The sequence below is a fragment of the Capricornis sumatraensis genome, chromosome 10, assembly GCF_032405125.1.
Source record: "Capricornis sumatraensis isolate serow.1 chromosome 10, serow.2, whole genome shotgun sequence".
Taxonomy (NCBI): domain Eukaryota; kingdom Metazoa; phylum Chordata; class Mammalia; order Artiodactyla; family Bovidae; genus Capricornis; species Capricornis sumatraensis.
Window position 1 is genome coordinate 56,246,620 of NC_091078.1, and position 143,065 is coordinate 56,389,684.

At 46.3% G+C, this 143,065-nt stretch overlaps 2 protein-coding genes and 1 non-coding gene across 3 annotated transcripts; 2 read left to right on the forward strand and 1 right to left on the reverse strand.

The window, feature by feature from the left end:
• Window positions 1-371: 371 nt before the first annotated feature.
• Window positions 372-77,213, forward strand: TRANK1 (tetratricopeptide repeat and ankyrin repeat containing 1). The gene is made up of 23 exons (XM_068983094.1): window positions 372-592; window positions 5,009-5,135; window positions 7,250-7,400; window positions 10,994-11,112; window positions 15,285-15,368; window positions 15,963-16,101; window positions 18,291-18,422; window positions 23,546-23,716; window positions 33,912-34,073; window positions 34,909-35,163; window positions 36,817-36,993; window positions 37,614-40,499; window positions 46,425-46,624; window positions 46,928-47,065; window positions 51,923-52,069; window positions 53,817-53,973; window positions 57,806-57,894; window positions 59,983-60,086; window positions 61,201-61,333; window positions 67,149-67,294; window positions 70,421-73,470; window positions 74,722-74,817; window positions 75,837-77,213. The coding sequence occupies exons 1-23, from the start codon at window positions 372-374 to the stop codon at window positions 75,935-75,937; spliced, it is 8,985 nt and encodes a 2,994-aa protein (XP_068839195.1). The 3' UTR covers window positions 75,938-77,213.
• Window positions 9,518-9,643, reverse strand: LOC138088085 (small nucleolar RNA SNORD22). The gene has a single exon (XR_011145671.1). It is a non-coding gene; the product is annotated as a small nucleolar RNA SNORD22 (small nucleolar RNA).
• A 20,967-nt stretch (window positions 77,214-98,180) lies between the features above and the next one.
• Window positions 98,181-141,031, forward strand: DCLK3 (doublecortin like kinase 3). Its single transcript, XM_068983095.1, has 6 exons — window positions 98,181-98,436; window positions 119,678-119,710; window positions 125,540-127,404; window positions 138,236-138,368; window positions 139,756-139,923; window positions 140,868-141,031. The coding sequence occupies exons 1-6, from the start codon at window positions 98,181-98,183 to the stop codon at window positions 141,029-141,031; spliced, it is 2,619 nt and encodes an 872-aa protein (XP_068839196.1).
• The last annotated feature ends 2,034 nt before the right edge of the window (window positions 141,032-143,065 follow it).

Below are 143,065 nucleotides of genomic sequence, written 5' to 3' on the forward strand. Positions count from 1 at the left end.
CTTTTTTCTTTGCACAGCACGTGGGCTCTAGGCACTTGGGCTTCAGTAGTTGTGGTGCATGGGCTTAAGTTGCCCCACAGCTTGTGGAATCTTCCTGGACCAGGGATCAAACCCACGTCCCCTGCGTTGGCAGGCGGATTCTTAACCACTGGACCAGGGAGGTCCTTCAGATCGTCTCGTGCATGGAAGCTGCCTCCTTCCTTACAGCCTGCCTGGTCATTAATACAGAATAAATGGAATCCTTCTGGCCGCTGCTCCAGAGGTCAGAAAAGAACTGAGAAAGAAACTGTCTCCGATCAGACACTCCGTCTGGTCCCTGGGTGGGGAGGGGTGTGGGCAGGGTGTGCCTTCAGCTGATGGGAGGGGCCAGGATGAACAACCTGCCCCTTCAGACTCCGAGCGCTGCAGATGTGGAGAGGTCGGAAGCCCGCGCTGCCAGCCTTCCCTCCTCTCCTCACAGGATGGACCCCACAGCTTACGCTGAGCGGCTGAAAGAGTCTGGCAACCAGGGCTTTAAGAGTGGGAACTTCTCTTTGGCCATCAGAAAGTACGATGAAGCCATCCAGATTCTCCTGCAGTTGTACCAGTGGGGGTAAGTGTTCGGATTTTCTCCCTGCCTCTTTTTCTTATGTATGGAAGGGCACGCGCTCTCTTGCTTTTGTTTTTTTCTCACCTTTTATCACACCAGCTAGTTTCAGTTTCCTTTCTCCTCCCACTTTCTGTTTATCTTCTCTGCAGTGTCAGTCTCAGTGAAGCTAGAGGAATTCAGGAAACAGAAAGTGAAACGCGGGGGACTGTTGATAAACCTTGCAAAACTTCCCCTTTTGTCTAGTTCCAACAGAGTTCCTGGAATGATTGACTCTGTCTCCAAGCCTCTGGGCTTGTCATTCATTTCATCTTGTTTATCTGTGCTATCAACCCACTGGCCTGGCCACAGGGCAAGCCACCAGGAACTAAGGCTCACCTCTTCCCTGCCCGTTCCGCTTCTAGCAGACCTGTTCCCAAACATTTCAGGATCACGGCCTGCTTACAAATTATGGAGGACCCCAGAGAGCTTTTGTTGGTGTAGTTATCAATAAAGCCTGCATTAGAACTCAAAACTGAGAAACATTTAAAATATGTATTTATTCATTATTTTAAAATGTCAGTAATAAACCCATGACATGCTGACACAAGCAGTGTTTTTATGAGGAATGACTTTTCAAAACCAAACATTTAGTGAGAAGAGTTTCACATTTTATGTATTTGCAAGTCTCTTTAATGTCTGTCTCAGTGGAAGACATCTGGCTTCTCACATCTGTTTCTGCACTGAGTCTGTTGTGACATCACACTCCAGGTAGCCTCTGGAAAATCCCCCATCCACATGTGAGAGGAGGATTGTGAAAAAGGCACCTGCTGTCTCGGCATTATTGTATTAGCTTCCTGTTGCTGCTGTAAGAAATGACCACCAACTTCGTGGATTAAAACAATACACATTTATGATCTTGTGTTTCTGGAGGTCAGGGGTCCAAAATGAGTCTTGTGAGGCTAAAAAGCAAGGTGTTGGCAGGGCTGGTTCCTTGGGGAAAGTGAAAGTGAAGTCACTCAGTCGTATCCAACTCTGCGACCCCATGGACTGTAGCCTACCAGGCGTCTCCATCCATGGGATTTTCCGGCAAGAATATTCGAGTGGGTTGCCATTTCCTTCTCCAGGAGACCTTCCCAACCCAGGGATTGAACCCCAGCCTCCTGCCTTGTAGGCAGACGCTTTACCGTCCGAGCCACCAGGAAAGCCCGGCTCCTTGGGCGGGAGCCTCCATCTCCTTGTCTCTTTCACCCTTGAGTGGCTGCCTGCATCCTTGGCGTGGGGTCCCTTCCTGCATCCTCCTCAAAGCACATCGTTCCAGTCGCTGCTTCTGTCATCACATCTCCTTCTCCTCTGCCTGTGGCCTGCTCTCTCAGTCTCCCACTTACAAGGACATCTGTGATCGTATGCTAGTCCAGATCCTAATCTCAAGATCCTAAATCAATCCCATCTCCCAAGTTCCTTTTGCCATTATTTGGAAACCATTATTCAGCTAACTGCAGTTGTGAAGATATTTTGACCTTGGGGACCACCTGAAGTGGTCTTGGGCACCCCCAGAGGCTACCACATCATTCTTTGGGGACAGCTGTAATAGAGGAAGCAGAGGTTGGCATTTGTAGGGTGTATGCAGCGTAAACTTGTACCTCGAAGTGGCACTGAGCTGAGTTCCTGACACATGGCTCCCACCTCCTCCTTCCTATCTCCTGTGTCTGCGCTGGATTGGAACTGACTGTAACTGACCTGGGCTTGTAGTTCTGTCATTCTGCCCCCTCGTGGTTCAGATCAGAGCTGTGTCAGAGCTGGGCCTAGAGTGCCTCATTCATCGGGGGAAACGTTGACTTCCCCTTCTGTCTTGCAAAGAAAAAGGTAGTGTCAGATTGTGGTGGTAGTACCACCACATGGTGGTGGAGTACTGACCACATGGTGAGTACTCACATCTCCACTTAGCAGATGCATGACAGCTAAAGGGACTCCTGCCTACACCCTCATGTATTGCCTTTCATGGGACCTTCCTGATACAGTTCCCAGTGCCCATCACCTGTCACCTGCCTTCCTGCTGCTGCCAGCTGACACATGGCTTGTGGTCCACGAGCAGGTGTCCTTGGGGAGAAGGGGATGGAGGGAGGCAGGATCAGGTAGGGATGGTGTTGCCACTGGAGTCAGCTCTGGACCCTGAGTTGTACTGCAGAACTGTCTCTCTTTAAGACAAGGAGGCTGACCTTTCTGATAGCTGTGTCAGTCAATCACCAGCTGGTAGGTAGGCTGTCTGGCCCCCAGGAATTGTCCAAGGGAGTGGGGCGATTAGTCAGCTCAGGCTGCAATAACAAACTGCCATTGACTGGGTGGAATAAACAACAGGAATTTGTTCCTCACAGTTCTGGAGACTGGGAAGTCCAAGGTCCGGGTGGCGGCCAGTTCAGTTCCTGGTAAGTGCCCCCTTCCTGGTTTGCAGATGGCCTCATTCTCACTGTGTCCTATGGTGGAGAGAACAGGAACACTCTGGTGTCTCTGCTTATAAGGGCGCTAATCCTATCATGAGGGCCCCGATCTCCTGACTTCATTTAAACCTAATCACCTTCCTGAAGGCCCCCGCTCCAAATTCCGTCACTCTAGGGGTTGGGGATTCAACAAATGAATTTGGTGGAAACACAGTCCATAACGGGAGTATAACTTCCTGGGGAGAAGGCAGCTCCCATTAGGCTGAGGATAAATGGGGCTCTAGGAGACCCTAGCTGCGGCCCACACTCATTCCTGCTAGGATTGGCTGCACTGGCCAGGGTGTCTGGGATGGACACTTGGTGTCTACTACACTGTGGCCACAGCTCCCTTGTCATTTACCCTCTGACAGACTCACCACCTCTCCTGAGCTTCTGGGCCCTCATACTTTATGGAGAAAAACTAGATACAGAAAGCCCTGCAGGTGGGGACATAGTAAAGGAGATTTTTACTTTGCTTTATATTTTTGTGGGTATCTGTATTACCTAACTTTTCTGTTTGTATTATTTTTACAATGAAAGTAGTTCAAAAAAAGGAAGTATAAGCCTTGCTTTTCCACTTTGTGTGTCTTGAATTAAACAGCACTTGGACTTCTGTTGACTTTTTATGGTATATTTTGTGTTTTGCTTCTTCCAATTTGGTTTCAGCAATAACCTTGCAGCAGTATGACCCCTAGACCCAGGCCAGTACTTTGACCACCTGATGTGAAAAGCTGACTCATTGGATAAGACCCTGATGTTGGAAAAGATTGAGGGCAAGAGGAGAAGGCGACAGCAGGGATGAGATGGTTAGATAGCATCACTGACTCAATGGGCATGAATCTGAGCAAACTCTGAGAGATAGTGAAGGACAGCGGAGTCTGTCATGCTGGAGTTCATGGAGTCACAAAGAGTCAGACATGACTTATCGACTGAACAACAAAGAACCAGGCAGGAGGGACCCTGACCTGCTGTGCTTTTGAGGCCCGATTTTGCCTTAGTCCAGCTGTACCCTCGCTATGGAGGGAGTCTGGGGCAGAGGCTTTACCCACTCAGAGCCTTGCTTCCTTCCACCAGGACCCCAGAATTCCTGTCTATGGCCCCTGCTCCTAGCATCTGCACGGGCCTCTTACCTGCAGACAGTTTTCAGAGTGCTTTCCAAGGTTAGGGGTGAGGACTGAGCTTGGACATCACATCTCCTGCCATGCAGGATGAAGGTTGAGCTGGAAAGAGAAGAGGGAGTGGTGAGGGGCACCGGCCTGGCTCACCTGGCCCTGAAAGAGTGCCTGTAGTTCTAAATTTGAAGCTTGCCGTTCTGATTTAATTAATTTAAATTTACATGGCTGTATGTGGTCTGTGGCCACTGTATCGGACAGGGAAGATTGGTCACACGACGTAGGTGCCTCCTTTTGCACTCTGGCCCTGGGTCCCCTCCCATTTGGGTGGCCCTGCCTATGTACTAGAACAGTGCTCATCCAGCATCTTTCGCAGGCTCCGTGGGGACAGTGTGGTCACATGTTTTGAGGAGCTCTGCCTCCATTCAGCATGCACGTGTATGTGCGGTGGCCCCCACGGTGTCTGGACTTTGTGGAGGCTCAGTGAGAACTCCCAACCTCTCCACCCTGAGGACCAGTTGTCCGTTTTACAGCATCTTCACCAGTGGACTCTAAGGGATAAAAGTCCTGTGGAGATCAAAAGGAGGTGGACTCGAGGTGCTGAGAACATTTGTCATGAAAAGGTGGGAGGAGAGGATTTGGGAGTGAGGAAGGGCACCTGGGACATTGCAAATGACCTCGCCTTTGTAGGCTGTGAGGGTCAGATGTCATAGGTATAATTGGGACATTTCCTGCTGAAACCCCATCACCATGCAAAAATAATCAGTATCACAACTGTGGCCTTCAAGGACTGGGTTCTGTATTTGCAGGACAATACAGCTATTTACCACCTACCGGTTGGTCCTTTCCCACAGGGTTCCCCCCAGGGACTTGGCTGTGCTGCTGTGCAACAAATCCAATGCGTTTTACAGCCTTGGGAAATGGAACGAGGCCTACGTGGCTGCCAAGGAGTGTCTCCAGTGGGATCCGACCTACATAAAGGTAGGCTGACTGTGGACGCTGCAGTTGCTGCCTCCTTCCCTTCCTTGGTGTTTGTTTTGTCTTTATTCTTCCATCTCTCATGTTTATTTTTTTTGTTGTTGGCTGCGAGGTCCATGTGGGACCTTGGTTCCCCGACAAGGAATCGAACCCGCACTCCTTGCATTGAGAGCTGGGCGACAAGGAATCGAACCCGCACTCCTTGCATTGAGAGCTGGGCACCCTAAGGCGGATTGCCAGGGAAGTCTCTGTGTTTTTAGGAGTGCCTCTCATTCAGCTCTCCTTGCACTGTAGACAGATGTGCACAGCATCTGGAGGCGAGTAGGAAGGATGGTGGCCAAGTGTTGAAAGACGTTTGCAGGGGAGAGTGGAGCCAGGCCTAATGGTGGATTCAGTCCAGTGGTGGTCTCGGAGCTTATTTTGCTCTGATGTATTTACACCCAAAGTCATAGTCTCTGCGTGTTCTTTGCTGTTTGCAAGTTTCAGTTTTTTCTTCTTCCTGGTCATAAGAATTCCCTGCAAGAGGGATTTTATGGCGATCCTTACTTCTTGGAGTTTCTGCTTCTAATCAAAGAAGGGAGGCTCCAGGAAGGCTTCTTTCTGCATCTGTTGAATCTCAGATGCCTTATTCTCAAAAGAATCCTTCTGCCAAAGTATCACATTTTGGGGTGATATATTCTGATCCCCTTCACCTCCCTCCAAAATAAAAGGTGAAACTTAGACCTGAGAAAGGCAAAGAAATGGGAAATTCTGTACCAGCTTACTTGGCTGCTTGCTTCCTCTGACTGTCAACTAAGGTTTTAGACTTTTTAAAATGCAAACAAATCAGTAAATAATCAGAAGTTTGGTGAAGTTGAATTTCATCAAAATTTAAGTTGAATTTCAGGTGCTTGCTTCTTTTTTTTTTAAAGTGTTTATTTATTTGACTGCCTTGGGTCTTCATTGTAGCACTTGGGATCATCCTCGCATCATACAGGACCTTTCGTTGCAGCACACAGACTTCCTAGTTGGAGTGGAAGGGCTTAGTTGCCCTGTGGCATGTGGGACCTTAGTTCTCTGACTAGGGATTGAACTGCTTCTCCTGCATTGCAAGGCAGGTTCTTAACCAGTGGACCATCAGGGACGTCACAGGCGCTTGCTTTTTTTCTTATGAACCCAGTTGGTGAACACCTTGTATTATTTTAGACAGAAAATTGTTTTGGTAGCCCTTGATACTGATTCATTTCAGTGGCCAAAGTGGGGAAGGCAATATGGATCATTTTGTTCCTTCTCAGGAACCTAACAGTTTGCATACAGGCAAAACTAGACCATTTTCCTCTATTAATCATTGTAAGTTTCCTCTTCCTACAGAAACCAAAATAAATTTTTGGCCTCTGGTGTATATTGCTTGTAATATGGAGCTGAGTGACCCTCAGTGCTTGCCATTTCCATTGGAAATCGTGTTTACTTGGATTGAAAGGAGCAGGGAACAGCTCCTGTGTTGACATGACAGTCTCATTCTTTTCCAGAACACTGTAGCTGTAGGACTACATGGTTTCATTTCTCCCCTCTTGCTCAGGCTGTGTTTTAAGGCACAGATACATAAACCACATACGTCATTGGAACCAGGCCCACTCCTTTCTCTCTGATTCTTACGCTGTGTGCTCAGCCGGTTAGTCATGTCTGACTGCGGCACCGTGGACCATAGCCCACCAGGCTCCTCTGTCCATGGGATTTCTCAGGCAAGAATACTGGAGTGGGTACCATTTTCTCCTCCAGAGGATCTTCCCCGCCCAGGGATAGAACCTGCGTCTCTTCTGTGTCTCCTGCATTGGCAGGCGATTCTTTATCACTGAGTCACCTGGGAACAGAGGACACCAGCTGGCTCCAATGTTAGATGCTGTATGTGTCATGGACTTGAAAGGGATTCTTTTCTTGCCAGTTACCACTTGATAGGAGCATTGTGGCATGGAATCCGATGTGGAAAGCCTATATCCAGAGCTCATTAGAAATCTGTGTTTACTTGGAAATCAGTGTTTACCTGTAGTCTGTTGCCTCTGATCCTCAATCTTGCCTTGCCTTCAGCAGCAGTTTGGAAGAGATGGGCATGTTAACAGTTCTGTTTTTTCTCGTTGCAGGGATACTACCGAGCTGGTTATTCCTTGCTGAGGTTGCGCCAGCCTTATGAAGCCGCTCGCATGTTTTTTGAGGGTCTGTGGCTCGTGAGGAGCAGCCAGGACAAGACCCAGATTGCTGATTTCTTGGTGGCAGTCTTCACCACGATGGGCAGTAAGTCAGGAATGGGGGAGGCCTGCCCTCTTTCTTTCTTTTAAAGGTCTTGTGATTGTCTTTGAATGGCTCCTTGGGGACTCTGGTTTCTGGGGAGATAATTACAGGGTGTTTTTCTTTGTGGCTTCTGTATGCGGTTTGAATGAAACTTGACAGTGGAAAACACATGGAAAGCTTTGATGGCCCAGGCCTTTGCAGAAACAACTTCATCTTTTTGCACAAATCACTTAAAGCTGTCCCAGTTTTCCAGTTTTGTTGCAGACTTCTTAAGCTTTCTATGTTGCTATCCATAGGCCTGTCCCTACTTATACTACATGTTTTACCTGATTTTTGCATGTATTTCTCCAGTATGTCAAGAAAGTGTTCCTGTTTGTCATGAAAACAATTTGAAGGGACTGAGAGAGGGTCCTCCGGAAGCTGACAGTCTGCTAGGAACACACCCGGGTAGGGGTGGGCATGTTGGGGGAGGTGGTGAATTGCATCGACCATTAGGTTATTAGTCTGACGACCTGGCCTGTGATATGGCTTTGTCCGTGTCCTTAAGTTGGCAAAAACAGACAAGTATGAAACATAATAAGAAAGATTCCCTGCCAGGGACAAAGGCGTTCTTTCCCTGCGTATCACAGCACGGTCTAAAGTTCTACCAACGGCCAGGCTGTTGTTTTCCAGTACTGTTTTTGATCAAATTTAAGATTGCACTAATTTAAGATGTGCCACTATTTTTAAATTTTATTGTTATGATTTTATCTTTTGGCCACACCACACAGCAGGTGGTATCTTAGTGCCCCAACCAGGGATTGAACCTGTGCTCCTTGCAGTGGAGGGGGAGTTGGGGAGGGGGTCTTAATCCCTGGATTGCCAGGGACATCCCTGTGCCACTAATTTATGTTCTGCTGTTGAGACAGCATCAAGGGCAACACACGTCCCGATTCTAGAGATGGTAGAATGTAAGCAATGGCATATGTTAGAATTGCTGGAAAATGGTCCCAGATTTCAGAAACAGGTAAATTCCTGCTGATGATACATTTGACTGACACGGATCCAACCGTTCCCATTTCGATTGTGGGAAAGCAACTTCTGTGATCTGTGGAGGGGATCCTACAGACTTTGGCAAGCTTGGCACAGAGAGGGGGTGAGAGCAGTGTCGGGTGGTAGGTGGGAAGTAGTTAGAGGTGGGCTTAGCCGTGTCTCCCAGCAGAGACGTCAGTGTCCAGACAGGTGCTAATGAATCACAGCTCTCCCATCTGCCTTTTGCTGATAGTGACTAAAGCCTGCTTCCCTTTCCTCTGAGCCTGTTGGTTTGTCCCATTCCCTTCATGTCCTCATTGTTCTCTATGTCTTTTTTTTTTAAACTTAATTTATTTGTTTATTGTGGTTGCGCTGGGTCTTCGATGCTGCACGCAGGCTTTTTCTCGCTTCGCCGAGTGGGGGCTGCTTTTCGTTGCGGGGCCCAGGCTTCTCACAGTGGTGGCTTCTCTTGTTGCCGAGCACAGGTTCCAGGTGTGCAGGCTTCAGTAGTTGCAGCACAGGGCACAGTAGTTATGGCATTCGGGCTTAGTTGCTCTGCAGGATGTGGAATCTTCCCTAACCAGGAATCAAACCCATGTCCCCTGGATTGGCAGCCGGATTCCCATCCGCTGTACCACCAGGGAAGTCCTCCCTTTGTGTCTTTTATTTTTTTTTTTTTTTTTTTTTTTTTTTTTTTTTAAGGTTTAAAAAAATTTTTATTTAGGCTGAAATGATTCAAATACGCTAAGTTGAACAGGCAATCTGTACAAAGATTTTTCAGTTTTGATATCTTCCACATTAGATTCCATTATGGGTGCTTTGTTCTTTCTTCAGATCTCTCAACTTCAGACTAGAGCTGAGCAGATATATGGATGGCTTACTCCTTTCCCCTAAAATCATTCTCAGGCACCAGACAAGGAGCTGTACCTCTGGGCAACAGTAACTGGCAATGGTACCTTTTAACTCTGGAGGCTTTCCAGGAGTGTGTATAGTAACAAGCTGCTCCTGAATGAGAAGATCATGTAATTAGCAAAATATCTAAAACAACCAAAACTATTTTAACTAGGGTTAATGGATAACCCAAGCCAAGCAAATGCTATTCATTTGCTGTACCTCAGACAATTCCTCATGGAATGAAATTTCATCCTTTCTCCCAGTTTGCCCCAGTGGGTTCACCATTACTGGCTCTGGGGCTAGAACAGGGGTAAGACAGGACGCCTCTTTCTTCATTGGCACCTTTGTGTCTTTTAAAAGCCACTGTTCTGGGGCTTCTGTGGCAGTCCACTAGTTAAGACTCTGCACTTCCAGCACAGCGGGTGCAGGCTGGATCCCTGGTTGGGGAACTAAGATCCTACACGCTGCGTGGCACGACCAGAAAATAAAAAAGTGTACAATCCAATGGTTAAGAAAAACTAACAGCACTGCTCTGTCAGAAGCCAGTCCAGAGTTTGGGAATTCCAGACAACTGACTCTCTGGTGTGGCTGCCCCTCTAAGAAATCTGGATCCTGAGGGGGACAGTTAATAGGACTTCTTAGGACAGCGTAATCCTGACTTTTCTACCTGTTTGGAGGATGACTGTTTGCCCATCGCCCAATTTCTAAATTTTGAAAACTATATTTATGAAAATTGTGTATCCTGTTTGCACACTGTATCTTTGTTTTGCTATTTGGCTGCTCATTTGTGGAAATTGATAACCTTAGAAGAGGGACCCTGTTATACTGGCCCCTGACCTGTCCCACTTGGATATTGTCATCCACAAGTTTGCAGGGTCATGAGAGGCAAAATGTTGATGGGCCTCTAGGTTGAAAGAATGCAAACTGACTAAAAGAACTGCTCCATCTGGATTCCGTCTTGGTTTTGTCATAAACTAGCTGCATGATAAGCCACAATGCTTGGCCTCATTTGTCACAGCTTCTCACTGTTGAATGAAAATAATATGTGTCACATTTTTCTTAAAGGAAGTGAGTTTAATAATTTCCCTTAAGTACCCACTTCCTCCTCCATAAATGGAACTAACAGGCACTGCCTTATTAGTTGGTCTGAGGGATTAATACACCATATATCACTGGGCTCAGCAAATAGAGAAGCTGTTATGTTATAGCTCACAATAAACTGCCTTAAGGGACTGACTTTCACCTGAACTTAAAATGATTGCCACTTCAATTATATAGGACATTATGGTTTGAAAAGGCCCTTCTTTCTTATTTTAATTTTGAAAATTTTTATGCCCTTTTTGCAGGTTACTTTCCATTAATAGTCATTACAAAATGACTGTATTCCCCATGTTGTACAAAACATCCTTGAGTCTGTCTTATATCCACTTGTTCATGCCGCCCACTCCCATAATCCTCTATGGCCCCTCTTTTTTTTTTTTTTTTTTTGGCTGCTTGACATGGAACCCGTGCCTCCTGCATTGAACGCTCAGAATCTTAACCACTGAACTACCAGGGAAGTTGCTCTCTTTTCTTTCTGATATTTTTAAATTTATCATTTGTCTATGTGAGCTCTTAGTTGGAGGACCTTTTCCTACATGTTCTAGACTTGCCCCAGGTTAAAATTTCTAAACTCTGGAACTTTCTTTCAGGTGACCCCATTGTTTTGCAGAGTTTCTTGCCCTGCTTTGATCGTATTTTCACTACTGGCTTCTCCAATGAAGTGTGGCAATCTGTAATAGAAAAGTTGGCAAAGAAAGGATTATGGCATGTAAGTAAAAGGAGATAGCTCTCTTGTGAGGAAAGGCAAATTGAATTTCTTTAATTTGATTAAATTTATTTCTCTCTGCTGGCACTGGGGAATTATAATTCAGTACTTGTTTATTTTGATGCCAAAGTAACTTTTTCACTGTCACGTCATTAAAGATGAAAAGCCACTGAGATAATATTAGTTCACCAGTTCCGTTTTTTAAGCTTGGAAAACAGTTTGTGGCAACCTCACTCTGTGCTCTCTGTCTCGATTGCCATCAAGGAAGTGTAAAGTCCAGATGCTAATGGTGACGTGGAATGAGGAAAATAAGTAATTGTTCATCTTTATAATCTTCTTTATACGGCAGCATGTGCTAGCTGGGGCATGATGACCTGCTTGTGCTTCTCAAAGGGTTTCTGTATGACATCAAGAGACTGTTACCCTCGGGTAGCAGCAAGATTGCAGGACCTGAACCCACAGCCAGGAATCCATAGGATGAAGGAGCCCAGTGGCTTCCCTGCCACACAGGTGCCTCCCTGAATCCGAGTCCTCCACTGTCTGTTCTGAGCTAATTCTTTCCTCTCTGGGCCTCACTTCCTCACTTGTAAGTTGCAGGATATAAACCTATTCCCTCCTGGTTGTGGGGGAGGATTAGAAATAAGGGACCAATAGCACCTGATAATAATATCATTATATTATTTTATCATTCTTATCATGGTAAGCCCTTGATGATAGTAATGTTCACTAAGGGCCTGCAGTGTGCCAGACACTGAGCCCCAGGGGTTTTGTAACACCTGGCACCTGTGTGCTCAGTGTCCAAGGAGCAGCGGCTGTCATTGACCATAATGACAATTATAGGTGGCCTATAATCACTCCTGAGAGTGGGCTGGCCCAGAGAGGGAGTTTGGTTAGAAAAGGCCTGCAGGCTTTTTAAAGCAACGCAGACCAAAAAAATCACAAAAGCAAGAGCAGCCTGAAAGGACTCTGGACCCAGGAAGGTTGGGTGACTTTAGGATACAGGATTCTTCAGTTTTTTAGAAGGTCATGGGTGCTGCTGGGAATCTAATGAGATCAACGGGACTCTCTTTTCGTGTGTGCTCATGTACACAGGCACACACAACTACACAATTATGTGTGTAGCTTCAGGGAGGTCATAGGAACTCCCTAGAGTCCAGCCACAGGCTCCCAGAAGCTCACCCCCACATTACAATCTAGAGAATGAGGCAGTGATGGGGAGGAAAGCAGGCTAGACTCTTGGGAAATCAGGAATCAGAAATCCAGGGCCCTGGTAACAAGAGATCTAGGATCTCTTTTCTGATAAGATGGGTAAACTAAGAACTCTTTCTAGCTTTATTATTGTAAGTTCTGAAATTCAGTGATTTAGGGTAGATCTGTAAGTGGGAAGCTCCGGCATCATTAGCAGGAGAGTAGTTCTGTCTACAGCCCCCGGAAAAGAACATTTTATGTCCCCTCTTCCCCATGTGGGATGAATATGGATAGAGCCCCGGACCCTGGGTGGGAAGGGAGGGAGTGGGAGCCCAGCAGCTCCTGGCAGGCTGCCACCCAGCCAGCCAAGGAGGCCCAGGAATCCAGCCCAAGTGGTGGCCCCATATCCTACCAGCAGTGGGGCCCAGGCCATTTCCAAACACTGCAGGCAGAGACATCTTATAAAAACCAAGTCAGCCATCAGGATTGTCAGAGCTCTGAACCTATCATCTGGGTGAGTCTAGGCTGTGGGGCCTGCTTATGGTGAGTAGTTAGGAGTGGGCATCACCCACTGGTGGTCTAGGGGCTAAGACTTGAGCTCCTGATGCAGGGGGCTGGGGTTGGATCCCTGGTCAGGAAACTAGACCCCACATGCCATACCTAAGGATTTGCATGCCACAACTAAAGATCCTGCATGTAGCAACAAAGATGGAAAATCCCGCGCACGACAGCTAAGACCTGGTGCAACCAAATAAATACATTTTAAAAATTAAAAAGAAAATAATAATGTGAGTATCAAACTGAAAGAAGTTGGAAGCAGGATGTAGCCACACGCTGAGTTCCTGTGGTCCCATGCCCACTTGCAAGAGCATACATGAGGGAAGTGGATCCTGAGTCTGGATCACCAGTCAAGGTGATTCTAGCCGAGCCTAGAATTCCTGGACCAGCCAGCATACCTGGATGATCCCAGTAGGGACCTCTCAGGATGTGCTAAGTGTTTGAAAAGGAAAACTTGCTTAACTTCTCTCAGATTTAGTTTAGGGTCAGTGATTTAACAACAGGGTTTTCGAGGGAAAAAAAAGGAAAAAAAAAAATCCTGATTTGTGGCATTTGCCACTTCAAGAAAGGCAATGCCAGAGAATGCTCAAACTACCACATAGTTGCACTCATCTCACACGCTAGTAAAGTAATGCTCAACATTCTCCAAGCCAGGCTTCAGCAATACCTGAACCGTGAACTTCCAGATGTTCAAGCTGGTTTTAGAAAAGGCAGAGGAACCAGAGATCAAATTGCCTACATTCTCTGGATCATCAAAAAAGCAAGAGAATTCCAGAAAAACATCTATTTCTGCTTTATTGACTATGCCAAAGCCTTTGACTGTGTGGATCACAATAAACTGTGGAAAATTCTGAAAGAGATGGGAATACCAGACCACCTGATCAGCCTCTTGAGAAACCTGTTTGCAGGTCAGGAAGCAACAGTTAGAACTGGACATGGAACAACAGACTGGTTCCAAATAGGAAAAGGAGTACGTCAAGGCTGTATATTGTCACCCTGCTTATTTAACTTCTATGCAGAGTACATCATGAGAAATGCTGGGCTGGAGGAAGCACAAGTTGGAATCAAGATTGCTGGGAGAAATATCAATAACCTCAGATATGCAGATGACACGACCCTTATGGCAGAAAGTGAAGAGGAACTAAAGAGCCTCTTGATGAAAGTGAAAGAGAGTGAAAAAGTTGGGTTAAAGCTCAACATTCAGAAAACGAAGATCAGTATCCGGTCCCATCACTTCATGGGAAATAGATGGGGAAACAGTGGAAACAGTGGCTGACTTTGTTTTTCTGGGCTCCAAAATCGCTGCAGATGGTGATTACAGCCATGAAATTAAAAGACAGTTACTCCTTGAAAGAAAAGTTAAGACCAACCTAGACAGCATATTAAAAAGCAGAGACATTACTTTGTCAACAAAGGTCCATCTAGTCAAGGCTATGGTTTTTCCAGTGGTCATGTATGGATGTGAGAGTTGGACTGTGAAGAAAGCTGAGTGCCGAAGAATTGATGCTTTTGAACTGTGGTGTTAGAGAAGACTCTTGAGAGTCCCTTGGACTGCAAGGAGATCCAGCCAGTCCATCCTAAAGGAGATCAGTCCTAGCTGTTCATTGGAAGGACTAATGTTGAAGCTGAAACTCCAATATTTTGGCCACCTGATGGGAAGAGCTGACTCATTTGAAAAGACTGATGCTGGGAAAGATTGAAGGTGGGAGGAGAAGGGGATGACAGAGGATGAGATGGTTAGATGGCATCACCGACTCAATGGACATGAGTTTGGGTAAACTCTGGGAGTTGGTGATGGACAGGGAGGCCTGGCGTGCTGCGGTTCATGGGGTCGCAGAGTCGAACACGACTGAGCGACTAAACTGACTGACTGATAGTGTAAATGTTCTCTATTTCCATGTCCAGTCTCAAGCTGCAAAGTCAACAGCAGGGCTCGGATTTGGAAAGAGATGTGCACAGTCAGCTCCCTCTCTGATAGGAGCCGCTCCAACACAGCCCTCAGTAGGATCTCATGGACCCCAAATACCATTAAGGTGCTGAAGAATAAATTGGGATGGGTTATTTCAAAAGGATATGTTTCTTCTGCTTGTTAAGCTTTAAGAACGTTGCAGGAGATTACTTCTTTACCTCTCTGCCCCGGGCTCTCCCAGTGCTGCCTGCCGTCAGCTGCTCCTGTCTTCAGCAGGCTTTGAGGAAAGGTGGAGAAAACCCATATCTCAGCACAAATAGGAATTTCACCAGAGACACTTGGATTATCATGGTTAAGGCCAAAGAGTTTGGCAGGTGGCTTAAAAAAAGAACCAGGGCTAGAAGCTGTCCGGTTTTGTCTTTTGTTTCTGAGTTCCTAAAGTTTAAGATTACTTTTGTTTTAATCACCCATGTGGAGAACATAATTGTTCCAGCTTTTTCTGTTTCTCCCCTTTCATCAGTCATTTCGGCTTCTGTCAATGAAGAAAGACCGGCTTCCGAGAAATCTCCAGGTCCCAGATTTATCACTGAAAAGTCTCTTTGAGGTAAGGTAGCTTCTTGACATGCACGGTTTCAAGTCAGACCTTTTCCCGCTTATGGTGACTGGGACTCTCCCCTTCAGCTGCCTCACTGCAGATTTGTTGTTTATGATGATTGTAGGCTGTGGCCACAGCGAATCAGGACTTTACTGATTCTAAATTCTTTGGGTGGGGGCTGGGATGAGGAGGAATTGGATGAAGGCAATCAAAAGGCACCAGCCTCCAGTTATATGATAAATAAGTATTAGGGATGATAAATAAGTACAGCTTGATAAATATAATTTACACTGCTATGTGTTATGTATGAAAGTTGTTAAGAGAGTAAATCCTAAGAGTTATCATCACAAAAACATTTTTTAAAATTTAGTTTTGTATCTCTATGAGATGAAGGATATTCACTAAACTTGTAATAATCATTTCACAATGTACCTAAGTCAAATTATTATGCTATACACCTTAAATGTGTACAGCTCCTTATGTCTATTATATATCAATAAAACTTGAAGGGAAGAACCCAGACTTTATGGGGAAGGAGAGTCTGAAGTTTCATATTGATGTGGCAGCTGCCATAATTCTTCTGTGTGTGTTTTTTTCCCCTAGAAATATGTCTTCATCGGACATTATGAGAAAGTGGAACAGGTGCCCAGGTTAGTGCAGTGGCTCATCTGCATGGGTGCAAATGTGGAGAGCATAGGACCATACCCTCTGCACACCCTCATGCGACTCTGCATCCAAGCCGGTGAGTTCTTTCCTAGTGGAAAACAGGGAAAACAGGGTTCTTGCCCCTCCACGCTGCCCTCCAGCTCAGACCTCGGGGACTGCGCTTAACCCAGTGAAACCAGAATGTGGCCACGTAAATGTGGAATATTCAGATGATCTGAATAGTCAGCGATTGGATTATTCAAATATATGAAGGCAGAAAGGAAATGGTACCACTTTTCCTTTCTCCTGGGACCTCACAGCTACAGGAGGCCCACACTGAAAGGATTCTGTGTTCTCAGACAGATGCTGGCAGCAGACTGGGGCCCTGGGATTCAGAAATGGGCCTTGGGACAGACAGCCTTTGCTGGACAGAGCTCTCAGGGGAGCTGTGGAATTCCTTCCTGCTGGCTAAGTCAGCCGTGGTCTTTTTCCGAGTTCATTTTTCCCTCTCAACCAGAGGACCAACTAATGTGTATGTGGGGGGAATCCCAAGGTAAAAATTGACTATTGCTGATACAGTTGGCTTGTTGGTGTTTTTTTTTTTTTTTAAGTAATCTTGTTTTCATATATATATATATATATGAACTTTCTTGCATTTTAATCTTTATCACCTGGCTGTAGGATTTCAATTTTAAAATATTTTTTATCATTAAAACACACACACATACAATATCCACATTTATACCTTAGATAGAAACCTGTTATTTTTTGTCTTCAAAGCATCAGTGTTGGACACTGACCCAAACAATCTTAGAGCCAGAAGGAACCAAGAGGGCTTGTCTACACTGTTTTCCCTTTCTAGGCTGTAGCATCTTCTCAGGATAGGACTGGCATGGCCAGGGGCTTAAAGACCTAAGCCACCATCTTTGCTTTAGCCAGATTTACCCTGTCATTATGCATTTTATCTACTGGAGAATCCATACGAGCATTTACTTTCACACATTTTGGTGACTAAATTATTTAAAAGTATAAAGTCTGAATAAAAGCAATCTAATCCAATGCTCCCAGTTTCAAATTAGGAGTGTCTCTGGGTATGACAGTCACAGTCCCTCTCTGTGTCTACTTTTTAAGTTTGTTCCTGTGGTTACAGGCAGGTGTGGATAAGATCAAGTCTTCGCATTTAGGCCTGATTCTCTTCTCAGAGGAAACCTCTGACATGGTGACAAATGGTGTCCACAGAGTTGGCAGAACTGTGTGGCTTTTCAGAACCCACTGGAAGGAATCTAGGAGAGGGCTTTGAAATCTCTGTCCTATCTATAGACATGCAGTGGGGAGCTGTTGGTGCCCTGCCCTGGTCCTCTGTGACCAGTGCCCCCGTCTCCTGCTGCACCACAGCTGCCTTGTTCGCCAGTGAGCTGCTGTTTGCCAGTAGGCACCCCCTCCGTCCCTGGGGCTGGGTCTGTAGCTCTCGACTGACTGCCACTGGGGTACAGAACGAGAGCACCTGCCTCAAGGTGGGTCAGTGCTGTGGTGCAGTTCCTGATCCACAAGCTCCCTGTGGGTGGAGGCTGAAGGCCGCTCAGCTGAGGCCGCATCTCTGCTTGCTTCCATCCCCTGCCGTGCTTCCCTCCTCTCTTTCTCCCCAGCTCCCTCTGCCAATAAATCACACATACAAGAATCCTTGTCACAGGCTGTGCTTCTGGAAAGTGGGGCTTCCCCAGTAGCTTGGTGGCTAAAAACTTTGCCTGCAATGTAGGAGACATAGGAGACATAGATTTGACCCCTTGGTTCGGGAAGATTCCCCTGGAGGAGGAAATGGCAACCCACTCCAGTATTCTTGCCTGAGAAATCCCATGGACATAGGAGCCTGGTGGGCTACAAGTCCAAAGGGTCGCAAAGAGCTGGATACGACTGAGCAGCTCAGCACAGCTCTGCTTCTAGGGAATTGAACTTAAGTTTTCTCTGAATAACTTCCTGTGACTTGTGCTTTCAACACACACATTTTGGGACTTCCCTGGCAGTCCAGTGATTAAGACCTCCAATGCAGGGGGTTGCAGATTTGATCCCTGGTCAGGGAACTAAGATCCCACATGCTGCATGGTGTGGCCACAGGTTTTTAAAAAAGAAAAAGAAAAAACACCGACACACAAACTCTTGTCTCCACGCCTGTGTGTGGCCAGGGACAGTGTATGCTGGATGCCCCCTTGGGCTCCCTTGGTGTGCACCGTGGTTTGCTTTGCTGCTTTCTGGTCTGTTGGAAATAACACCAGTCATTCATTCCTTCAGGGGAAAGCCATCTTTTCAGGTGGTTAATGGACTACAAGCCCGAGTTGAAAGATCACATCAACCAGAAGGATGAGGATGGCTGCACTGTCCTCCACGTGGTTGCCGCCCACTCCCCAGGGTACCTCACCAAGCGTAAGTGGCAGCACCTTTCAGACTCAGGTGTAGGGAACCCACATGACTGACCACTTTACCTATTCCATCCCGTGACGGGCTTTAATAATCAAAAATATCAAATTATGCGCCCCCCCTTTCTTTTTATTTTCAGTTTGCTTTTCAGAAAAAAAGTTTTTTCTGATATGTTTTGTGCTTGAAAGTCTTACCTAGTGATAACTCTTCTCGAGAAAAAGTACTTACATAGATTTAAATTAAAAAAAATTCTGTGACTCCAGACTAAGTATTAATTTTTTTCTGGATTTAATTATTACAGAATTATTATTACTACAGAGAACACTAAAACAAGCTAAGTATATTAAATTTTCTGTAAGTAGTTATGAAAGATAAAAAAAAAAATTGGCGGAAGAAGATAGGAGGATCGTGGGTCGTGGTCCCTTCTCAAAGGGGCTTGCCAGCTACTTAATCTTCCCTTAGGCTGGTACTCTGGAAATCAGGCGTGTTCACCACGTTTGGGGCAACTTTGGTAATTGCGTTGGTTCTCTCTACTGTGTAACAGATCATCATAAACTTAGTGACTTAAAATGACACTCATTTATTAGCTCACTACTTTATAGGTCACTAGTCCAGTGTGATCTGACTGTTTTGCTCGGAATCTCTCCCGGCTGAAATCAAGGTATTGACTGGGGCTGCATTCTCATCTGGAGTTCTGGGCCTTCCTTCAGGCCCCCATGATTGTGGCAGAATCTGGTTCCTTGTGTTTGTAGGACTATTGTTCAGGCGCTAAGACACGTCTGACCCTTTGTGACCCCCTGGACTGCAGCGTGCCAGGCTTCCCTGTCCTTCACTGTCTCCCGGAGCTTGCTCAAACTCATGTCCATTGAGTCAGTGATGCCATCCAACCATCTCATCCTCTGCCACCCCCTTCTCCTCCTGCCCTCAATCTTTCCAAACATCAGGGTCTTTTCCAACGAGTCAGCTCTTCACATCAGGTGGCCAAAGCATTGGAGCTTCAGCTTCAGCATCAGTCCTTCCAATGAATATTCAGGGTTGTTTCCTTTAGGGTTGACTGGTTGGATCTCCTTGCTGTACTAGGGACTCTTAAGAGCCTTCTCCATCACCACAGTTCAAAAGCATCAATTCTTCGACTCTCAGCTTTCTTCACAGTCCAACTCTCACATCCATACATGACTACTAGAAAAGCCATAGCTTCGACTAGACAGGCTTTTGTTGGCAAAGTGATGTCTCTGCTTTTTAATATGTTGTCTAGGAGCAAGTGTCTTTTAATTTCATGGCTATAGTCACTGTCCTCAAGTGATTTTGGAGCCCAATAAAATAAAATCTGTCCCTATTTCCGCTTTGTCCCCATCAATTTCCCATGAAGGGATGGGACCAGATGCCATGATCTTTGTTGTTTGATTGTTGAGTTTTAAGCCAACTTTTTCACTCTCCTTCAGCCTCCTCAAGAGGCCTTTTAGTTTTTATCTCTCTGCAGTTAGAGTCGTATCATCTGCATAACAGAGGTTGTTGATATTTCTCCTGGCTATCTTGATTTCAGCCTGTGATTCATCCACCCCAGCATTTTGCATGATGTACTCTGCAAATAAGTTAAATAAGCAGAGTGACAACATCAGCCTTGTTGTACTCATTTCCCAATTTTGAATCAGTCTGTTGTTTCATGTCTGGTTCTAACTGTTGCTTCTTGACCTGCATACAGGTTTCTCAGGAGGCAGGTCAGGTGGTCTCGTATTACCGTCTCTTTAAAGATTTTCCAGTTTGTTGTGATCCATACAGTCAAAGGCTTTAGAGTATTCAGTGAAGCGGAAGTAGATGTTTTTCTGGAATTCCTTTGCTTTTTCTATGATCCAACGAATGTTGGCAGTTTGATCTCTGGTTCTTGTGCCTTTTCTAAACCCAGCTTGAACATCTGGAATTTCTTGGTTCACACACTGCTGGAGCCTAACTTGAAGGATTTTGAGCATTACCTAGCTAGCATGTGAAATGAGTGCAATTGTGTGGTAGTTTGAACATGCTTTGGCATTGCCCTTTTTTGGGATTGGAATGAAAACTGGCCTTTTTCCAGTCCTGTGGCCACTGCTGAGTTTTCCAAATTTGCTGGCATATTGAGTGTAGCACTTCACAGCATCATCTTTTAGGATTTGAAATAGCTCAGCTGGAATTCCGTCACTTCTACTAGCTTTGTTCGTAGTAATGCTTCCTAAGGCCCACTTGACTTAATACTCTAGGATGTCTGGCTCTAGGTGAGTGATCACACTGTCATGATTATCTGGGTCATTAAGATGTTTTTTGTATTATTCTTCAGTGTATTCTTGCCACTTCTTCTTAATCTCTTCTGCTTCAGTTAGGTCCTTACCATTTCTGTCTTTTATCATATCCATCCTTGTATGAAATGTTCTCTTGATATCTCCAATTTCCTTGAAGACATCTCTAGTCTTTCCAGTTCTGTTGTTTTCCTCTATTTCTTTCCATTCTTCACTTAAGAAGGCTTTCTTATCTCTCTGTTCTCTTGAACTCTGCATTCAGTTGGGTATATCTTTCCCTTTCTCAACTGCCTTTCGCTTCTCTTCTTTTCTCAGCTACTTGTAAAGCCTCCTCAGACAACCACTTTGCCTTCTTGCATTTCTTTTGCTTTGGGATGGTTTTGGTCACCAACTCCTGTACAATGTTACGAACCTCTGTCCGTAGTTCTTCAGGTACTCTGTCTACCAAATCTAATACCTTGAATATATTCATAAGCTCCACTGTATAATCATAAGAGATTTGATTTAGGTCATACCTGAATGGTCTAGTGGTTTTCCCTACTTTCTTCAATTTAAGCCTGATTTTGCAATAAGGAGCTCATGATCTAAGCCACAGTCTTGTTTTTGCTGACTGTATAGGGCTTCTCCATCTTTTGTTGCAAAGAATATAATCAATCTGATTTTGGTATTGACCATCTGGTGATGTCCATGTGTAGAGTCAATCTCTTGTGTTATTGGAAGAGAGTGTTTGCTATGACCAGTGCGTTCTCTTGGCAAAACTCTGTCAGCCTTTTCCCTGCTTCATTTTTATTCCAGGGCCAAACTTGCCTATTACTCCAGGTATCTCTTGACTTCCTACTTTGGCATTCCAATTCTCTATGATGAAAAGGACATCTTTTTTTGGTGTTAGTTCTAGAAGCTCTTGTAGGTCTTCATAAAACTGTTCAACTTCAGCTTCTTTGGCATTATTGGTTGGGACCTAGACTTGGATTACCGTGATACTGAATGGTTTGCCTTGGAAATGAACAGAGATCATTCTGTAATTTTTGAGATTGCACCCAAGTACTGCATTTCAGACTCTTTTGCTGAATATGAGAGTTACTCCATATCTGCAGAGATTCTTGTCCACGGTAGTAGATACAATGGTCCTCTGAATTAAATTCGCCCATTCCTGTCCATTTTAGTTCACTGATTCCTGAGATACTGATGTTCACTCTTGCCATCTCCTGCTTGACCACTTCCTATTTACCTTGATTCATGGACCTAACATTCTAGGTTCCTATGTAACATTGTTCTTTATAGCATTGGACTTTACTTTCACCACCACGTTTGGGGTGGTGATCTCATCCACAGCTGGGCATCATTTCCTCGTTGGTCCAGCCTCATCATTCTTTCTGGAGCTATTAGTAATTGCCTACCCTACTTCCCTAGTAGCATATTGGATACCTTCCGCCCTGGGGGGGCTCATCTTCTGGTATCATATCTTTTTGCCTTTTCACACTGCTCACGAGTTTCTTGTGGCAAAAATAGTGGAGTGGTTTGCCATTCCCTTCTCCCGTGAACCACGTTTTATCAGAACTCTCCACTGTGACCCATACGTCCTGGGCAGCCCTGCACAGAATAGCTCATAGCTTCACTGAGTTATGCAAGCCTGTTCTCCACGACAAGGCTGTGATCCATGAAGGTGTTGTAGGACCGAGGGCCCTGTTTTCTTGCTGGCTGTCGGCCAGAGGCTGCTGTCAGTTTCCACAGACCACACGCATTCTTTGTCTAACGGCCTCCTCTGTCTTCAAAGCCAGCAGGGGAGAACTTCTTGTGCATCAGATCCCTCATACTCTGAATCTCTGGGCTCTTCCATCTCTGACCTCTAGACCTTTGACCTTTAGGGCTCATGTGATCAGACCAGGTTAATCTCCCCATCTTAAGGTCAACTGCTTTGGGAAGTTAAATACATTTGCAAAGTCTCATCACAGCAGAGTTTAGATTAATATTCAATTGATAACTGGGAGAAGGTGTGTGTATACCAGGGGTTGAGAGTCTCAGGGTCTGAGAATTTTGCCTTTCACAGTGCGATACTTGATGGGTGAGAAGTATGACTTTTAAATTTTGCCTTATTTTTGTAAAATGAGAGGCGAGCAGTTGTGAGTGGGGAGATGGGAAAGGACAGCATCACAAGCAGGATGGTACCTGGTGTAGAGGTGCTCTGTCAAGGTGGTTAATTGTCAGAAAGCAAGTGTTTGGAAGCTGGGAATCAGGCACTAATTCTTGTAACTCTCGGTGGTCACATAAGTCTTCGTACCTCCAGGAATATACCTGTTACATTCTGAAAACAGTTGCATCTGTGATCACAGAGACCCCTTGATGCTTGGCAAATAAATGTTAAAGCAGCAAATGGAGCCAGCAGCCAGAGGTGGGGTTAACGAAGGTTCAAACAGTGAAGAAAACCCTGGTGCAAAAGCAGTTGCCACTTTCTTCTCTTGTCCCCAGACTGTTTTTTTTTTTTTTGGAAGTATGTTCTGTTTCCTCTCCAAGGAATAAAGAAATCTGAAGGCACAGCTTGCTGTCATCCTTACAGCTGTAACTGTTGCCTAGTAACAAGAGTCCCCCTCTCCTTGCTTGTTGCCAAGGAGATGGGAGAAAGGTAGAGAGGAGTGCACTTCTGAACCTCTTAAAAGCTATTGTCCTTCCCACTCCACATAGGACTCTTGGCTCCGGGGACTCAGCTGGATTGCCCAAGGCCAGCAGTTCAGCTTCTGTAAACAGAGGGACTCTGGTCCCCTTGCCCCAGCTCAGGCTGGGAACCGGGCGGACGTGTGCTCATGGGGACATCTCCTTATGGAAGAAACCGTGACAACCCCCCCTTCTCACTTTGGCCTGCTCTAGGGCAAACAGAGGATGTACAGATGCTCCTGGGCTTTGGGGCTGACCCCACCCTGGTGGATCGACAGTCTCGGTCTGCTGTGGATGTGCTGAAGAGGAACAAGAACTTCAGAGCCATTGACAAAATCAACAGCCACTTGGAAAAGCTGGCAGCGTGTTCTAAGGACCTCTCAGGTACAGCTTCTGGGGAATTAACTTTTTCGAGGGGGCAAAACTGGTTCTGTGAAATTAGGTACAAATCAGTATATCTTGTCTTAGTACATGAAGATGAAAGTGAGACCTCCCAGTCTTTGGAAAGCTTGCGTGCTCTTTTTGAGACAGAATGAGACAACTTATTTAAAAAGTGTCTACTACATTCTAGGAACTTGGCCAAGTCTACCCTTGGGCAGTAAGCGTGACTTTTTTTTTTTCCATGCATGCACATAGTAAAAAAGAAAAAAATCAGAACAGGAGATAACAAAAATCAAGCCCACTTCTGAGAAACAACCACAGACAACAGTTAAAAGTACATTTGTAATTCTATTTCTTAATCTGTCAATTTGGATACCATCTATGGACTAACTGCTATAAAGATAAAACGCAGCAAGTCAGCCCTTGTTGTTGAATTTTGCCTAGTAAAGTGATCTGTGCCATTTACATTCTGTTCCTTAATTCTGGATTTTCTGTGCTTCACCTATAGACTGATTCTAAAAATTGAAAAAACATTAAATTGCCTTTATATGGAAGTATGATTTCTACAACTAGTCGCATATTGCACCCAATGAGAAGAATCATCAAATGCCCTGAAAACTTCGCTCTTGAAATATTATACTCTCTAAGCATCCTTGTTTGGTGAAGCATACAAACACATCATTGTATATGTGTGTGTGTACAGATGTATCAGTACACACAAATGATTTTAGGTTTGTTTAGACTTTTATTTAGACTGTAGCCCCAGCACACATACGCTTTTTTTAGTTCTTGCACTCATATGCAGCATTTGTGGCTCATGCTGTCTGTCTAGATTTCTCTCTTGCTCTGCTGAGTACCAACTCCAGTAAGTTTTTCAGTGAGGAGATGTGCAGACTTACACGGTTTTTGAAAATGTCTTTATTCTGTTCTTAGCTTGAGAATTGGTCTGCATTTAGGCCTTGCATTTCATCGATCCTCAGTTGCACTTTCCCCCCACATTTTGCCATCTTTGAATTGGATTGTGCTTCATGATCAGTGATGTGTCGCAGTTTAATGGCAGCCTTTTCTGGTGTGTGACAGTCTGTGATCTCTTGGACTTGTGAAATATGCTGTAAAACCTTGTTCCTCACAACTTTGAATTCTCGCCTCCATTACTGATTAGAAGTGATGTCAGTCTTATTTATTGTCCCTTCTAGAGTTTCCTGTCCTTAGAGTTCTGGAATTTCCCTGGGCTGTATCTAGGTGTGGGTCCTTATTCATTCTTCTTGCCTAGCACCTTACGATCCCTTTTAGTCTAACTTTTTTTTTTAGCTCAGGGAAATGATCCTCTATCATTTTTGTTTCCTTCCACTGTCTCTTTCCCACCACTTTCACCACCCCCCCTCTGCTCTCCTTAATGCTTTCTCTCTTTTTTTTCTTTCCAGATCGTTGGGACATTAGCTTTTCCTTTTATAATTTAGCTTGTCTATTGCATTTTTTAATTTGAAACTCAGTTTTAATTTCTAAGAACTCTATCTGGTTCTGTTTCTTTCTTTTTTTTACTTTAAAAACTTGTGTGCATATATAAGTATCCCGGCCCCCTTCCTTTAATTAAGAAGCAGGAAAACGCGCCTGCTGCTATCTTTGTTGTTGCTGTTGTTACTCTAGAGTCTATGGTCACATCATAGAGTAGATAGGATTTCTTGGCTGTTTTATGTTCAGGAGGATCATTTCTTTTTCTGCCATTGATTGAAAACTCCTTGGATCCTGTTAGCAGTTATGGATTCAAGGAGTCCAGTACTTCCTAGGCCTCGTCAGGTGTTCAGAAGGGGAATCATCATCAAGTGGATAAAATGAGGACTAAGCATCTTTCAGACGTTGAGATAGAAATCAGTGGGGCTCTGCTGGATGTGGGATGATAGGCATCCACGAGGATTCCTTTACCCAGCCCTCCCTCCCTTTGTTATCCTCCTTTGGATTTTTAAGTGGATCTTCCATATGTTAGATTTACAAGGAAGGAGAAAAGCACACGCGTGTATTTTTTTGAAGTTCGACATGACATGGCAGTCGAGCCCTCCTAAGGAAACAAAGAGACGGTCAGAGAAGTGGTGAAACCTAGTCTTTTCCTATTGCTTTGAGCACATAGAGGCCGTCTAGAAAAGCAGCTGTACTACTGGGAAGGGGGCCCTAAAAGAGGATGTGCATGTTGGCAGTTCTTAGACACACAAACATAACATGAAGGGGGGATTGTTTTTATCATTTTCCCCTGAGTCTGGAAGACTATTTTGCCTCTTATCTCCTGGGATTTAATTTCCCCAGCAATGATCAGGCAAGCTTTCAGGTGCAGGGAAAAAAAATCTTTCAGGTGAAAGGAGGGAGAGCAAAGGTCAGAAGAACTTGGAAAAGATGAGTGCTAGAGTCCCAGTTCCTCTCTGAGGGGGGGACACGAACATCCATGATGTCTGGACCATGTCTAAGTCATTTTGGGTGCTTAGGTCATTTTGAATAGGCTATCTTCCACCTGGCCACAGTGGGGTTTGTTTTCATCACCACCTCCTGGAAAATTGACCCCTCCACTCTCAACACATACACACAGACAGGATTCCTTCACCCACTCACTCGACATTCAAAAAACTAAGATCATGGCATCTGGTCCCATTACTTCATGGCAAATAGATGGGGAAACAGTGGAAACAGTGACAGACTTTATTTTCTTGGGCTCCAAAATCACTGCAGATGGTGATTGCAGCCATGAAATTACAGGATGCTTGCTCCTTGGAAAAAAAGCTAGGACAAACCTAGACAGCATATTAAAAAGCAGAGACATCATTTGCCGACAAAGCTTTGTCTGTCTAGTCAAAGCTATGGTTATCCAGTGGTCATGTATGGATGTGAGAGTTGGACTGTGAAGAAAGCTGAGCAGCAAAGATTTATGCTTTTTATCTGTGGTGTTGGAGAAGGCTCTTGAGAGTCCCTAGTACAGCAAGGAGATCAAACCAGTCAATCCTAAAGGAAATCAGTCCTAAATATTCCTTGGAAGGACTGATGCTGAAGCTGAAACTCTAATAGTTTGGCCACCTGATGTGAAAAAGCCAACTCATTGGAAAAGACCATAATGCTGGGAAAGATTGAAGGCAGGAGGGAAAGGGGGCGCGACAGAGGATGAGATGGTTGGATGGCATCACCGACTCAGTGGACATGAGTTTGAGCAAATTCTGGGAGATAGTGAAACACAGGGAAGCCTGGCATGCTGCAGTCTATGGGGCTGCAAAGAGTCTGACACGGCTGAGCGACTGAGCAACGACAACAACAAGCAACTGAAGAACTGAAATTTTATTTAATTAACTTTATTTTTATGTAATTAAGTTAGTGGGTCTCTGTATTGGACAGGGTCACTTTAGACTTTAACCCAGAATGGTTTTCTGTGCAGAGTAGTAGTTGAGAAGACAGTAGGGGGGAAGGGCAGAAGGAGGGCCTGGGGCCATGGGAATGAAGGTAGATCTTCATAAAAATGAAGATTGTATGGATTTTAATCTCTCCCTATTCACACGTTAGTGGGCACAATGGAAGCATTATTTTTGGGAAGAGATGCTACCTAGGGGTTGGTACCCTTGTTCCTGACCTGAGTTTAACTTGATGGGGTTTTTTAAAAAATTCATTTATTTACTTTTAGGGCTTCCCCTGTGGTTCAGTAGTAAAGAACCCACTTGCCAATGCAGATGTGAGTTTGATCTCTGGGTTGGCAAGATGGCCTGGAGGAGGAAATGGCAACCCACCCCAGTATTCTTGCTTGGGAAATCCCATGGACAGAGGAACCTGGTGGGCTACAGTCCATGGGGTCACAAATAAGTCAGACACAACTTTGCAACTAAACCACAACAACAGTTTGTTTGTTTTTGACTGTGCTGGGGCTTCACTGCTGTGCACAAGCCTCTCATTGTGGTGGCTTCTCTTGTTGCAGAGCATAGGCGCTAGGCGAAGGGGCTTCAGGCGGTGAGACCTACGGGCTCGCAGGCTCTAGAGCACGAGCTCAGTAGTGGTGATGCAGGGGCTTTAGTTGCTCCGAGGAATGTAGAATCTTTCTGGACCAGAGATTGAGCCCACGTCCGCTGCATTGGCAGGCAGATTCTTGTCCACTGTACCACCAGGGAAGTCCACTTGATGGGTTTCGTTTTTCACATCTGTGGTCCTGAGTAAAGCATCTTTAGGACACTAGCTTGTGTGCCCAGATGAACAAGCTAGGATATAGGCTAGGATAAAAGATGTTCTCACCTTTGGCTCTTTCTGGCGGTTACTTTGCCCCATTCTGATGAAAATGGAGATGGTTATCTTTGGGTGGCTTTTGCATGTAGGTGAGAAAGCCTGAGAAATATAGGGTCTTGGTGAAGATTTCTGCTGTTCTCTAAATAAGAACTTCCATTAACGTGCACGTGAATCCTTTGGGAGCCTTTTAAATGCAGATTTTGATTCAGCAGATTTCAGGGCAGGGCCTTTCTCACTAGCTGCCAGGGGAAGGCAGGGCCCACAGGGTAGTAGGGAGGTTGGGGGCGGGGTGAACCTGCGAGGTCGGGGTCCTGTCTTTCCTTGCCTCTCAGGACAACCACTAGATGGCGGCATGTCCACCTTCTCGAGCAGCTGGACTGCTGTCAGGACCTAGGAGACCGGCGCCTCTATTGTCATTGTTCTCGGTCGGTGGTGACTTTTCCTTTGTTTCACTGGTGCATGGCTTTTCAGAGAATAAATCCAGGCATCTGAAGCCTTTCTCTCTGGTCCTCCCCAAGGCACCAGCTGCTTTCTGCTCTGTGAAGGTGCCTCGTGCCCAGGACTAAGAGGACTCTGACCTTCTCTGTGTGCGTTTCCCCCATAGATGGAGCCTGTGACTCAGAGGCCATGGTGTGTCAACCTCGAGTTGCTTAGCACCACAAAATGCCCTCTTTTTCAGTAAATGAAGGCATGCGATATTGATGATACTTTTTACTGATTATAAAATCAATAGATTCTTTTTTAAAAAAAGAAAATATTCTTCATAAACCCACCTGCCTGGAAACATTAATATAGTTGTGATTTAGTCATTTACTCTTATTCCATGCATTTACACTGATATATTTTAATTTTCTTTTATGAAAATGGGATGGCTACGTAAATTTCACTTGATAAAGTGTTTGTAATAAAGCTTGTCAGTTTCATCTTTTTTACCTCGAAAGGAAGATTTCTTACAAAAGCAAAATCTCCTTTTGAAATGATATATTTCTGGTTTTTTAACAAGAAGAATCTGCCTGTAATGCAGGAGACATAGGAGATGTGGGTTTGATCCCTGGGTCAGGAAGATCCTCTGGAGGAGGAAATGGCACCCACTCCAGTGTTCTTCCCTGGAAAATCTCATGGACAGAGGAACCTAATGGGCTACAATCTATGTGGTCGCAGAGAGTCAGACACGCCTGAGCAACTAACATACACAACAAGAACTATTACAGCTGAGCACTATTGCAGCTTTAAAAGATCACTTTTAATTTTGAATCTGCTTGTATATATCTATTAAATATGACCATTGTAGAAAATTTGTAAAAATATCATTTTATATAAGCACAGAGGGACTTGGTTAGGATTCCACACTTACACTGCAAGGGGCACACGTTCATCCCTAGTCGGGAAACTAAGATCCCACATGTCTTGGGAAGCAGCCAAAAAAGAGAAAAATAAATAAATTTTTTAAATAAGTAAAAATAAAAACAAAACTTTATTGTAATTATACTTTGGCATATTTTTATCTAGTCTTGGTTGTTCATTACTTACATAGTCATCTTTTTTAAAAAAACCTGTGATTATAATGTATGAACAACCTTATAACCTAAAGTTTCTTCTCTCTCTTAAGCTTATAGAAAATTCAGGAAAAAGCAGACAAGTTCAGAGTAATAAATCATGTGTACCTACCCAGAGATGCCGACACATAGCTACCACTGTCAGTGTTTCAGCACATTTCCTTTTATGCTTTTCTGTGTGGCTGATATCACTCTCTAGTTTCTTGCCTGATTTCTATACCTTTCTCTGGTCTATAACCACCTTCTTACTTATTCTGAACCACACAGCCACACATTATTATACAACTGCATCTAACTGCCTCTGCTGTCAAGCTTGGAAATCTTTCTGTTCAGTTTCAAATGACTTTTATACTAACCTAACTGCCCTGGTGGAAGAATGATGCTCTGAGACAGGAGGCAGGGGTCAAGTGGCCAGGTTTCCATCCTGTATTGTGCATTATCACAGTTTTCTGTGTCTTCAGAGGCATTCTAGGATGAAGGTGGGATGCCAGGCCCAGCGGTATTGTTCAGTCACTGTTACACCACACGGTTCATGTTCTCTGCCTCAGAGCCGGCTGCTTGCTTAGGTGATGTGGGTCTTCCCGTGCCAAGGGTTTCCACTTCCTTTTCTCTAGAGGTTAGTGCCAGAGTGCTCTTGCTTCTGTCTGGCACTGGAAAGTCTCTTGATTAGAAGGCAGTGGGGGTTTGCCTGGGAAGTTGCTGTGTGTGTGTGTGTGCGTTTCTGGCTCTCTGACCCAGCCTTTTGAGAGGCGAGCCAAGTGTGTATCAGAAGGCACAGCAGGTGGTGTCGGAGCTCTGCTTGGGTCCCTCCCACTGATGTGTGCTCCCTGATGGGGTTCACTTCACACAGCCCACCCTAAGGCTCGTTCTCAAGGAGAACAACCTAAGGGCTTATGGAGCCTGCTTTGCTCAGGCTCCTTCAAACCAGAAGTGCCTGGGATTCATAGCCTCTAGGAGGTTGGTGACATTGTACAGGAGACAGGGATCAAGACCATCCCCATGGAAAAGAAATGCAAAAAAGCAAAATGGCTGTCTGGGAAGGCCTTACAAATAGCTGTGAAAAGAAGAGAAGCGAAAAACAAAGGAGAAAAGGAAAGATATAAGCATCTAAATGCAGAATTCCAAAGAATAGCAAGAAGAGATAAGAAAGCCTTCTTCAGTTATCAATGCAAAGAAATAGAGGAAAAGAACAGAATGGGAAAGACTAGAGATCTCTTCAAGAAAATTAGAGATACCAAGGGAACATTTCATGCAAAGATGGGCTCGATAAAGGACAGAAATGGTAGGGACCTAACAGAAGCAGAAGATATTAAGAGGTGGCAAGAATACACAGAAGAACTGTACGAAAAAGATCTTCACGACCCAGATAATCACGATGGTGTGATCACTCATCTAGAGCCAGACATCCTGGAATGTGAAGTCAAGTGGGCCTTGGAAAGCATCACTACGAACAAAGCTAGTGGAGGTGATGGAATTCCAGTTGAGCTATTTCAAATCCTAAAAGATGATGCTGTGAAAGTGCTGCACGCAATATGCCAGCAAATTTGAAAAACTCAGCAGTGGCCACAGGACTGGAAAAGGTCACTTTTCATTCCAATCCCAAAGAAAGGCAATGCCAAAGAATGTTCAAACTACTGCACAATTGCACTCATTTCACATGCTAGTAAAGTCACGCTCAAAATTCTCCAAGCCAGGCTTCAGCAATACGTGAACCGTGAACTTCCTGATGTTCAAGCTGGTTTTCAAAAAGGCAGAGGAACCAGAGATCAAATTGCCAACATCCGCTGGATCATGGATAAAGCAAGAGAGTTCCAGGAAAACATCTACTTCTGCTTTATTGACTATGCCACAGCCTTTGACTGTGTGGATCACAATAAACTGTGGAAAATTCTGAAAGAGATGGGAATACCAGACTACCTTACCTGCCTCTTGAGAAATCTGTATGCAGGTCAAGAAGCAACAGTTAGAACTGGACATGGAACAACAGACTGGTTCCAAATAGGAAAAGGAGTACATCAAGGCTGTATATTGTCACCCTGCTTATTTAACTTATATGCAGAGTACATCATGAGAAACGCTGGACTGGAAGAAGCACAAGCTGGAATCAAGATTGCCGGGAGAAATATCAATAACCTCAGATATGCAGATGACACCACCCTTATGGCAGAAAGTGAAGAGGAACTAAAAAGCCTCTTGATGAAAGTGAAAGTGGAGAGTGAAAAAGTTGGCTTAAAGCTCAACATTCAGAAAACGAAGATCAGCATCTGGTCCCATCACTTCATGGGAAATAGATGGGGAAACAGTGGAAACAGTGTCAGACTTTATTTTTGGGGGCTCCAAAATCACTGCAGATGGTGACTACAGCCATGAAATTAAAAGACGCTTACTCCTTAGAAGGAAAGTTATGACCAACCTAGATAGCATATTCAAAAGCAGAGACATTACTTTGCTGACTAAGGTCTGTCTAGTCAAGGCTGTGGTTTTTCCAGTAGTCATGTATGGATGTGAGAGTTGGACTGTGAAGAAGGCTGACCGCCGAAGAATTGATGCTTTTGAACTGTGGTGCTGGAGAAGACTCTTGAGAGTCCCTTGGACTGCAAGGAGATCCAACCAGTCCATTCTGAAGGAGATCAGCCCTGGGATTTCTTTGGAGGGAATGATGCTAAAGCTGAAACTCCAGTGCTGAAACTCCAGTACTTTGGCCACCTCATGCGAAGAGTTGACTCATTGGAGAAGACTTTGATGCTGAGAGGGATTGGGGGCAGGAGGAGAAGGGGATGACAGAGGATGAGATGGCTGGATGGCATCACTGACTCGATGGACATGAATCTGAGTGAACTCCAGGAGTTGGTGATGGACAGGGAGGCCTGGCGTGCTGTGATTCATGGGGTTGCAAAGAGTTGGACACGACTGAGTGACTGAACTGAACTGAACTGAACTGAGGGCTTCCTTGATAGCTCAGTTGGTAAAGAATCCACCTACAATGTAGAAGACCCCAGTTTGATACCTGGGTCAGGAAGATCCGCTGGAGAAGGGATAGGCTACCCACTCCAGTGTTCTTGGGCTTCCCTTGTGGCTCAGCTGGTAAAGAATCCGCCTGCAACGCGGGAGACCTAGGTTTGATCTCTGGGTTGGGAAGATCCCCTGGAGAAGGGAAAGGCACTCCAGTATTCTGGCCTGGAGAATTCCATGGACTGTATAGTCCACGGGGTCACAAAGAGTTGAACACAACTGAGCGACTTTCATTCACTCACTCAAGGCATGCTGTGGACTGTGGCAGAGAGAGGTGAGAATCTGAAAGCCCATTCCCCTTGCCTTGGACAGCGCAGCTCTGATGATTCACTCCAGATCCCCCAGGGAACCGTGGGGCTGACAGCCTGCCTGCTTCCTCCCCAGCCCTCACCTGCTCCCCCCACCCTCACTGGTTTCTTCTTTCTTGAACCGCTTGCACACAAATCTTTGGCTTGGGGTCTGCTGTGGGGTCTGACTACTGATGGGATGCTTTTATTTTTCCATCTCCTTTAAAGTGTCCCTGCTTCTGTTAGAACATGACATTGAACATGCATTCACCTCTTCACCACATGATAGTACTTAAGCCAGGTGTGAAAAGTCCACATCTGATTGATCTGTTTAGTAAGATTCCATGTTAACCAGAAGGGCTTTTTGAGTGTATAATCTGATACCAAATAAAGCATTTGCCCCTTTTCAGACTTCCTTTATTGGATGATTTCTAATCATAACTACTTTCTCAGTAAATTGAACTGAGCAGTTAGTATCTTCCCTCTTGGCTGGAGAGCTGGCTCCTTACTCTTGGCTTTTTCCACTTTCCAATTAGATGTGTGGGTGGCTGGTGTGTAGTTGGATGTTACTGCTGCAGTAAGCTACCCTCCTGCTGTTACATCCTTGAACTGTTGTATCAGTTATCCATTGCTACTTAAGAAACAGCCCTTAAACCTAGAGATTTAAAGCAACAAGCACTTATTTAGTTCATGATCCTACAGCTCAGCCACTGAGGCTGGGCTAGTCTCATAGCTGTAACAGAACTTCTTCAAGTGTCTGCCTCTTGCTGATCTTGACTGGGCTCTTTCATATCTGTGGTGCCTCAGTCTGGACCACTGGGTTGACTCATCTTTGTTTTATGATGTTTCTTATCTAGCCTGGACCTGAATGGAACTAAACAAGGCTTCTTGAGGCTCAGGCTCAACACTGGCACAAAACTCACAATCACTACATTCTCCTTGTCATAGCAGGTCATGAAGCTAGGCTAGAGTGGTGGAAGGGGGGAACAGGTGCTCTGCAGTTGCCTGGCTACATGGAGGGGTGGAGAGGTGTGATCGTCTTTGCAATCTATGCCTGTGTGATCTCTGAAGTCACAAGAAGCATCTGGGGGTGTTTTGCAGAACTGAGCATTGGTGAGGGACCAGCTAACGAGGGGGACATTTTCCAGAACGTCTGTAAGCAGCTGGTGACAAACATGAACTCAGGAAGTCACTTGTTGCAGAAAAACTTTTGGAAGCATGAACTGGTTCAGAGGTTCTTACGCCTCCTTTCTTCTTTGCAAGGTAAGGTTTCTGACAACCTTCGATTGCGTTCAAAGATGCTCTATGCACCTTAATACTCTTTTCTACTGTCCTGTTTAAGAATTTATTAAAAAATAAATGTCATGATCTACATGGAGAAGATTCAAACAACACAGAACATTCTCCAGTGAAAAGTGGATCATCCACCCCTTGAACTTCCGTCTTTAAATCTCTTCCCTAGGGCAACCTCTGTTATTGGTTTCTCATGCATCCTCCTGGAATTTGCATATGTGATCCATTTACATTTTTTTATTTCTTCATTTTTTGTAAACTTTATTTAAACGAGTGTTTAAACAACTAAACATTTGCTTGTGCTGAACTTTCTTTGCTGAACTCTGGTTTTCTCCAGTTGGGGCAAGCGGGGGCTTCTGTCTAGTTGGTGTGCACAGCCTTTTTCTTGCGGAGGCTTCTCTTGTGGAACATGGACTCAGTAGTTGTAGCAGATGGGCTTAGTTGCCCCTTGGCATGTGGGTTTTCCTGAACCAGGGATCGAACCCATGTCTCCTGCATTGGCAGGTGGACTCTCAACCGCTGGGCCACCAGGGAAGTCCCTATCCTAAAATACCACAGATGTTTCTCTTTTCTGTTGGCTAAGACTGTACACTCCTTGGGTATTTCCAGCCTTCTCAAAAAGCTCACTGGCGAGTGCCGTCACTGCGGCTCACCTGTGATTGAGTAACACGGCCGAAATAACTAAGAACTTGTCTATGGTTTCCTGTAACTTGGGGCAGTGATGTCCCTCTGTTTAGGGTTGTGGCTGGGGACAGAAATCATAGGAACCTTTTTTCGAAGTGTGGTGTGTTCTTGTTTTTGAAAGAAATCCCTTCTGACCTGGTCTATGACATTGACCGCGACTGTGCCAACACCTTCCTCAAGCTTTTACTGGAAAAACAGAAATGGCCCGAAGTGCTTTTGCTGCTGACCCGAAAGGTGAGCGGGCAGCCGCCGCTCGGGGACTGTCTCATCAAAGACTGCGACCTCTCGACCCTCGACCTCTGTGCCATCCTCCCCCACCTCAGGGCCTGGGACCAGCGGAGGACCGTGCTCCTGGACCGCCTGATAGACCATGGAGGTGAGTCCCAGATGCTGAGTCAGCCTCGGCGTCAAGCCTGGGGAGTCCAAGTGCCGCAGGTTACGGCGCTTTCACTTGATTTCAGAGACTCCTTTTTAATTTTGAAAAAATGTACTTATTTTTTGGCCTTGCCGTGGGGCTTTCCCTGACCAGGGATCGAACCCACACCCCTTGCATTGGGCACATGGAGTCTTAACTCCTGGACCACCAGGGAAGTCCCTTGGATTCTCCTACCGCCTCATTCTTTCTCCTCCATATCTTCTCACTGGAAGCAGTGATCAGGTCAAGGCACTTTTGTGAATTCTTCCCTTCCCTTTGTATTCTGTGAGAGAAACGTCAGGATTGTGGAGGGGCATCAGCCCTGGTGCAGCCACAGTGGTCGTTTCCTCCTGACCTTCAGGTGGACCATTCCTTGCACTTGATACGCTGCGTGGGTCCTTGTCAAACTCGGCGGTGTTCTTTCCTGATCCATGATTGGGATTTGTGATGCTTGTTTTTAAAGAAACGGCCAGATAATGGGTGGGTGGAAACATCTGCCACTTTCATCAGCACAGTCACACTTGGCTGGATGTGTGTCTGGAGCATGCAGACAGCTTGCTGGATCCGGTTTTATTTAAAGCTAATCTGGAAACACCAGCCTCCTCTCCCTACACCTCCACGCCTCCAAAACCCCTTCCTAAGGCCACTACGAACTGGCCTCCATCTCCTCATCTATAAAATGGGAGTGACAATAGTCCCCCTTTCTCAGGGCTGTTTTGAATATTCCCTGTGTTCATGGATGCAGGATCTGGGCAGAGCACCTTGGCTTCATGGTTTTCCACCCGCCTTGCAGTTTAAGGGAAATCACCTTCAGAGGAAGTGATGCCACACTGGTCCCAGCTCTCAGAGAGCCTTACAAAGCTTCCCAGTGTTGGCCTTACCCATGGATTTCAGGAGATAGATGGAAGGTTGCCTATTAATGTCTTCAAACCCATGCCTGACGTGGACTCTTACTATCTTTGACCAAAAACCACAGCAGTTGTGGAATTCCTGTTTTGTTCCTGATGAAGCAAGCACTTATCGAAGGCCTCCCTGGGGTCAGGTGCCAGGGCCCAAGGATGGAGAGTGAACTCATGGCTGCCAGCAAGCAGTGCAGAAAGGCTGCAGGTCCAAAGAGGGTGGAGGTCGGGGAGCCTGCAGTGCAGAGGGGAAACGACTGAGCTAAAAAGAAGGTGATGTGCACGTGGGGACATCTGAGGGAACATGATAAATGAGGGCCGATGGGCATTCTCGGGGAGAAGCTTCACAGAAGCAGAGGAAGTGGGAAGCTTGCTCACGTCCTGGTCACTGAGTGTGGGTCACAGCGAGGGTTGGACAGACACCGGGAGTTTAGTCGCTCACACCGGCACTACTCCAGGGCAGTGCTGACAATGGTCCTGCTGCAGCGTGGGAGAGGGAGCTGGAGAGACGGGGAAGGAGACGAGGCCCAGGGACAGGACGCCTGGAGGGGGCAAGCTTTCCCCTGAGGGCACCGGGAAGCCCTTGCCTCCCAGAAAGGGAGGTGGCAGGAGGGCCTTGGAAGCGGGGTCAGCACCCCTTCTTGCTTTAGGCTAAAGGGCAGAAATGGTCCCACCCCTGGGATGTGGCTCACTGTGTTCTGTCTGCCTCCCCCAGCCTTGCTGGAGGGTCTCCAGGGCAGCCAGGAGACGCCGCTCGCTGTGTGCATGAAGCATGAGGACTTCGACCTGGCCTTCCTCCTCTTGACCAAGGGTGCAGAGCCCCGAAGTATTTCTCTCACGGAAGGTGACACTCCCTTGCATGCTGCGCTCCACATCTTTCTAGATGTCAAAGGTAGGCTTCATTCTGTCAGCAGTCTTTTTCTTGAGGACGAAACTGGATATTAGAAAGGATGCTGCGGCCTTTGGTCTTTCCTACTGGGAAAGCCAGCAATCTGGAAAAGGCCTATTTCTTGGCCAAGCCCCTGTCTCTTGGCCCCTCACCCATAGCTCAATGGGAAGGAGTGACCATCACTGTGAATGGTCAGCGTGGGCTGATGAAGAAGATTCTTATGTTTCAAAGTCGGCCATCCATAGCTGCACGTACTTTTCATTTGTTTACATCATTTCAAGGGTCCTGACGTAAAAGATCTTATTGGAATGTTAAGATGATTTCTGGGTTTTTCTGCCTTGGCACTACCGACAGTTGGGCAGGATAATTCATTGTTTTGGGGCTGTGCCGTGCATTTGTGGGATGTCCACCCACTAGATGCCAGAAGCACCTCCTAAACTGTGACAATCAAAAGTGTCTCCAGACACAGTGACATGTCCATTGGGGAGCAAATTGCCCCCAGTTGAGAACCACTGGGTTATGAAATGCTTGGGGAAGTTCTGTGCTCTAAGACCCCTCCCCAGCTGGCATCTCTGCTCCCCAGAATAGCTGTCTAGCACTCACAGGGTTTTTGTGTCTTTCAGCTGACATCGGTTTTAACTTCCTCAGCCACCTGCTGGATCTGTTCTGGTCCAAGCCAGAGGAGTTTTCCTACCTCAACCCCAATGTGCAGGATGGCAACGGGAACACACTGATGCATATCCTCTTCCAGAAAGGCATGCTCAAACGCACGGGAAAGCTGGTAGGTCTGCTGGCGAAGTTTGACATCAACCTCAACCTGAAGAACAAGGAAGGCAAAGACGCACGGCACCGCGTGAAGAAGAACGACCCACTGCTCTTGGCCTGGAACAAAGCCCTGACGGAGAGCAGGCGCCGGGGCCGGCAGGACGCCACCGCCCACCCCGGGAAGCCCCCACGCCCAGCAGCTCCTGCTCACACTGCTCAGGTCAAGGGCTCCTCCAAGCTGCTGCTGGGCGCTGTGCGAGCCCCACCCAAAGAAGCCAGGGTCCCTGACAGCTGGGAGACCCTTCCCGATGCCCAGGCCACGAGGCCGGAGCCTGAGGCTGCCAGGCCCTGCTCTCGGAGAGACTGCCTCGTGCAGGACATCACGGCTTTGATTCAGCAGCTGGAACTGAATTCATCCCTCCCGGAGGACTGTCCCCAGGGCCTCAAGACTCTGGAGACAGGAGCTGTCACAGAAGGAGAGAAAGAAGAGCTGCAGGGTGCCCTGGGGGCGGGGGGCTCTGACTGCAGCGGAAACAACCCCGGAGCCCGGGAGGCTGCGGAGGGACGTGTGCAGGCAGGCCCCTCGGCCCCGGGGCTCCTTCCCGAGGGTAGCAGGGAGACAGAGGGCAGCGACGACCAGGAGGACTGGAGCGTGTCAGAGATGGACATCTGCCTCCTGGACTTTGAGAACATGACGTGGGAGATCGAGTGCACTTCAGAAATGCTAAAGAAGCTGTCTAGCAAGGTCATGACCAAGGTCATGAAGAAGAAAATCATCCTCGCCATCCAGAAGCTGGGCAATGGTGAGTGGACTCCCGGCCTGCGGAAGCGGCTGAGGAACCTGAAAGGAAGCATCCAGCTCTTCGAGGCCAAGCTGGACAAGGCGGCCCGGATGCTGTGGGAGCTGGCGATTGACTTCTCCCCGCGGTGCAGCGAGAACCCCGAGAAGATCATGGCTGCGGAGCGCAGCACGCACCCCACCGAGAAGTCCGGGCGGGTCTACACGGAAATCATACGGATCTGGGACATCGTCTTAGACCACAACAAGCTGTCCTGCTCCATCCAGGCCATCTGCGGCGCCTACAACCGGGGCTTGTCCTGCATCCTGCGCAAGAAGCTGAAGGGCATCAACAAGGGCCAGGTGTCCGCCAATATGAAAATCCAAAAGCGGATCCCCCGCTGCTACGTGGAGGACACGGAGGCCGAGAAGGGCGGGGCCCGCGCCGAGCCTGAGTACTTCCCCCCAGCCAGCGCGGTGGAGACGGAATATAACATCATGAAGTTCCACAGCTTCAGCACCAACATGGCCTCCAACATCCTCAACGACACCACGGCCACGGTGGAGTACCCGTTCCGGGTGGGCGAGCTCGAGTACGCGGTGATCGGCCTCAACCCCAGGCCGCTGGAACCCATTATCCTTATCGGGCGCAGCGGCACGGGCAAGACCACCTGCTGCCTCTACAGGCTGTGGAAGAAATTCCACGGGTACTGGGAGAAAGCCCAGCAGGCGGAGAGCCCGCTGCTGGCAAAGCAGATCTGGCTGAAGCGAAGGTTGGAACTGGAACCCAGAAAGGAGGGTCTGGGTGGGGAGGAAGAAGGGGAGGAGGAAGAGGAGGGAGGATCCGTGGAGGTGGGAACGGTGGGCTGCCTAGAGGAGGAGCAGGAAAGTGAAGCTTGCGCAGAGGGAGCCAGTGGGGAGCCAGGAGGGCCCGGCCAAGGGGAGGAAGAACTCGCCCCACAAGAGCCCCCTGAGTTGGAGCACTTACATCAGATCTTCGTGACCAAGAACCACGTCCTGTGCCAGGAGGTGCAGAGGAATTTCGTGGAGCTTTCCAAGTCTACCAAGGCCACCAGTCACTACAAACCGCTGGAACCCAATGTCCACAAGCTCCAGGATCTCAGGGATGAGAACTTTCCCCTGTTTGTCACCTCCAAGCAGCTGCTCCTCCTGCTGGATGCTTCTCTGCCCAAACCGTTTTTTCAGAGAAACGAAGATGGCAGCTTGAAAAGATCCATCGTAGGCTGGTCCACGCAGGAAGAGTTGACCATCACCAACTGGCAGGAGGAGGAGGAGGAGGCTGAGGCTGATGGGGACTACTGCGAGGAGGAAAAAACTGTGGAAACGCGCCCGAGCGACAGCGACCCCCGAGTGTATGTGACGTTTGAGGTGTTCGTCAATGAGATATGGCCCAAAATGATCAAAGGGAAAACCTCCTACAACCCTGCCCTGATCTGGAAAGAAATAAAATCTTTTCTGAAGGGGTCTTTTGAGGCCCTCAGTTGCCCCGGGGGGAGACTCACGGAAGAAGTATATAAGCAATTAGGGCGGAAGCGGTGCCCCAATTTCAAGGAAGACCGGAGCGAGATCTATGGCCTCTTCTCCCTGTATCAGCAGATTAGGTCTCAGAAAGGGTACTTTGACGATGAGGATGTTCTGTACAATCTGTCCGAGAGGCTGTCGAAGCTCAAGGTCCTCCCGTGGTCCATCCACGAGCTCTATGGTGATGAGATCCAGGACTTCACCCAAGCCGAGCTGGCGCTGCTGATGAAATGCATCAACGACCCCAACGCCATGTTCCTCACGGGGGACACGGCCCAGAGCATCATGAAGGGCGTGGCCTTCCGCTTCAGCGACCTGCGCTCCCTGTTCCACTACGCCAGCAGGAACGCTGTGGACAAGCAGTGCGCAGTGCGCAAGCCCAAGAAGATCCACCAGCTGTACCAGAACTACAGGTCCCACTCCGGTACGTCCAGGCCTTGGGCTTGCCTTATGGGGGAGGTGCTTGGCACTGACCTTGGGCTGGTTTGAAAGCTGTGACTTAGTTTTGCTCGGCTCTTGTAGCTGAGCCAACTTCAGTATTTTGGCATTTGTTAGTAACTACCCTTATGAACAAGAGATCTTAGGATTTTTGCCACTGCCTTTTATTTATTTTTTTTTTTTCTGTCTCTCTTTTGGGGTGGGGTGGCATGTGGCTTGTGGGATCTTAGTTCCCAGACCAGGAATTGAACTGAGCCCTCCACCCTGAGAGCAGGGAGTCCTAACCGCTGGACCGCCAGGGAATCCCCCTTTTTTTCTTTTTTTTGTAATTGAAGTATAGTTGATATACAGTGTTGTGTTAGTTTCAGGTATCTAGCAAAGTGATTCAGTTACACAAAATTTTCCAGATTCTTTTCCCTTATAGATTATCATAAGATATTGAGCATAGTTCCCTGTGCCTATACAGTATGTCCTTGTTGGTTATCTATTATATGTATAGTAGTGTGTACATGTTAATCCCAAACTCCTAATTTATTTTCCCTGCTTTCCCCCTTTAGTAACCATAAATTAAGTAGATGCCACTACTCATTCTTAGGTTGATGATTTAAGCTGTGGTTGAATGGAAATAAACCTCTAGGTAATATCAGTTTAAGGTGTTGGCCATGACATGGAAACATTTTAGGGGAACATGTAAACAACTGCTTGAGAACTTTTGTTAAAGCACTTTGGAAGCACATGCTTCTGTAATGTATAATGATACACCAATTACAAGTCATTAATCCTGAAAGAAAGCAGCTTTTCTTTCAGAAGAAGCAAGAAAAGTAGGGTGGTAGGAGGTGGTGGGAGATAATGCAAACTCAGGTGATTTTAATTTGTGCTTCACATATTCCTCTTCCCTGTGCCAGGCATGATGCCAAGCAGTTGGCATAAAGTATCTGCTTTTTTTTTTTTTTTTTATCTTTTGCTGTGCTATATGGCTTGTGGAATCTCAGTTCTCTGACAAGGGACTGAGCCTGGGCCATGGTGATGTAAGTCCAGAATCCTAACCACTAGACCACCAGGAAACTGGGTATCTGTTTTTAATCCTCACAACAACCTTATAAAGAAGGCATCTCTCCCATTTTACAAAGGAGGTAACTGAGGCGCAGAGAATACTTCCTGTGTGGTTTTTAGACTGCTCACCAATTCACCATTGATGTCCTCTACAACCATGGACAACATAGAGTGTTATTTTACATGTTTGAAAATTTCGTTTAATGGACTCATGTCAGACATACCTTTCTACAACTTTGTTTTTTTGCTTATAACAATGTTTTGGGATTTCTGCATGTTAATACAGAGCTGCAGTTCATGCATTTCTCAGTGCTGTTAGTATCTAGTTTATGACTGTTCCACATTTTGTTTTCCACTTTCCAGACAAAATTATTATTCTTTTATCCTTCAGCAAAAATATTTTCATATTTTATACCTTATTGACAACACATCTCCTACTTGCTTTACATCCTGAAATGCTTCCCTTATCATTTTTACATATTTAGAGTTTTTAACTTTTAAAAGATAATAGTAAAACCAAGAAACAAGTAAATGAACTATTTGTTATGTCAGCATTTTCTGATTTGCAAACTTAACATATGCCATAATCTTTAAAAACATACATTTTTCTCACAGCACAGTTTCTCTTTACTGTGGTACAGGATAAGTATTTAATGAACCCAAATATCTTTTGAAGTTCTACTAATTAATCCAGGGGTGAAATTGTGGGGAATGAGCTGTGCTTTTATTTCAAGGACTTGATAAGAGTTAACTTCAAGCTTTCTTCTAGGTATATTTTTATTCTCTTGGGGTCAGAATTTTGAAAACAGCATTTTATAAAGCCACCTTTCTCTAACTGCCTATTGCAAAAAGAACCAGTTTCATGTTAACCAATTTTCTCTGGAGTCTGAAGAATGCCATTGGCCCCACAGTGTTTTTTAAAAAAAGATTATCTTTCTTTTTTTCTTAGAGGTTCATAGATAAATTTTTCTTAATGAGTTGAACCTGAATTTCCCATTTTACAAAAGGCAGCAAGAATACCAATCACACAAATGGAATATAAATATAAATTATATATATATATATAAACTCACACATTAGAAGATAGAATGGTCACAGATCCACTGAGAAGATGACCCATATGGAGTCCCAAACAAACACCTCCCCGACATGAATGGTCCTCAGTGGTTGACACATATCAGAACCAAATGACACTCAGTGCTCACCAAGGGTCCTCAGCGTTAGACACAGGTCAGAACCAAGTGGCAAAAATTCCCCAAGTAGCACCTTGTGCTCACAGTCCTCAACGGTTGACACCTATCAGAACCAAGTGGCAAAAATGCCCAAATGACACTCTTGCTTCCAAACAGTCCTCAATGGCAGACAGACATCGGAACTAACTGACAAAATGCCCAAAGAGCGCTTCATGCTCAAAAGAGAAGTTAGCTGGGTGCACACCAGTGGACTTACTGGGTCTTGGAGCGCCTCAGCTCGTCCAGATTCCTGTCTCCACTCCTCCAAGGGAAAGTATGTTGGCACCCAGTGCCGAGCAGCGGAGAAACAGGGAGGATCCTCAAAACAAATGGTTTCAGCAGCTGCTAGGACATCTCCCCAAGCCCCCTTCTCAGGGCCAGCAAGCCACGAGCAGCAGGTTCTTCAAAGCCTTCCCTGCACGGTGTCATGGCAGCGGCTGCACTTCAGAAAACTGCAGGAGCCAGATGTCGCGAGAGTGCGGCCTCCCATTGTGTGCCCAGACCTTAGGGCAAGTGGTCCAGATGCTCACTGCTCAAAAGCTAATAAAGAAGCAGGGTTGGTGGAAAGGAACGTTTGCTCTATTTCTGAGACACGGAAATGGTTCAAAGGTCAGCTCCCCTGCCCCCCGACTGCCCTATCAGTGGACAAGTGCTTTTATAGACGGGGGAAGGGGGCACGTGCAAAAACAGTATAGTCAGCTCTCACCATTATCTTGAAATTGGTCGTGTGGTGGTCTGATCAGTGTCATTCTGATTGTTTTAAGTACAGTCATTCTTCAGTTCCAGGGCCAGTTTGTTCCCATATTGCTTGAGGCCAGTTCTCAGAATTGTGGCACCATGTCCTGACTATAGTCTTTTCATCACATAGTTAACATCTTCCGGCTGGTGGCTTTCATTATCTCTTAGACTGCTCAGAGGATATGGTTCAGAATACCTCTGATCCTTGAGGAGGAGCTAAAGGTCCTTGACTTTGCTTAATGACTAACGTTTATTATTTAGTCTTGTTGGATTGCTTTTCTTTGCTTCTACATTGTCTCACTTCTCTGATTAAACTTTTTCTAAAGTTTTTCCACAGACAGAGGGAACTGTTCCTGTGAACAGTGTTTTGTTGTTTTTTTTTTAATATACTCAGCAACCCACCCAGATGATCACTGCTTAAGCCCCATCTTCCACCTCCTCTCAGGATGGAGGGAAGACTGTGTGTAAATGTTTCTGTGTATAGAACCAGAAAAAACCCCAGTAATATGTATTAGAGTTGAGAGACTTTAGAAAACACATAAAGTATTAAAAAAAATTTCAAGCCACCTGTAAAGCTGCTCCCTGCTCACGTTTTGTTTCATTTCCTTCTGATCTTTTTCCCATATGCATATATGCATTTATCACATATATTTATTGATTAGGTAGTGAATATATGTTTAGTGAATATTTCTCCTCATCTTTTATTCTTTTTTAAAATTGAGGTCCTTGTTTACATAGCATAACATTCACCTGTTTAAAATGGGCAATTTAGTCATTTTTTAATATATTCATAAGGTTGTGCAATTATTATTACTAATTCCAGGACATTTTAATCACATAAGAGTGATTTAAAAAAGAGTGATTAAAAAACCCCATGAGCACTAGCAGTTACTCCTCGTCCCCTTCCCCGACCCCTGGCCCCCACCACCCCTGTGAATTACCAGTCTATTTTCTGTGTCTGTAGGTTTGCCTATTCTGGACATTTCATATTAATGGAATCACGCAATATGTGACCTTTGGTGTCTGACATCTTTCATTTAGCACAGTGTTTTCAAGGTTCTTCCACACTGTAGCATGTTTCAGTACTTCACTGCTTTTTATGGTTGAACTATTGTCTGTTCTTTGATTTTTTGTTTAGTTGCTAGGTTGTGTCTGACTCTTTTGTGACCCCCATGGACTGTAGGCCACCAGGTTGCTCTGTCCATGAGATTATCCCAGCAAGAATACTGGAGTGGGTTGCCATTTCCTTTTCCAGGGGATCTTCCCAACCCAGGGTTTAAACCCTTGTTTCCTGCATCTCCTGCTTTGGCAGGTGGATTCTTTACCACTGAGCCATGTGGGAAGCCCATTCTTTGATTATGTTCATATAAAATAGTTTCATCTAAAAAAATGTTCATCTAGTTGCCTAGAAAGGCATTTAAGTAGATTCCAGTTTTTCGCTGCAATGAACACTTCCATGCCTTTTTCTAGTCCTCTCGTTAATGTACATCTCTGAACCACTGTGGCAGCTGATGTGCTTAGACTCAAGTTTCCACTTGTATTCTCGATTTCTTTATATTGCATACTTTTAATAATAGTAGCATTGAATAGTAAAATTAACCTTCACTATTTGGTAATAGTAATGAGGACACCTATGCCCATTTCATAGAATTCTATCTGGTGTCGGGCAAACAGCGCACAGCCCCTAAGAACGGTAGGAGACCTGGGATGATCTGTATTCAGTCCAGCTCATGACTCTTGAAGCTCTTGGACCTCGGAGTCCCTGGCTGTAAAAGTAGGGTCGTCTGGTCTGTCTTACCAGGCTCCTGTGAGGATTAAACAGGAGAATTGTTATGAAGGAACCTGTTATATAGTAAGCCTCACCGTCACTGTTACTTCAGCACTTAGAAACGGGACCCAGGGAGAAAGCTCTTTGGAAAATCCTTCATCTAGCACTGACAATTTTTCTTAGTATAGTGTTATCTCCCCTGGGTATAAACATAGTGGAAAAGGGAGATGCAAGCCAAGGCTGCTGTCCCAGCTAACATCCAGCTCTTAGGACTTCCCTGAGGGTACAGTGGTTAAGAATCTGTCTGCCAACGTAGGAGACGCGGGTCCGATCCCTAGGCTGGGAAGATTCCACATGCCATGGGCCAGCTAAGCCCATGCGCCACAGCCAGTGAAGCTCGCTCGCTTAGAGCATGTGCTCCACAACAAGAGAAGCCCACTCGTGACAACTAGAGAGTAGCCCCCACCCCTGCAACAGGAAAAAGCTCATGCACAGCAATGCAGACCCAGTGCAGCAAAAAAAAAAACAAAATCCAGCTCTTACCGTGTAACCTTGTTTCCAGTGCTCGAAGTGCCAATGACAGAGGACGTGATAATTCTTGTGTTTTTTTGCACTGTATATTAGCGCTTGGTGTTAGCATTCTAACAGCCCTAAGTGTTTAGATTACATTTCTGCCTTGACTTTTCTTCATGAGGTCATTTTCTCTAACATGAACGTAGTCCAGGAATGAGATTCTGCAAAACCTTCTTAGGACAGTAAACACATCCCTGCCTTTGTCCACTGTACCCAGAGTAATACAGCCCAGAGCCAAAGTGATAAAATCTAACCGGACCTGAAAATTGTCCGCAATTAGATGTACTCTCAGGACCAATACTGCTTCTCGGGGGAAAAAAGCAAACTAAAATAAGAAAACAGAATACACGGGAGTTCCCTGGTGGCCTACTGGTTAGGATTCTGGGCTTTAACTGCCAAGGGCCCGGGTTCAACCCCTGGCTGGGGAACTGAGATCCCACAACCTGCTCAGTGTGACCAAAAAAAATTAAAAAAAAAAAAAAAAAAGTCCAGCCATGTTGGTGTGTTGTGTAACATCTGACTTTTTTTTTTCCTTGTTTTATCCCAGGAATCCTCAATCTGGCATCTGGTGTGGTAGATTTACTTCAGTTCTATTTCCCCGAGTCTTTCGACCGTCTTCCAAGGGATTCTGGCCTTTTTGATGGTCCCCGGCCGATTGTCCTGGAGTCCTGTAGTGTGAGTGACCTGGCAATATTGCTTCGAGGCAACAAAAGAAAAACCCAGCCCATTGAATTTGGAGCCCACCAGGTGAGTTTCTTGAGATTGTATGTTTTAAAACAAAAGGCAGTTTGCAATTGAAAAAAGGTTTGAGAAGCTGAGTTCTTCCACAAGGTAGAATTCAGTAGTTCTGTCCTAGGATGAGGAGGTTTCAAAGATGAGTGAGTGACTGTTATTAATATTCCCACCAGCCTGGCTGACCTAGTCCACGCCAGCCACTCCTCTTTGGAGACATTACCTGCCTCCCAGAAGAATAGACTCAGCTTCATTAGATTTCTGTTTGTACAATTTGAAGTTTTTTCTCTCCAATCCTTTTTTTTTTCCTCCCCCAAGGTAATCCTTGTAGCTAATGAAATGGCAAAGGAGAAAATTCCAGAAGAGCTGGGATTAGCACTTGTGTTAACAGTTTACGAAGCCAAAGGCTTAGAATTCGATGATGTCCTCCTTTACAACTTTTTTACTGACTCTGAGGTATGCCATACTGAATTCTTTTTTCGCACAGCATGTGTATGTCTGAACTTCACTTCCACTTCAGGAAAAAGCGTTTGGAGCTGAATAGAAGAGTTTGCCGCAGGTGACCATTTCCGTTTTGGAGCATCATCCATGTGGTGTGAGGTTTTCTGAGTTTGGATGTGCGTCTTGACGGTGGCTGTGGATTGGCTCATAGTGTGTCCTGGGCTGGCTCTCCCCGTGCCCTGCCCTTCCCTGCTCTCTTGGATTCATCTTTTCTGAATGCCTGGTACCCAAGTACCAGCTTCTGTGTTTCACTAGCTGCTGTTATCCTTGACTGCCAAGGATGCTCAAGTTGGAGCAAGGTCTAAGGAGAGCCTGACAAATGAAGGCAAGGCTAGCAGTGTCTGCCCTCTGAGGACAGAACTGGGCAAGGTCATTCATAGAGAGACAACTCCAGGAAGACACAGGAGTTTTGGTTCCTGCCACAGGATCAGGTGATGCAGGGGACGAGAACAGCCGCCCTGCCTGAGCGCCCTTCTGGCATGGCTTTGCCACCACTGCTTGCTGCCCTTGCCCACGATGGCAGTGAAAGAGTCCGTGGACTGACCCCCAGTAACCTCTCTGCTGGCCTGGTTGTTTTGACTTGGCTCCTGAGTCCTTGTGATGGTTTTTCTTCCCGAGCTCAGTACATTGTGGATAGAGCCACCAACTCAATGGTTCTGAGTTTTGCAGCCACTGCTTGCTCTTCATCACTGTCTCTGGTGGGAGCTCAGGCTGGCTGTTGACCATGCTGTTGGGTCTCCTGGAGGGACTTTGCTGGCTGCACCCCGGTCCCCTGTGGCAGATTTCTCATCGCACATGGCGCATGGTTTAAGGGGCTGTTTTCATACTCAAATCAAGAGCACTGTTAGCTTCGACTCCTTAAAATCTGCCCCAGAAACAACCCTTTAAAAGGGGTCCTTTGGGTTTTGTTCCTCGTCTTTTTTTTAAATGTCACATTTGCCTTGACGATAATTATGACTGATATTGCTATGGATGCTTTACGGTTTATAAAGTGCTTTTTGAATGCATCATCTCACTTTATCCTCCACCAACCCTCTGAGGGTGTGTGTATTTCTATGACCTTCATCTACATGTAAGACCGAGGGTCATGGAAGTTAAGTTGCCTGAATTCCTAATATAGGTGGCAGAGCTCGGAGATGAACTGAGATGCTTTGAGTTCCAAATCTCATGATATTTCCACTGTACTCCTTTCCTTTTGATGCCCCGCATGCAAAGCAAATCAGCTTCCAGAATCTTCCACAATGAACATATCATTGCGGTAGCTCAAGTGCGTTCCTTTTCTATTGACTTTTGCTAATAAAATCAGTGCACTCTCATTAACCCTAGAACCACTTTTAATCTCTGAGGACTAACTTTTTTCTCTCATAATACATCCATTGGTCATGGTTGGACCGAGGCTCTTCTAAAAGAGGAAGGGGTAAGACTTTGTTGTTCCTGTCCTTTATTAAGTGCCGGTTGTATGCTTGTGCTAGTAAGAAGCTCCACGAGATCTGGGCTTCGGCTCATAATTTGTGGTCCACTCTGTGTCTCTCACCTTGATCCTAGAATGGCAAAATCCTGGATACCTTAACCCCAAACTCCCACCAGTGGCTCAGTGAATTGCATGAAATTAAAACAATCACAAACTAAAACCTGTGGTAACACCACTTCATCCCACAACAGAATGAGAATTCTAGAAAGATTTCTGGTATGTTGCTTCCCAAATACCAGAGAATGGAATCATGCACTCCCAGCACAGAGGTCACCTTTAGTTTATCATTTACAACCACAAGACCAAAAGGTGCCGGTCAGCAAATGAGAGGAGATGCTTCAGTCAAAAGGGAGGAAAGACAGAAGTCACATAAGTCCCCACACGTCCATGGTCTGGCTGCTCACGTGGGGTTTGTTTTGAAGAAAGAAGGCTGCTAAAGGGTATTTGTTGTTTGACACAGGGGAGGACTCCTCTCTCCATCCCTGAAGTGTGTGTCTGGCAGACACCCTATGTGTGTGTGTGTGTGTAGGGGGCTTCTTGTTGCCCTGGCTTGTGATTCTTCTCTTCAGAGAATTCACTGTTAACCTGTTCAACCACGTGGACATTAGGACTGTCTTCTGAGATGAGAAAGGAACCGAGGAATGGTTAGGTCAAGGCCTTCTCTTGTAAGATTGCTGACTCACTGGAAGGGGCAGTCATCCTCCCAGCCACCCCTGAATTCTCCTGCTGTGAGGACTTGGAGGGGTGCTTGCCATTGACACTCTGCCCCAGCAGGGAGGCCCTTCCTCCCCACTCATGTCTAACTAAGACAGAAGGGACTTTCAAAACCACAACTTGGAAGGGTTGCTGAACCAACCTAGAGAACAAGCCCCACAAAGGAAGCCTTGCTGGCAGATTCTAAGCCTTCTTCCTTCACAATTATTAATCCCCAGAGAAGAAGCTGGAAGACTTCTAAATGCTTCTTCTTGTTATTGCCAAAGTCGCTGCCAGCCTGCATTCTTGCCATCCGTACACGTGCTCCTTCCTCGGAGGCTCTGTCTTGAGAGTGAGATGTGGTTTATTCCTGGCAGCAGCTTAATCGTGTGCTGTATGAACAGCTTCTGCACCTCCTTCGAGCAGTTTTGAAATACAGGTGCTCCTCTGGCCTTTCCAAGTTCAGCCAGCCTGCACCTCTGCCGGCCGCCAGACCCCCTCAGATGTCAGCACGTGGGTCTGGGCCTGCTTCCTCTGGCAAACAAGTTGGGTAAACAGCTTTACAAAGATGAAAACATTTCACAGATGTGTCTTGGAGAATTTTTTTCAGCTTCCAGTTACTTAAATGATTACATGATTCGCATCTCTTCTCAGAACGTGGTGATTAATTCCCTAGTCAGTTAGTAGCATAACCACTCTTATGTAATAGTGTTTAAAGCATTTAACTTAGTATGTATGGAGTTCATTACAGAGGAACTGAAGGGAGGTGATGCACTGTATGCCTCTACGTCTCCATCATCCTTGAAAAGATACATAGGTGGCAGGGATCACCATTTTATAAAAAACTGAAGGATGGGAGAGTTGAGTACCGACTCCCTACAGACACAGTAAAGTAGGAAATCTGAAGTTGCATGGGAATTCCCAGCTGTAAATACTGCGAGTAATCCAGTCAGGTTTGCCTCTCCCAGGTCCGAAAACCATGGCCTGGGGGCCAAACCCAGCTTGCTGCCTGTGAGCTAAAAAAGATTTTTACGTTTTTAAATGGTTAAGAAAAAAATGAAAATAATATTCCGTGGCACGTGAAAATTGTGTTAAATTCAATTTTAGTGTCAAAAGATACCATTTTATTGTATTGCTGCTGCTGCTAAGTCGCTTCAGTCGTGTCCGACTGAGTCTTAACCACTGGGCTGCCAGGGAATTCCTTTGTTCCTTCCTTGATTGAATCACTTGGTTAGGGAATCTTGTCACATGTGTCTTTTTTTTTTCTAAATCATAAGAAAATAATTTTAATTTTTTATTCCTACATTTCCTATCATTCATACTTTCAGTGAAAATATTTCAAATTATTTACACTTTGGATGCAATTACTCTCTTAATCCTGGTCATTTATTGAAACACAATTATGTGAAAAGTCCATTATAACAGCATGCTAAGTCACTTCAGTTGTGACTCTTTGCGACCCTATAGACTGTAGCCTCTCAGGCTCCTCGGTTCATGGGCTTCTCCAGGCAAGAATACTGGAGTGGGTTGCCATGCCCTCTTCCAGGGGATCTTCCCAACCCAGGGACCAAACCTGTTTCCCTATGTCTCCTGCATTGGCAGGTGGGTTCTTTACCACTATTGCCACCTGGGAAGCCATCCCCGCTCCCGCCCCAGTTATAACACAACTAGTAGTTTTGCTGACGTAAAGGCAACACTATATATTTTATAAAATAGATGTAAAAATAATTTATGAATTAATAAATTTGTATTCTGTTATTCATCTGAATATTGGTAACTATTCACATGTAACAGCAGTAATTAAATTTTTATTAATTTGTTATTTGTGATTAATCTTTGTTATTTGTGATTCTTAGCCATATGAAACCCAGAGCTTAACACAAAGTCGTTTGTGTTTATATTTTTAGACATTTTTTATTGAGGCAACATTGGCTTATAAGTTGCTTATGTACAAAGTTGTATGTCTACTTCTATTAATACATACTGTACAGCATACTGACCACCAAAAATTTAGTTTCTGGGACTTTCTTGGCACAAGTAGTGATTCAGACTCTGTGCCTCCAATGCAGGGGGTGTGGGTTCAATTCCTGGTAGGGGAACTAAGAGCCCACATGCCCTGAGGGCATGGCCGAAAAATAAAAAATAAAATGAACCTTAAAAAACTTAGTTTCCACTTGTCACTATACAGTTGATACCTTGCCATTTGTGACAACATGGATGGACCCTGAGGGTACCACCCTAAGCGCCACATGTGTCTTAACAACCGAACCTAACTGGAATTTCTTAAACGCATTGTGAATAGAGGTGAGGACGCAGGTTTCCTCTCTCCGTTCTGTGTGTGGCACGCTTTCAACAACAGGAAGCTCCAGGCCCTAACATTTCTCCTGGAAGTGAGCACTTGTATTTGCTTCTTGGCTGTCCGGGCCAAGCATCTTGGGGTCTTTGCGGTAACTTCCCTGGTCCCTGGCTGGGCCACCTGGGCTCGGACCCCCACTGGGGCCGTACAAAAGCCCTGTCCTCCCAGATGGTGCTGAAGGCCTGGCCCCTATGCCAGGCAAAGGGGCTGAGTTCTCTGTGAGCCCCGGGGAAGATGGGTGTATGCTACGGAAGCGTTTTCTGCTGGTCTTGCATTTGTCTTCGTTGTTCAGGCTTACAAGGAATGGAAGATCATTTCTTCATTTGCTCCTTCGGCCTCCGGGTGCAGAGAGGAAAGCCGGCCGATGATTGAGGTGCCCTTGGAAAATTGCAGCTCCTCCCAGGGCCGGGCTGCCACCATGAATCCGGAAATGTACAAGGTGAGTATCAGCCAGGGGTCCACACTCTGGTTTGATGGGGAGCCAGGAAGCAGGGCCAGAGAAGGCAATGGGGCACTCCACTCCAGTACTCTTGCCTGGAAAATCCCATGGACGGAGGAGCCTGGTAGGCTGCAGTCCATGGGGTTGCGAAGAGTTGGACACTACTGAGCAACTTCACTTTCACTTTTCACTTTCATGTATTGGAGAAGGAAATGGCAACCCACCCCAGTGTTCTTGCCTGGAGAATCCCAAGGATGGCAGAGCCTGGTGGGCTGCCATCTGTGGGGTCACACGGGGTCGGACACGACTGAAGCGACTTAGCAGCAGCAGCAGCAGTAAGCAGGGCTCGGCTGAGAAGATGGGGTTAGAGGTGGAGCCTGTGCTGCAGATCTTCCTGACTGTCAGCTGCAGGGCATGGAGGACAGGAAAGGAATGGAGGCCGTCTCAGCGCTGGTGAGCCCCGCTTCCCAACAGACAGCCAGGCTTGATGGGAGGGACCACAGAGGGTAGTACCTTCTGTTCACCTCTGGAACTCGTCTCTGTTCAGAAATGGGGAACTCAGAAGTGAAGTCCACGACTGTAGTCAGTGGAGACTGCTGTCTTCCAGCCTTGTGAAGGGACCCTGCTTCCCTGAGCATCCCAGTTCCATCATTCGGAAGGAGGCCAGAGATGAGAAGCTCTGCGGAGATCTTGAGAGTCGTCAAGGGTGAAGGCAACACTACAGAAAACCGAACCTGCCAGACTGAAAGCTTTGGGAGAAACTATTGATACTAGCTTAGTTTTATGTCTCCTACAAAGTAGAAAACAGACACAGGAGCAGTTATCCAGCTGTTCCTATAAATACCTGGAAGGCTCTGCACATAGTTGTTAAGTTACCGGCAAGCTTTACAAGCCTCTGGGTGGGCACAAATCCACTGTTGTTTTAGCAGGATCTTAGTTCTGCAGCGAGGGATTGAACACATGCCCTTGGGACTGAGAGTTCAGTCTTAACCACTAGTTGTTTCATCGCTCAGTTGTGTTCAACTCTATAGCCTGCCAGCCTCCTCTGTCCATGGGATTTCCCAGGCAAGAATACTGGAGTAGGCTGCCATTTCCTTCTCCACGGGATCTTCCTGACCAAGTGATCAAACCCAAGTCTCCTGCATTGGCAGGCAGGTTCTTTACCCCTGAACCACGAGAGAAGCCTCCTGACCACTAGACTACCAGGGAATTCTCACTGCTCCGATTTTTAAAGTAAGTTACAATAGGAACTTCCCTGGTGGTCCAGTGGCTAAGATTCTGCTCCCAATGCAGGGGGCGCGGGTTTGATCCCTGGTCAGGAACTAGATCTCACAAGCTACAACTAAAGGTACCACGTGCTACAACAAACACCAAGTGCAGTCAAATAAGAAAAGACATTTTGAAAAGTAAGTTACAGTCATTGGGTAGGATGTAAGCATTGGGGTAAACTGAGTGAAAAATGCATGGGACCTCTCTGTAGTATCTTTGTAACTTCTTATGAATCTGTAATTATTTCAAAATGGACAAGCACAGCAGGTGCAAGGGTGGGTCAGTACTATGGGTACCCCTTGCTAGAGCTTCCCCGTCCTGTGGCCTCGGGGAGTTCCCCACATGTGCTCAAGTCTGAGCTGTACTTTGTAAAACTTACTATTTGAATATTTCTCCAAAATTGGAGTAAGCCCGTTGAAGGGAGACACCCTGTACTGTAGCCTGAAGACTCAAGTCTTTGCATCGATCTTGTCTTTAGCTCCTCAACGGGGAGCTGAAGCAGCTGTACACGGCCATCACCCGGGCTCGGGTCAACCTCTGGATCTTTGATGAAAACCCAGAGAAGCGGGCTCCTGCATTCAAATATTTCATGAAGAGGAAATTTGTCGAAGTTGTGAAAACGGATGAAAACAAAGGTGAGCACTCAAAATATTCTGGCTGTTGGCGAGAAAGCATGTTCAGCTGCTCTATGGCCAGGTATAAAGGGTATAGTTTTGGGAAAGCACTTTTTTTCCATATTCTTCTGAGAAATGAGTGTTCCTCTTCATTGCTGAAGTTCACGGGAGAGTGGGGTTGTAATGAGATTGGGAGCGTTGACTCCTTCAGGAAGAACTTCTATTTGTCCTTTAAAGGTGAGAGTCACGGGCAAAGGTTAGAGAAAATAGGCTTTATTGGAAGAAGACAAATTTCTGTGGGCTTTTGGGCAGCTGATTGGCAATATCTATTAAGATAAAGAAAGCATGTACCTTTTAACCCAGTGATTCCACTTCTAGGGATCCATCCAGAGATACTCTTGTATAAAATCTCCAAGATAACAATACGTGCACCATTACAGCCCCACTGGTAATTATAAGAAACTAGATACAACTGAAGTGTCCTTGAAGGTGAAACTGTTCCCAGTGGTTCCTCTGGTGTTGGACTGGTGGGTGTGAGGTTGTTAATTAGATACGAACCTCTTTAACTTTTCACCATCATACCCTTCTGTGCTTTTTGCAGTGTTTTGGTTTTTTTTTTTAGACCAACATTATCATGTATTGTTTTCATAATTTACAAAAGCTAACTAATTAAAAAATGGAATCAAGTTCTCCTGATGGGATAACTAGGAGAGAAATAATCAACTCTCGTGAAGAAGAAAACTGTTCTCTTTCTTGGGGGGAGGCTGGCTCCTCCAAGCCAGGGTGAATTCCTCTAAAGATGGGAGCAAAGTCCCAGGCTCCACAACAGACCAGTAAGCCAGTTTTATGGAGACTGTTTCCCGTTCCAGCCAAAGGCTCAGTCGGGGACTGGGGTTGGACGCTCTGTTTCTGGGGCCTGAGCCTGGTGCTATAAAGGGAAAAATCGAAGATTTGAGCGTAAGCTGCCTTCTCGTTAGAACTCTCCACCTGTATAGCCGCAGGGTTTAATTCAGCTCCTACTTTCTCTCCTCGGCCTCCACTTCCTCAACTGTTAATAAAAGCAAAATGAGTGGGTTGGCCTACCATGGTGGTTTTTATTCTTTCCGGCAGCTCATAGTCACTTTTATGCTCACAATCTGGCACCCATTATAGGAGATCATCAAGATAGGACATTTTTAAAATTCTTTTTATTTTATATTGGAGTATAGGTGATAAACCGTGCTCTGTTAGTTTCAGGTGTAGAGCAAAGTGATTCCGTTATACATATACACGTATCTATTCTTTTTCAACTTCTTTTTTCCATTTAGGTCGTTGTGTAATAATACAGTTCCCTGTGATTTACAACAGGTCCTTATTGGTTATTTCAAAGATAGCAATTTTGTTTTAATTTAAAAAATTCAAAATGAAAGAGGATTGCTATTTATCTCTTGGCTGCGTGAAGAATACAAGAAATCCAGCGTTCGTTGTGAGTTGTCAGCTGCACGTGGTAAAGTCTTTGAGGACAGCTGTTTCTACCATGCGGGGAACTGGGGATGAGTGTGGTGACCTTGCAGTTGGGGGGCTTCTTCACTGCACACCGGCAGAGGTCACCGGCCAGATGCAGAGATCCTGCAGGGCTTTGCTGCAGGAATAAGATGTCACCTGGGCACTCAGTGCACATGGTGTCACAGCCAGATGCTGCACAGTCAGCTTTGCACACAGCGCATGGCACCAGGGAGGGTCAGGCTGCAAGGGTTAGCATGTGCCTTCTAGAGAGCTGGCCTGGTTGACAGTCATTGCCCCGGGGGTCTCAGATCGTTCAGGCTCAGATTTGGCTGTGGCATTTGCCAGAGAGTCAGCGTTTCACATGTTTCGTGAAGCTGTGGCTCGGAACCCCCAGGGAGTGTCGAACCCCGGCTGACGATGCTCGGGGGTGGTCAAAAGGGGAGGCCCAGTACAGTCACCACCAGCTGCTGAGGCTCATAGACGGGACCCACATGAGGTGGATGCGGTAGTCTGTATCCACCAACAAGAATGTGTCAGACTGTGGGAATCCCTGGGTGGCCCAGCGGTTAGGACTCTGCGCTTTCACTGCTGAGGGTCCAGGTTCAATCCCTGGTCAGGGAATTAAGATCCCATAAGGTGCGTGGCCAGAAAAAAGAAATAAAGAATGTGTCGGGTTGCTTCCTGTGATGAGGGCAAAGTGCACATTTGGAAATACTGTCACATCCCGTCACCTTGTCCCTTGCTAAAGCCCAGCATGGGAGTTTGCCAAGAGCAATGTGGCTTTGGGTTTTCAAGGAGGAATTAGAAATTACTGCCTGTCTTCTAATTCATGGCCACAGGAAAGGAAGGTAACACAGTTCAAAAAACAAAAGAGTGTCCTTTCTCACCCCCACCTCCTTCTCCCCAAACCCTCCATGACCTGGCTTGGTAAGCTAAACTCTGTGTTACATGACTGCTAGACAGACAGCACAGGTGTTCATCTGTTCCAGCTGTCCCAACAAAGTACCACAGACTGAGTGGCTTACACAGCAGAAATTATTGTCTCAGTTCTGGAGGCTAGAAGTCTAAGATCAATCAAGCAGTTAGTGCTTCGGTTTCTTCTGAGGCCTCTCTTCTTGCTTGTGTACTCTCCTTCCTCTGTGTCAGCTCCTGGTGTCTCTTTCTATGTGTTAATCTCTCTTTTCTTTCCTATTTTTTGGCCACACCACACGGCATGCAGGATCTTAGTTCCCCGGCCAGGGACCAGACCCGTGCCCACTGCAGTGGAAGCTCAGAGTCTTCACCACTAGATTGGCAGGGAAGTTTCTATAAGGATTCCCTTCTTATGCTTAGTCACTTGTGTGGTTTCCATGTCACACTTCGGTTTGCGACCCTGTGGACCATAGCCTTTATTTTCTTGGTCTGTAGCTTTACTGCAGCTGTGAAATTAAAAGATGCTTGCTCCTTGGAAGAAAAACCATGACCAACTTAGACAGCATATTCAAAAGCAGAGACATTACTTTGCTGACAAAGGTCCATCTAGTCAAAGCTATGGTTTTTCCAGTAGTCATGTATGGATGTGAGATTTGGACCATAAAGAAAACTGAGAACTGAAGAACTGATGCTTTTGAACTGTGGTGTTGGAGAAGACTCTTGAGAGTCCCTTGGATTGCAAGGAGATCAAACCAGGCAATACTAAAGGAAATCACTCCTGAATATCTATTGTAAGGACTGATGCTGAAACTCCAATCCTTTGGCCACCTGATGTGAAGAACTGACTCACTGGAAAAGACCCTGATACTAGGAAAGATTGAAGGCAGGAGAAGGGGACGACAAAGGATGAGATTGTTGGATGGTATCACCTACTGGATGGACATGAGTTTGAGCAACTTCGGGAGTTGGTGATGGACAGGGAGGCCTGGCGTGCTGCAGTCCATGGGGTTGCAAAGAGTCAGACGTGACAAAGTGACTGAACTGAGCTGATTGGGCCATGGCATGCCAGGCTCCTCTGTCCATGAGATTCTCCAGGCAAGAATACTGGAGTGGGTTGCCATGTGCTTCTCCAGGGGATCTTTCTGACCCAGGGATAGAACCTGTGCCTCTTATGGCTCCTGCATTGCAGGCAGATTCTTTACCACTGTGCCACCTGGGAAGCCTGCCCTTTTACTTATAAGGATGCCTATCAGATTGGATCAGGGCCTGCCCACATGACCTCCTTTTACCTTAACCACCTCTTTAAAGACTCTGTCTCCAAAGATAGTCAAACTCCAAGCGACAAAGTTTAGGGCTTCAACGCTTGAAATTTGTCACAGCAAAATCGAGCCATTAACAACAGGTTTCAGTGAAGGAATCTGCAGAGAGGCAAACCCACGTTTCTCTTTCCTTTTAGACCTTGATGATAGCATGTTTGTTAAGACCTCGACCCCTGAGGAGTGGATCGCACAAGGAGATTACTACGCTAAACACCAGTGCTGGAAGGTAAGTGGTGCGTCTGCGTGTCCTGGGGTCTCATCGGGCCTCACCAGCTGGTCTCTCATCCCTGCATTCGTCACCGGGACGAGGGGGTCATGGGTCATGCTGCTGGTGCTGCTCTTGCCTCTGTAACATCAGGTCACCCGCCGTGCAGAAAGCTCCCTCTCCTCCTCCTCCCCCTGTACAGTCAGGACAGCCTTTCATTTTGACCAAGTGCCAACAGATGATTACAAGAAGAGGGAGGGTCCTGGCCTCTGCCTGCTGAGGAGTCCTATCGGGAGGGACGGGGAACAGGCTGCACTCCCCAGGGGAGAAGCTGTAGAGCTGCTCCATAAGGGGAATGGGAAGCGTGAAAGCCTGTGGCTACCCCTGCCGTCAGGCGTGAGGGAGGAGAAGGCAGGTTGCACTGTTGTGTGTCTGGCTGTGTCAGGATAGGATTTCCATAAACCTGCAGCTGCAGAAGTTGACTGAGCCCCGAGCTGTATTCACTGCCCATCCTTCTTGTAATTGGCAAGGAACATTAAGCACCTGGCTGTTGTTATAAAACCAAGACTTTTTTTTTTTTTTTTCAGAGAGGGGATATGGAGGGACTGTGAGCAGTGGGTAGTGGGTATGAAATAGGAAAACTATATTCACTCTTTCCCTTACTCCCTGCAGAACACAGCTGGTGTTATACATGTTGCCCATGGATTTCCAATTCTTTATCCCTTTGAAAATACCTTTTGAATGTTTACCTCTAAAATCTTTCGAGGGGAGCAGCACGGATGAGACTGTTATAAAAAGCCTCCTGCTCACCTGAGTTTATTTTGGCTCTGCACAAGGGCTTTGGGACTCAGGAGGCGTACCGATTTTGGCTGCATGTCAGTGAGTGTCCCAGAACCACTGTACAAATGGAAACCCCTTGAGATTCGTTCACTGAGCATATTCCTGTTGAGCAGTGAGCCCTGCATTGTGTTTAGGTCGGGGGGCTGTGACGGTAGGCATGACAGATGTACAGAAGAGGGCACAGTGCTGGCTGTCCCCTGTGTCATAGATTAATGACCAGCTGCCTTCAGAGCCACCTGTCATGCATGGAGAGGCCAGGGAAGGCTGCTTTGAGGGGAGCCTTGGGCTGGGACCTGTAGGACACATGAAGTTAACCAGGCAGAGGAGGGATGGAAGAGCATTTCAATCAGAGGGAAGAATGTGTGCAAAGGCCCTGTAGCAGAAAGGAGCATGGCACGGGTCAGCAATGAGAGGCGGCCCACAGGACTGGGGAGTCTGGGACAGAGAGTCTGGGGTGGGGGTAGGGGGAGAGATGATGTCCTCTCCAGGACACCAGTAAGTTCCACTTAATCCTTCCCTTCCCCACCCTGAGACCTAATCTCTACATGCTGGGCAGAACATGAACTTCTGCCTTGGAGACACGATGTCAGCAGCTTTCTGCCAGCAGGACACAGGCCGACTCCCCTGGGATAGAGATCTGCCACTTTCTGTTTGCTCCACCCAGGTCTGCATGTGGCAAAGTTCTGGTCAGTCATCTTCTGGGATGTGTGTTGGGACAGCAGCTCTGTCCCCATTTCTACCCATGCCCCACCAATCCTGCCCACTAGCCTTGTTTGTTACCGACTAGAGGGGACCTGTGTTGCACCCAGAAAAGCCGCTGGGTGACCTTGGGCCAGTTTGTTCATGTCCTTGACCTGAGGATGCTATCAAATACAGTGAGAAGGATGAAATATCTCCTGCATGGCTGTTGAAGATGAGATGAGAGTGTTGTTATGGTGACCTGTAAAAACATGTCTGAAGTGCCTTTTCCATGGCTTCTGGGTGTTACCAAAAAGAAGCTTTGAGTCTGAAGTGTTAACCGTGAACTCTGTTGGGCTTTATCCTCTCTGGCTGTTTTCGTCAACATCTCAGCATCTTCTTGCCCCTCCTCTTGAATTCAGCTTCAATGAGGCCCCTCCTCTTGAATTTGGCCACAGTGAGGCCCCCTCCTCTTGAATTCGGCTGCAGTGAAGCCCAGGGCTTTGTGCCAACATGGAACAACGCACGCTCTCTTATTCCTGCGTCCTCTCCATGACCTTGCTGGGAATAGAAACCTTTGGTCTATTCCAGGTTGCTGCCAAATGTTACCAGAAGGGAGGGGCGCTTGAGAAGGAGAAGCTGGCTCTGGCCCACAACACTGCCCTGAACATGAAGTCCAAGAAAGTCAGCCTCAAGTAAGAGTCCTGGGGGGAAGGGGGTACTTCCTTGGTGGTCCAGTGGTGAAGACTCTGCCTTCCAATGCAGGTTGTACAGGTCTGATCCCACATGCCTTGAGGCCAAAAGCCAAAACGTAAAACAGAAGCGATACTGTAACAAATTCAATAAAGTCTTTAACAATTGTCCCTAGATGTTCATTAACAGCTGAATGGCTAAAGAAGCTGTTGTCCATATATACTGGATACTACTCAGCCATAAAAAGGAACACATTTGAGTTAGTTCTAATGAGGTGGATGAAAAGTGAAAGTTGCTCAGTTGTGTGCGACTCATTGCAAGCCCGTGGATATACAGTCTATGGAATTCTTCAGGCCAGAATACTGGAAAGGGTAGCCTTTCCCTTCTCCAGGGAATCTTCCCAACCCAGAGATCAAACTCTGGTCTCCCGCCTTATAGGCAGATTCTTTGTTGGCTGAGCCATAAGGGAAGCCCAAGAATACTGGAGTGAGTAGCCTTTCTCTTCTCCAAGGGATCTTCCTGACCCAGGAATCGAACAGGAGTCTCCTGCACTGCAGGCAGATTTTTTACCAACTGAGCTATGAGGGAAGCCCTAATGAGGTGGATACAGAGTGAAGTAAGTCAGAAAGAGAAAAGCAAATACCACATGTCAACACCTATATACAGAAGCTAGAAAGATGGTACTGATGAACCTATTTGCAGGGCAGGAATAGACATGCAGACATAGAGAACAGGCTTGTGGACAAGGGCAGGGGGAGGAAGGAGGGGTGAGATGGAGAGAGCAGCATGGAAACATACACCACCATATGTAAAGCAGCCAATGGAAATTTGCTGTATGACTCAGGGAACTCAGACTGGGGGTCTGTAACCCAAAGTGATGGGGAAAGGTGGGATGTGGGAGGCAAGCGCAAGAGGGAGGAGACATATGCTCATCTATGGCTAATTCATGTTGATGAATTTACCAATACTGTAAAGCAATTATCCTTCAATTAAAAATAAATAACTTTTAAAAACAAAGAGTCTCAGGGGTCATTTCAGGCTTGCTCTGATGGGAGCCGCCAGTTCAGTTTATTGGTGTCGTACCCCATGAAACCCTGTTCTGTTTCCCCTTCCCAGGGAAAAGCAGGTGGAGTATTTGGAGCTGGCTAAGACCTATTTGGAGTGCAAGGAGCCAAAGCTGTGTCTTAAGTGTCTGAGCTACGCCAAGGAGTTCCAGCTGTGTGCCCAGCTCTGCGAGCGGCTGGGAAAGGTACGCCCGGCCCACAGCTGCTCCTGGGAGAACTGAGCTCCACTGGGCAAGTGGAGGGGGGACCCCAGCCTCCCTCCTCCTCTATCAGGGAGGGCTCCTGTCCTCCCAAGAGAGAGAGGTTGGCCGTGTTGACTCTGTGGGTGGCCCTTCTCTCTCCATTTGCTCAAAGATTTAGATGGTTCCACGGACTGTGTGCGTGTGTGTTTGTGTGTCCATGTCTCTACGAACATTTGTGACCTGTTGTTAACCACAGGGAGGCCACATGTTCACATAAGGGAAAACGGGTTTTCAAAGAGTCCTGCCTTCTCTTTTTCTGTGTTCAGTCTGGAGTCAGCCTGGGTGGACGGTCTGGCTCATACATGGTGGTTTCTCTGTGTCCCAGCACTTACTCTAGGTCTGCAGGGACCAGTCTGGCAGCTGCTAGCCACAAGTGGCTACCTAATGAAACATTTAAGTTAATTAAACTGTAATAAAGTCAAAAATTCAGTTCCGAAGTCTCCCAAGCCACATTTCATTGCATGCTGTGATGGAACATGTCCATCATTCTAGAAGCGCCAGTGGAGAGATCTGGTGTCCAGGACACAGGACTAACAGCCTGGTCAGCCATGCAAAGCACAGACTGCTGTTGTCTGTAATGAGATGAACTCCCAGGGCGAGAGAGTTTTATGGCCATTTGGCATTGCTCTGACATCCGAGTGGTGATGATTTTCTTAAAGATTCATCTGTCCTCCTTTTTTATTGAGATATAATTGATGTGTATCATTATATTGGTTTTAATTGTACAACAGTAATGATTCGACTCAAAGATACATTACACAATGATCATGACAGTAAGTTTAGTTAATGTCCATCACCACGCACAGCGACAGTCTGTTTTTCTTATGACGAGAAAAATCTAAGATCACCTTCGTTTGTATGTGGGAGCTGAAAAATAAAACAAATGAACAAATATGATGAAACAGGAACAGAATCACAGCTATGGAGAACAAACCAGTGGTTACCAGAGAGGAGTGGGAAAATAGTTGAAGAGGATTAAGAGGGACAAACTACCAGGTATAAAATCAGTAAGTTACAAGATACAATGTACAGCCCAGGGAGTATAGCCAATACTTAATAGTAGCTATGTATGGAGTGTAATCTGTAAAAATATCAAATTCAGGTGTTTACACCTGAAGCTAATATAATATTGTAAATAAACTATATTACAATAAAAAAATTTCTTTAAGATCTACCCTGTCATCAACTAATCAAATCCTGTACATGGAGCAGTTCATTTCAAATTAAGAAAGTTTTACTGACGTATAGCTGAAGTACAGTGATATTAATACTAACAGTGCTCAGTGTAGTGATTCACGATTTTTAAAGGTTATACTCTATGTATAGTCATTATAAAGTACTAGCTCTATTCCCCATACTGTACAAAACATCCTGTGGCTTATCTTATACCTCTTAACACTCTACTTCTCTCTCGCCCCTCCCCCGACTCTGGTAGCCACTCCTTTGTTCACCATATCTGTAAGTCTCCTTTTATGTTTTATTCCCTGGTGTGTTATATTTTTTTAGATTCCACATGTAAGTGATATCATACAGTATTTTTCTGACTTGTTTCACTTAACATAGTGTCCCCAAGTCCATCCATGTTTCTGCCAGTGGCAGAATTTCTTTCTTTTTTATGGTTGAATAGTATTCCACTGTGTGTATGTACCATATCTTTATTCAGTCATCTGTGGATGGACGCTTAGGTGGTTCCCATATCTTGGCTACTGTAAATAATACGAAGCAGTTCGTTTTACTGTACCTGTTGTGGTGGGTTGGATGTGCAGCCATCTGGTCCTTACCACAGGTGCTGTATTTCTGCCTGCATTGAGCATTAAACCCTCTAGTAGGGAGCAGAGTGTCCGTGTCTGTATGTGAATTGGAGGAACTCCTGAACCAAGGCTTTGGGCAGGGTGGGGGTGGTACCTACTGGGAAGTTTGAAGTGTGGCCCCCAGTCAGTGTCAGAAAAGGTAAGATGATCCCCCCTCCCACGGCTCGCCCCATGTGTACTATGGTATGTGACTCATTAGGATGTGGGAGAAGGGGGTGGAACGGGGACTTCAGTGTGGGTAGGAAGTTTGAATAGTAAGATTCCAGGAGCCAGATGGTTTCCAAACTCTCCATCTTCCTTTGTCTCCCAGCCTCCAATCTCCACAGCACCGCCTTGGGCCCTAAGCGGTGACAGCTGCAAGGGACAGGCCTGAACCTGTCACTTTTCCCTGTTTGCCTGGCAGCACCTGTGCAGGCTGAGCCAGAGACCCCATCCTTGTCTGCTCATCTTGCCTCCCCAAGGCTGCCAAGCTCCGCCTCTGAAAATGAGATGGGGTCCAGGAGGGCAGATGTCCAGCCCGTGTCCCTTTCTACGACCTCAGTCCCTTCAAGATGTGGAGGCCACCCTGTTCCTGGAGACATGCCTGCCCGCCTTCCTTATGTCCCCAGGGTTGACCATTGGGGCCACCTCCTTCTGCCTTCTCTCTCTAGCACATTCCAGCATCTCGGAGCCCCATCCGGGGAAGAGTCTGGTCCCTTTCTTTGCTCAAGCCCCTCCCTGGAAGGATGTTTGTTCAACCCTCAGCCAAACTAGCCAGCATGATACAAATTGACCATCTTTTGCAAAATCCCTAGGTCTGTTCCCTGCCCCCAAACACGTGCTGATCCTGGGGAGAGGGTGTGTGTGGAGGGCCTGTTCCCTGCCCCCAAACACGTGCTGATCCTGGGGAGAGGGTGTGTGCGGAGGGCCACGGGGGCAGGAGGTTTCCTTTTAGGGATTCCTCTGCCTTGCCTGCTTGCTGCCTCTCTAAAGAGCAACACGGTTTCCCTGGAAACTGCTCAGGGCCCTTGCTCTGGGTGCTGGAGCCCAGAGACCCACTTGGGGGCCTGCTTAAAACAATCAGCCCTCCTCTCTCTCGATCCAATTGGGTGCACGCTTGCACCTAACGGCGCCTGTGTTCACCCCAGGGGTTTCCTTCTGAGTAGTCAGCCTTGTTGAGGAGAGGAAAAGGTGGCTAGAGGTTATGATTATCGAGATTATGAAGATGGGTCTGGGAGTTCCCTGGTCTGTGAGGTCTCTGGATGTAGCAAAAATGCACACCTGAATCTTGTTCATATTTTGGCATTCTGTGTCGCTTCTCTTGTTAAATAAAACCCAGCTGAGTTTATTAGAGGGTCTCGCATATTGCATTTTTTGGTCCCAGTTTGATTCTGTTTTCTCTTTGGAACACAGATGCAGCCAGTCAAGTTAGGAAATGAAATATTCAACAAATAAGTAGACCCCCCGCTCCCTCCCGGGGGTGTGCCCAGTACTGTGGGTGCTTGGCGACCAGCAGGCAGCAGAGCAGGGGCCTCTGCCTTTGTAGTTTCCCTTTCTAGTGTGGGAGGGAGATGCCAGAGCCAGTAGTGTAGTACAGAAGATGTCTGCAGGGATGAGGGCTGGCAGAGGGGACAGAGGATGTCAAGTGTTGGTTGGTGTTTTTTTAAAGAATCTTTTTTTAAATGCGGACCACTTTTAAAATCTATATTGAATTTGTTACAACATCGTTTCTGTTTTATGTTTGGGTTTTTTTGGCTTTGAAGCATGTGAGGTCTTAGCTCCCCAACCAGGGATAGAACCCGCCCCCACCCCCCGCTTGCATTGGAAGACGAAGTCTTAACCATTGGACCCCCAGAGAAGTCTCATGGTGTTGCTGTTTGAGATGGAGGCAGGGTCAGGGAGCTGACTTTTGCACAGAGATCACGATAGCTGGAGGGCGTTGTGGACAAAAGCCCCCAAGGTGGGAGAGTGTGGTCGAGTTTGAAAAACAGCAAGGAAGCCAGTTTGACCAGAGCAGAGGGAGTGGGGTCAAAATGGTAAAATGAGCCAGAGAGGATGGCTAGAACAAATCAGATAGGATCTCGTGGTTCATGGTGCGCTCACTCGCGTCTGGGACTGTAGCCCTTGAGGCTTCTCTGTGCATGGAATTTCCCAGGCAAGGATGCTGGAGAGGGTTGCCGCTTCCTCCACCAGGGGGACCTCTCTGACCCAGGGATCAAGCTGCATCTCTTCCGTGTCCTGCGTTGGCACCACATGGGAATCCCCAGTCCATGGTATGAATGCTTGCTAGGTCACTTCAGTCGTGTCAGTCGCATCTGACTCCATGCGACCCTAAGGACTGTAGCCCACCGGGTTCCTCTGTCCATGGGATCCTCCAGGCAAGAATACTAGAGTAGACTGCAGGTCCATGATAGGGACTGGATTTGTTCAGGCCTGAGGGGGAGCCAGTGAAAGTACTGATTGGAGGAATGATGTGAAACAACTTATTGGAATAAGAGAGCTCAGTAGGCAGTGAGAGCAGAAGCAGAAAGACTAGTTCGGAGGGTCGAGTAGTGGCTTAGGCTCAGATGTTTTAGCTTGGATTGCCTCCTGGTGGTGCAGGTGCTGAGAAGTCCTGTCCAGTCCAAGAAATGTTGGGAGAGCCAAGTCAATGGGATTCAAGATTCCCCCACTCCAAATTTCCAGCTCATGCCCTTTGTCTAGTTTTCTCGAATGTCTTTTTCTTATGTTTGCAGGAATCCATCTTATGTTCTAGACCCGCCTACTCTTGTATAGTAACCAGTGGCCACATGTGGCAATTTATATTAAAATTAACTAAATTAAACTTAAAAATTCAGTCCCTTGTTTGCACTGTTCACACATTCCCCGTGCCCACTGTTCACATGTGTGCCTAGTTGTTCAGTCGTGTCTGACTCTTTGCGACCCCATGGACTGTAACCTCCTCTGTCCGTGGAATTCTCCAGGCAAGAATACTGGAGTGAGTGATCTTCTGCAGGGGATCTTCCCAACCCAGGAATCAAACCCAGGTCTCCCCCATTGCAGGTGCCCCATCTGAGCCACCAGGGAAGCCTCCACATGTGTCTAGTGGATACAGAATTGGACAGATAGATGGATAAACAGATATAGAACATTTCCATCTTCACAAAAGGTTGAACAGTTTAGATGTGCAGTTGACCCTTAAACAGTGTTGGTGTTGCTCTGACCCTCCACACAGCTGAAAGTCCATGTGTAATTTACACTTGTCCCTCCGTATCTGAGGTGCCTGTGTCCTCAGTTCCACAGCAGGAATTCAACCAACTAAAGACCGTGTAGCACTGTAGTACTTATTACTGAAAAAAAGAATCTGTGTATAAGTGAACCCATGAAGGTCAAATCTGTGTTGTCAACTGTAATCAAATCCATCAATATCTCCCCCGAAGTTTGTGTGTTTTGAGTTTTGTTGAAGACTTTCTTGACCTCAAAGTCAGCGATATTCTCATACATTCTCCTCCAATGTAGCTTTCCTGGTGGCTGAGACAGTTAGGATTCTGACTGCAATGCAGGAGACTTGGGTTCGATCCCTGGGTCAGGAAGATCTCCTGGAGGAGGAAACAGCAACCCACTCCAGTATTCTTGCCTAGAGAATTCCATGGACAGAGAGCCTGGAAGTCCATGGGATACTAAAGAGTTAGATAAGACTTAGCAACTAACACACACGCACGCACACACACACTCCTCCAATAGCTTTCTCACTTAGACCTTTAACCACCCGGAGCTTCTATTTGTGTATGGTGTGAGGTTGGAATTTCACTTTATTTTTCCTCATGAAAAGAATTAGTTTTCCTAAATTACCTAGGTTTGAGTGTTTTCCACTGGATTCTAACAGATTCCAGACATACAAACATCCTCTTTATTATTTATGGTTTTAGTTTCCTTTTAAGATGAAAAATTGTTATAAATATTCTGAACAAAATTTTACTCTGTCCTAGGTAAGAGATGCCGCCTATTTCTATAAGCGAAGTCAGTGTTACAAAGATGCTTCCCGATGCTTTGAGCAGATTCAGGAATTTGATCTAGCCCTGAAAATGTACTGCCAAGAGGAGCTGTTTGAAGAAGCTGCTATGGCAGTGGAAAAGTAGGTGGTTTTGTTCTCTTCCTTCCATTTCTCCATCCCCAAGCCCTACCTTTCCATTGCTCCTTGGGGAGGTGTTATCTTGCTCTTCTTTTTGTTTTTATCCCCCATGAGGCTTGTGGGATCTTACTTCCCCGACCAGGGATCAAACCCGTGCTCCCTGTAGTGGAAGCATCAAGTCGTAACCACTGGTCCACCAGGGAAGTCCCTATCTCTTCTGAAGTGGCTTGACCAGTCACCCTCCTTACACTTGAGTGGTGGCCTTGGTGCTGAGTCAAGAGTTCCTTGAACACAGTGTCATGAGGAGAAGGGGCAGAAGAAGATGAAGGATGTATTGCAAGTATGTATATCACATGCCCAGCAGTTTCCTGTTGATGGTTCTGACCTCTCCACCTTTACCAGCTGAGTTGACAGTTTCACTGATGTGGACGGATAGAGGTCAGAGCACTAGTGGGCAGTCAGGGTGGTGGTTCATCGTGATCTACCGGCAGACACCCAGCCAGGCACTGATACTTGTGTATATCACATGTATGTCCACATGCCCGTAGCTATAGGACACACAAGTTTCATACATGACCTAGAGGAGCCTCCTTGAGCCTAACTGATGTTCCAGAGATGAAGTGGAGACAGATGGGGTTAACAGCTGATAAGGACTCTAGAAAACATCAGACCTCCTGATGCCTCCTGGTAGGAGGTCTTCCAGGTGGAAGGAGACAGCTAGAATTGCAGAGGCTGCTGTTCTGCATTTCTGCTCAGCAGCTCCTGGAAAATTAAGCTGTGGCTTGGTTCCGTATTTTCTTTGCTTTCTACCAAATTATACATGTGACAAAATGAACGGGATTGACCAGGTGTTCAAACTTTATATTTTTAAGTTAGCATTTATTAAAGTGTATCATATATTTTTAAAAAGCACGTAATAATTACACTTGTATAAAGAAAAGAAAGAAAGTGAAGTCACTTAGTTGTGTCCGACTCTTTGCAACCCCATGGACTGTAGCCTACCACGCTCCTCCATCTATGAGATTTTCCAGGCAAGAGCACTGGAGTGGGTTGCTGTTTCCTTCGCCAGGGGATCTTCCCGACCCAGGGATCGAACCCGGGTCTCCCGCGTTGTAGGCAGACGCTTTACAGTCTGAGCCACCAGCGAAGTCCACCCTTGTATAACCAGCACCTAGATAAAGAAATTGAGTTTTATGTTTAGAAATGGAACAGTAAGTGTCTAGTGTCACAGTTAGTAAACAAACATATTTCTTTATCCAGGTCTTTGGTGCTATTGGAGAAGGAAATGGCAACCCACTCCAGTATTCTTGCCTGGAGAATCCCATGGACAGAGGAGCCTGGCTGGCTACAGTCCATGGGGTCACAAAGAGTCGGACACGACTGAGCGACTTCACTTTCACTTGGTGCTATTATGCATAAGATACACACAGCATGTATATATTAGTCAACTCAGGCTGCCATAATGAAATGCCATAGATTGGATGGCTTAAAGAACAGAAATTTATTTTCTCATAGTTTTGGAGGCTAGAAGTTCACGATCCAGGCTCCAGTCAGTTGGGCTACTGGTGGAGCTCTCTTCCTTCCCTATCTGGTGTCAGTTCTTACAAGGACACTAATCCTATTAGATCAGGACTCTACCCTTATAACCTCAATTAACCCTAATTACTCCCTTAGAGGCCTAATCTCCAAATACAGTCACACTAGGGGTGAGGATTTCAACATATGAATTGTAGGGGTCACAAACCATCAGTCCATAACAGGATGCCGGCTGTGGCATTGATTGTGTACCCAATTGTCAGGGTGCTATGTACTCTGAGTAATTGACCAGGACAGTTTCCTTGTGAAGCCATATGATGAAAGCAATTGAGAGGGTTTTGGGTTTTTTTTTGTACTTTCAATTATTTTAATCTTCTGTTGTCACTTTGCCACGATAGCATTGAATAATCATTGCCTTTTCCCCAGAAACATTTTTTGGAGTCTCTCATTATTTTGTTTATCTTTATCAGCTTTCCTGAGATATTCAACCTACTCTTTATTGATATGTTGAGTTGAGATCTAAGTGTCATCAGTACTAATTGGAGCCTAGCACTTGATTTATCTGAGTCTTTTGAATGCTCTATGTACTGGATGTAGAATTCAACTGCTAGCTGGCCTGACTTAACATGTAATGAGAAGATTTTAGATCTGAAAACCAAATACCTGGCTAGTTCCTTAAATGTGCTATAAATACCCTCTATTCTATCAGCCAAAGCTTATGAGAGGAGCTCATCCTCAGTCACACCCATTCAGAGAGGTCCTGTTATAAGAGGGGATCTGATGTTTGTAAGATGACCCCAGGGCAGCAGGAGGTTCCTGGGGATCTCTGGTTGTGAGAAAATATGTTTTGTCCCCTGCAAGAGTTCAAAAGTAGCCATGTTTCACTGGATTGGCCCGGTGCCTTGAAAATTGGTATGTGGGATATACTCACTTGGATCCACAGTGTCAAAGGGAACTTGACTTCAAGGCTTCATTCATCTCACACTAAATGAATCACATGCATTCTTGGTAAAAAGAGAAAAGTCACAAGTTGGATAATAAGAGGAAGACTGACGTAATGGCTGGTATGTCTGCAGCCCCCATCTCCACACTTTCTCCTTTATCAGCTATCAGCCTCCATAGACTGTATACCCAAAATGATTAGCAAGCTCTTATGCAAATTTAAGGGATTTTTCCCCTCCAAGAATAATTTTGACTATGCATACTTTATGCCCTACAGGTTGACTTCTAATGTAACTGTCACTTGCCTAGGATGCAACTCCATTATATTGTTTTTTGCAAATTAAAAAAAAAATTTATTCTTTTTTGGTTTTGTTTGGGTTTGTTTCTTTTTCCTTTTTTAACTATTTTTTTCTTTTTGTGCAATACCACTATATTTCATTAATTAAACATACTAATGCTGGGTTCCTTTGGGGAATAAAGAATTAATTTTATAGTATAAAATGCAGTCTTGATAAACTTGCTGGCTAACTTCAGGTCCAGTTTGGCAGGTCCTATCTACAAGTGGCATTTTATATAAGTTGCTCTGTTCTGCACTTTATAAATTTTATATGGGTGATGCCAAGTTGACATCGGTATTGTCTGTCTTTGCAGGTATGAAGAAATGCTAAGGGCCAAGGCCCTTCCTGTCTCCAAGCTCTCCTATTCTGCCAGTCAGTTTTACCTGGAAGCTGCAGCCAAGTACCTGAGCATGAATAAAACGAAGGAGATGATGGCTGTGCTCTCGAAGCTCGACACTGAAGACCAGCTGGTGTTCCTGACATCTCGGAAGCGGCTGGCGGAGGCCGCCGACCTGCTCAACAGGGAAGGTCGGAGGGAAGAGGCTGCGCTGCTGCTGAAGCAGCACGGCTGCCTCTTGGAGGCTGCCAGGCTCACTGCTGACAAGGACTTCCAGGCCTCGTGTCTGCTAGCAGCCGCCCGTCTCAACGTAGCCAGGGATTCTGACGTTGACCTTACCAAAGCCATCCTCAGAGAAGCCCTGGACCTCTGCCATCAGACCAACCAGGTGTCTGGCATCGCCGAGGCCCATTTCCTGCAGGGGGTGATCATGAGAGATTTCCTGAAGCTCAAGGATGCTTTTCTGAGGTTTGATACCCTCAACCACTCGGCAGGGGCAGTGGAGGCGCTCTACGAAGCCACCAGCCTCTGCGAGGTCCAGCCCGAGGAAGTCCTAGCTCTGGCTCCGGGGGGCCTCGGGGTCCTCCTCGATCTGGTCAGGGCCCTCAGAAAGGTGACTACCAACGCTGAGAAGGAGATGGTCAAGTCTTGCTTCGAGTTTTTTGGGATCTCGCAGGTGGATGCCAAGTACTGTCAGATAGCTCAGAATGACCCTGGACCCATATTACGCATCATTTCTGACCTGGATTTGAACTTGAAAGAGAAGAAAACAAAAGACCATTTCTTGATAATGATGGATCAGGTGAAATTAGCCCTAAACAAACACCTTCTCAGCAGACTATGTCAGATCACAGAGAGCCTGCTTGCAAAGACCTACCCAGGTGTCTGCATGAAATTTCTCGTAGGCTTAAAATGCGAGGATGGACGCTGTGAAGACTTCCACAGGCCTTTGCGGCGTCACGAGGCCAAGTGTTTGGTCCAATCAAAAATACACCTGGTGGCCATCAAGGGGTTACTGTTGGAAGCCAAAAGAGTATTCCCTAAAGTCTTAGCTGAAGGACTTGAAGAGATCGATTACATTTTGTCTCTGGACAAGCACGGCCTTTGCAAATCTTTGCTGAATGTCGTCTTCCCTAAGCATTTCCACCAGCGAGTGTTGTCAGAAAACCCCATGGCGTGCAAAGAAGTCTTCAAGCCACATTACAAATCCTTCCGATCCTACAGGTCTGCCCTGAAAGAATACATCCACGTCCTGTTTCAAAACGAACGGGCCCGAAGCCGCCGGGAGTCCACGGACCTGTGGCTGAGCGCCATGCAGGCGTTTCTTCTCTCTTCCAGCTACCCCGATGAGCTCGACAAGCTGCTGTACCAGGAGGAGGACCAGTACAACCGGGAACTCAAAGCCCTGCAGTCTGAGCAAGAGAAGAGGGGCAGGGACAGAGGCAGCAGGATGAAAGGGATAGAAGGGAAATTCGGCATGCTGGCGCCCAACAAGAATGACGGGAGCGCGGAGAAGCCCCACCTGTGCTTCATCCGACTGCTGCAGGACTCCATCCACCAGTTCTACGTGTGCAGGAGCCCAGAAGACTACAAGAGGCGCTTTTTCCGCTTCATGAATGTCCTGGTCAAGAGGTGCAAAGAGCCGCTGATCCCCAGCATCGGGAACACGGTGGCCTTGCTGGAGTCCCAGTTCGTCCACTGCGGGGCGGTCCTGGCCCGCCTCTCCAAGAATGCCGTCTTGTGCCTCCCGAAGAGCTACATCGCGCTCTTGCATTACTGGGAGTTCCTGTTTAGCAAGAAGGACCGGGAGCCCGGGGATGTGTTCGCCATCATTCAGGAGTACAGACCCAAGGACCTGACCAGGGCCATTCAGGAGTTCCGGTTCCACCTGTCCTACCTCGTCAAGGTGCTCTGCGGCTGCGAGAATGCCAACTTCAACGTCCTGCTGGACGCTTTCAGCGACATCGACTACGTGGTTTCCGGGGAGGCCGAGCGGACCCTAGTGCTGTGCTTGGTGATGCTGGTGAACACCGAGGGCGTGCTGCAGCCATCCTGCAAGCCTCTCCTGTCCAGCCAGTTCCAGGAGCTCGAAGCCAAGCTGCAGCTGCTGAGCATGGAGTGGGCAGGCCAGGTCCCCGAGCGCCTGCTCAGAGTGGTGAAGCGAGTGCGGCTGGCGGTCAACGTGAAGTCCGTGGCGGAGGCGCTGCAGGACCTGCTCTTTGAGCGGGATGAAGAGTTCCTGATGGACTGCCACTGGCAGTGGGACAGCGGGCACGCCAAAGGGAACGCTGTGCGGGGCCTCTACCACGAGGAGGTCAGGCTGAACCGCCTGTTCTCCGTGGATCCCGTGGGCTACTTGGCCGAACCCGAATACGAGGTCAGCCAGGATGAGCCGGAGGAGCTGGCCTTGGAGGGGGACCACCTCCTAGACGCCATCCTCTCGCAGAAGCAGCGGAGGGCTTCCATCCTCCGGAAGATGCGGAGGGTATGCCTGGTGGTGTCTTTGTGCATCAGATGGAGGAGAGGAAGGGCGGGAGGCCAGGCCGAGCACTTCAGGGAGGAGGGCAGGGAGCCCGCGGCTGGGAACTTCAAAAAGGCTGACGTGGACCGGACCCAGTGCGACCTGTGTGGGGTCAAGTTCGCCCGCGGGCCCGAGAACTATTTCGCCCCAGATCAGGCATTTGAGGGTGCAGCTCCCGAGGCTGTAGCCCTTTCTGGGGCAGAGCTGGAAGATGAGCAAGGTTGGGAGAGGAGCAGTGAGTCCTACGAGCAGCACATCCGCCTGGAAAGCCACCAGAGTCAGCAAGTGGCCTACCAGAGGTACTCGGAGTTTTTCCGTGAGAAGGTGGACCCGGCTATGGAGGAAGGCAAGCTGGTGGTGCAGGACATGGAGCAGAGCGCGTGGGGCCGCAGACACCTGGGCTCCAAAGAGCACAGCCGCGTACTGCAGAGGAAGGTCCAGGAGAACATCAAGAAGGTCTCCGACTCGGTGGAGGACCTCTACAGGCGGAAGGCCTGGGCTGATGGTAAGGGTCCTCCAGAGGCGGGCCCAGATGGTGGCGGAACCTGGGCTTTGAGGACTTGTGTCCAAGTCGAGCCCCTTTGTAGTGAGGTCTGACCTGGGGATGCTAAAATCTTGGCAGTAGCAGAAACACAAGTGAGGACCACGTGTTCTCCAGTCCCAGCAAAGCCCCGTTCTTTGGATCCCCCCTCCCCCAGTTAAACAATGTGTCATAATCTTAGGGCAGGATGGTTTCCCCTGGCATGACAGATAAGAAAAAGGGTTTGCTAACCAATTCTATGGAGAAGCTAGAGGGAGAATGCTTCCAGTCTTGAGAAAATTCTTTAAACCTTCCTTGGTTCATTCATTCAGGGATTTCTTGAGCACCTGCTATGGGCTGAACCCGATCTAGTGGCTCAGACGGTAAAGAACCTGCCTGCAATACAGGAGACCTGGGTTTGATCCCTGGGTCGGGAAGATCCCCTAGAGAAGGGAATAGCTACCCACGCCAGTATTCTTGCCTGGAGAATTCCATGGACAGAGGAGTCTGGTGGGCTGCAGTCCACAGTGTCTAAAAGAGTTGGAAATGACTGAGCAACTAACACTTTGACTTGACTAAGATCTAGCCTCCAAACCTGGTCCTTCCCTTTTAGGAGGGTCCTCACACCATAACCAGTGTGAGCCTCTAAACAGAATTCTTACATGATCTGTGAACCAGATTTCCTCTGACATCCTTATTAGCTACATCTTAGCAACGGTGAGTAGAAGTTATGTATGTTGTTGTTTAGTCACTAAGTTATGTCTAACTCTTTTACAACCCCATGGGAGCCTGCCAGGCTCCTCTGTCCATGGAGTTTCCCAGGCAAGGATGCTGGAGTGGGTCATCATTTTCTTCTCCAGGGGATCTTCCTGACCCAGGGCTCAAACCACATCTCCTGCATTGGAAGGTGGATTCTTTACCACTGAGCCACTAGGGAAGAGGGAAGTTATGTATAAAATTAGTGAAATTGTGTGTTTTTAAATCATTCTAGAATTCAGACATCCAGTTGACGGTGAGAACAGTTTGCAAAGCTTCCTCAGAAGGCTTGCTATTGGCAGCCCCTCTAGACAGGGACATGTAGTTTCTGCTCCTGGGGGCAGACAGCGGCCTTTCACTGCCCGTCTCAGAGGAAGCGGAGACAAGGGCCTGGGAGGTGGGCTCTTTGACGCTAGTACTGAGCGTCCTAATCCCTACAGCCACCCCTTCACTCAAAGCCCTGGTTCTTTGGTTCTCTAGCGGAGGAGGTCATGGCTCGGCTGGTGAACATTCTGATCCCATCCGTCAGGGATGCACAGGAGTGGCTGAGGAAAACAGAGCTGCACCAGGAGGAAGGTGAGGAGTGCTTCATCCCAGGGTGATGCTCTGGGTCTCGTGGTCCTTGGTTCTGCTGACTCCCCGGTCAGTCTGCTGTGGGGCTGCCTATGTTGTGAGCAGTGGTCACTCACTGTCTAGGAGCACTGCCCCCAGCGACTCTGATCAGTAGCAGCAGAGTGACTGTGCTCCCCTATCTGACTGTGAGGGCTGTTACTCGGCTTATTGTTTTTCCAAAAATCTTTGCCACTCATGAGCTGCTACCACTGATGCTCTATTACTACTCATACTCTGTACAGTGATTCCCAGGATGGGTGGAGTGTATCATTTGATAAATTTTTGCCTGTGCAAGCCCTTCGTGTAATTCCATGAGAGTATTTACATATTGAGTGTCTGAAATGTATTAGCACTGTTGTGGGCTTGGGGATATAAAACAACTTTGTGAACGAAACAAACAAAATCTTTGGGGAAACTTGGCATACGTCTTCCTTCAGAGAATTGAAAGCTGGTATAGAGTGAGCCGGGGTTTCTTTCCTAACAGAATCTTCTTGCTGAATTCTATATGATCTGGAACACCTCCCCCTCTTAGCAGGATCTTTCTTCTTCGTCCTCCTAGTATTTCGCTTGTCCCACATTGCCCTTCTGTGAGTTCTCGTGACCCAGATGCTACTGGAAAATCCAAACCCTGGAGCTGGGGAAGACTGGGCAGGACTTGACATAGATGTCTCTGCCAGTAATCTTTAGATTTTAGTCTCTGGTGACACTGTAATTTTTTGTGATTGCTTCAAACAGAAGAACATAATGGGATACCACCTCAAGGTGCAGTTGAATTTAGTTTTTGTTGGACTTATTTTTCATTTAAAGGGCCTCTAAAAGAAGGGCAGAGGAGCTAGTCTATAAAAGAACGTTCTGGAGAAGGATGTTGACTCTAGCTCTGGCTGTTTTTTTTTCAACATTAGGTGTTACTGGGATGTTATTATATATCACAGTAGAATGAAAAAAATCACCATTCTGCTTCTTGTTTTCTGCTTTTTAAATAGGTGTCGTTCAGGAAGATGTTTATGAAAATGAAGTGGAAGACTTTGGTGAGCTCCGACCCAGAAGGCGTCCTCGGAAATGTGCAAAGCGGAAGAAGCACTAACATCCAAATGGCTGCTGCTTCTTAAACCTTCAGAACGTTCCATCGTGACTTAGAATCCCACGTGCTGGGGCAGAAGAGGAAAAGAATATATATTAGCATCGAAAGTGGGATGAGGGGTCTAACATCACCTTTGCTTTTCATCCTTATCGTTTCTCTCTCTCTGGTGGCTTAGGGTACACTGCTTCCTCAGAGAAGGGGCCTCTTAAGTGCTTTTCCAAGTTCAAGTCCAGCAGGACTGGTTCTCCCTAAAACAAGCTCAAATGACCAGAGTCATAGCTGCAGGAAACCTTGGGACCCACCCTCCGCCCCCTGAGGCCCCCAGGTTCTCTGGCTCATCATCAGCATGACCCCAGGCAGGGGCAGGTACACCCCTCACCTCAGTGTTACGCTTCCCTGGCATAAGAACCATGCGCTCCCCAGATCCACTTATCTCCATTCCCACTGCCAGCCACCCCCGACCCCGGGCTGCACTCTGGTCCTCTCCGAGCCCACCTGTGACACAGTTCTTCTGTTATATACTTTAGCCTTTTCTCTCCGTGGAAACTTTTCAGCCTGCCTTGCCCCCGTTTGTTGAGGTCATTCTCCGCCACCTGTGCAAGTGGCGATTAGACTACCTCAGGATGTAGTCAAGAATTCCCCATCTCCTTGGAGAGTAGCCAGCCTCAGGACCAGCTCCCTGGAAGGAGAGGCTGGGGGATGTTGCTGCGGTGGGTTCCCGGCTGTCTCTCCAGGGTTGTCTCCACCCTCTCTTGGCTCTGGTGCAGACATTCCAAACAGTTTTGTGTGTAGCCCTGTCTGTCTAGTTTCCTTGGGTCTCTGTGGCAAGTCACCCTAGCTGACCTTGACATTCCGATGAGTTTCCCCGCACTGAGCTCCCCACTGGGGCAAATTCATAGGGATTTGGCTGTGAGTCACTGCCCCGTGGCTTGTAGGTCCGGGAAGAGGAGGGGACCGTGGGCCTATTTGCAGGAGGCCACTGCTGCCCACTGAGCCATTGGTCTGTCCCTTTCCGGAAGCCCACCAGCCTCTCTCACGATCACTGCCCTCCCTGCCTCTAGTCCTGAGCCCACCCAGGCTCACGTTGGTCGGTCGCTGCTTCCTTATCACCCCGGAACCTGCCTTCTCCCCTCTCCCCATGCTGCTGCCGCTTTGGCTGCTCCTTGTTTTCTCTTCATTGTCTTTCTGAAACAACTCTGTTTCCTTGAAATGTAAGGTTTTTAATTTTTATTAGGTTATGGTTCTACTTTTTATTCCAGGTGTTTTTATAAACTTCATTTGCCAGAAGAAAAAGGAAAAAAAAATCTTGCTGTATGATCACATTTTTATAAAATTAAATCATTTCTCTTATATACATCTGTCCACTTGTTTATTCCTCATCTCTTTACTTAGAGACTCAAGGGGTAAATCTTAAAACTTGGTAAATCTTAGGTGGGGGAGGGTTGGGTCAGCTGGTGGCTACTGACCCAGACAGAAGCTTGCTGTGTTTTCTGAAACTGAGAAATCCAGGGGCCCAAAGACCCACAGCGGGTTGCACCATCTCTTGAGGGCCTGCCTGTGTAAATTCTTTCCCTTTGGGTATTTCCACACAGACAGGGTTCTGAACAGGTGACAAGAACGTTACCCTGGGAGACAGGAGAGCCAGCCTTGAATCCTGGTCCTGTCCAAGGAGCCATTTAGTCTGGGACTAGTCAGACACGGTCCACATGCCCTTAGGGCTGGAATGCGGCACCAACCCCTAGAGACTAGGGATCTGGTATGGCAGGTTTTGGGCCCAGGATTTTATAACAACGTAACCTTGTGTGAGTAGCTTCCCAGGTGGCACCATGGTAAAGAATCCACCTGTCAATCCAACCAGTCCCTGGATTGGGAAGACCCCCTGGAGGAGGAAATGGTAACCCACGCCAGTATTCCTGCTTGGGAAATCCCATAGACAGAGGAGCCTGGTGGGCTACAGTCCATGGGGTTGCAGAGTCAGACGCGACTGAACATGCACGTTGCATTGTGCCACGTGTACTGGTCATTTCTTGTCATGCATCTGCCTCTTTGGGGTCTTTGCAGGATGGGAACCTGGCATTCACGGGTTCTCCAGGCATGACACCAGCTTCTTCTCAGTGCCTAACCTCCTTCTCTCTCGCACACACACATACACACGCCCTGACTATCTCCAGCTGACTAAGAGTCTGAGATCCCTTCAACATGTTCCCAGATTGATACTATGTGATTGTCAGAAATCTGCACTCCTGGATGGTCCTTAAGTTCCTGACTCAAAAGACAGGTAACCCCTCTCCCTCACCCCTTAAGTCTCTTTCCTCGGCACTGAGACTGTCTTTACCCGATCGAGCCTGTCCCTCTAAACGTGCTTTAGAGATTGTGCCTGTAGAGTGCGAGGCAGGCAGGTGGGGGCCACCAGGAGCCATCCAGCAGCATCCCCCCATCAGGCAGCCCCCACAGCAGCATAGAGGTTGCGTTGAACTTGACAGACCCACATACCTTACAATGGCAGAGACAGCAGGCCTGCCGATGACTACGGAGCTGAGCCACACTCCCACCCGCCACCCAGAAAAATGTGTCTCCTCACTCACTAAGAGGGAGGGAAAGCCATCAGCAAGGTACCAGGCGTTCTTTAGGTGGGTTGTTGTTGAGAAACCTGCCTCCCAGTTCTGCAGGATCCTACCCTACTCAGAGCCTGTGTTCTCTGCTTAAGACACAGCATCTCACCCTCCTCAGTGGGGATGTGACCTGAGTGTCTGATAGAACCCTTTGGGGTGATGGGCTGCACAGAAAGGAGAACTGTCACCACAGGATCTTGGAAGGGAGCCCTAAGTTTGAAATTTGGCTACTTACTCTGGCCGTGGGCATTCAGACACGTTATTTAAAATCTGAGCCCGTGCAGGCATTTATAACATGGAAATAATGACACAAGCTTGGAGTTTGGGAGTAACTGCATTATCTTCCCTCCTACCCTGCCTCCCTTCCCTCGAGGAACCAAGAAGGCAAAAAGATGCCAGGCATCTATTTCCAGGGCAGGGAGAGGTGGTCACGAAGGATGACGAGCGCCGGGGGCAGAGCTGGGTCAGCTTTGTGTGGCCTGGATGCAAGTGGAGATATTTTTCTATGAGGGCTTTGTTCCCTGGGGCCCAACCTTTTTAGAGACTGAGGCTATTTTTAGCCCACGTTTTTATGATTCTGCAGGACAGCTGTTTCAGGCAAGTATGTAGGCCACTCTGTGATATTTGGAGTCATCATTTTAAGGTTAGGGAGTGGGTTGGGGGAAGACAACGAGAATAACTCCTGAGTTTCTAGACGCATCGTTGGGAGATTTACCCCTACCCTGCAGAATGCTGCAGCCCGCATTTTCTTTGCGGCTACTCTGGAGCTTCTGGAGGGACCAAGCTGATAAACATCCTTTTCTGCAGGGTAGGGGAGGCCTTGCCACTTGGCATGGGAGATCTTAGTTCCCGGACCAGGGATGGAACCTGCGCCCCCTGCAGTGGAAGTGTGGAAACCTAACCACTGGACCATCAGTGAAGTCTCCAGATGAACACTTGTTACACTTCAAGTTGAGAGTGTTTGTCCTCTTCCAACTTTTTCTCTTTTTTTGCCATTCTGCTTACCAAAACCAAATCACGGTGGAGAAAAGTTTGGTAACACTCCTGCCAAGGAGGCTGTGGGAGGTGGGCTTACCCACAGCCACAGGAACAAAACCAGGACAGCCTTCCTGGAGGGCACGCTGACAGTATTAAATTTAAAAAAGGACTTGGCATTTCTACTTTTTGTTTCTTGTTATCATTTTTAATTGTAAAATACACACAACATGCAATTCACCATCTTTATTAATTTTCAGTGTTAAACACATTCACACTATTGTGCAACCATCTCCAGAATTTTCTTACCTTGCAAAACTGAAACTGTACCTATCGCACAACTCCCCACTTCCCCTCCACCGAGCCCTTGGCACCCCCCATTCCACTCTGCATCTTTGATTTTGACCACTCTAGGGACCTCAATTAAGTGGACTCCTGCAGCTTTTCTCCTTCTGTGACTGGCTTATTTTACTCAGCATAAGGTTCTCGAGATTCACCCATGTAGCATACTGCAGAACTTCCTTCCCTTTTAAGGCCGAAGAATATTTCATTGTATGTATATTATCAGCGTTTCTAATTTTAGGACTTTCCATTAGAGAAACATTCCTAGAAGTACCCAAATAAATGTCCACTTCCAGAGCCTCCAGGAAAGTGCAGAGTTGGAGACAACTCAAATTTCAAATGGATACCTTGAATATGGGTCAGGTTTTAGAAAGATGTAAATGTGCTGGCATGGAAATGCGGAGAAGATCAATCGTTCCCTGAAAACTCATGCTGAAGAGGAGGCTCTATGGTTCAATCCACTTTTAGTAAAAACAAACAAAAATAAAAGTTAATTCCAAATTGCTGCTGGTGGTGATCTTGAGTACTCTGTAAGACCTGGGATTTTAAAAATAGTTTGGAGTCTATGTGCGGTCACAAAGAACAGTAAAGATATTTTTGGAGATGAAAACAGAGAGGAACAGGAGGGCACACATCTGTTGCTCAAAGAGGTGGTCAGACAGGAGCATGCTCGGTCCACTCATGTGCTTACAAAGTGATATTAAGAGGTGATGATAGGGACCTCCCTGGCGTTCCAGTGGTTAAGACCTCACCTTCCAGTGCAAGGAGTGTGGGTTACATCCCTGGTGGAGGAGCTAAGATCCCACATGTCTTGGGGCCAAAAAACCAAAACATAAAACAGAAACAACACTGTAAGAAATTCAACGAAGATTTTTAAAAAATGGTTCATGTCATGTCAAAAAATCTTTTAAAAAAAGAGGCTATGATAATCCAGTAGGAAAGGATCCTCTTGGAGACACCCCTTGAGGTCCCATAGGTCTAGCTCTGTCCTGTGCTCTTTATCCAGCTGACCCCCGTCCAACTGGTGTGCATCTACAGGCAGGGGTAATAAGAGGGCACCTCAGCTTCTAAGGGCATCCATCAGTTACACCTTGAACTTTATCACCTGACCCTGCTATGGCCTCTTAGTAATCTTGGCGCAGGTATACTTCCAGAGAGTATCCTTGCCCTTGAGTCTCCCAACCGATGACATCCTCCTGCTACCTTCGCTGGCTTCTTTCCTGAGCTTCGAAGACACGCTCATCTAGCACTGAAGCTTGAAAAGTGAAAGTGAAAGTAGCTTAGTCGTGTCGGATTCTTTGCGACCCCAGGGACTATACAGTTCATGGAATTTTCCAGGCCAGAATACTGGAGTGGATAGCCTTTCCCTTCTCCAGGGGATCTTCCCAACCCAGGGATCAAACCCAGGTCTCCCACATTGCAGTGGATTCTTTACTAACTGAGCCACAAGGGACGCTCCAATGGAGTACCTCCCTGCCGGCTCACACTAGCGAGTGAGTGCCCACAGCGACCCCATGAGGCAGGTGTCGGGATCACACCCATTATGCAGATGAGAACTGAGGCTGCGAGAGCTCCATGGAGCCCCGCCCCTCAGGACTCATCTCTCCAGCACTAGCCTGTGGGGATCGCGGGTAAGTTTGCTTCAGTTGTACAAAGATAGACAGGGTGGTAGTTCTCTTGGGATAAAAAACACTTTTCTTCCATTTTCTATTCCACCAATTTCCTCCCTCTTTCAGTTTTCCTTCACACAGACGTCAGCATGTCCCCAGTTTTCTGGAATCGTTTTGACTATTTTGACTGCTCACTTTGCAGGTGGTTATTTGGCAGTGGGGAGTTGGGGAGAACCTGGTTTTTGTTTTAAATCACTGCTCACAAAGTCCCTTTTCCTGGCTGATAGCTTCAGGGCTTCTTTCCCACCAAGGCTCTGGTCACGTTGGCCCAGGAGCGGAGCCCCCGGGGACAATACAGGGTCAGTCACAACCGAGGGAGGGAAAGAGCCTCTCACCTGGAATGTTCCTGACTTCACAGAGGAGGAATCAGAACAGACCAGGTTGGTGCGTTTTTCTCTTTTACTCAAAGCTTCTGGGTCAGAGTAAGGAGGAAACACTTTATCTACCCCCCCCCCCAACCCCACTCCCCATGGAGGCTGTGAGATGGCTGAACTGCTGGACCAAAGTGAGAAGATGCCGTCTGTCTTCCTGGAGATTCTGTTCCGGATGCCAAACATCGGAGTCCTCAGAACTAACTGAGAGATGGCTGCCTTTATCCTCTCAGCTCATCAGAAGTCAGGTTAGAGTTTTCAAGGAGATCTGGGTTTGTAATAGAAACACTTTCCAGAAGAACTCTAATCTTCCTCCTATCAAGGATTTTCAAATAAATTTTTTAAAGAAGCGGAAATCCTATTTAGAACAAAAGTAGACTCTGGAAATGTTAGTCTGTCAGGCTGACTGCTGGAGGCGGAAACATGGCCTGTCCCCAGGCCCAGCTGTGAGTAGGCAGGATACACGTGTGTGTGTGCATATGTGTGTATGTGCATGTGTGTGTGTGTGTGTGTGTGTGTGTGTGTGTGTGTGTGTGTGTAGAGGAGTCAGGACATGAAAGAAGGTGCATGTGGCTGAATTTCTCATTCCTTCTCTTCCTTCTTTGTGTTTAACTCAAAGGAAAAAAAGTGCACAGGCTGCTTGGAGGTGTCCAGGTGGAACGAAGCCGCCGCAGTTTAGTTCAAGTGAACTGCAATGCGCAAATATATCTGAGAAGCAGTCTTTGCCAAGGGAGAAACATTGTTTTGTCTACCCTTTTTATAGGAGATATTTTAAAAAGTCAAGTGAGAGCCTGGAATCTGAAGGGTCTGCACCTTTTTTTTTCACCCTGCAGTGATGGGAGTAGGTGAGTGGGGTGGGGTCGTCAGGGAGGGGCAGAGGGAGTTCTGCGTAGCCGGGAGGGGACAGTATGTTTGGCTTAAGGAGAGGAGAACTAGAGGCCTTCGTGACTAGGGCTGTCTCCCCACTAATGATAATCAGGTCTGCTTGGGGGTGCTTACACAACAAAAGTACATTTTCTTGGTTCTGTTGGCTCCACAGCTGAGATGAAGCCGTTGGCAGTTTGGTCTTTCCTGAGGCCTCACTTCCTGGCTTGCAGATGGCTGTCTTTTCCCAGTGTCTACACACGATCTTCCCTCTGTGGAACTCTGTCCAAATTTCCACTTCCTATAAGGAAACTGATTCTACTGGATTAGGGTCCAACCTAACGACCTCATTTTACCTGATCACCACTTTAAAGACCTTATCTCCAAACACAGTCACATTTTGAGGTACTAGGAATTAGGATTTTAACCTATGAATTTAGGGGTGGGGTGATGCAGTTTAGCCCACAGGACTGGATTAAGGCATAGCTTTGTGAGCAACTCTTGAAGAAGAGGTAACCCAGGTGGCGCTAGTGGTAAAGAATCCACCTGCCAGTTCAAGTAACATGGGTTTGATTCCTGGGCTGGGAAGATCCCCTGGAGGAGGAAATGACAGTCCACCCCAGTATTCTTGCCTGGAGAATCCCATGGATGGAGGAGCCAGGTGGGCTACAGTCAAAAGGGTTGCAAAGAGTCAGACGCAGCTGAGCACACAGCACAAAGGCATCAATATCTTAAGGAAGAAGAAATTTGGTTGGACCATTAGCCTCAGTTGTCAAGCCACAGAGAGCAGAGCCTGGGATGAAAGTTTTGACTGAGCAAAGGGGACCGACTGGTCGACTAGGATGCTGCTGGTGCAGGAGGAGCTTGGAAAGCTGGCTGGCGGGGGCGGGGGTGGATAATAAATGCTGTCCTCTGAGCTCTGCCTTCTGCATCTCTTTTGTCTTTTCTGATGTTTCTCACAGAACATCTCCTTCACGCCTGCAGCCTCAGTTTCTCTGGTGTGCTCATCATTTCTCCATCACATCCTCCTGTCTCAACACCTCTTCCAAAGACCTGCTGCTCCCTTCTTAAAGTTCAAGGTGTAGGAGGTGTCATCTTTCTGGGAGTCAAGTCTTTTGTCGCTGATTATATGTCATTTGCTTTCGTTTTTCAGAGACAGCATTCTTTCAACCATATCTTGACTTTTTCATTACCAGTAATTTCCATTTGTACTTTTCAACTTTTGTTTTCCCAAAGACGAAGATAAATTGTGTCTGTTCCTGCAAGACCTTTGATTGATGTTAACCTCGTTTTGCACCAGAGATCTCTAGCAGTCTGAGGCACCAAGCTCTGCAGACACGAAGGCATCCAATGAATCCCACCCGTTCCTTGAAACAAAAGTCATCCTGCTGCCAAATACTGTGGAATTATATAATTATCAGTTTTGCTTTGTTAGATAATTGTGCTTTTTAAATGCTTTCCTAAAAATAGCTTTACCAAAATCTACATTTTCTACCTTCTCTGAAACTTAGGGATGATTGGAGGGTTGTTGTTTTTTTTCTTTCTGATTTTATTGTTGCTGAAATGCTTCACAAATGACATTATTAAAAATGAACCAGAACAAAGTTAAGGACTTTTTTTTTCATCCTTATTCTCCTCTCTGACACAGAAGAGGCTCTTTCACTTCCCTGGGTCTCCTGCTCTCCACCCACTCGCAGTGTAAGTGGGATGGTCTAAAGATTCATGGAACGCTTGCAAAATTCTTGAGATTTCAAACTAAGAAGGTTCTGTGCAAGTGTGGAAAACAAAGACCAGAACTCCACACAGAACAATGGCTCTTCAGACTCGGCCATGACTGCCCTGCCCTGCTTTCGTACTGCAAAAATAGCTATGTTTCCGTCGCTTTTTGTTTGTTTTTAATATGCTTATTTGATAATTTATTCTGTTTTTAAATTTCAACAACCCATGGGAATTTAGATCACACCATTTACCAACTTTAGTTCAAAAAAAAATCATCACAACTTTCAAATGTTACGAAGCATGACATTAAAAAGTCAAGATTAATAACAATAGTTTCAGATCACCTAAGAGAAGAGTGTTTTTTTCCACCACCAGGGTATCTAACTGTCAGCTTCAATAATAGGCCATCATAACTCCCTCGTTGTTTTCTTCTCTAACTCTTTGCTTCTACTAAATCATAATTTTAGGAACAGAGGATCCTTCGAGGCTGCTAGGTCAACGGTTTCACTGCCCGGGGAGCCCAGGAGGGTGAATGTTTGAACCTGGAGTGGAGCACTGCCTATAGCCGTGTCCTGCCCTTGACTAACTTGGCCTCTGAGACAATTTCTTCATGGTCTGGTGCAGTGTTTGAATGTGACTTGTCAACCTAATTGATAATATGATAATGACTTCTTTCTCTGATGAATGAAGAAAATAAACATTGAGAAAAAAATTCCTACTTGGTGATTAAAGTCTTTTATACCAGAGTTCAACCTCCCTGTGAAATTCTGATATCATTTTTTTTTTCTTTTTTTTGGCCACACCATGTGGCATGTGGGATCTTAGTTCCCCAACAAGGATAAAACCTGTGCTCCCTGCCGTGGAAGTGAAGAGTGCTAACCACCTGGACCTCCAGGGAATTACTCTGATATCTTATATTGGATATTTATGATTGTGATACATTAGCTTTGAGGCTAGAAGCTCAACCATCTCTAAAATATTGAAAATGTCACTGCCATTTGCCACCTGGAATCACGTGCTAAGTTGCTTCAGTTGTGTCTTACTCTGTGCAACCCTATGGACTGTAACCCGCCAGGGTCCACTGTCCATGGGATTCTCTGGGCAACAATACTGGAGTGGGTTGCCATGCCCCTCTCCAGGGAATTTTCCTGATACAGGGATCGAATCCAAGTCTCTTATGCCTCCTACATTGACAGTCAGTTTCTTTACCACTAACGCTACTTGGGAAGCCCACTTGGAATGATAAAAGAAGTCTTTCTTTACGTATCAGTTACAAGAAAAAAAAAAACATTTTTATAACCTCATCCTCCTTTCCATAATTTAATGGAAGCACACTTCTTGACTGTGATCTTACTTGAATGTGATTCATACAAACCATGCTAAACAGAGTCTTGTTGCCCCTTTCTTCTCACTGCATGCCGAGAGACTGGAGATTAAGTCACCGTGAATTGATCATGTTTGCCATTTTCACTGGCTCCCTCCACCGGATACAACGACCAGAGGGCACGCTGATGGTCAGTCACTGCCTGTCTTCTGCCAATAAAGTTGTGTATGGATTGGCCTGCAGGAACATGCCCTGAACTATACATATATGCTCTTTTTCGCTTCATGTGTGGCTGATGTTCCATCAACCCTGGTTCAACACTTGTTTTCCAGTTTACAACAAAGCTGCCCAAACAATCTCTCATCCCGGCACATGAAAGTCATTGAGAGCTTCTCCCTTGTGAATGTGCCATGCTTTGGGTCTGACACTGCATCCACTGTTTCCCCATCTATTTGCCATGAAGTGATGGGTCCAGATGCCATGATCTTAGTTTTCTGAATGTTGAGCTTTAAGCCAACTTTTTCACTCTCCTCTTTCACTTTCATCAAGAGGCTCTTTAGTTCTTCTTCACTTTCTGCCATAAGGGTGGTGTCATCTGCATATTTGAGGTTATTGATATTTTTCCTGGCAATCTTGATTCCATCTTGTGCTTCATCCAGCCCAGCATTTCTCATAATGTACTCTGCATATAAGTTAAATAAGTAGGGTGACAATATATAGCCTTGGCGTACTCCTTTCCCAATTTGGAACTAGTCTATTGTTCCATGTCCAGTTCTAACTGTTGCTTCCTGACTTGCATACAGATTTCTCAAGAGGCAGGTCAGGTGGTCTGGTATTCCCATCACTTTAAGAATTTTCTACAGTCTGTTGTGATCCACACAGTCAAAGGCTTTGGCATAGTCAATAAAGCAGAAGTAGATGTTTTTCTGGAATTCTCTTGCTTTTTCAGTGATCCAGTGGATGTTGGCAACTTGATCTCTGGTTCCTCTGGCTTTTCTAAATCCAGCTTGAACATCTGGAAGTTCATTTTTCACATATTGTTGAAGCCTGGCTTGGAGAATTTTGAGCATTACTTTGCTAGCATGTGAGATGAGTGCAATTGTGCGGTAGTTTGAGCATTCTTTGGCATTGCCTTTCTTAGGGATTGGAATGGAAACTGACCTTTTCCAGTCCTGTGGCCATTGCTGAGTTTTCCAAATTTGCTGGCTGCTGGGGGCCAGCGTGAGGAACTCCGCCCATGGCAAAGGTCATGAGGAAGGAGGCTTGGCATACGCAAAGGCGTGATCAAGCCTCAGGAAACCCCCTGTTCCTGAGCATCTACCCCAAAACCAGAGTCTGTTTTATGCTCTCCCCCATAACCGTTTCTCTCGGAGAAGGGAAATTTGCAGCTCCAAGTCAATAAAAATTCCTGGGCATGACAAGAGTGTTTCAGCTTACGGACTCCTCTTAAGGTTATCTAGCCCACCTGTATAGGTTCGTCCGGCCACATGTGATTGTTTACAGCCTCCCAATCTGAGAGGCACGAGATGTTCTAGACTTACTAAAGGCAAATTCTTTTGGGGAGTTGGAAGTTATTAGTATAGTGGGTTGGTTAGGAATTATATTGGTGAAGGGTTTTTCATTTGTTGTGCCAATAATTGCTGCTAATTCCCTGCCCTGGGTGTGACAAGGATGTCTTAGGTCAAACCTCTCTGCTGACAGACTAGCTTGTGTGACAGGATTATCCATACTCCTGCCACTATGCACATGATTGTTTACTACCTCTTAACCATAAACAGCACAGAGAGTTTTGGAGTATTTTGAGAGTCTTGATTAGCATAGGGCTTTTCTCATTGTTGAGTCAATGATTGCCGCCAGGCCTCCATATCCTTAGGCACCTGGGAATATATTAATCAATGTATTTGGAATATAGAAAAGGAAATATAGTAGTTTTTAAGGTTAGCAATACTAGACTTTTTGAGTTAATGAATTTTCTCTTTTGTAATAGATCACTGTACTTTGTTATAAATCACTGTGTCCTTGCTATGTAAAAATGTAACTTTATCATTATCTTAAGACTAAATAGATATTAAAGGGAACATTGCTGAAAGGATTTTCATTTGTTGGGTTGATGTTTGCTGCTAAATCTCCATGTTCCCTGCCCTTAAAATGAATATAACTAGCATATAGGAGAAATAAGTATTAACATTTAAGATTAATCATGTTAACCTTGGGTTAAATAAGTTCCTTTCTTGATTGTAACTCACTACACCCTCACCCTATAAGAATGCAACTTTATTTGGAGGGTGGTGCCTGGTTTAAGAAAAAACACCCTTGGAAGAAATAAGTTTTTTGGTTATCAGAAAGAAAGGATCATAAAATGTCAGCAAGTCTCATGGCCAGAAGATGATGTAATATCCCTAAGACCTTTTTTTTATACATTTATGTGAAGCACCTGATTTTGATAAAGGTCAGGACTGCTGACACCCGCGTGACTCTGTATTCATCCCTATGTGTAACAAAAGGTATATAAGCAAACCCAAAAATAAAGAAATGAGATCAGTTTCCGGAAAGACTGATTCCCCCATGTTGTTTCTTTCTTGCTCCCCGTTTTTCTGGCTGAATTACCAAGTTATTCAGCCTCTTTTTCTCCACTAATTTTCCTACTACACTATCCGTTTCTAATCTCTCTATATATCTGTGATTAAATATGTATTTTTTCCAAGAACGCCGACGCCGTCCCCACCTTCGAATCACCCTGGATCCACTGGGGCTGGACCCTGGCAGCTGGCATATTGAGTGCAGCACTTTCACAGCATCATCTTCCAGGATTTGAAATAGCTCCACTGGAATTCCATCACCTCCACTAGCTCTGTTTGTAGTAATGCTTCCTAAGGCCCTCTTGACTTCACATTCCAGAATGTCTGGCTGTACGTGAGTGATCACATCATCGTGGTTATCTGGTCATGAAGATCATTTTGTATAGTTCTGTGTATTCTTGCCAGCTCTTCTTAATATCTTCTGCTTCTGTTAGGTCCATACCACTTCTGTCCTTGGTGTAAGGAGTTCAAAATTGAGTCACGCACCAGTGTAAAGTGAAGATAAATTGTTAGTTGCTTCAGTTGTGTCCGACTCTTTGCGACCCATGGACTACAGCCCACCAGGCTCCTCTGTCCATGGGATTTCCCAGGCAAGAGGATACTGGAATACTGTATCCAGAATACTGGAGTGGGTTGCCATTTCCTCCCCCAGGGGATCTTCCCAACGCAGAGACTGAACCCGAGTCTCCTGCACTACAGGCAGATTCTTTACAGTCTGAGCCACCAGGGAAGCCCTAGAGCCCTAGTCCTTTTCTTCAACCATTAATTAATCGGTCATTTTCACACTGGAACATATGACTTATTCTGGGGCAAGTGGGGAGAATTTGGTTTACCTGTAACTGTGGTTCTGTCACTGTGCTTAGTTTGACAATCATAAAGTTATAGATGACTTCCTGCCATCTGTTTGAAAGTTTCAAAACAGACAATTCTTGAGCATTAGGGGTCAGTAGATTGCTTATGCAATGATGATCAGATTTCACATCTTCACTGTCAAACCTCCTACTTGTTTTTTTTTTTTTAATTTATTTTGCTTATTCATTCTGTTTTTGTTTTTGTTTTCTGGTGGTGGTGGGGTGGGGGGAGCCACGTGTGCAGCTTGCAGGAACTTAGTTCCCCAGCTAGGGATTGAACCTGGTCACTCAGCAGTGAAAGTGCCGAGTACTAACCATTGGACGTCTGGAGAATTCCCCTCCTACTTGCTTTTTTAAAAACAAATAAGCAAACGACTTTTCTGGCTGTGTGAAATGACATCCTAGTCACTTGTTCCAGCACAGACAGATTCACATTTACTGCTTTTACTAGAATCTTCACTATTTACATTTAAAACATTTAGAGTTGCAATGTATATAATACTACTTTCTTTACTACTTTTAGGATTCTATGAAAGGCTTCATATAGATTCAAGGGAAAGAAATAATATAATTATCCCTTAAGTAACTGGAGCTGCTGTTGGAAACTAAAGATGCTCTATCAAGATTATAGAACGAACTTTCAACTTTTAAGCATTAAAAAAATAAAAGCTCAAGACTACATTGAAAAAATAATTACACCCAAGTTAGAGACTAGGAAATAGTGACTTTATATGTCATCACAGTCTGGTGAATTCTACACCAACAGAACTCTAGAATCAGGTCTGGTATGGTGCTTAATAGAAATTCAAAGGTAATCTAGATTTTTAAAGAACTAAACTGGTTTGAGAAATTGCTTTAATCCATGAGTCAGATGACTTCTCTGACATGATGTCAACAGTCTATGTATGCTTACACTTCAGGGTTACAATCTAATTAGTCAATGCTACATCTTTTAGGAAGATATAATCATGGGACTGTCTTTCAGAAGGATATGGTTACTCTTAATTTTTAAGCCTAAATTATGAATTGAGGGGATTCTGACCTGGAGGAGGTCACATCAATCCTATCGGAAATGTATTTTACCCTGGTGGCAGCCCCTCTTCGTTGTTTTTCATGATCTTTGTGTCCTCAGGCTCTGGTGTAGAGATTGAACACAGCAAATACCTGTGAAGTGCTCAGTGGTTATTCACTGGATGAATCAATGGATACATCGAGCAGGCAGCAAGGTATGGTGGATGCACGTTGCAATCAGACAGACCCGGATTCCAATTCTGCCTCTGCAATTTATTAGGCTATTGTGTGACCTTGGGTGAGTTTTTTAAGCTCTCCGACTCTCAGCTTTCTCAAGTGTTTAAGAACAGGAGACATCCTCAGAAAAATGGCAAGAATGACCCTACTTCACAGAGTTCTGGGCTTAAAAGAGGTGTCCCTGTACAGAAGCTCCTGATTGATGGTTCAAAAATGTTTGTCTCTCCTCTTGCATTGGGCTTCTCCTCTTTGATAGAGATCTTTGAGAATATTCAGAGAAGGAGCTAAATCTCCCAAGTGGGTTGAACACCAAAAAAGTGATAGTCGCTCAGTCATTTCTGACTCTTTGTGACCCCATGGACTGCTGCCTGCCGGGCTCCTCTGTCTATGGAATGCTCCAGGCAAGAATACTGGAGTGGATAGCTATTCCCTTCTCCAGGGCATCTTCCTGAGCCAGAGACTGAACCTGGGTCTCCTGCATTGCAGGCAGATTCTTTACTGTCTGAGCCACTAGGGAAACCCAAAGGGTTAAATTAAAGTAAAATGTCTATTTCAAACCTGAGAATGAGAAATTTGAATTTTTTTCTAGAAAAGTTCTTTGTATATTATTTAACATGTGAAGAAGTAAAATTTGGTGCCTTGCCCTTCTCCATTTCCTCCAAAGACAGAACACAGAAAGTTGCTGACACTATAGCAGGGGTCTGTAAACCCTTTTTGTAAGGAACCAGGTAATAAATATTTTTGGCTTTGTGGGTCTGTTGTTTAGTCGCTAAGACATGTCCAATTCTTTGCGACCCCAAGGACTGTAGTCTGCCAGGCTCCTCTGTTCATGGGATTCTTCAGGCAAGAATACTGGAGTGGGTTGCCATTTTCTTCTCCCAAATTCAGGAATCAAACTCACACCTCCTGCATTGGCAGGCAGATTCTTTACAACTGGGCCACCTGGGAAGCCCTATGGTCTCTGTTACAACTATTCAAAAATAGCATAGGCAATATGTAAATTAATAGGCATGGTTGTATGCCAATAAACCTTTATTTATACAGATTGGCAATGAGCCAGATTTGACGGTGCCATTCATAGAGTTTGCAGGTCTTGCCTTAGAGCAGCAACTTTCAGTTAAATACAAGAGTCAGGCAAGGTCTGTCCACTTTCTCTCTGTTTATCTTTGAGGACAGCGTTCATATCCAGGGTTCATAACTTTCTATCCTTTATATTAAGATGAACAGGGAGAATTTATTTGAGGCCAACTGAATCACTGATAAGTTTATTTTAAAGTTTTATGTAAGAGAATCTGAGCCCCTAACTTCAGAATTTCCTTATCACATTCTCAGTTTTGGCAGGGTCCATATATAGGCATGAACCATGCATCCCATTTTGCAAATATGCTTGTACATATGTATGGCTTTAACTTTGTGTGCCTCCGTGGGTTTTTTTTTAAAGTTTTTATTGAATTTGTTACAATATTGCTTCTGTTTTATGTTTTGGTGTTTTGGCTGCCTGACCTTATCTCTCCCACCAGGGATCGAACCTATACCCTCTGTACTGGAACTAGACTGCCAGGGAAGTCCCCTGTGACCCAATGTGTTTTATCCTGGAATCTTAGGACTGGCTACTATTTACTTATTATCTCTCTCTCTCTCTCTCTTTTTTTTTTTTTTTTTGAGGACAAGTTTGGTAATTCAAGAGAGATTACATGTATTTTTGTGTTTCAGTCTGTCTCTCTCAGACTTAAGCCCAGTTCTGTTTTCTAGCTTTTATACCTAATTATAGGCAGTGTTTCGAGAATGTCATGTCCTGTGCTGCTTGAAATCTTGCCCTGAATCTGCTACTATACCGTATGGGCAGGGGAATGTTTCGGACTTGCCTTTTATTACCATTCCACATTTGAAAATCATTTAGTAGTTTTGCAAATGAGTTTGTTTTTATTGCTACAATAGAGAAACAGTTATCTGCATCTTGTTTTTACTGCACCAAGTGCCATATTCTCGGGCATCGGGAAGGCCCAGATGGCAAGTTTAGCAGACATTGGAAATAAACGGGTTTGTTTAAAAAAGCAGGAGCTTCTATCCAGGAAAAGGGGTATTGCATTTTAGATGTATTCCTGAAATCATGTCTACACACAGCTGACACAGTTAGCTAAAACAGAGTGGAGAGATTGTATCCATCAACATCTTCCACGGGAAATCCTGCACTGTATCTTAGGCAAGAGTTTTGAATTCTTCATTGTTTTTGTTTTCTGGACTTTTTTCACCATGCTACGTGGCTTGTGGGATCTTAGTTCCCCAACCAGGGATTGAACCCTGGGCCCCAGCAGCTGAAAGCAGTGAGAGCACTGAGTCTTAACCACTAGTGTGTGTGTGTGTGTGTGTGTGTGTGTGTGTGTGTGCTGCTTTCATCTTGTCCGACTCTTGCAACCTTACAGACTGTAGCCTGCCAGGCTCCTCTGTCCATGGGATTCTCCAGGCAAGAATACTGGAGTGGGTTGCCGTGCCCTCCTCTAGAGGACCTTCCTAACCCAGGGATTGAACCCACTCCTCTTAAGTCTCCTGCATTGGCAGGAGGATTCTTTACCACTAGTGCCACCTGGGAAGCCCCCAACCTCTAGACTGCCTGGGAATTCCCTGACTTCTTTCTTGTTGAAAGAGGTCTACCAGAGTGGGCTTGAGTCACATGTGATGATTCTGCCCAAGCCGACCAAAGCATTCTGGCTGACTTCAAGGTTGATAGGAATCACCAGCTGGATGGAATGTGTCACTAACTGCGCCAGTTGTCATTACTGAAGGGGAGCCTGATTGATCACAGTGCAGCCATTTCAACACTCTACTTTCCTATCTTCCGCTGACAGGGAGGACAGAATAGTTAGGACTTGTTAGGTGCATTGCAATTTACTTAGGGTTAGAAGATGATGCTTGAGTAAGGGCTGCATGGGGCAGATGGAACAGTGGATGGAAAGAGACGGTAGCCAAGACAAAGCAAGGGATTTGCACTAGTGGGAGCCTATGGCCTCCCTGGGGAACTGGCAGGAGGTGAGGGTTGAGAGGTAGACAGTGAAGCTGTCTGAACTCCCCACTAAGATGGAGTTCACCTGCCAAGTTCCTTTCTGAAGTTTTATTCCCTTTCTTATCCTGCCCCTAGACCTCGCAGGCTGGAGGAGTCTGAAAGAAAAAGTGGTGGTGGTGGTTTAGTCACTAAGTCATGTCCGATTCTTGTGACCCAGTGGACTGTAGCCCGCCAGGCTCCTCTGTCCATGGGATTCTCCAGGTAAGAATACAGGAGTCGGTTGCCATTTCCTTCTCCAGGGGATCTTCCCCACCCAGGAATCGAACCCAGGTCTCCTGCATTGGCAGGCAGATTCTTTACCAATTGAGCTATGAGGAAAGCCCAAAAAGGTAGGGGAAGGTAACACTGAGCAGGCCCTTGCAGGGCCTTTTGGGGGTACAAAAGCCCCTCTGTGCCCCCTGTTCCTTAAAAAAGGCATTAGTCTCCTAGGAGTTTCCTGAGTTCCAAAGAGCAGACTCTTGCAGTTACTAATTAGGGAAGTGAGGCAATGCAGAAGCAAAGGCAGTGCAAAGGCAGTCAAGCAACCACAGTAAGGATATGTTAAGCAGTAGTTCAGTGACAAACCAGTCCTCATTCCTCCTCAAGGAACACACATAACAATCTGATGCATATCTTTGCATTGTTCTGCAGAAACTAAGGCCCCCCCCACCCAAATGGAAGGTGGTGACTATATGTTGACCATAAGTACACAGATCTCAGATTGGCTAAAACCAGAATGTTGATGATTAAGATCCCTGAAATATCCTGTTACCTCATCACCAACCAATCAGAAGAAAGCCCATGAGCTGCAACCCTCACCCCAGATGTTGCCTTTAAAAACACTTGTCTGAAAGACATTAGCAAGTTCAGCCATTGGATAATGAGAGGCCCGTTCTCCTTGCGTGGTGTCCTACAATAAACATTGTACTTTCCTTTATCACAACCTGGTATCAGTAGACTGACTTAGCTGCATAGTGGGCAAGCCGATCACAGTTTGGTACAGTAAAGAAGGGAGGCTAGGAAATCTAGTTTTTATTCCAGGCTGCAGTGTGTTCAGCTAAAACTTGGGATCTGTTACTAAGTCAGAAAGAGAATAGGTGTTCAGCGAGCAGGTAACAGTTTCTTCCAGTATTCAATGAGATGTATCATGTTTATCCCTCACTGTTGGGAGGTAATCTGATAACCTGAGCTAAGCTGTTCTTTGTATGTGTTTAATGAGTTTACCTAATGAATTTATAAATGATTATATAGACAGTAATTAAACCTTGCTGGGCTGTTGCTTTTACAAGAAAGAAAACACAAGTCATCTGAATCCTCTTTCACAAAAGTTAAACCTTTCTCTAAACTCAGTTTTTGTGGGGTTTTTTGCCCGAGGCTTATGGGATTTTATTTCCCTGAACAGAGATTGAACCTGGGACCTTGGCAATGAGACCATGAATCCTAACCGCTGGACCTCCAGGGAATTTCCTAAAACTTTGGTTTTGAAACTTTTGTTTACTCCTAAATCATAGAGTTAAGAACAGTGGCTGCAGTGGCTTCTAAAAAGGAAATATTTAAGTAGCCGAGGGGCTACCTACTGCCAAGAGAAATTTCAAGATAGCTTCGTCCTTCAGGCTTTTGCTCAAATGTCATCTTGCCAGTGAGGCCCTTCCTGTCTGCCCAGCCTAAAATAACAACAGTCCCCAACCCCCATTCCCTTCTCCTTGTTTGTTTACTCCTTGCCATTTATCACCATACTTGCTATTTCATTATCTGCCTCTCCTTACTAAGACAGGAGTGACTGGGAGGCAGGTCATTTGTCATTTTGTTCACTATTGCAGCAAGTGGTCCCTGATGACCATTTTGTGGCCATCAAACGAGCTGGAAGCCAAAGCTCTTTTGCACACAGTGGCTTCCAGAGGCTGTTGCAGCCGTTCTATGACCCTGAGGCAACAGTCTGAGTCTAAGGAGAGAAGGCAATATGTTAAAGGATGCCACGGAAAGAGATTTAGTCCTGAGCTGCTGAACCAATGTACTAGAGCCTTCTCCTAGAGTTTTTATTATGTGTGAGGAAGAGGAAGACAGACCCTGACATCTGGGAACAGGCTTGGTCCTCAGCCTTGGTGTTGTCAACATGAACAAGCTCACAGAACACCAACACCAGACAAGGCCATTCGGTGACCTGATGCATCAAGGAAAATCAAGACCATTGCTCTAATCATGTCAGTGGCCATGTGGAGAAGTAGGTGATGGTAAGGAAGAAATTTTCCTTTACCTTCTAGGGTCCTCTGGCTGGTCTCAGAATTGACATGAGACAGACTAATAGGAGAAAAATCAAGTTTAACGACAGGTATACATGAGAGGGCTTCCCAGGTGGCGCAGTGGTAGAGGATCCGCCTGCCAATGCATTAGCTGCAGGAGATGGTGATTTGATCCCTGGGTCCGGAACGTCCTCTGGAGTTGGAAATGTCAACCCACTCCAGTATTCTTGCCTGGAAAATTCCACGGACAGAGGAGCCTAACAGGCTACAGCCCATGGGGTCACAAAGAGTTGGATGTGACTGAGCAAGCACACACATACATGGGAAAGCCCAAGAAAAACTGGGGCTAAATGGCTAAAGCCCTCACCTTAAATACCATCCTCAACTGAAGACAAAAGAGGATCTCGAGGGTGTAGAGGTTACCAGGAAAAGCACAGTATAAAGGGGGAAGGTTGTGATGCAGATTTGTCATTGCTTTCTCCAATGATTAGAATTTTTAGGGAATTCCCCGGTGACCTAGTGGTTAGGACTCTGTCCATTCACGTCAAGTTCCTAGGTTCAACTAAAATCCCACAAACCTCACAAAATAGCCAAAAAAAGAGAAAATCATCTCTCTTTAAATATCTTTCTCTAGGTCTTGCACATGAGCTGTCACTTATTCTTTGTATAGAACCATTTGTTCGTGATATACTAATATAACTATGTGCTCAAATAAGTTTGGAAAATAATGCTTGCTCTATGTTCAGTTCAGTTCAGTTCAGTTGCTCAGTCGTGTCTGACTCTTTGCGACCCCATGAATTGCAGCATGCCAGGCCTCCCTGTCCATCACCAACTCCCGGAGTTCACTCAGATTCATGTCTGTTGAGTCAGTGATGCCATCCAGCCATCTCATCCTCTGTCGTCCCCTTCTCCTCCTGCCCCCAGTCCCTCCTAGCATCAGAGTCTTTTCCAATGAGTCAACCGTTCACATGAGGTGGCCAAAGTACTGGAGTTTCAGCTTTAGCATCATTCCTTCCAAAGAAATCCCAGGGTTGATCTCCTTCAGAATGGACTGGTTGGATCTCCTTGCAGTCCAAGGGACTCTCAAGAGTCTTCTCCAACACCACAGTTCAAAAGCATCAATTCTTCAGCGCTCAGCCTTCTTCAGTTAGTTCCTTTTAAAAATGTGGGGAATAACGATATATGTTTCATATAATAATAAAAAAAGAAAAACTCAGAAATGATGTGACAAGACTCAGTAAAGAATTAGAAATGAAAGGAGGGGAAAAGGGAATTTTTAGAGATTTGGTCCTTCTCTCCCAGGTAAAAGAGACATCTAATAAACGGAGATTTCCTTTACAAATATAACTGTTTCTTACACAAGGGTAACTCCTACTTCGTTTTCAGAGATTTTCCCCTGTCTGCTGTTTCTCAAAAAATAACCAGCTTAAAATAATATTCCGAAGAGAGACCGTTTGGAGTGGCAAATCCTGTTCCCCAACACCGGCATGGTCTTCCCTGCGTTAATCATTTCTCCCGGGAGGGGCCTGGGAGCCGTCTTTGAGCGGATGGGATTTGACTGCAAACATGGGGAAATCTCTGCAAGTGGGGGGCGGGGGGAATTATGCGTGAGGTGGGCTTGCAAGGGGTAGAACAATGCAGGGGGCACTGAGCAGCCGTTGGATGCTACCAGGAAGACATGGGGCTGGAGGGCAGTTTGCAAGCTATATGTTTGAGGTCACTGGTGTGAACAGAGTAGAAGCAGGTCTCTGAGTCTGGGGGACACGCAGAGGGCGACTGCGGGGTCCGTATGTGAGCATAGTGGGGATAGGGTAGGGGGAAGGGATCGGCGAGGGAAGCCTGGTCTCTGAACCTCCAGGAGGAGCGAGGATTGCCGGAGTCCTGGGAACGCCTTTGGTCCGCCACCCACAGAGGACGTGGGCGAGGCTCAGGTTCAAAGCCCGACCGCTCCTAGCTCAGGGCGCGCCCGGCGAGCGGGGAGAGGCGGGGCTCCAGAGGGGTCCCCGAGGGCCACCTCGGGCGCTCTCTGGAGAAGAAAGGGGTGCTCGAGCAAGTTCAAAGCGGGCCCCGCCTGCCTGCAGGGCCGGGCTAGGAGCGGGGCGGGGCGGTCGCGCGGTTGCTAAGCCGGCGCCCCCGGAGACGTTCCCCGTGGCTGTCGCCCGGCGCCGCTCAAGGCGGGCGGCGGGAGGGAACGGGCAGAGGAGGCGGCGCAGGTTCCTCGCCGCTCGCGCCGCGCCCGCCCTGCCGTCGAGCCGGGGCCCCGTGTCCCGGCCTCCGAGCCATGCCCGCCGCCGCGCCCGCCCCGCGCCCGCCGCCGCCCCCCGCCCGGCCCGCCCCCGGCTGCCCCACTCGGCCCTCCCCGGGTAAGTGCTGTGCGCTCGGGCGCCCACCGGGTCGGGGCCGCCGCCGGGATGGGGGAGCCCTTCTGTCTCCGGGACTGGAGACCCCGCTCCGCGCGCGGCGGGGCCTCAGTGCGGGTCCCGCGGGGGTGCCCGGAGCAAGCGCGCAGTGCTTGTACGCGCGTGTATATGCGCGCGCGCGCGTGTGCTTGTGTGTGTCCACATCAGCTGAAACTCGCCTCCTCGGGGTTAACGCTGTCCCGAGCTGGGTTCCTGTCCCTCGCTGTCCAGAGGGGCCGACCTGGGAAACGCAGGGACATCCTGCGAGGTGCGGTGGGGCTGCAGGAGAGGGGAGCCGCGAGGGAGCAATCAGGCCTGTATTGAGCATCTCGACGTAGTAGGTGCTTTACCTAGAGTTGACCTCATTTCATCGTCTCCACAGACCTATAAGGAAGGTGGATTTATTCCCATTTGTCGGACGAGCAAACGGAGGTTCCCCAAGTCATATGGCTTGATAGCAGCCAAGCTGGTATTTGAACCCAGGTTTCCTGCAGCTCTGTGACCCGGTTAAAGGAAAGGCAGTTCTCCTTAGAAGTAAAGAAACACACAGAAGAACTAAAGACCACAGGAGAAAAGGCTCCAGGCAAAGCGTTTGGGGGCATGAACAGAAAAAAAAAGGGGAAAAAATGAATTCGTGAAATATCCCATCAGTAATTTCAAATGTAGGATCACGTTTCCACAGCCTTCCCTTGTCTGACTCTGGGGGCAAGGTGTTGTGAGATGGGAGAAGGCTGTACAGGGCTGGACAGAGGTGTCTGGAGACACCTCTTCGGGGTATCTCCCTGCTGGGAGAGGGGAGGGTGAGGAGAAGTTGTGGCGAGAACTCAGTTGTTATTCATTGTCAACAGTTAGTCATCTTTCCATCCCCCATCACTGCCCCCCACTGTGGACTCCATCTCCTTTACATTCTGTCTTGTCCAAGATGACAGCTGTCAAGTTGAAGCTGGGTCCTTCCTTGTCGATCGTCTTGGCATTAGGTGATCCTGTGCCTTGATGGTTGGGTTAGGAGCCGTGAACTTAGTCCATTTACTGCTTATGTGGTGATCTGCAAGCTAGTGTTGAGCTAACAATCATTAACACAACGAATGAGGCATTTAGAATAGTAGCCAAGCATTGTGCTTATCCTTAAGGGGCAAGGTGGGAAGAAGCAGGGGCACTAGCAATCAAAAAACAAAACAAAACAAAAAAGGCTGTTGGGTTTGCCTGGCAGCCCAACTTCAGGAAAACATTTCAGCTTAATATTTGGATTGCTTTGGGTAATGATAGAAAATGCTTCATGGGAGAAAGAAGAGAGTCAGGAAACAATTCTGAAAGAGGCTCTGTAATTCATTCCATGAAGGTTTGAAAGGTCTTTGAGCCAGGTCCTTTTTGGGTGAGCCAAAAGAAATATGAGAACCCCCTGAGGCTGCAGAATAACTGAATCAGCGATATATCATGGCCATGCTTTGGGCGAACCTTGGAGAAAGGGATACTGAACCCTGGACTGTCAAGGACTCTCCACTGTCACTCAGTGCGACCTCAGAGCCCTTTCTGCACACTGGGGCCCCAGGTGTTTTCATTTCCAGCTGCCTACCCCTCCTCCTTGTTGGAGGAAGACCCTCTTTGCTGGAGCTTCTGGAATCTGTAGAAATCCACTGTAGAGTGACATCACATTGACCTCCAGGCATCATTGCTGCTCTTGCTTCTCTTTCTGGCCTCACGTCTTCACTCCCCTACCAGTATTTTTCCTAGGAATACTTGCTAATGAAACACTTTCCTAAGAAATTCCTGTCTCAGGATCTGATGCTAGGGAACCGAGCCAACATTTCTTGAGTACGACTGTATCATGAGCTCTGGGCAGGCTGTGCTAGCCTGCAGAGTGCCTTGGGGAGAATTTTCACAAAATGCCTCCTGACGGATGGAGCTCTGTGCCCAAGCACTAGTTTAACCAACAGGGAGTCAGAGCCCATTAATCACCTCATCTGGGTGCCTTTGGTGGGTGCCCAAAGGGTGGCATGGTGCTTTGGCATAATGCAAAACAAAATGGAGCATTGATTCATTGTCCACAAGATCTCACTCTTGTCTTCCCTCAACCCTCTTTTAACCAATTCGAGGGAAATGTCCCTCCCATGTTTTCCTAAATATCTGAATATTTCAGGCAGGTGTGCTGCTTTTCTCTGGTTACATGTGGAGCTGGGTAAATGTCTTAGCTTCTTTCTTTTTAAAAAAATTTTGTGATGTGCACGCTTTTTAACGTTTTTATTGAATTTATTGCAATATCACTTCTATTTTATGTTTTGGTTTTTGGGCTGTGAGGCTTATAGGCTCTTAGCTTCCCGAACAGGGATCGAACCCACACTCTGTGCATTGGAAGGCAAAATCTCAACCACTGGACCACCAGGGAAGTCCCCTTAGCTTCATTCTGAAGACAATAATGGGAAAGGAAGGGCTGTCTTGACCAGTGGAATCACAATACCACAGACTCCAGGGACCGGCTGGTGCCTGACCAGGGAGGGTTATGGGTCTCCACCAGCCTGGCTTTCCAGGGGCCTCTGCCTGGATTTGGGTTCCTTGTGAGGGGCTTGGATAGGCTTCACTAGTTGAAGGCTCCTGCCTGATGATATTTCCTTTCCTCGCATCCAGGGGGCTGTTGTATCTGGTACCCAGAGTTTCCCAGGTTTTTCTGTGTGGCCTCCTGTGAATGTCTAAATCTGGCCCATCTGGCGGTAACACAGAGCCCCTTTTGAAGATGCATATGTGGGGGAGTTCTTTGGGAAGGATGTTTTTAACTTCCTGGTAATGTAGGTCAGAAGAGGGAAATACAGGGAGAGTAGGAATATGGGGAAGCAGACATCTGTCCTGGGAGTCAGGGAATTCAGGTCCATTCCCAGAGGTCTGAGACTTCCTGGTGACCTGGTGCAAGGCATTGGACTTCTCTGGGAACCTCGGTGTCTTCACCCTTCTTAGCTTAATAATAATTGTCCAGCCATCCTCAGAGGATTGTCTGATGATCAAGGAGGAAATATTTTTATTGATTCATCAACAATTATTGGCCAAGCCCATAAAATCATTGCCCAGGGAGAGCTGGCAGTGTCTTGGGGAGAGTGGTATATGTAGAGGTATAGTGGTGTCGGAAGTAATGGGTATGACTGGGTGAAGGGAAATGAGATCTCTGGAAGGCTGGAAGATCTGGAAGGCTGTTCCTGAATGGCAGGGTGCCATCGAGTGTGTGGTGATGGGGATTACAACTGTTGAGTCCAGGAGAATTGCCTTCAAACCCTGACTCTGACTCTTCAGAGCTGTGTGATGATGGGCAAAGTACTCAACCACTCTGAACCTCAGTTTCCTCATCAGTAAGATGGATGTGAGTGAATTGTTCTGAGAATTCAGTGATATAAAACACTTCACATATATTATTATGATGAGAAAGTGTGTTTTTTATGAATTCTTTTTCATCTTTCAGTTTTATTGCAATATAATTGCATACATCAGTGCATAAAAGTATAGTTATTAAAGTTACCTATCAGGATGGAGTGATTCTGTTTGGGTACCTTGGGTCAGTTCAGTTCAGTTCAGTTGCTCAATCGTGTCTGACTCTTTGCGACCCCATGAATCGCAGCACACCAGCCCTCCCTGTCCATCACCAACTCCCAGAGTTCACCCAGACTCACGTCCATCGAGTCAGTGATGCCATCCAGCCATCTCATCCTCTGTCATCCCCTTCTCCTCCTGCCCCCAATCCCTCCCAGCATAAGAGTCTTTTCCAATGAATCAACTCTTCACATGAGGTAGCCAAAGTACTGGAGTTTCAGCTTTAGCATCATTCCTTCCAAAGAAATCCCAGGGCTGATCTCCTTCAGAATGGACTGGTTGGATCTCCTTGCAGTCCAAGGGACTCTCAAGAGTCTTCTCCAACACAGTTCAAAAGCATCAATTCTTCGGCGCTCAGCCTTCTTCACAGTCCAACTCTCACATCCATACATGACTACTGGAAAAACCATAGCCTTGACTAGACGGACCTTAGTCGGCAAAGTAATGTCTCAGCTTTTGAATATGCTATCTAGGTTGGTCATAACTTTTCTTCCAAGGAGTAAGCATCTTTTAATTTCATGGCTGCAATCACCATCTGCAGTGATTTTGGAGCCCCAAAAAATAAAGTCTGACACTGTTTCCACTGTTTCCCCATCTATTTCCCATGAAGTGATGGGACCAGATGCCATGATTTTAGTTTTCTGAATGTTGAGCTTTAAGCCAACCTTTTCACTCTCCTCTTTCACTTTCATCAAGAGGCTTTTTAGTTCCTCTTCACTTTCTGCCATAAGGGTGGTGTCATCTGCATATCTGAGGTTATTGATATTTCTCCCGGCAATCTTGATTCCAGCTTGTGCTTCTTCCAGTCCAGCGTTTCTCATGATGTACTCTGCATAGAAGTTAAATAAGCAGGGTGACAATATACAGCGTTGACGTACTCCTTTTCCTATTTGGAACCAGTCTGTTGTTCCATGTCCAGTTCTAACTGTTGCTTCCTGACCTGCATACAGATTTCTCAAGAGGCAGGTCAGGTGGTCTGGTATTCCCATCTCTTTCAGAATTTTCCACAGTTTATTGTGATCCACACAGTCAAAGGCTTTGGCTAGTCAATAAAGCAGAAATAGATGTTTTTCTGGAACTCTCTTGCTTTTTCCATGATCCAGCGGATGTTGGCAATTTGATCTCTGGTTCTTCTGCCTTTTCTCAAACCAGCTTGAACATCTGGAAGTTCACAGTTCATGTATTGCTGAAGCCTGGCTTGGAGAATTTTGAGCATTACTTTGCTAGCGTGTGAGATGAGTGCAATTGTGCGGTAGTTGAGCATTCTTTGACATTGCCTTGGGTCAGTGCCTCTCAAATGTTGAAAGTATATGAATCACCTGGGATCTTGCTAAAATGTTGGTTTTGACCCAGGTGTCTGGGGTCTGGTTCCACTTTTCTCACTAGCTACTCAGTTCTTCTTATTTAAAAATTTTATTTATTTATTTATTTATTTGGTTTCCCTGGGTTATGGCACACAGGATCTTTGATCTTCACTGTGGCATGTGGGATCTAGTTCCCTGACCAGGAATTGAACCTGGGCCCCTGCACTGGGAGCTCAGAGTCTTAGCCACTGGGCCACCAGGGAAATCCCATTCCTTAGTTCTTAAGTGTGGACCACACTTTGAGTACCAAACTCTAGGCTAAGGCCTGCCAGGTAAAGTTGAGTCCTTAGTGGGGGCTGAAGAGCACTGAGGTTGGGGAGATGATGAGGATAGTTCGGGCTTCTCAGAACCCCTCGTGTCTGGTCTGGAACTGGGGCAGAGACAGCTGGGACTTCCTGGAGCTTTTGCTCTTCAGTAAAGTGTTTTCTCTGGAGGGTGATGGATCTCAACTCAGCTTCCGTGCAGTACCTTAGGACAAGTCCTCTGGAGGAATCTTTTCCTGGCTGAATTGCCAAATGCTGCCTACTTCTGCGTGGTGGTCTTGACAGTGTGGAGATGAATAAGCCGCTAATCTTGCAACAGTGTGTTTGGGGGCAGGGTGGGGACAGGCATGTAAACATGTAATTATCACATGGCAAGAAAGCATTCTGTAGACTTCATGGGTAATGGTGACGGGGGAATGAAGGTTGGAAAAGGGAGGAAAATGTCCTGGTGGTAATTATATCTGAACTAGCTTTTGAAGGATGAATCACAATGGCAGGATGAGGAGTGTGGGGAATGGCATTCTAGGATTCAGTAACAGTATGAGCAAAGGTAAGGTGCCAAGAAGCAGTTTGGTGTGTTCAGGTCATTGAACTAAAAGTTGTTTGCAGCCTGGAGCCTGATGGGAAGGGCTTGTTCAGGGAGGTAGATGGCCATTTGTGAAGTCAGGATAAGCTAAGCTCGGCTGCAGTAACAAATCAAATTCATCCGCTAGTAGCTTCACCCAGCAACGGTTACTTCTCACTTGCACTGTGTGTTCTTTGTAGGCCACTAGAAGGCCGAGTTGACAGAGCGTCCCCTCTTGCTGCCACGCCATTTGGAAACATTGTCCCCTGTGTGGTCAGCAGTGCTGGATGAGATCACGGGAGGCTTGCTCTCGGGCTCTCCCGCGCTTCAGCCCGGAGCTGATGCTTTGCTGCTTGTGTTGCAGTCCATTGGCCAGAACCAGTGGTGAGAGGGGTGGGAAATGATGAGGGGTGTGTGCATGGGAAGGTCAGAGAATGTCACTGTCTCTCCCACATATGCTGTGTTTTGTAACTTAAAGCCTCATTCTGAGGGCCTGAGTTTCTCAAATGCGAGTAATATGTGAATTTATTTAAAGGAGAAAAAATGCGAGAGCGTCTAGTGGTGGCTAAAATTATTTTTATTACAGTGCAATTCAAATATGTGGTAGCCTTAAATATGTCTAAACTTTTCATATTTAGAGCTTCCTTATGACCATAAAACCAAAACAAATGTATGAATAAAATATCAACACAGCTACAAATTGAATAAATTCAGATTAACTCCATGAATTTAATGTGATGGATGAAGTCATTCTTGCTAAAACTAAATCACTGTTTCTGGGTGATTTTTCAGGTTCTTATGAGTTGGGGATGCTGTGTGCCGTGCCACGCAGGGCATGTGATGGCTCACTTCTCAGTTTCCTTTGTCTGATTTAAGTCTGATTGGTTGTTTTCTCACTAGCCTGTGACAATTAAAATAATATTGAAATAATAATTCTATTTCTTGTGACCAGCTACATCATAAATGCAAGAATTCACAGAGTGGAATTATGTGATAGCACTTGGTCATAACATCCTCATTCAGATGACCCAGAATATGTTTCTGTTGATTTTCTAGTAATAATCTTTAAAAAGAGAATCATTCAAGTGAAAGCACCAAGTTAAATAAAAAATACTTTTGGAAAATTGTGAACCCCCTTGAGTATATCTGTGGATTCCCCAGAATTTGAGAAACAGGTGGAAACCCACCGGAGTTGTTCAGTTGAGGCAGGAGAGGGACGACCCACTTTATGATTCAGAGACATCACTTTGTCCAGGGGTGTGGGAGGGGATGGGAAGGAAGAAAGGTGAGAGACAGATGGCTCAGGTCCCATGTAATGGGATGGGGGAGAAGGTACATGTAGGTAGCAAGGAGTTAAGGGAGTGGAGAGGAAGCATCAGATTTGAGACATTTAGGAAGTGGAGTCCCTAGAACTTGGAGATTCACCAAATGTGGACGGTGAAGGAAAGGATTGGGAGAAGGAGCTGACTCTTGGTTGTGGGGGTTGGAGAATGGAGGAAGTTGAGGGTGCCGCTGTCCCAGGAGAGGACCATATGCATCCATGGGAGGAGCAGAAGAGCTTTAGGGCAGACTGTGTCCAGCCACATCCATCACCCCACTTTTTCTAACTAACCAAAGCCCTCCTGAACCAATTTCTGAGAAGCTCTCGCATCTTGCGGTGTCCATTTTTCCCTCTTCAGGACATTTCACTAGTGTTTATTCGGAGGTTCTGAGTTAACCCGTCTCTTGTGCCTGCCACTTCTGATCCATTGGAGAAGGTCAGAATCTGCCAGGATCTGGCAACACTTTGCCTAATTAAACACACGTTTTTTGGTCTTCTGTATGTTGGAGGAAAGTGATAATTGTTTGAGAAAACTGGGGATGGTTTTGAGATTGAAGCTGTCATTCCATATCACGTGAGCTTGGTGATCTGCCTTCAGTTTCGAAGAGCACCAACGATTCACTTTCCGCTCTGTGGTTTTGGACAGGGAAGCTCAAAAAATTCTCTGAGGAGAGAGCAGGCGTGGTGCTGGTTAAATGGTCTCTAGGTAATTTTGCATCGAGAAGTATGGAAACTGCACTTTGCAGCAGAGGAGGGCAGAGAACATGAGGCCACCCAAACATACACGTGAAAAAAGTCACAAAAACAAACCTCTGTTGGCTAGAGTGAAATCTTGTATTAATGAAAGTTTTGGGCATTAATCAATTAATTTATTTTAGAAGTTGGCTTTATGTATTTTTAAATTTATTATGGTGGCTGCGCTGGGTCTTCGCTGAGCAGGGGCCTGCTCTCATCACAGTGAGCCAGGCTACTCTAGCTGTGGAGCGAGGGCCTCTCACTGCGGCGGCTTTTCTTGTGCGGGGCACAGGCTCTGGGACTCGCGGACTCAGTAGCTGCGGCTCGAGGGCTCGAGAGCTCGGACTCAGTTGTCGTGGCACGTGGGCTCACTTGTCCCACGGCATGTGGGATCTTCCCAGACCAGGGATCAAACCCCTGTCTCCTGCATTGGCAGGCAGATTCTTAATCACTAGACCACCAGGGAAGTCTCACATTAAGTAATTTGGAAGGTAACTTGGTATTTCCCTTCTGTATGAATTATTAACCTAATGCACCACCAAGAGCAAAAAGCTGCCGTAAGTGGCGTCCACCCTGTCTGTCCTCACACCTGACAGGTTTCCACTTGTCTCTTGGTCTCTACAGAGGCGTCACCTTCATGGCAGCACTTCCCAGGGCCTCCAGGGAGACATGCAGGCTTCCCTTGCTGGTTTTCTTTGGAACCTGTGTTCAGTGGTTTGTAAGCTAGTCCTACTGGTCCTCAGAGACCACATACTACATGCAAACAGGCTTAGAATGCCCAGGAACTGGTGGGGCATTTTTCCTAACAGCCATCTCCACACCCACAAGCTAGTCCAGGGCATCTTCAGGGAGCATCTTTGCACCTCAGGGCTGATTGGGGGAGCAGATCTCCCAGCAATAATGGCCTTGGTTTTAGAGGTGTCTTTCCAGGAGTGGCCTGGATGAAGCTGGTCGTTCAGTTTCATGTAGATGCTCTGTAGGTGTCAGATTGGCTGAAGAATCCTTTGGAGCTTGGGTCTTTACATCTGTGGCAGAGACAGTTGGTGTTCTCCAGGTACCCACATCTTCCCTTCTTTAGCAGATGCTGTGAGGCCCCACAGAGGATGAGATGGTTGCATGGCCCCGCCTCAGCCCCTGTCCTGACGCTTTTCCTGCAATGCACTGCAGCCCCGTTGGAGGGCTTTCCCTGGCTGCAAGGGGCATGGTTGGCCCAGAAGTGCTGGGAGGTTAGTGCTCCTGGGAGCAGCCCTGAACCACTGATGGGGGCAATGGGTAGATACATACCACAGTTCCCTGTCCCCCTGGTGGGCCAATCCATGGACATCCTCTGCCTGTTCTCCCCAGAGGTGCCCAGCAGGGCTGAGGCCAGGTTGCCCACAGCAGTGACCCGCTCATTCACCCTCTTTTACTGCCTCGTTTCTCCCGCCTCCTCCAGTATGTCCCAGGCTCCCCTCGCCCGGTCAGCCCAAAGCCTTCCCCCAGGCTCTGCTTTAGGTAGAGTCCAACCCAAGTTGAAGTCTGCTTTGGGGACAGTCCACCCCAAGACCCTTTGGGTTGGTTGGGTGGGTGGAAGTGCTGTGTGTCACTTCTCATGAGAGTGAGTAAGGGCCAGGGCACTACCATTGTGTCTCTCCCACCACTGCAGCAACCTGAGGACCTGAGGTGGAGGAACGTGCTCAGTCCAGTGGGACTGCACAGGAGCAAGAAGCTTCTATCATGGTAGCCACTGAGCTTCTTGGCATTGACTGGTTGAGGCACCTCACTACCTGACTCCCAGCATTGGCCCTGTCCCTGTGGGTAGGGTGGCATCACTAAAGTCAGTCCATCCTTTCTGATACATAAGAACTCTTGGGATCTTTCACCTGTGATCATCTTTAATGTTTCTGATTTCCAAACGTGTTCTCTCTTCAGTGGCTTGAAGAGATGGTACTTAATATTTACGTGCTTAAATATTAAGATGGTACTTAATATTAAAGTACCATTTATTTGTTTTTCTATGACCTGTAATTAATTCACCTTGAATTTATTTTGGTACATGCTTGTCAAATAAAAATCAAAGTTCATTGCATTTCCAGATTATTTTCCAATTGTTCCAGTATTGAATAAAAATCCTTCCCTTCTCAATTACTTTGTAATGATCCTTTATTATACATTAAATTCTTATGTGAGGTAGTATCTATTTTGGGACTACAGTTTTCTTTTTTGTGAAATTCAGCTTTTTGTGTGTAAGTACCAAGGCATTGTAATTATAGCTCTATAATATATTTTACTATCCTTATTACTCATTTCCCTCTTGTCTGTCTTTAAAAATTGCATTAGTGCGTAAATGACATCAAACCTACAAATCCCAATTGAAAAGAATTGATATGTTTAAGATATTAGGACTTCCCATTCTAAAACCGTTATTTAAATGGATATCCTATTTCCTGTCTCAGTTTTGTGATTTTTCTTATGGGCTTCCCTGATAGCTCAGTTGGTAAAGAATCTGCCTGCAATGCAGGAGACAACTCTGGTTCGATTCTTGGGTTGGGAAGATCCCCTGGAGAAGGGATAGGCTACCCACTCCAATATTTCTGGGCTTCTTTGGTGACTCAGACGGTAAAGCATCTGCCTACAATGCAGGAGACCTGGGTTCGATCCCTGGGTTGGGAAGATCCCCTGGAGAAAGAAATGGCAACCCACTCCAGTATGCTTGCCTGGAAAATCCCATGGACCAAGGAGCCTGGTAGGCTATAGTCCATGGGGTCCCAAAGAGTCGGACATGACCAAGCGACTAAAACTTATTGTTGATCATATGTATTTCTTGCTAACCTCATTCCTAGGAATTATATGTATGTTAACATTATGTATGTTCTTACTTTAAAATTGTTATTTTCCAACTGATTGTTGTTATATAGGAAAACTTAATATCAGTTCAGTTCAGTCACTCAGTCGTGTCCGACTCTTTGCAACCCCATGAATTACAACACACCAGGCCTCCCTGTCCATTACCAACTCCTGGAGATCACCCAAACTCATGTCCAGCGGTGATACCATCCAGCCATCTCATCCTCTGTCATCCCCTTCTCCTCCTGCCTCCAATCCCTCCCAGCATCAGAGTCTTTTCTGATGAGTCAACTCTTTGCATGAGGTAGCCAAAGTATTGGAGTTTCAGCTTTAATATTAGTCCTTCCAAAGAACACCCAGGACTGATCTTCAGAATGGACTGGTTGGATCTAGCAGTCCAAGGGACTCTCAAGCATCTTCCCCAACACCACAGTTCAAAAGCATCAATTCTTCAGTGCTCAGCTTTCTTCACAGTCCAACTCTCACATCCACACATGACCACTGGAAAAACCATAGCCTTGACTAGAGGGAACTTTGTTGGCAAAGTAATAGCTCTGTTTTTGAATATGCTATCTAAGTTTGTTATAACTTTCCTTCCAAGGAATAAGCGTCTTTTAATTTCATGGCTGCAGTCACCATCTGCAGTGATTTTGGAGCCCCCCCAAAATAAAGTCTGACACTGTTTCCACTGTTTTCCCATCTATTTGCCATGAAGTGATGGGACCAGATGCCATGATCTTCGTTTTCTGAATGTTGAGCTTTAAGCCAACTTTTTCACTCTCCACTTTCTCTTTCATCAAGAGGCTTTTTAGTTCCTCTTCACTTTCTGCCCATAAGGGTGGTGTCATCTGCATATCTGAGGTTATTGAGATTTCTCCTGGCAGTCTTGATTCCAGCTTGTGCTTCTTCCAGTCCAGCGTTTCTCATGATGTACTCTGCATAGAAGTTAAATAAGCAGGGTGACAATATACAGCCTTGACGTACTCCTTTTCCTATTTGGAACCAGTCTGTTGTTCCCTGTCCAGGTCTAACTGTTGCTTCCTGACCTGCATATAGGTTTCTCAAGAGGCAGGTCAGGTGGTCTGGTATCCCATCTCTTTCAGAATTTTGCACAGTTTATTGTGATCCACACAAAGGCTTTGGCTAGTCAATAAAGCAGAAATAGATGTTTTTCTGGAACTCTCTAATATAAATATAAGTACATTAAAAATGTTGGCCTTATAGTTGACCACTAGCTAATTGTATTCTGAAGTGAAAAACAGAAAACTTTCATTAGATTCCCTGTGCCCTAATTGCCTTAAGTGGCTCTGAATAAAGAAATGGATATATGCTAGAGTTGAAATGAACTCAAGGAGCTTCCCTTGAGCAGTCCAGTGGTTAGGACTCCACATTTCTATTGCAAGGGGCACGGGTTGAATCCCTGGCTGGGGGACTAAGAACTCACATACTGCGAGGTATGGTCAAAAAAAAAAAAAAGAAAAAGAAAAAAATTCAGGGAGCGAAGGAGGGATAGAGAGAAAAGGTGTACAAAGGAACTGGGCATTTGGCAGGAATCATCGGAGCCCACCCACAGTCTAAGCGCAGAGTTACAGATGCTGTGAGACAAATAGCTTGGGGTCACTGTGTTTTCTCTTTGAGACATCGTCTCTCAAGAATTTGAAAGTCGCTTGTAGGTGTCTCTAAGTGGTCTTAGACATCAGTAGCTCCAACATCACAGTCCTCCCTTTGATGACTGACCCTTGTTGGTAATAATCTGTTTTTATTTTGAGTCTGGATAATAAAAGATACCATCAGAGGCCACTGGCAGTGACAATCAAGACAGAACTGACAGGTCAGACTGGTTAAAGTAAAACAAAATAGAAGGAGTCCTTTTATTTTATTTACTGTGTTTGAGTTAAGAAAACCAAAATCATGGAAATGTTAATTTAAAAAGAAAAAAGGAGCTAGATGGAAGCTCCTTTTTCTTTGTAGAATTTGGAGTCAAGCGATGCCCAGGGGTGGCAGACCTCCCCAGCAAACTAATTATGAGGAAGTGCCCAAGTGCAAGGTTATGTGTGCTGTGCAGCAGCTTTTAGAACCTCGAGTGCTTTCTCTTTAATGCCACTAATATTAAATTTAGAATTCCCAGGTGTTGCTCATTTTCTACAAGAACAGTAAAACTGAGGAGGTTTGCTGGGGGTTTTGTTTGTTTGTTTGTTTGTTTTTATTATGGTTTGCTGGTTTTGAAGACTGTCTTTGCCAAAGCAGACCTGTAGCATGAAAGAAAAACAGGAATCCACACCTGCATTAAGGAGAAACGGGGGATAAGTAAAAAGTCTGAGACCCAGTGGAAAGACCCCTGCGGGTTCCGTGTCCTCAGGAAGGTTTGTCAGTTACTGGCTTTTTTTCCACTTGCTTTGTCTCTAGTACGGAGCAAAGACATCAGCGGCTGCCTGGTGCTGTAAGTTTCCTGTGCTTTCTTCATCAGAGGACAAAGTAGGTGTCCTTGCTAAGGGGTTTTTCTAGAAAGGCAAGTGGAGCGTTTGTGTCGAGGTGGGGAGGGGTGGGTTCGGAGGCAGACTGGGCCTCTTTTGTCTCAGCTTGTTCCCTATGGTCATACACACCACGTGTGGGTGTCAGGTGTTCTTAAGTGAGGATGTTCACCGAGGGAAAAAACATGTATAGTGGATTTTTATCCTAATTGCCTTTTGTTTTTAATGAAACGTGAGAGAAGGAATGCCTTCTACGTAGGAATTTTGAAAAATGCCACCAAACACAAAGCACTTAGTGCTCATTCTTATTTTAAAATTGAAAGACTTCTTAGGATTTCCCTGGCAGTCCAGTGGTGAGGACTCCACACTTCCACTGCAGAGGGTGAGGGTTCAATCCAGGTCGGGGAGCTAATATCCCACATGCCTTGCAATGTGGTTCTACCCTCAAAATAAAATAACAAAATGTAAAGATCTCTCATAATTTGGGGCAGTGGTGGGGACCTATGTTCCCTGGAAGCGGACCCTGAGGTAGGGATTTCTGTGCAGGTGACTTTAGCGGGAGGGCTGACAGGAGAAGGAGGTGGGGGAATAAGGTGAGCAAGGGATGCAGCTAAGCAAGGATGTGGTCTCAGCTGGGAGTGATGGGGCTTGCACTGCCTCAAGGAGCTGGTCTCCCTGTGGGGTAAGGGCCCTGTCTTTGTACCCTTCCCGTCCCCATCAATCAGAAGAGATGGCAGGTGGCAGCTGCCGCCTGGTAAGGGCGTCTGAGTGGGCACTTGCAGCATCCATGACTGAGGAGCTGTCAGTAGATTCGGGGGCAGAAACAGATAAAAAAAATCCTGAGTACAGGATTGCCTTGATCACCTGGCCCATTCTGAGAATTGTGAACTCGACTGCGAGGCTGTTTTCCTAAAAACGACTATGGATTTGTTAGGTTCATTCCTGCAATACCTGTTTACGGACAGTCTGCCACAAGCTTGCCATCAGGGCTGGATGTTTGGAATCTTGCCAGGCAAGTCCCATTTACTTAATAGGCTTCATCCCTGCAAATCACGTATTTTTGGGCAAGTGTCAAGAGACGGCATTACAAGGGAGCCTGAAGAAGCTTAACCCCAAATGGAGACGCCAGAGCCGCCAAGGTTTACCTCTATTAAGGCTAGGAAGGAAGCAGCCTTTGTGAAGAGTATTTGTAAATGATCTCTCAAAAGGCCTAGATGTGGCAGTGGGGCTGTTTGAGGGAACCATGTAAGTTTCTACTCACTGAGACTGGCATTTTTACATCTATATTTGTTTATCTGGCTGCATCGGATCTAAGCTGTGACCTGCAGAATCTTCAGTCTGGTTGTGGCACGCGGGATCTTTCGTTGCGACAAGCCAACTCTTGGTTGCAGTCTGTGGCCTCTCGTTCCCCAATCAGGGAGTGAATATGGGCCGCCTGCATTGGGAGCCCAGAGTCTTAGCCACTGGACCAGCAGGGAAGTCCCGAGATCGTCTTCTTAGAAGGAGAGCTGTTGCTTTGGTGCCACTGTTGTCAATCTGATTTAACTACGAGGTATTGAGTGCTTACTCTGTGTAGGTGACCTTCTGTCTGTCATCTTGTTACCATCTTTACCTCCTGTCTCCTGGGAGGTGGGGCTGGTGCTGGCCGTGCAGGCTCCCTCGGCAGTGAGAAGCACCAGGTACTCTGCCAGCAGAGGTGCAGTTGAGGACCCTTGTGGCTCTGATACTTGGGTTGGGCACTGGGCTGGAGCTTTATAGTATTAAATTCCTATTGGATGCAGTCAGAGTCCCTGCAATGTGACTTCCCTACCTTCCAATGAGAGGAAAACCAAGTCCAGTGTTAATTCCCTAAAGGAAGAAGAGGTTGTACCTTAATCTGCTTTCCCCCAGCATCATTCTTTGTTTGGAATCTTAATTCACTTTGGGGAGGTTTGTTTTTTTTTTTTTGTTTTGTTTTTTTAGCTCATCCTGTCTACAGGGATCAGGGCTCACTTGCTTATTGCCAGTTGCAGGAACACTGGGTGACATTATTTTGCCCAGTTGGGATGTTGGCTGGCTTAATAACTGGAGCAGAGTTAAACGGAGGCTGCTCTGCCTAGGCATTGTTGCCTGTTGATGAGTCTGAGTCCCACTTTGTTTCCTCTGGCTGACCCCATGAGTTTTGCTTTATTCCATGGTTACAAATGACTCCCCCAAACCTGTCTGAACTGTTGCTCAGAAAGATTCAGGGTCTGTGGAAGAACAGTGTTTCAGTTCTTACTAGCTGGCTGTGGGGCTTGGGCTAATTGTTTAACCTCTCTGGTCTACAGTCATATCTAAAAATTGAGGGTGTTGGACTATTGGCTCTTTTAATTCTGATACCCACAGATTTTTCACCTACATGGCCTTTCCCTTCAACACATGGTCCTTCTTAAGAACCTTCTTTGTATCTTTCTTAGATTGATCCATGACATTGCTTTTGTTTACAAAAGATGAATATTTCCATATAAGCAATTTCTGAGAATTTTTACCAGTAAATCCAACCAATCATGTAATGACCATACCTTAAATATTTATATAAAGTTCTTCCTCAGTCTGGTGTATCTAAACCTCAGGTAGGGACTTCCCTGGCAGTCCAGGGCTTAAAGACTCCAAGAATCCAATGCAGGGGACGTGGATTTGATCTTTACTCAAGGAACTAAGATCCCGAATGCAGTGCAGCACAGCCAAGAAAAATAACATAAACCTCAGGTAAATAGCACAGTGGAGCTACTTAGGGTATTTATTTCTTCTTGAGTGAACTTTGGTAACATGTCTCTTTCAGGGAATCCACCCATTTCATTAAGTTGTCTTATTTATTGGCTCAAAATTATTCATCATATTCCTTTATTATTATTTTACATAAGCAGCCCCAGTGTTTTTCAAATGTGCCATTTCTCCTATATATGAATGAAAATTATATATATATTTGGAACATTTACTCTTGAATCATTTTACTTGCTTGCTATTTAATTATACGTTGCACACGGAGGTTGTCTTACAGAGAAGTCAAAATCGTTTAAAAACTACTTTCTAAAAATCCACAAACTCTTTGCTTCCTCTGTGCTTACAGTAATGGCAGGTCTTTGGTTTTTGTGTTTGGGGCTGTGCCATGCAGCTTGTGGGGCCTTAGTTCCCCTACCAGGGATTGCACCATTGCCCTTGGCAGTGAAAGCACAGAATTCTAACCAGTAGACCACCAGAGAATTCCCAGTAATGGATAGTGGAGGTCTGTGCCTGCCCCTCAGATATGCATCTTATAATGAGGGATGAGAGTGAACAGGGAGGTGCTGGTGGATGGTACAGATATACCAACTGTCTTTACATCACTCTGAGATCCGTCCAACCAGAGCACAGAGATGCAGAAATGAGTAAGGTATGCTCATCTCTCTAGAAAAAAGACAATGGAGGCATTGCTTTTAGAGTGATTGCCACAGGGACTTCCCCGGTGGTCCAGTAGTTACGACTCTGCTTCCAAGGCAGGGGTGCAGGTCCTATCCCCGGTCAGAACTAAGGTCCTATATGCCGTGGAGTGTGGCAGAAATAAAGAACGGTTACTGCTCCTCACCCATAGGGATAGAGTACGGTAAAGCTCTGTCTAGCCCAGTGTTTGAATGTTGTTCTGATGCAGGTGGGTAGAGACCAGTGGGCCGGCGAAGGCTTTGTGGTGTGATCACCAGACAGAAGAAGGAAAATACAAAGTCTGGCAGGATCAAGTCCGCTGGAGATGGGTCTCAAGGTGGGATGTAGTTTAGCTCTCCCTTTCCAAATAAACGCACCCCCTTGAGCCTCCTTGAACAGTCCTGAGAGAAGCAAAACCCCAGCCCCAGTCAAGGTTATTGTGAATCTCTGAGCTGCCACAAATCGGGATTAAAAATCCAGGTCATAGGAAACCACAACCCTCCCTGGGAGCTGTGCCCTCTTGTAATTTAACTGAGTGAGAGGTGATACCCTAGACGTGGGTGAGCTGGGGAGTGTTGGAAGAAACATTAAACCCAGGAGTCAGCCTGAAAGAGAAGCTATCCCCAGCGGAAGCGCCGGTCAAAGCCAACTGGCATTGGATGTCACAGAGAAGGACCGATGGAGGGACAGAGTGGGACACAGAGGGACACAGAGCAGCGGACAAAAAGAGGACCGTGAAGGCTTCGTGCGATGGAATGAGCAGAAGGCGGGAGAAGGGTTCATCTGGACAAACCGCGGGTGGAGAGAAGGTTATTTGTTGTGGCTACTGAGATATCTGAAGCTCACCAGCCTGGGAGCAAACGAGGTCGAGTTAATATTAATGCCCAGCATGGGGTCCCAGCGGCCCCTCCTGTTCTCACAGGATGTCAGCCAGCATCCTCAGGGTCCCCCCTGGGGAGGATGTCACCTCATCCTCAGGTGCACCAGGATGAGCATCCTCAGGATACTCAGGTGCACCAGGGCTCCGGTTCTTCCTCCATTCGTGATTCACTCCTCACTTCCCTCTGCTTTGCTGTCCCCTGGCTGCCAGGGTGTTCCCAGGGCCCTACCTTGCCCCCTTCTGCTGCGCCCCCTTCCTGTAGCTTCTCTCTATAGCTTAGGCCTATAGCTGTGCTTCTCAAAGTGTGGTCCAGGGGCCAGCAGCATTATCTCACCTGGGGACCTTGTTAGAGCTGCAGAATCTCGCCCCACCCTCCACCTGGACTGACTGTATTAGGATCTGCATTTTAACATGGTCCCTGGGGGTGTCACAATTAGCATTTGAGAAGCCCTGCCAAATGGGAGCCGCTGGTTTTACCACTTTAGCAGGATGCTCAAAGGAAGCAGGTCAGTGACAACAGGGAAAAGTTCACACTTCAGTCCTGGATCCTTTTTGTCTTGGGATGACCTGGGACGTCTGAGGAGAGAGGAAAATACCTTCTGGCTTGCATAAGCAGGAGGATTCTTCAGACAAAATAAAGCTAGCAGAGAAGAAAGCGGGAACTGTGAGGTGCTGATGAAATGGGACCAGATCAGGGTGAGCCAGAAAACTGAGGGGGTGAGGATGAGAGATGTTGAGGGGGTCAGAGATGAGATTTAAAATGAAGAAAGACACGTACGCTGGTTCACTTTAGAATCCCCTTGTAAACATCAGAGGCACCGCATAATATGCATCACAATTTCAAGGTAGCTGGGACAGTAAATGTCATCATTAAATCAACGAGTACCTTGGGAAAAATATATCAGACATCTGTTCTAACAAGGACTGGCAAACATCCCTCACCCAGAGTCCCTAGAGAGCTTTTGTGCCAACATGCTGGGAGGCACTTGGAACTGGCACAAGAAGGTTAGCAGATAAGAGAGAACCCCAAACCTGGGACTTTTCTGAGATGAGAGCAGGAGAAAGTCTTTCTAATTACTCTGATCCTGATGTCCTGTCGGTAATAAAGATTAATTAGCGACGACATTAGAGTGTCATCGGTGATGACAGACAGTAAATAGCAGCATTTTATTACCTTACCCTTGTTAATTTTCCCGGCTTTGATCAATACAGACATTGCCCAGGCTTCCTAGTTACAAAACAGTAACTAGGCTTAGTAAAAGGCTGCGTTCCAATTTTTTATTCGTTTAGGAAAACCCTCCTTGGGATGTTTGCATAATCAAATGTAAGTTCGCAAATGTTTCTCCTGCCTCAGATTTGCATATGAGCAAAATGAGTTTGTTCCCAAACAGCCCCTGGAAAACTCCCAGGACAAATGATTACTCAGTGAAAAGGAAAATGATTTCAGCCAATTCTGCTTCCTCTCCATAGACAAATGGAAGTGAATCGTCTCTTAGCACTGCCTACTGAGGCCACCAGTAATCAGTCTTTTGACACCATCAAGGAATAAGAGGTTGATAAAGGGAAAGAATTTCAAGTGGAGCTTCCCTGTTAGGAAGGAAGATTCCATGTCATTCGATGCATTGCATGGACTTTTTTGTTGCCTTGCTTATTAACCAGATGTTTTAAAACACCAATTTCCACTTCTTTTAATACTCAGAATTTGTAAATGGTTAAAGAGTGATCATGTATTATTTATGTCCTATAGCAACTTGGGTATGATTCTCATATTTCTTTTTCTAGTATGTTACCCCACTCCAGTACTCTTGCCTGGAAAATCCCATGGATGGAGGAGCCTGGTAGGCTGCAGTCCATGGGGCCGCTAAGAGTCGCACACGACCGAGCAACTTCCCTTTCACTTTTCACTTTCATGCATTGGAGAAGGAAATGGCAACCCACTCCAGTGTTCTTGCCTGGAAAATCCCAGGGACGGGGGAGCCTGGTGGGCTGCCGTCTATGGGGTCGCACAGAGTCGGACACGACTGAAGTGACTTAGCAGCTTAGGAGCCAAGGCGAGAATTCCAAAGTGGATGCTGACCTTAGGCATAGTTTTTCTTTGTGGTGTAATTTAGACCTATGGGTTATGGCTTAAAATGATTAGGAAGGGACTTCCTTGGTGATCCAGTGGTTAAGACTCAGTGCTTCCAAGGCAGGGGGCTTGGGTTCGATCTTTGGTTGGGGAACTAAGATCCCACGTGCCTCAGAAGCAGAGCCAAAAATAAATAAATAAATACAAATGTACCGCATTTTTAAAAAATGACTAGGAAATGGTACACTCCTTTTCTTCTCATGAAAGGATATAAGTAAAAGATTCATGTTAGCAGTATATTTTCATTGTGTTTTTTTTTTTTTCCTTGACCCTAAACTTGATGATTAGCAGTCTGGACAAAATAATGATAAATGATTGGATAAGAAACTGGGTTCATGTGAATTCCAGTCATTTTGGTAGCCTTTTCAGTGTAAAAAAGTGTAGGGCTGACCCTTGTGGAATGAGGTTACATTAATTCATCTGAGTTGTGGCAGTAGCGAGGAGGCACAGTTGCTTGGAGCCAAACCCATCAGAAGTAATAACAGCAAAATGCTTTCGCAGTTACTGAGTTTATTGGCTCAGACCAGTCAGAGAATCCTAGGATCAGTGAGCAGGAAGTTTATCTACCCACAGGAGCCGGATACTTAGATCTGCCCGGGTGTTTCTCTTAATATCCTGTTCCTACTGGTTTTCTGTTTCAGTCGCTACTTAAATGACAAATTCACCCTGCCGAGTCACATTTAGCATCATGTCCTCTTCGCCCTTGACATGTATGTGGATTGGGAGGAAACCGAAGGTTATGAGACCTGTTCTGTTGGAGAGGAAAGCCCACTCTATGCCAAACAGCATGCAGAGGTGAGGTGCCAGAGTTAGCCCACGTGGAAGAGGGCTCAGAGAGGTCACATAGTGTTCCCAAGGTCACACAGCTACTCAGAGCCTGGTAGGACCAGGATTTAAATGAGAGCTTCTGGCCCCGTGTTCACATTCTTTGTGCAACTCGGAAAGGAAGCTTCACAAAACTCCGAAGAAATACACTCCTCTTCCCTCCCTGTATCATCTGTCCTTGGCAAACGCTACCTTGTCACATTTCCTGGTAGTCAGTGGATGTCTGTGACCGTGTTTTCTTTCACCTCACTTGTTTCATCTAGTTAAGGTCTGTTGTGGGATGTCTACCAGTGCGGAAACTAGAAACGCTCAATTATTTGCAAGGAGAGCCGGAAGCCTGAGACCTGATACGCATCCTGAAGTTAGTACTGGAAAAGGGTTTCCCCAGTCTCACATGCTTATTATATATCCTGGGACAGGGGAAGGGAGTTTGCATAATTCATGGTCTCTGCTTTTGATGAGGCTGAGTTTAGTTGAGAGGGGGAATATTTACACCTTTGAAGATGAAGTAACAGTGAGCTGAGGTGTGCAGAAGGAAGGGCCTCAAGCATTCATGTGAAACGTTGCTTTAATGAATGAACAGAGCTTCAGAAGAGGGAGCGGTGACTGTGAACTTGTGAGGTCAGGGAGGGTGTGGTGGTGGATGCGGGTCTTAGGTCTCACGTGATGGTGAGGTTTGGATGGGTGGGAGGAGTGAGGATGCCAGGAGACAGCAGTGAACCATCCTGAAGAGAGATCTTCATTCCCTGCCCAAGACCTGAACCTGGGTAGCCTGGATGAACAGCCGGAACCCTAGCCGCTATGCCATCGGGAGCAAAAGGCTAGAAACAAAGTTCCCCTCACTCTTGCCGTGTTTGAAATAGGAATTTCTCAAAGTGCAAAAACTGTAAAAACAGGTACAAAGCTTATTATCATAGATACAGTATAGCATGTGGGAGAGCACACAGAGAAACATTGTGTTTATTTAAGACTGAAGCAAGGCAGAAATACAACCCGGAGAGAAGGGGTATGGGCGCCTTCCCCAATGAGGAAGAATGCAGTAAAGAGGCAATTAAATCACATATATCAGGCAGTCCTTCCGGATCTTTGTTTACCTTTGGCCAGTTATTTCATTTCTTTTCCTACACCTGACCTGTTCTAGGACCCACCCTTCCAGCGCCCCCTGCCCCCCGCCCGATATGTATGAGCAGCTTTTTTGCCAAGATGGATTCCAGCGCAGAGGCCAGTGGGAGGTTTGACGACATTTATTACGAGATGGCCCACCCTCATTTTTGACCCATGCATGTGCAGTTGGGGAGTTTTCTCTGACCTCATGAGCAGACTTCTTATCTTTACTCCAGCAGAGCTCAGCTCCTGCCATTAACTTTGTGCTTGGAGCATCTGCGGAAAACAAAGCTTCAATTTTACTCCATTTGACAAACTCCAGCTGCTCTGCCCAGGGGCCCATCTATCTCCTACCCAGGTAGAGTGGGGTTGGGATGGGTGAGGTGCCGCTACAAGAGGGAGCACCTTCCATGTCAAGCTGAAGAGTTTGAGTTTGACCCTCAGAGATGATAATAAGGAGCTCCCGAAGGCTCTTAAGGAGACAAGTGGCTTTGAGAAAGTTCTGCTCCTGCATGGGCTTGATGGGTGCTGGGGAAAACCCTATAAACATTTGTCTGAGGCAAAAGCAGCGGTATTGTCAAACTGAGGTCAGTTTATGTTGTGGTAGGAAATTAACAGAAAAATGGTTCCACAAGGGCATCCTTTCCTGTGCCCTTCCTGGAAACTGCCAACTGGTGGCTGAGGACTGGGAATGAGGACGCTTAATTTTTACTATGCCTACTTTGATTAACTATTGTTAGTGTAGAGACAGAATAGGGGTTATTATCCAAGATAGTGCTAGGTTGAGCCATATGAAATTTCCCTTTTCAGGTAATTGTTGAACTTCCCCTTTAAGGTAAGTTGTGGTTCAGTCGCTAAGTCATGTCCGACTCTTTGTGGCCTCATGGGCTGGCAGCGTGCCAAGCTTCCCTGTCCTTCACTATCTCCCAGAGTTTGCTTGAACTCATGTCCATTGAGTCAGTGATGCCATCCAATCATCCTCTGAGATGTAATTGGTAGAACTGCTAGCAATTTTATACGGTTCTACTTAATTGATTTTGTCAGTTGTTGGAGATGCGTGGACATGGTCAGATTATCTGGGTAGGTCCTGGATAGTGCTGCTTACAGTCAGCCCCAAAGTCCTCAGGGCACTATTTTCCTTGGGCGATGGAGCTGATCCTGGAGATTGAACTCAGGGTCCCAGGGATGTGCTAGGCTGTTCCTCTCCAGGCTGTTTGCTCTTCTTGCCGATGGACCAGGCATTCAGAATCTCCTGATTTTTTCTCTTCCCTTTAAAGAAGAAAAATCTGCCCTGGACTAAGAAATTTAAAGGAGGAAGGAGGGCTTGTGGAAGAGAAGATAAAAATAATCGCATCTTGAGGTTGTGTTTCCCAGGATGCCCCAGTAGCATGATACAGATAAAACTAGAAGTGCTACCTTTGTAGCTCCGAGTGATGTTGCGGGGGAGGGGTACCAAGTTCTCACCCTGGCTCTAAGTCACAGAGGTTTTCAGGGGGTTTGAGAATACCTGGGCAGTGGGCTGCGCATGCGTGATGGTGGTGTGGCAGAGACTGCGCTGTGCTGTCTCCACATCTTTTGTGCCCGCGACCTGGGTTGGGGGCCACACCCGTGGAGCCTTTCCTGGATTCAGGGATGGAGTGAGCCCAGAGTGCTCTCCTAACCACCAAGAAGGAGGATGTATTCTGAGTTAGGGTCTGCTGGAACCAGCTGGGGCACAGCCATCCCAGGGCAGGGCCACCTCGCCCCCATCCCGACTCTGGGTACCACAGGCCAAGTCATCTACCACTGCACCCGGACTCTGAAATCTCACTATCTCGGACCTTGAGTTCTCATCATGACTTGCCTCTGTCATCCTCAGTCACCACAGAATATGTGACCCACAGTGATTGTCTTTCTCCAAGAGTACTATTGTATGTCTTCTGGGATGGGACCTTCCTAGACTTTCGCTGGGCCCCTCCTGAACCCCCTTCCGTGCTAAACTCTAATGTATTCACGGAATGCTCCCTGTCCTGGTTCTGCCCTGAACCTTTCCTGGAATTGTTTGCTCACTCAGTCCCATCCAGCTCTTTTGGATCTCATGGACTCTAGCCTGCCAGGCTCCTCCATGCATGGGATTCTCCAGGCAAGAATACTGGAGTGGGTAGCCATTTCCTTCTCCAGGGGGTCTTTCTGACCCAGGGATCAAATCCATATCTCCTGCTTGGCAGGCAGATTCTTTACCACCTGAGCCACAGCATGTTTCCCCTTTCCTTAGCCTGACAAATGTATTGAGGGTCGCACTCTGTAAGAAGCACCCTAAGGGAAACAAATGAAAAGACTTAGTCCCTCTGTGTCGGAGAAGGCAACGGCACCCCACTCCAGTACTCTTGCCTGGAGAACCCCATGGACGGAGGAGCCTGGTAGGCTGCAGTCCATGGGGTCACTAGGAGTCGGACACGACTGAGTGACTACACTTTCACTTTTCACTTTCATGCATTGGAGAAGGAAATGGCAACCCACTCCAGCGTTCTTGCCTGGAGAATCCCAGGGATGGGGAAGCCTGGTGGACTACAGTCTATGGGGTCACAAAGAGTCGGACACGACTGAAACAACTTAGCAGCAGCAGCAGCAACAGTCCTTCTGTGTACGGGCATTTGAGGGTCACCTTTCTTGCCATCCTTCCTGTTTCCTGAGGAAACGGGAACGAGTGCAACTCCTGGAGACCTCTCCTCTTGCTCTCTCAGCATCAACCTTCTCAGCCGAAAATGGAGGCAAATCAGGGGGATTATGAGAAGAAAGGAATGACAGATCTCTGTAAATAAATAGTTTAACTGTAAACGTGACTGGTAAGCTTATAAAGTCATGGCATGTGGGAAGAATCAGTAGGGCCACACTTGTCATCTAATCAGACACCTGTGTCTGGATGGAAATCATCTCAGAACAGATTGTCTGTTATAATTAAAAACCAAAAAAAAACACAAAAAACCCCACAACATTCTGTCAATATGCTGGGCCAAATTGCCCATCCTGGCAAAACTGGAGTGTCTGCTACAACTCAGATGTGCTTAAAAATAATCATTTAAAACTTCTTAAAGGAAGCCTAAATGGCAGGTTCCTGCATGTAGGATGTGACATAGGGGTCCTATGGGGCAACTTTAATAATTTGCAGCCCATCCTTGGGTTTTAACTGAGTTCCATATTCTATCACTTTCCTGTTTCCTTTTCTACCCTGGGCAGAAATGAAAATTAAACCACTTTTGTCTCAAATACAGTTATACCTTGGAGCTGTTGCGAGTTCAATTCCTGAGCACTGCAATAAAGTGGCTATCCCAGTGTTTTTGATTTTGCAGTACATATAAAAGTTATGTTTATACTCCACTGTTGTCTATTAAGTTGCCCATGGCATTATGTCTTAAAAAAAACAATGTACAGGGAGTTCCCTGTTGGCCAGTGGTTATGACTCCATGTTCCCAATGCAGGGGCCCAGGTTTGATCCCGGGTCAGGGAGCCAGATCCCACATGTCTGTCACAACTAAGACCTGGAGCAGGAGCCTATTATACAGAGTGAAGTAAGTCAGAAAGAGAAACACCAATACAGTATATTAACACATATATATGGAATTTAGAAAGACGGTAACAACAATCCTATATGCAAGACAGCAAAAGAAACACAGATGCAAAGAACAGACTTTTGAACTACGTGGAAGAAGGGGAGGGTGGGATGATTTGGGAAAATAGCATTGAAACATATGTATTACCATACGTAAGATAGATGACCAGTGCAAGCTCGATGCATGAAGCAGGGCACTCAAAGCCTGTGCTCTGGGATAACCCAGAGGGAGGGAGTGGGGAGGGAGCGGGGAGGAGGGGTCAGGATGGGGAGACACGTGTGCACCCGTGGCTGATTCATGTTGATGTATGGCAAAAACCACTGCAATATTGTAAAGCTATTATCCTACAATTAAATTGATTAATTAAAAAAAATAAATGTGTTCAGTTCAAGGAAAGAAAGAAAAAAAAAGACCTGGAGCAGCCAAAAAAAACAGGTACATAGCCTAATTTAAAAATACCTTACTGGTTATTAAAAAAAAAAGCTAACTATCATCTGAGCCTTCAGTGAGCCATAGGAGTAACATCTAAGGTCCCTGGTCACAGATCACCATCACAAATATGACAATTATGACCAAACTTGAAATATTGTGCAAGTTACCAAAATATGGCACAGAGACACGAAGTGAGCAAATGCCATTTGGTAAAATGGTGTCCATAGACTTGCTTGACCTGGGGTTGCCACAAACCTTCAATCAATAAAACATGTAATATCTTCAACGCGTAAGAAAGTGGAGCACAATAAAATGAGGTAAAGCTGGGTATGTCTGACCAGGAAATACAGTCTTGTTTTATTCGTTTATTCAGTTTATCAGGAAACATCATGAGAATGAGCACATTCTCATTATTAAAGCTCTGAAGAATAAAATTACTTTGATTTCCTTCTTTCCTTTTTTTGATAATGAGAGAAAAACACATTTGGAGAAGACTACCATGTCATTTCGGCTACCAGAATGAAATGATCATACAAGAGAGATATTAAGATCACAAGGATAGTATTAATAACTGACAATCACTGTGCCCTTACTATGTGTCAAGCTCAAGTGAGTCATAATCATTTTCTCATTTACTCTCTCCCAAAATCCTGGGAGGAAGGTGTTATCATTCTCACTTAATACGTGAAAAAATAAAAATAAAAAACAGATTGTGAGTAATTTGTCCAAGTTCACAAATAGGGTCAGTGGCTGCTCCAGGATTCAAATCCAGATCTGTGCTCATAACCTCTTCGCACCTTGCCTCACCCTGAAAGTCAAGCTGAGAAAACTGTTCTTGGCGAAGAGGTAGGTTAGATTTGGATTCTTCAGGGGTAAGGGGAAATCTAGAAGGGAATAGATACATATATATGCGTGTGTGGCTGGGTCACTCTGCTGTACACCTGAAACTAACACAACATTGTGGATTAAATGTACTTCAATTATTTTTTAAATGGAAAAAAACAATCTTTTGTGACTTAGCAGGAAAAAAAAAAAGATTTGGATTTTTTAAGATTCCAGAAAGTTCTGACCTCTTGTTGGTATTTCCTGAGCAGCAAATTTTGGACCTTTTTATCTCAGTTGTAGGTTTTTGAAAGTTTAGGATAGTGGGAGCTGCCTTCAGGGTCAGGCCTTGCCTAGAAGGGGCTCCCAAGGTGTGGTCCATCCTGGTACCCAGGGGACTTGGGGGGGACACCTCAGGCCCAGTGCAGACTCCATACTACATTCCTGGCCGCTCTTGGAGGAGACTGGGCAGGAGGCCTCACATGTGACGGCTCCATTGTTTCAAGCAGATCCTCAACAAGCACACGTCTAACCTGTGATGGTATCAGTCATCTTTAGTAAAGACTTTTTTTGTTTGTTCGTTTGTTTAGTCACTAAGTTGTGGCCGGCCCTTTTGCAACCACATTGGACTGTAATTCTCCCAGCTCCTCTGTCCATGGGATTTCCTAGGCAGGAATACTGGAGTGGGTTGCCATTTCCTCCTCCAGGGGATCTTCCCGACCCAGGGATCAAACTCGCATCTCCTGCATGTGTCTCCTGCTATTGCAGGCAGATTGTTTACACCTGAGCCACCAGGAAACAATCTTAGTAAAGGTTTGGTGGTGGTTTAGTCGCTAAGTCGTGTCCGACTCTTGCAGCCCCATGGACTGTAGCCCGTCAGACTCCTCTGTCCATGGGATTCTCCAGGCAAGAATACTGGAGTGGGTTGCCATTTCCTTCTCCAAGGGACCTTCCTGACCCAGGAAAAAAACCCAGGTCTCCTGCATTGCAGGCAGATTCTTTACCGACTGAGCTGGTCAAAGGACTCTTTGAACCATGCAGACTAATACTGTGTTGTCCTTTCCCCCCCACAGGACATCGAGGTCTCTGTGAACATTCTCTAAAATGTTTAAGCTCGAGAATCACGGAGCAGAAGCTGCAGGGCACCTGGCTGCCTGCTGGCCGAGGGAGCCTGGAGAAACCATTCCTGGGGTCACGCAGCTCTGTGGTGCCTGCAGTTAGCCCCCAGAGTGGCCTTCACCCTGTCCATGCTGAGAACAGCCCGCTGAAGCCCAGGGTCGTGACCGTGGTCAAGGTGGGCGGCCACCCCCTCCGCAAGATCACCCTGCTCCTCAACAGGCGATCGGTGCAAACCTTTGAGCAGCTCTTGGCCGATGTCTCAGAGGCCCTGGGCTTTCCCAGGTGGAAGAGTGACCGTGTGAGGAAGCTGTTCAACCTCAAAGGCCGGGAAATCAGGAGTGTGTCTGATTTCTTCAGGGAAGGAGATGCCTTCATAGCGGTGGGCAAAGAGCCGCTGACACTGAAGAACATCCAGGTGGCTATAGAGGAACTGTACCCCAGCAAAGCCCGGGCTCTGACTTTGACCCAGCAGCACAGCCAAATCCCCTCTCCAAGGCTGAGAAGCAGACTTTACAGCAAAGCTGTGAAAGGGGGTCACCCCTGTGGGGAGACCGAGACCAAGAGCAGCGGGGAGGCTGCTAGGTCCCCGGCAGCCATCAGACCCCAGGGGCAGACCCCAGGGGAGGACAGGGTGAGGACCCCGAAGAAGTGGGGGAAGGGGAAGCAGGAGCCCGAATCTGGCAGCAAGGCGCCCAAGGATGCCGCCCTGGAGAGGCGTGCCAGTGGAGAGAAGCACCTGGCGGTGGAGATCGAAAAGACGTCGGGGGAATTGATGAGGTGTGAAAAGTGTAAGCGGGAGCGAGAGCTCCAGCAGGGCCTGCAGAGGGAGCGACTGTCCCTGGGTACCAGCGAGCTGGACCTGGGCAGGTGCCCCCGCTACGACGTGGAGAGGCTGGTGAGGACCAGGAGTTGCCGGAGGTCCCCGGAGGAGAAGCTCCAGGGTGGGGAGGAAGGCTGGAAGGAGGGTCCCCGGAGCAGTCCTGGGCACCCCTCACAGGAACCGAGGAGACCCAGCAAAAGCGTCGACAGGAAAGAGGACAGAGATCCTGGAGGCCAGGAGGGTCATCCCCCTGCTGCAGCCAAGGCCAAGAGGGACGTTTTCGTTGGGGAAGCACAGCCCCGCCGAGAGGAGAAGGACAGCAGGAACGCAGGCAGGAGCAAGCCGGGAGGCTGGCTCCGGAGGGAGCATCACGCTGACCTGGATCCGGAGAAGCTCCCCAGGACCCGAGGGGCCGAGCAGGAGGCGGAGGAGAAGCCCGTGGTGTCCGGAGCGAGGAGGATGATGGTTCCCCGCGATGAGCCGCCAGCCAGAATCGAAAAGGAGCCCAAGACGAGGCCGGAGGAGAGCAAGGCGGAGCGGCCGGGCAGGAGGCGGCGGCCCGCGGGCATCCTGGCGGCCGACGTGCGGAAGCAGTACGAGCCGGGCCGGGTGATCGGCGACGGGAACTTCGCGGTGGTGAAGCAGTGCCGGCACCGCGGCACCCGGCAGGCCTACGCCATGAAGATCATCGACAAGTCCAAGCTCAAGGGGAAGGAGGACATGGTGGACAGCGAGATCCTCATCATCCAGAGCCTCTCTCACCCCAACATCGTGAAGCTGCACGAAGTGTACGAAACGGACGCCGAGATCTACCTGATCATGGAGTACGTGCAGGGAGGGGACCTGTTCGACGCCATCATCAAAAGTGTGAAGTTCCCCGAGCGCGAGGCTGCCCTCATGCTCATGGACTTGTGCAAGGCGCTGGTGCACTTGCACGACAAGAGGATCGTCCACCGGGATCTCAAGCCGGAGAATCTGCTGGTGAGCCCTGCCCTGGTGGGAGGCGGCAGTTGGGAAAGATAAACCGGGGCACAGGGGCCATCCACGTGGTCCAGGGGTTAAGACTCCGCGCTTCCAATGCAGGGGGTGCCAGGTGCCATCCCTGGTCTGGGCACTAAGATCCCACATTCCCTAAGGTGCAGACAAAAATGATTTTTTAATTAAAAAAAAAAAGATACAAAACATAGGAATGGTCACCTATTCTGTTACCCTTGCACTGTAGAAGATCGAGGTGTTTGCCCAACTTAAGTCATTCAGTCCTGTCTGACTCTTGGTGACTTTATGGACTGTAGCCCACCAGGCTCCTCTGTCCATGGGGATTCTCCAGGCAAGAATACTGGAGTGGGCTGCCATGCCCTCCTCCAGGGTATCTTCCCAACCCAGGAATCAAACCCAGGGCTCCTGCATTGCAGGTGGGTTCTTTACCATCTGAGCCACCAGGGAAGCCTGTAGAATGTAACATATATGTAATATATATATGTATATAATTTTTTATGTTGACATGTTGTATTTTCATTTTTGTTCAGACTAAGAAATTTTCTTTCCTTTTTTTGGCCATAGAGTGTGGCATGCATAATCTTAGTTTCCCAATCAGGGATTGAATTTGTACCCCTTGCAGTAAAAACAGGATGTCTTAACCACTGGACAGCCAGGGAAATCCCTGGAACATTAGCTTTATGGTCTTTTTTTTTTTTTTTAACATACTTGTTCCAGTATGTAAAACTTGCTTAAAGTTCAAAAATTGTGGAAATAAATGGGTTTTGATTAAATTATTGAGAAAGTAGCCTTCCAATTCAAACAGAATGGAATATGTTTCCTCATCCCTGGGAGAAGAGTATTTTCACTTGGACAGTGATCACATGGACTTCATTTCTTGGGCATTTGCACATCTTCTGGCCTAGGTGTTAAGGGTGTCTGCTGGTAACAGCTTCCTCTGTAGGCTTTGAGCCCATGCTCCCATTGAAAGCCTCCTGGGCCTTTTGAAGAAAAGGTCTTGCCACAGGAATTAAAAAGGCTTGGTCCAGTGGTTAGGACTCAGGGTTCTCACTGCCGAGGGTCAGGGTTCCCTCCCTGGTCAGGAAACTAAGATTCCACAAGCCTCTAGCATCAGCCCTTTTGTCTCTCTGGGGCTTTGTTTCTTCATTTATGAAAAATAAATAGTAATGGTACCTATCTTGTACGGTTGAGGGTGGATTGCTCACGGGAAAGGAACATTAGCCCGAGACCACCAGGAGGTGGCCTGCCACTCACAGCTGAGCTGTTCAGGTTTTGGATGCAAACCATCTCCCCAAACACCCATGTGAAATAAGGTCACTCTAGAACCATGATGTGTGCTTAGTCGTGTCCAGCTCTTTCGACCCCACTAACTGTAGCCCACCAGGCTCCTCTGCCTATGGGATTTCCCAGGCAAGAGTGCTGGAGTGGATAGCCATCTGATGGATCCAGACAGAAGCAAGACCTCTTCATCATGATGTCCAAATCCAGATAAGAACAGGATAGTCCAGACCACAAGTGTGGCTACGTATTCCCTTCCTGGGGACTGACTCACTGCCCCATCTTCTTCTCACCTTTTAGATAAGAATTACCAAGATGTCCAGTCACAGAATTGCCCTCATATCCTGACAGTTTCCAATTCATAGCAAAATCCTACTTTCTTGAACCCTCTTCCAAATTAGCTGGCACAGCCCAGATCTTACTAGTTCATTGAACACCCTCTTGCTTAGATCCCCAAGGTGCTTGGATCCCCGAGGTGCACCTTCTCGCTTGTTGCAATGAGGCAATCAACTGAACATGTTTCTGAGCTTCACCTGTGTTCCTAGTGGGCTTCATTAGAACAGCATGCTTCACATGGTCACTCTCTGGCCCTTTATTCCACTTTCTTATTTGTAACCTCGATCACCACCTGATCTGTTTCATATTTATTTGTCTGTTCTCTTTTTGCTCCTCTTGGAAAGTCCTAGGACAGCAGGAACATTGTTTTATTCAGACTGTACCGTGAAACCTAGACCAGTTCTGTCACATAGTGGATAGTCAATAAATATCAGTTGGATGAGTGGATGTGTATAGACCCCAGCATGCTGCCTGGTGAATAGCAAGCCTTCCATCAGCGGCAGCTGATGTCATTATTATGATGTTAAGAACATGTCTGATGATAAGGTGGACATCATGAGGAAGACTCCAAAGCCAGATTGCTGCATATGAAGCTGGAGAAGATGGATGCAGTGGTCTCTGTAAACCATACTTTTTTTTTTTTTGGAGGAGGGGGCAGGGAGTTAGCCTGTTTCCTTTCATTTCATGGTTGTAGAGCCAGCCTGGAAACATCATCCCGGTACATTCATCTGCCTAAATTGCTCCCACAAGCAGAATGAAACTCTGAGTGAGTCAAGCTAATTATCTGGTGAAGTGAGGTCTAGTTGACCCTTCAATCAAACAACTTTGTTTTGGCCTAAATTCATAGAATTGCAGAACACTGACTGACTGCCTGAGTGATCTGAATTACCATTGTGAGTAAATCTCCCTTTGAAAATTTTCATTTTTGCTTTTTTTTTTTTTGACCACACTAAGAGGCTTGCAGGATCTTAGTTCCCTGACCAGGAATCAAACCTGGGCCCAGAGCAGTGAAAGCGCCAAGTCCTAACCAGTGAACCACCAAGGAAATCTTGAAGAATTCCGTGTTTGCATGAGTTGAGTGTCCTCAACCATTTTTCAGTTTGAGGTCTGAGCCCAGTTCTTCCCTGTGTGTGAAGTGTGGCACTCTGTTTACAGTGGCCGCTTTGGAATCATGATAGAGCAGTGTTCTGTATAGTTCCTCTGTTGTTTTCACTGAGTTGTGTAAGCAGGAAGGATTCAGATTAGAGGCCTGGGTGTGGGACACTTTGGGCCTGTGCTTAAAAAATCGCTAGAACAGTGATACATGTTCTTGAGGATGTGGAGTAAGATTGTTTACCCTGTAGGATCGTTTTCTTTAGGGGACAGTCATCTGAGCTTGCATTTTCTCTGCAAGGTCCCGGAACCAGGTTGTCAAGCTGGTTCATCTCTTGGGCAGGAGAGACTCTCATTTGTGTTAAGGGACTGAAAGTCAGCACTTGCAGATGGCATGAAGAGGTTTGCTACAGGAAATAGAAAAACTGCAAGGAGTACATTGAGTGTGGACAAGCTAACTGCCTGAAAGAAGTCATTCAGCAACTCTTCATGGATTTATATCTCAGTTCATACAAGTTTTAGTGCCCTTGAAGGCAGTGAAGTGAGTGTGTGTGTCTGTGTGTATCTTGAGAGAGAGAGAAAGATGAAAACTGCAGCATAGCTATGTTTTCAGTCTAGTACATGAGTTGTTCAGTTCAGTTCAGTTCAATTCAGTCGCTCAGTTGTGTCCGACTCTTTGGAACCCCATGAATCGCAGCACGCCAGCCCTCCCTGTCCATCACCAACTCCCGGAGTTCACTCAGACTCGCGTCCATCGAGTCCGTGATGCCATCCAGCCATCTCATCCTCGGTCGTCCCCTTCTCCTCCTGCCCCCAATTCCTCCCAGCGTCAGAGTCTTTTCCAATGAGTCAACTCTTTGCACGAGGTGGCCAAAGTACTGGAGTTTCAGCTTTAGCATCATTCCTTCCAAAGAAATCCCAGGGCTGATCTCCTTCAGAATGGACTGGTTGGCTCTCCTTGCAGTCCAAGGGACTCTCAAGAGTCTTCTCCAACACCACAGTTCAAAAGCATCAATTCTTCAGTGCTCAGCCTTCTTCACAGTCCAACTCTCACATCCATACCTGACCACAGGAAAAACCATAGCCTTGACTAGACAGACCTTAGTCAGCAAAGTAATGTCTCTGCTTTTGAATATGCTATCTAGGTTGGTCATAACTTTTCTTCCAAGGAGTAAGCGTCTTTTAACTGCTGTTAATTTAATATTTAGACCCTATTTCTGATTTTTAAGAAAGCCCACTTTTTTTGTTTTTAAATAAAAAGGTTTTTTTCATGGTGGTGTGGCCCCTTCAGAAGCTGTACAAAGCCACCGATCTGAGCCAAATTTAGTGGCATAGGAGAATATCTCTTGTATCCTGTGGATAATCTGTTAGCTGGCATTTTTCTGAAAGAATGGGCCTATCACATTTCTAAACTGTGTTTGTCCTTTTCTGGGTGAGTAAAGTTCAGCATGAGCTTCCCAGGTGGCTCAGTGGTAAAGAAACTGCTTGCCAATGTGGGAGATGCAGGAGACATGGGTTCGATTTCTGAGTCAGGAAGGAGGAGGGCATGGCCACCAACTCCAGTATTTTTGCCTGGAGAATCCCATGGACAGAGGAGCCTGGTGGCTATAGTCATGGGGTTGCAAACAGTCAGACATGACTAAGCATACACATATGAACTCGAAGTTCATACTATGTCAGAATTTCAACCCTGCTTAGCATCGGTGCATTGTGGTTTTTCAGAAAGAGATCTGGGGAGTCGTGGCTTTGACAATAAGCTCATTATCTGGGTTTAGAAAGGTGTCATCTCTAAATTTCCTGATATAATTATGTTGCAAATTTGGCTGGTCTTTTGAGAGTTAATATTAGTAAATATCACCATGGTGACTGCTGTCCATCAATTAATGCTCTTGGGTCGTCTTCAATTTTGTATTCTGCTTTGTATTATCAAAGTGATTGTTTCTTCCTTTAATAGATGGCTACTGTCTGTATCAATACCTGTCTCTGCCAAATGGGAGAGCGATGATGTCAGAACTAACTTTTGATTACATGGCTGATTGTGGCTGCCTTTAGAGACTTCCAGAATGTGCCAAGAACTCTTAATGGATCCAACAAGCTTATCATGTTGTTTTCACCAGCAGAAATATTTATATCTGGTAATTGGGCCCTAGAGTAAAATTTTAGGCCTGTGTTACTGAACATACTTTATTTCTAGTGATCATATTTCCTGATAAGATGCTAATTTCCTTCTTCCTTTAGGGCTATTTAGACTCCTGAGAGCTGCAAAAGAAGTTTTAATTATGAGAAGTTCCAGCTTGCAGAAATATCAGTGTTAATTGCTGCTTCTGTCAGCCTGTGTTCCCTTGGCAGGGTTGGAATGCGCTGTGTGGTGTTGACTGAGCCCTGGGAGAAGCAAACAGGAGCCGGAGAAGTGATGATGTGTAGGCACCAAAGGCGTGTCATAGGCTGGTCACGTGACAGGTCCCAGGGAAAATTTCATCCCCATTGATTGTTTCATTCTTTTTTTTTGCTGTTGACATGTAAGTTGATTTTAGACATTGGCGTTTCCATGTGAATTGGTTTTTAAGGTCATTCCAGTCCTCATGGCCAGTTAGAAATGGAAACTTGGAGGGAGAAGGCCAGAGGAAGCATGAAGGATCAAGTAAGAAGTTGAAGATAAATAAGCTTTTTATCCCTTTTCTTAGGGCAGCCGCTTGCTGTTTGGTCTGTACTGTGCTGCCACCTGCTGTTCAGAGATGATCATTGCAAGATCATACTTAAATTGTGCCTTCACAGCCAAAAATTAATTTTAAAAAAACAGACTGCTGTGCCTTGAAGGAGAGGAAGTTGTTAATGGCTCAGAAGAAGAACGATTCCTCTTGAATCTTTGAGACAGTCTAGATGTGACTGGGCTGCTAATGTAAATAATATAGATTGCCTGCATTCAAAGAAGGGGACTTTGGTGTGGCTGGGAAAAAGGATGTTGGACCTAGATGGATCAACGGTCGTTGAAGTAACATATAAAGTAATCTCTAACACTCTCTCTTAGAGGGCAACTGAAAACAAGCCGCGGAAGGAATGTGACCTAGAGAAGTGAGTTTAGATAGACCTGAAGGCAGAGAAATGGAGATTTGGGCTGAGGGCAAGGTCAGATGTGGGCACAGGGGCTGTGGGCGGGCCCTCAGCCAAGCATGGCCCAGGAAGGTACCGCCTGGGAGCCTGTTAGAGAAGCCAGAGGTGACCTGGGTGGAGGGCGGGCAGGTTTTAGAAAACGGGGTGGGGATGAAATTCTGAATCAGTATGGGGTGAACCTCTTCACATGTTAAGCTGATTATAATCAGTATGGTCTGCCACGTGAAGCTGTGGGATCTTTTCATCTTGAGATTTCAGTCAAAGTGAATGATAGTCTGGTGGGAGGATGTTTTAGATGAGTTGCCCATTTGGGTGGAGAATTTGATGGTTTCAGAAGTTCTGCACAATGTAAATTGTCTGCGGCCACCATGGAGAATAGTATAAAGGTTCCTTAAAAATTAAGAATAGAGTTACCTATGACCCAGCAATCCCATTCATGCACAAAGGATCTGGGAAAGGCGAAAGCTCTAATATGAAAAGATACATGCACCCTAATGTTCATAGCGACACTGTTTACAATAGACAAGAAGCTGCCTAAATGTCCATAGACAGATGAATGGATAAAGAAGATGTGGTACGACGTATATACAATGGAATATTACTCAGCCATAAAAAGGAATGAAATTGGGTCGTTTGTCGAGATGTGGATGAACCTAGAGTCTGTCATGCAGAATGAAGTGAGTCAAAAAGGGGAAAATAAATATGGTATATTAACCCATATGTATGGATCTAGAAAAATGGTACTAATGAACCTGTTTGCAGGGCAGGAAGAGAGACTCAGACAGAGAGAGTGAACTTGTGGACACAGAAGAAGGGAGAAGGAAAGAGTGAGATGAATGAGAGAGCAGCGTGGACATAGATACTCTATCACGTGTATATAGATAGCTAGAAGAAAGTTGCTGTATGGCACAGGAAGCTTGGCTGGGCGCTGGGATGACCTAGAGGGGTGGAATGGGGGAGATGACAGGGAGGTTCAAGGAGGGGATTTATGTATACATACAGCTGATGCACGTTGTTGTACAGCAGGGACTAACACAACATTATAAAGCAATTATACTCTAATTAAAAAATTAAAAATACTTTTTATAAAAATGAATCTAGAGATTATCATACTAAATGAAATAAGTCAGAGGAAGACAAATACAATACCACTTATACATGGAGTTGGAAATATGATGCAAATGGATTTATTTACAAAACAGAAACACACTCAGACATAGAAAACAAACATGGTCACCAAAGGGAAAAGGGTAGAGGAGGGATAAACTAGGAGTTTGAGATTAGCAGTATACACTGCTATGTATAAAATAGCTAACCAAGAAGGTCCTACTGTATAGCACAAGGGACTATGTTCAGTATCTTGTCAGTAACTATATTGGAAAAGAATATGAAAATATATATATATATAACTGAATCAGTTTGCTGTATACCAGAATCTAACACAACATTGTCAGTCAACTATGTGTGTGCGCTCAGTCATGTCCAACTCTGCGACCCTTTGGACTCTGTCCACGGGATTTTTGCTTTTAGGCAAAAATACTGGAGTGGGTTGCCATTTCCTCCTCTAGGGGATCTGCCCGACCCAAGGATCGAATCTCTGTCTCCTGCATTGGCAGGCAGATTCTGCTGAGCCAGTCAGGGCAGTTAATCAACTATACTTCAATTAAAAAATTGAAAGGGCTTCCTTGGTAGCTCAGAGGTTAAAGCATCTGCCTGCAATGTGGGAGACCTGGGTTTGATCCCTGGGTTGGGAAGATCCCCTGGAGAAGGAAATAGCAACCCACTCCAGTATTCTTGTCTGGAGAATCCCATGGACTGAGGAGCCTGGTGGGCTACAGTCCATGGGGTCACAAAGAGTCAGACACGACTGAGTGACTTCACTTTTCAATTAAAAAAAAAAAAGTTCCACAAATTCTAGGAGGAAGAGTTATTCCAGAAGGATGTCACTCATTTGAATTTAAGGATTAAGATAAGAACTGTTCCAAAGGCAAGATTGTGAAGTGCCTGTCGGAAAACAAAAAGCCCAAAACAAAATTCACACTGTCAGTGTGTGAGCGTAAATGTAGTTAGGCTGGTCTTGTAGGTGAAGTAAACAAGAAGTCTAAAGTCACACTGTCAGCTCTGAGAAATGTTACATAATTCATGACAGCAGAGGCTGGAGACAGAAGAATTAAAAACACGATGCATCTCACTTTCTGGAAGGAGCAAACAGCCCTGCAGATCTTAACCACTCCTCAGCTTCTGCTGTGGGTCTCATCATTTGGAGGCTTGAAGAGAAAAGCAATGGAGATAAGAAGCAATATATTATTTTGGAAAAGCCATAAAATATTTTCTTTAAGAAAACAGATTTGGTATTTGAAAAATATGTCTATCAGCCCATGGACATTTAACATAATGCATTTTCAGAATAAATCTCATGAAAAATTTCAAAATGAACAACTGAGTCTCCTTCCTGTTTCATCTTCTCCCCCTGTTATGCAGCCAGGTTTTAGAATCAGGGGGTTTCTTTGAGGAAGGGAAGGGTGTCTTTGTTATATCGCAAAGATGTACATGGTTTGTTTGGGTGTATTCAATCAGCCACACGCTTTTACTGCTGATCATTTGGTTGGGAATATTTCCATATGTTTGCAAGGCACAGATTTTTTTCATTAGTCACCCAGCAAATGGGATTCATGAAGATGGCCCATCTGGAAACTTAAGTTAGCACGTGGTTTTTTGTCCTTCCCTTCCAAACTAGATTTTCTAGTGTAGATTATTCTCAGAGTTACCTCCCCAGTCCCCTTTAGGGCTGTTGTCTGTCTCCACACACAGACCGAAGCAGAAGAGTGTTTTGGCTTTACATCTGTGATTTCCATTCAGTTCAGTTCAGTTCAGTCGCTCAGTCGTGTCCGACTCTTTGCAACCCCCATGAATCGCAGCACGCCAGGCCTCCCTGTCCATCACCAACTACCGGAGTTCACTCAGACTCGCATCCATCGAGTTGGTGATGCCATCCAGTCATCTCATCCTCTGTCGTCCCCTTCTCCTCCTGCCCCCAATCCCTCCCAGCATCAGAGTCTTTTCCAATGAGTCAACTCTTTGCACGAGGTGGCCAAAGTACTGGAGTTTCAGCTTTAGCATCAGTCCTTCCAAAGAACATCCAGGGCTGATCTCCTTTAGGATGGACTGATTGGATCTCCTTGCAGTCGAAGGGACTCTCAAGAGTCTTCTCCAACTCTGCAGTTCAAAAGCATCAATTCTTCGGCACTCAGCTTTCTTCACAGTCCAACTCTCACATCCATACATGATCACTGGAAAAACTGTTTATAGCCTTGACTAGATGGACCATTGTTGGCAAAGTAATGTCTCTGCTTTTGAATATGCTATCTAGGTTTGTCATAACTTTCCTTCCAAGGAGTAAGCGTCTTTTAATTTCATGGCTGCAGTCACCATCTGCAGTGATTTTAGAGCCCAAAAAAATAAAGTCTGACAGTTTCCACTGTTTCCCCATCTATTTCCCATGAAAGGATGGGACCAGATGCCATGATCTTCATCTTCTTCACTCTCCTCTTTCACTTTCATCAAGAGGCTTTTTAGTTCCTCTTCACTTTCTGCCATAAGGGTGGTGTCATCTGCCTATCTGAGGTTATTGATGTTTCTCCCGGAAATCTTGATTCCATTAGGTCAGGTTAATTATGGAGACATTGATTAGCCTGCGCAACGGTGACTCGGGCTCAGTGATTAAGACACAGTCTGCTTACAGAGATGTAAGCTCTCTGGCAGGAACCAAAGCATATTTGGAGCACTTACCCTTGTCTGGGGAGATCGGGGGTGGGGGGTGGGGTGGGGCGGGGCTGCCCGCCCTGCATTTTTGGGTGTCGCTGTGCCGTGGGACTGATGGGGCTCAGGGAGAACCAGAGCCCTGCCTAATGCCCTCCAGCCCCCCCAGGTGCTCCCTCCTGCAACAGAAATAACCCTTTGCTGGAAGATTTGGGGTCATACACTAGTTATAAGCACAGACTGTAAAGCCCAAGTGTTCGGGGTTCAAACTGCAGCTCACCATTTACTGTGTCACTGTGCCTCCATATGCTCATCTGTAAAATGGGGATGTGAGCGGCCTCACAAGACTGCAGTGAGGATTATGTGAATTAGTATTCTGTAATATGTTATACACAATGCCTGGCCCGAAGAAGCGTGACAGAGGTGTTTGTTAGGTAAACCATACAATTTCAGCCTCCACTGCTTATTTGTCTACTTTTTCATTCCAGTTCCTACTTCTCTTCCTTTTCTTTTTTTCCCTCTGGTCAGAATTTGCGTTACGCACAGCATTTTTTAGCTCTCGTTAAAGCTAGTCTGTGTTCAAAAAATGGGGTTCCCAGGTGGCTCAGTTGGTAAAGAATCTACCTGCAGTTTTTGGGTTCAATCCCTTGGTTGGGAAGATCCCCTGGAGGAGGGCATGGCAACCCTCTCCAGTATTCTTGCGTGGAGAATCCCATGGACAGAGGAGCCTGGCCGGCTACAGTCCATGGGGTCACAGAGTTGGACACGACTGAAGCAGCTTAGCAGGCACGCACACACTTGCTCAGAAACATCACTGATCACTGATCCTTGTTCTAACTCAGTGCTGCTCAATGGAGCTTTCTGTCATGATGGTAATGTAGATTTTCCTGGTCCAATATGGTAGTCCTCAGCCACAGATGGCATTTGAACACTTGAAACGTGGCTAGTGCATCTGAGAAACTGAATTTTTAATTTAACTTGAGTTAAATGAATTTAATTTAAAATAAATAGCCATCTGTGACAATATGGTACTACCACATTGGACAGCAGAGAAAATCTAACTCATTGGCTTCTTAGTAAGCAAGTGTCACTGAGGTCAAGTTGAATTTGTCAGTGTCAGGTTAATCTATAAGCGCCTGTGTTTTATTGTTTGCTTGTCATGAATTTTTATGTTCATTGTTCTATTTCGTCTTTGTTCTCATCACAATTTTGGTGATTTGGGGATTTTGGCTTCCTGCAGGTTCAGCGAAATGAGGACAAATCTACCACCTTGAAACTGGCTGATTTTGGTCTTGCAAAGCATGTGGTGAGGCCTATATTTACTGTGTGTGGGACTCCAACTTATGTAGCTCCTGAAATCCTCTCTGAGAAAGGTAACAGTTACACATGGTTCTGTGGGACTCTAGCTCGCTTACTAACCAGTGTTTACTTTTTCATATTTAAATTTCACATTTTTCAACATGAAACAGTGAAAAAAATCTCAGAGATTGGTTCTGCATTTGCACTTGTATATTAAATATTTGAAGTAGGTCTCCTTGACCAAAGCATAAGAACTTTTTCCTCATCAGGGCTGCTCTTATTACAGAGAGGAGACTGTGAGTGTGTGTGCGTTGGTGGGACAGTGAGATGAAAGATGGTGGAGAATTGAATGGGAAACTCAAGCAAGCAAGGTCATTTAGCCACTCACCCAAAGCTACCTCTAAGGGAGAGATATGGAGCAGTTCTTATGGTAATTGGCTTTAAAACTCCTTTTTAACCTCACAATTAAAGGAAAATGAGGTCCCAATTCAAACCCCATGAATAATATATATATATTTCATATTGTATAAGGGTCCAATGGGCTAGTTTAGTGATAGACTCTGTAAAGGATATACGAGGAAATCATCTTCATCATTATTATATGGCTCCAAGTATGTGAATAATTATTTAGCCATCCTTGTACTCCAGGAGAAATCAGTTAAACTACCTATGATGGCTAAAGATGGGAAAGCTCTAGACGGGTTATAAGCTTGGGGGTAGGGAGAAGGGAGAGTTTTATCCCAGCAGCAAATGCATCAGGGAAGCCAAGATACAAAGATTAGCCTATGCATGGAAGTTGGGTGGCAGAGACTTTGAAAAACCAGCCTCAGTAGAGCAGAGGGAAGTGCAGTTGGACGGGGAGGGTTAGCCTGGATTCCCCACGAATGAGTCTGGACTCAGTGTGGCCAGCAGAGTTGCCGTGGTAATGTGACAGTGTGACAGGAGAGTAGTGAGTGACTACGGACGTTTTAATGGAGGCATTACTCTCTTGGGTCAGAGAGGAAAGAAAGCAAATGAGCTGGGGACTTCCCTGGTGGACTCTCAATGCAGGGGACTTAGGTTCGATCCCTAGTCAGGGAACTAGATCCTGCATGCTGCAACAAAGGGTTCCCATGCCACAGTGAAGACTGAAAATCCCATATGCTGGAGCTAAGACCTGGCACAGCCAGGTAAATATATAAGTAAATAAATATTTGAAAAAAAAAAAAAAGAAAGAAAGACTACGTGAACTCTGGGAAGCCAGGACAGTAGGACTCACGCCAGCTAACACAGGGTGTTGGAAAAGAAAGCTCTTTGGGAGATGGGAACAGGGTGAGTTAAATTTTGAACTCACTGAGTCTATAGAGACATCAGGAGTGGATACGCACAGAGCTGTCTGTTTGGCTGAATGTGTGGTTTTGAGACCCCCTCCGTACCAAGATGGCAGCCAAGAGATGATGTGTTTCTGCCTCCACTGCACAGGTTACGGGCTGGAGGTGGACATGTGGGCCGCAGGCGTGATCCTCTACATCCTCCTGTGCGGCTTCCCCCCGTTCCGCAGCCCAGAGAGGGACCAGGAGGAGCTCTTTAACATCATCCAGCTCGGCCGCTTTGAGTTCCTGGCTCCTTACTGGGACAATATCTCTGATGGTGAGACTTGGGGCTTCCCAGGCAGGAGGGGGTTTGGGGGTGGGGAGCTGGGCCCCTTCTGGGATCTGACTGCAGAGCCTGTTTTTAGGTCAGATGTGTGAAACGATACCCAGAGAACTTGCTACAGTACCTGGGCCGTCTGCATCCTCTGCTTTCCTTTATTTCCTGCTAGCTTTGTGTAGATCTCCATAGCGTCCCAAACACATGACTTGCTTTGATATGTAAGTCTTACCACCAGTTGGAGTCACCAGATACTTTTCTTGAAGCCAGTTGAAGAACCTCAGAACTGGAAAAATATCAGAAACGTGGAATCTTCATTTGGAAAGATCCAAGCCATCTCACACACAGAAGTGTCTATGAATCGGACAGACTAGAGATGCTTATTTTGAATAGTCAACTCTCTAGGGGTATCCTTGGGGCACAGGGGCTCTGGAAGGTCAGAGGGTGAAAGTCAGAAATACTTTTAGTGCAGCAGAAGCTTGTGTGGTCCTCCTCCGTTTTGGCCCTTTCAGGTGAAATCTTTCCCTTGATTTACACATTTAAAATATGTATAGGTATGGTTCATGGCCTCTGTGTGTCCTCTTGGGCTGGACGGCACCATGGGTGGTAGTGGTGGGCCTGACCTCATGATTTCACGTCTAACATGGTAGCCTTATAGCTGCATGGGGCTATTTGAATTTAAGTGTCAATGAATTAAAAGGAAATGCAAGAAGAATTCAGCTTGTCAGTTGCACCAGATGAATTTCAAATGCTCAGTAGTCCCAAGAGGGTAGGGCAGATGTGGAAAGTTTCCATCATGGCAGACAGTTCTGAGAGCCAGTGGTGCTCTGGTCCAGCGCCTGTTGCTAACACAGATGTTTGTGTCCTTATTTCCTGTATGGAAAAGGAAAACTCCGAACCATCTGCATCCATCTCATTTTTCCATCCTTCTATCATTCCAACAGCTGCCAAAGATTTGGTGAGCCGGTTGCTGGTGGTAAACCCCAAAAAGCGCTACACAGCCCACCAGGTCCTTCAGCATCCCTGGCTTGAAGCTGCCGGAAAGACCAGCAGAGCAAACCTACAAAAGGAGGTGCCCCCCAGCAGCGAGGACCACTTCCGGAGCTAGCACACATGGGCTGCAGAGCAGACGTCGTAGTCGCAACCTCAGCATCTACTCAGTCCTCCTTGGTCCTGCTTGGGGACAGAGAAGACGACAGACACGGAGGAGAAAAACGATGAAAAAGGCTTCTTCACATAACTGGAGAATCAAGGGAAGGCGAGAAGACACTCAGTGTATTTTAAAGCGTGTTTAACAAGATAAACTTGAGTCTTAATGTTAAATCTTGTAACATATGTTTAGGTTTTTAGATTTGAAGTCTTTAATGTGTCGTGGGAGGTGGGGTGGGGAGACTTATTCTCAGTGAGGGGTGTTTTGGTATTAATGATTTGTGTTTTGCTTCTTCCTTGTAATCAAGTTCCTAGTACATATTACACGAGTGGTGCTTACCAGGGTTTAAACTCCCCCTGTGAAATTAATCATCTGAATCATAGTCCTTCCTCATTAATAAAATGTGCTCTGGATAACTGAAGCGAACTGTATTCTGACTGCTTCTTAATGCTGGTGATGAAAACCAGCGAATTATAGTTCAGACATGTCTCCTGAAACCCCTGTGTCTACACGTAAATGTGCTGATGGACCCTTGATGAACTGACCAGGGCTGTTTAGGATATGCTGGTCTGGGTCTCTTGCATTTTAGTTCTGCTGAAAACCAGATTTGGTGCAGCCTGAAATGGAAAGAAGAAATCATCGATTCACTCCTATCCCTTTAGGACCCATTTAGACCATGCTTCAGTCACTGAGCCTCAGGCCTGAGTCCTTTCTACGTGAAGTTAGGCTTCTGCTCAGGTTGAGACTGTGCTAATGTTTTCAGGTCAGGAGGGAGCCATTTAGTGCACTAGTAGGTCGGAAATGCAGTTACTGGGTTACACTGGAAGGGGCTCTGAGGGTTCAGACACCTTCCTACCTGCGGGGCATACCCTCAGAGGGCACAGGACACAGGGTCCCTGGTTATTTCACTCCAGATTTCTGTAGCAGTAGATGATTCTGGGAGTACCAATGAGCAGAAAGTGAAACATCATCCTGATGTTTCCCAACTTGACCTTTCAGGGTTATATGCAACCTGGTCGAAAGGGTGAAAATTCAGTCCAAAAGTGTGGGTTTCTCACCCTGCCTGTTCCTTCCTGATGGTGTAGGTGTCATTTTGGTGGAAGAAGTGCATCCATCCGCAAACAGGAACAGCACAAGAGGCTCTAGCATGAGGAATTGCTGGGACAGGTGTTGGAGAATGCAGAAAGCGGGCAGGAGGTGATCGAGAGATGTTAACACCTAGGTGAGACGCCAAGGGAAGAGGTTGGGGTGATTGAATGTAGAGGCTTGGAGGAGAAACCCTTGCAGTGAATTCTGATTGTGCCACCTAGATCCCCACTCAAGACTGAAGGTAATAAGCTGCAGGGTGGTGCTGGCGGACAGCCCTCAGCTATGAATGGGAATTGCCTTTACCTGGGAGGAGTCCCCTCACATGGGATCACATCCCTCTCGCGGGATCACACCCCTCTCCCAGGAGTGGGCTGCATCCAATGATGTCTCCATTTAGGGCTCGAGCAGACAACAGTGAAGGGCCAGGCCCTTTCACAGCGGCCCGTGGGGGTGGCTGAGCCTTGGTGGAGCCTGCATCACAGCCCAATTCTCCCTCATCTGGTCCTGATGCTTTCCCTTCTCTTCCAGAGGTTGATGGTCCTCAGATCACTCCCCAGTGAAGCTTCAGCACTCTAATCTCCATCTCGGAGTTGGCTTCCCAGGGAACAAAGCCTGGGACATGCCCTAGGAACTTAGAATGACTGCAAATAGGTACCAGCTGGTGCTTTGACTTCAGGAGCTCTGAGGAGGGGCCCCCTGGAGCTGGGACCCAGACACCTAGGGAAAGGGCACTGCCAAGCAGGCAGCACAGTGGGACTCACTCTAGAAATGTGGAAAGAGACTGGAAGCTGGGACCAATTTCTACTGGAAGATCTTTTGGTAAAGTCACCCAGAGGCACTAAATCCAGAGGAGAATATTCAGACCTCATACGGCATCATTTGATCCTATTGACCACTCTCTGT

What these genes read in the sequence shown, in the direction of transcription:
- TRANK1 (XM_068983094.1), top strand. Translation starts at nt 372, where the DNA reads ATGAACAACCTGCCCCTTCAGACTCCGAGCGCTGCAGATGTGGAGAGG. An exon ending in CTGCAGTTGTACCAGTGGGG is followed by an intron (nt 593 to 5,008) that starts GTAAGTGTTCGG and finishes CCTTTCCCACAG; the next exon opens with GGTTCCCCCCAGGGACTTGG. An exon ending in CTAAACACCAGTGCTGGAAG is followed by an intron (nt 57,895 to 59,982) that starts GTAAGTGGTGCG and finishes GGTCTATTCCAG; the next exon opens with GTTGCTGCCAAATGTTACCA.
- DCLK3 (XM_068983095.1), top strand. Translation starts at nt 98,181, where the DNA reads ATGGGGGAGCCCTTCTGTCTCCGGGACTGGAGACCCCGCTCCGCGCGC. An exon ending in ACGCAGGGACATCCTGCGAG is followed by an intron (nt 98,437 to 119,677) that starts GTGCGGTGGGGC and finishes GACCTGTTCTAG; the next exon opens with GACCCACCCTTCCAGCGCCC. An exon ending in CTGGGACAATATCTCTGATG is followed by an intron (nt 139,924 to 140,867) that starts GTGAGACTTGGG and finishes TCATTCCAACAG; the next exon opens with CTGCCAAAGATTTGGTGAGC.